The 144,179-nt window shown below is 45.7% G+C and overlaps 2 protein-coding genes across 16 annotated transcripts in view; one reads left to right on the plus strand and one right to left on the minus strand.

The window, feature by feature from the left end:
* Positions 1–7,556: 7,556 nt before the first annotated feature.
* Positions 7,557–96,526, minus strand: tubgcp3 (tubulin gamma complex component 3). Of its 4 annotated transcripts, none has more exons than XM_067986662.1 (22): positions 96,042–96,526; positions 85,138–85,245; positions 82,470–82,537; positions 73,785–73,862; positions 67,447–67,661; positions 63,004–63,173; positions 61,627–61,745; positions 55,204–55,329; positions 54,565–54,633; positions 50,982–51,114; positions 49,194–49,360; positions 46,977–47,087; positions 44,292–44,400; positions 40,663–40,852; positions 37,659–37,794; positions 32,038–32,106; positions 29,670–29,805; positions 27,012–27,100; positions 20,622–20,753; positions 17,754–17,894; positions 15,181–15,297; positions 7,557–8,236 (listed from the first exon to the last, which is right to left on the minus strand). In XM_067986662.1, exons 1-22 carry the CDS (start codon positions 96,109–96,111, stop codon positions 8,075–8,077), a joined length of 2,715 nt encoding a protein of 904 aa, XP_067842763.1. In that variant the 5' UTR covers positions 96,112–96,526; the 3' UTR covers positions 7,557–8,074. The 4 variants fall into 4 exon arrangements, with proteins under 4 accessions (XP_067842763.1, XP_067842765.1, XP_067842761.1 ...); XM_067986664.1 differs by having other exon boundaries at positions 7,557–8,165; positions 96,036–96,526; XM_067986660.1 differs by having other exon boundaries at positions 96,036–96,526.
* Positions 96,527–107,754: 11,228 nt separating this feature from the next.
* Positions 107,755–144,179, plus strand: part of atp11a (ATPase phospholipid transporting 11A) — a 292,743-nt gene continuing 256,318 nt past the window's right edge. For all 12 annotated transcript variants that reach the window (XM_067986665.1, XM_067986669.1, XM_067986666.1 and 9 more), the window contains exon 1: positions 107,755–107,887. In XM_067986665.1, coding sequence (XP_067842766.1) covers positions 107,849–107,887 — 39 coding nt within the window. In that variant the 5' untranslated portion in view covers positions 107,755–107,848. The remainder of the gene's footprint in view (positions 107,888–144,179) is intronic.

Here is a 144,179-nt window from a genome sequence, read left to right on the forward strand (position 1 = left end):
CACCACTGTCCACTCACAATAATACACAAGGTGTGTCTCATCCCTCAACCCAATCATTCCCCAATAACCTTGATAACAGACAATGTATATTACACGAATCCAGACCTTCTGTCAATTCACCATCCTCTCGGGTTGGTCACACTACAACAACTGCAGCCAGTTGTTCCACCCACTCACTACCCATTTTTCTCAGTAATAATCTATCTAAATGTCCCCCAAAATCACCATCAATCTATTTTAATAATGGTCAACAAGTTGTATCCAATTCACCCATGCAATCACAGCCCACTTATGGAACAGATCATAGACGAGACTCCTCTCATTCTTCCTCCCAATCACCATTCACCCTTGCTAATGACAATACACCAGGTATTTCCAATTCTTCCATGCAATCACTACCCATCCACATCGGCCCCAATGCACCAAGTGTATCAAGTTCTTCTACTCCATCACTGTCCTCTCTTACTGACAATAATTTGCCGTATGTACCTTGCACATTCAACCAAATATTTGCTGCTCATGTTGATGGTGACATTCAAGGTGTATCTGCATCTTCCACTCAGTTCACTCATGAAGATAATGAACAAGCAGCTTGTTCTTCCATCAAATCACTGCTCAATCCTGTTAATACCAATACACAAGGTCTATCTTGTCCATTCTACCATGATGATGATAACAGACGAGGCTCATTACGTAAATCCAGACGTTCCATTCATCCACCATCTCGCCATGTTTATTATGGTACAAAGACAGTATACGGTTCTTCCCATGTTGAAGACAGTAAGCAAAGTGTATCCGGTTCTTCCACCCTTTCACCATTTCACCATGTTTTTCATGGCACAGGACTTGTATCTAGTTCTTCTGTTCCTTCACTATGGTCCAAAGCTGAAGGGAGTGAGCAAAGTGCATCTAGTTCTTCCATCCATTCACCATGTTCCGAAACAGAAGAGAGTGAGCAATCTGTATCCAATTCTTCCAACCACTCACCATCCACCCGTGTCAGAGATAATATATTGGGTGTATCCAGATCTTGCCCCAAGTCACCATTCACTTATGTTGGTGACGGTCAGCAATTTGCATATAGTCCAACCATCCAATCACCATCTGCTCATGTGGTAGATAATGTACAAGCTGCCCCTTGCACCAGGCCACCATCCACTCCTGTTAGTAATAAGGTACGAGATGTAACTCATTCATCCACTGGTCTTACTGATAAACAAGTTTTCAGACCTTCCATCCATTCACTAACCCATGTTATCCATGATAATACATTAGATGCAGCTAGATCTCACTCCAAATCATGGTCTCCCAATGATAATAATGATCAAATTGTGTACAGTTCATCTGCCCAATCACTATCAATTCATGTTAATAATAATGCACATGGTGCATCATATTATTATCCCCAATCCCTATCCACCCATATGGGTGATAACGTGCAAAGTGTTTCTCCTTCTCCCCCTCAATTACTGCGCACCCATACTGATAACACAAGAGATGATAGCTCATCCACCCGAACCACTCCTGATAGTAATAAACCACAAACTGTTTCTGGGTCATCCACCCGTTCCAAGTCCAGTTCTGTTGGTAGTAATCTACAAGGTGGCTCTCATTCATACACCCAGTCTCAGTCCGGTCCCGTTAGTAATAATCCACAAGGTGCTTCTCATTCACCCACCCAGTCTGGTCCCGTTAGTAATAATCCACAAGGTGTTTCTAATTCACCCACCCAGTCCAGTCCCGTTAGTAATAATCCACAAGGTGTTTCTCATTCACCCACCCAGTCCCAGTCCAGTCCCATTAGTAATAATCCACAAGGTGTTTCTCATTCACCCACCCAGTCCCAGTCCAGTCCCATTAGTAATAATCCACAAGGTGTTTCTCATCCATCCACCCATGTTGGTGAGAAGAGATCAGGTATATTACATGTATTCAGACCTTCCAGGCATTCACAATCACCCCATGCTTTTTATAGTGTAATACCTGTATCCAGTTTTTCTACCCACTCACCCATCAGCCTGGTCAGTGATAATGTATCCAGGTCTTCCCCCAAATCATCCAATTACGTTGGTGATGGTCAACAAATTGCATCTAGCTTATTCACTCAATTACCCTCTACTCACGTGGCAGATAATGTACCAGATGCATCTCATCCTTCCATCCGATCAATGTACACACATACTAATGTACAAGGTCTTTCACATTCTTCCAAGTCTGCCCATATAGATAAAGTTCAAGGTGTGCACCATTCTTACAGTCAACCACATGGCACCAGTGCTTATATAAAACAAGATGAATCGCATTCTTTCAACCAGTCACAGTCCACTCATGCTACTAAAAATATACCTGGAGTTTCTCGCTCTTCTGTACCGTCATCTAGATACAAGTATTCCAAGGAATTGGCATCTAATTTATCATCACCCGCACCTAGTTCTTCTATATTTCCTTCGTCCACTAGTAATGATGATTCTTCATCGTGTCCTTGGAGTTCCTCTACCCATTCATTGCGTACCATTAGCCATGATTATCTGTCAGGTACATCCAGCTCTTTGATCCAGACATCATTTCCCAGGAGCGACGATGCTGTTTCATTTGCATCTGGGTACTCAGTTGCTTCATTGTATGATGATGGAGATGATGACATTTTAACTGTTTCCTAGTTACTCTGTTTGATCTGCGATATCTCACAGAGCACATCATCTTAGACATCAGTAATAGAAGTCAGCTGAGGATCTCCACCAGTCACGACAGTCACTTCTGTTGGTTTCTGCAATCAGGGATCTAAAATGGATTTCCAGTGCTTTTATTCTTATCCAAATGTACCTGTCTGGAAATGTTCAAAAAAATTCTACTGCATAGTCTGTTAAAAGTTTTAGAAATAAATGTAGCTTTATAATTTAACTGTTAGTTCCTTTCTTGTTAGCTAGTAGTTAGTGAAACTCTTTTACTTGTCCATTTTGAGAGCAGAGTTGGCATTTTTGCAAATACAATTGTCTCGAGGCAGTAATCGACTTGCACATCAGTAAATCATTTTTCTGAAACCTTAAAAGGCAACGATTTAAATTTGTTATTTAAAGCAAAATGCAATCTTGGCCTCATCGCTCCATCTCCACACTTATAATAAAGCGGAAGTTTTGACCTTCCAGCTATAAAGTGCTTTGTGACAGGAATCCCGGTGCTCATGTTAACCGTTTTCATGTAACTATAAAACAGAACCCATTGGAGGGCATGTGAGGAAGACAGCGGTGCCTGGAATTTCCTGGTAAATCCTGCCCCATTCTGGGTGGTGAGGCTTCCACCCAAACCCACTGCCAATATAGAAATAGAAAACAGGAGCAAGAAAATAGGCCATTCGGGCCTCTCCGCCATTCAAAATGATCAGGGCTGATTGTCTAACTCAGTACCCTGTTCCCACTTTTTCCCCATATCCCTTTAGCATTAAGAAATATATCTATCTCCTTCTTCCATACATCTGACTTGGCCTCCACTGCCTTCTGTGGTAGAGAATTACACAAGTTCACCACCCTCTGAAGAAATTTCTCCTCATCTCGGTTCTAAATGGCATACCCCGTATCCTGAGACTGTGACCCCTGGTTCTGAACTCCCCAGCCGTCGGGAACATCCTCCCTGCATCTAGTCTGTCTAGTGCTGTTAAAATTTTATATGTTTTGATGAGATCACCTCTCATTCTTCTAAATTCTAGTGAATATAGGCCTAGTCGACCCAATCACTCCTCATAGGTCAGTCCTGCCATCTCAGGAATCAGTCTGGTAAACCTTCGTTGCACTCCCTCCATGGCAAGGATATCCTTCCTCAGATAAGGAGACCAAAACTGCACACAATACTCCAGATGCAGTCTCACCAAGGCCCTGTATAACTGCAGTAAGATATCCCTGCTCTTGTACTCAAATCCTCTTGCAATGAAGGCCAACATACCATTCACCTTCCTAACTGCTTGCTGCACCTGAATGCTCGCTTTCAGCGACTGGTGTACAAGGACACCCAGGTCTCGTTGCACCTCCTCTTTTCCCAATCTATCACCATTCAGATAATAATCTGCCTTTCTGTTTTTACAACCAAAGTGGATAACCTCACATTTATCCACGTTATACTGCATCTGCCATGTTCTTGCCCACTCACCCAACTTGTCTAAACCACATTGGAGCCTCTTTGCATCCTCGATCACAGCTCACATTCCACCCCAGCTTTGTGTCGTCTGCAAACTTGGAAATGTTACATTCCATTCCCTCATCCAAATCATTGATATATAATTGTGAATAGCTGGGGCCCAAGCACTGATCCCTGCGGTACCCCACTAGTCACTGCCTGCCACCCGGAAAAAGACCTGTTTATTCCTACTCTCCGTTTCCTGTCTGTCAACCAATTCTCAATCCATGCCAGTATATTCCCCCCAATCCCATGTGTTTTCATTTTGCACACTAACCTCTTGTGTGGGACCTTATCAAAAGCCTTCTGAAAATCCAAATACACCACATCCACTGGTTCTCCCCTATCTAGTCTACTAGTTACGTCCTCAAAAAACTCCAGTAGATTTGTTAAGCATGATTTCCCTTTCATAAACCCATGCTGACTTTGTCCAATCCTGTTAATGCCCTCCAAGTGTTCTGTTATCACACCTTTTATAATAGACTCCAGCATTTTCCCCACTACTGATGTTAAGTTAACTGGTCTGTAATTCCCTTTTTTTCTCTCCCTCCTTTTTTAAATGGTGGGGTTACATTTGCCACCCTCCAATCTGTAGGGACTGTTCCAGAGTCTATAGTATTTTGGAAGACGATCACCAATGCATCCACTATTTCCAGGGCCACTTCCTTTAGTACTCTGGGATGTAGATTATCAGGCCCTGGGGATTTGTCAGCCTTTAGCCCCATTAATTTCCCTAGGACTCTTCTTTTTTTTACTAATACTGGTTTCCTTCAGTTCCTCCCTCTCACTGGACTCTTGGTTCCCTAACATTTCTGTCAGGTTATTTGTGTCCTCCTTTGTGAAGACAGAGTCTGTGTTTAACTGTTCTGCCATTTCTTTGTTCCCATTATAATTTGCCCCATTTCTGACTGTAAGGGACCTACATTTGTCTTCACTAATCTTTTTCTCTTGACATATTTATAGAAGCTTTTACAGTCAGTTTTTATGTTCCCTGCTAGTTTACTCTCATACTCTATTTTTCCCCTCTTAATCAATCTCTTTGTCCTCCTTTGCTGAATTTGAAACTGCTCCCAATCCTCAGGCTTGCTGCTTTTTCTGGCAATTTTATATGCCTCCTCTTTGGATCTAATACTATCCCTAATTTATTTTGTAAGCCACAGTTGTGCCACCTTTCCTGTTTTATTTTTGCGCCAGACAGGAATGAATAATTGTTGTAATTCCTGCACACGTTCTTTAAATATTAGCCATTGCCTATCCACCGTCATCCCTTTTAGTAAAGTTCTCAGATCTATCATAGCCAACTCGCACCTCATACTTTCGTAATTTCCTTTATTTAGATTCAGGACCCTAGTTTCGGATTCAACTACTTCACTCTCCATCTTAAATGAGGAATTCTATCATGTTATGGTCGCTCTTCCCTAAGGGACCCCGCACAACAAGATTGTTAATTAATCCTTTCTCATTGCACAATACCTAGTCTAGGATCGCTTGTTCTCTAGTTGGTTCTTCAACATATTGGTCTAGAAAACCATCACGTACACACTCCAGGAATTCCTCCCCCACAGTATTATTGCTAATTTGGTTTGACCAATCTATATGTATATTAAAGTCACCCATGATTATAGTTGTACCCTTCTTGCATGCATCTCTAATTTCCTGATAAATGCGCTCCCCTGCATCTCCACTACTGTTTGGGGGCCTATAGACAACCCCCACCAATGTTTTCTGCCCCTTGGTGTTTCTTAGCTCCAACCATACAGATTCCACATCGTGATTTTCCGAGCCAGTATCCTTCCTCACTATTACATTGATTGCCTCCTTTACTAACAACGCTACCCCACCTCCTTTCCTTTTTGCCTGTCCTTCCTAAATATTGAATACCCCTGGATGTTCAGTTCCCATCCTTGGTCACCCTGCAGCCATGTCTCCGTAATCACAACTATATCATAAGCTATCTATCTGCGCTGTTAATTCATCTACCTTATTGCGAATGCTCCGCGCATTTAGACACAATGCCTTTAGACTTGTCTTTTTAAGATTGCTAGTCATCTTGGTTTTATTTTGCACTATGGCCCTATTTGTTTTTCGCTCTTGTTTTCTTTGCCTTCCACTATTGTTTCTTCCCTTTCTGTCTATCCTTGTTTTCCCCTCCTGTCTCCCTGCTCAGGTTCCCATCCCCCTGCCATTCTAGTTTAAACCTTCCCCAACAGCACTAGCAAACACCCCCGCGAGGACATCAGTCCCAGTCCTGCTCGGGAGAAACCCGTCCCGCTTGTTCAGGTCCCACCTTCCCCAGAACCAGTCCCAATGTCCCAGGAATCTAAATCCCTCCCTCCTACACCATCCCTGCAGCCACGCATTCATCTGGTCTATTCTCCTGTTCCTATGCTCACTAGCACGTGGCACTGGTAGTAATCCTGAGATCACTACCTTTGAGGTCCTGCTTTTTAATTTATCCCAGATATAATGTCCCAGGGATGAGTTGGCGCAGTGGGGGCCATTGCTGACACCTATCACTGTAGGATATTAAAGCCCAGAAGCAACGGCCAACCTCTGAGCCTGTTGAGAACTAAGGTATTCAAGGTGTTTCTCATCCATCCACTCATGTTGGTGATAACAGATCAGTTATTAAGGGTATTCAGACCTTCCAAGCATTCCCAATCACCCATGTTTTTAGTGTAATGCCTGTCCATTTACCATTCAGCCTGCTCAGTGATAATGCAGGAGGTATACCCAGGTCTTCCTCAAAATCACACCCCACTTGATTTGATAGGGGTGATGTCAGGAAACAGTTCTTCACACAAAGGGGAGTGGAAATCTGGAACTCTCTCCCCCCCAAAAAGCTTTTGAGGCTGGGGGTCAATTGAAAATGTCAAAACTGAGATTGATAGATTTTTGTTAAGTTAGGTAAGGGTAGTAAGGGATATGGAACCAAGGCAGGTAAATGGAGTTAAGATACAGATCAGCCATGATCTAACTGAATGGCGGAACAGGCTCAATGGGCTGAATGGCCTACTTCTGTTCCTATGTTCCATTTGGACCCTCAACAATAGAAAATATCTCAGGTGCCAAATCTCTGTAAACCCCGACTGACCTTTCCAACCACACTTTAAAAAGAAACACTGACCTGTAGTCTGGAGATCCCTGCACCCACAATTTACTTAATGGAAAGGAGACCTTGTGGCCTTAAAGGGACACAGTTCCACGCAGCAGCAGAGCAAAACGGTCTAAAGCTGGAGGATTTACCAGTGCTAAAAAAATTGTATGAACTGCAATACAAATGTAACTTTAAAAAAAAAAAAATTTAGTTATTTCTTTCACCCTGTAAGGGAATTGTAGTACATCAGGAGATTTATTTTGCACAGATAATAAAAAATATCTACACAATGTGAAAACTGAGTGTTTTAATCATTGAATACGTTGAGTTTTTAAAATGAACTCCATACTTGCCAATCTAGGACGTGTTACATGAAAACGAGGAAGTGCTTCTCTTTAAAAAAAAAGACTTTTTTGTTACTGTTTAAAGCATTTTGCCATCTGTAAAATAAAATGCGGGTTTAGTTCTATGAACGATTCACGTTCTCTACACACTGCAAAGTACTGTCAGCAAAGCTGCATTTGATGTTAAAAAAATACCAATCGCAACAAACTTCAGTTTAATTCACGAACAAAACATTAATGGACTATAAATAACTTACACTGATGTGGAGTACAATTCTCTCTCAAGTGATTTACCATTTTATCAACAACAGATGATTAATTAATCCCCCTCCTCCCAATGGTGCAAAACATCACTGGCAACCAGTACAAACAAAAGTTCAACAGGATCGCAGGAAGAGAAGAAACCCAAGGTAAATATAACTGTAGCCCTATTAATAATGGACAGAAATGTCTCCGGACAGCAGTGTTACATTGCTGAGTTCCGTTTGCCCCTGGTGCTGCCCAGTGAGGCTCGAAGCCTTGGGTCTCTCGCTTTGTAATGTTCATTGAAGTCTAGCCTGAAGTTAAGGAAACGGAGACATTCATGAGAACTTTTTGTCAGCAGTACCAGGAATTGCTGAACAATGTCCTAAGGAAACGAAAGGAAGATAAATTACATTAAATTTGTCAGCATTGAGACATTCTGAACATAAGGCAACTATATACATAAGCAAATTTAGTTCACAAGAAAGCTTTTGTTCAAAGCTGCACTTCCTCACTAAATTAGTTAAAGAAACAAAAAAGGACATGAAAGATGTTAGAACACAAGAAATAGGAGCAGGAGTAGGCCATTCAGCCCCCTCGAGCCTGCTCTGCCATTCAATAAGATCATGGCTGATCTTCAAATTAAATAAGGTCTACAGGAGAGATAGGGAAAATGGAAGAGGGGGAGGAATAGCCTTAGTGATTAGAGATGAAATTACTTCAATGATAAAGGAGGATATAACGAGAGGTAAGCAGCCAACAGAGACCTTATGGGTTGAATTGAGAAATAGGAAAGGATGGAAGACTATTGTGGGACTTGTGTATAGGACCCCTGGCAGCAGCTCTGAAGTGCTAGATTGTATAAATGCAGAGACTAGACAAGCATGTAACAAAGGCATAGTGGTCTTAATGGGGGACTTCAACCTTCACATAGATTGGGAAAAGCAGACTAGCAACTGTCAGAAAGGTAGTGAATTTCTTGTGTGTGTCCGGGATAGTTTTCTACAGCAGTATGTCCTAGAGGCAACAAGGGGGCAAGCCATATTAGATTTAGTAATGAGTAATGAACCAGATTCAGTTAACAGCTTAACTGTGCGTGAACATCTATCCAATAGCGATCATAACATGATCAAGTTCAAGGTAGTGTTTGAAAGGGAAAAAAGTGAATCAGCTGCTAAGATTCTAGACTTGGGTAAGGCCGACTTCAATGGGATGAGACAGAGACTGTCCACAGTAAACTGGGCAAATCTGTTAATGGGTAAAACAACTGATGATCAGTGGGAAATGTTTAAAGAAACATTTAACGTGATACAGAATCGGTTTATACCCCTGAGGGGCAAGAATTCTACTTGCCAAAAAAAACAGCCATGGACAACTAAAGAGGTAAGGGACAGTATAAGACATAAGGAAAGGGCATACAAAAAGGCAAAAAATGGTACAGATCCTGGCGAATGGGAAAGATACAAAGATCAACAAAGGGTCACAAAACAGATAGTAAGAGCTACAAAAAGAGAGTATGAAAAGAAACTTGCAAGGGATATCAAAACCAATACGAAGAACTTGTATAGTTATATTAGGAAAAAGAGGGTGGTCAGGAGCAGTGTTGGCTCCTTAAAAGCTGAAAGTGGGGATATTGTCATTGACAAAGGGGAAATGGCGGACATGTTGAATAATTACTTTGCGTCAGTATTTACAGTAGAAAGAGAGGATAGCATGTTGGAAATCCCAAGAAAACTAACACTGATTAGGGGAAAGGGACTCAATAAAATTAACATATGTAAAACAACAGCAATGAAGAAAATAATAGCACTAAAGAGTGATAAATCCCCTGGACCAGATGGTTTCCATCCCAGGGTTTTAAAGGAAGTAGGTGAGCACATTGCAGATGCCCTAACTATAATCTTTCAAAGTTCTCTAGATTCAGGAACAGTCCTTCTAGATTGGAAAATTGCACATGTCACTCCACTTTTTAAGAATGGAGAGAGAGGGAAACCAGGGAATTATAGACCAGTTAGCCTAACATCTGTTGTGGGGAAAATGCTGGAGTCTATAATTAAGGATAGAGTGACTGAACACCTCAAAAATTTTCGGTTAATCAGAGAGAGCCAGCATGGATTTGTGAAAGGTAGGTCGTGCCTGACAAACCTGATTGAATTTTATGAAGAGGTGACTAAAGTAGTGGACAGGGAATGTCAATGGATGTTTATATATGGACTTCCAGAAGGCATTTGATAAAGTCCCATTTAAGAATCTGTTAGCTAAGATAAAAGCCCATGGAACTGAGGGGAAAGTACGGACTTGGTTCGGAAGTTGGCTGAGCGAAAGGCGACAGAGAGTAGGGATAATGGGTAGGTACTCACATTGGCAGGATGTGACTAGTGGAGTCCCACAGGGATGTGTCTTGGGGCCTCAATTATTCACAATATTTATTATTAGATGAAGGCATAGAAAGTCTCATATCCAAGTCTGCCGATGACACAAAGATTGGTGGCATTGTAAGCAGTGTAGATGAAAACATAAAATTACAAAGCGATATTGATGGATTAGGTGAATGGGCAAAACTGTGGCAAATGTGAGGTCATCCACTTTGGACCAAAAAAGGATAGAACAGGGTACTTTCTAAATGGTAAAAAGTTAAAAACAGCAGATGTCCAAAGGGACTTAGGGGTTCAGGTACATAGATCATTGAAGTGTCATGAAGAGATGCAGAAAATAATCAATGAGACTAATAGAATGTTGGCCTTTATATGTAGAGGACTGGAGTACAAGGGGGCAGAAGTTATGCTGCAGCTATACAAAACCCTGGTTAGACCACACCTGGAGTACTGTGAGCAGTTCTGGGCACCGCACCTTCGGAAGGACATATTGGCCTTGGAGGGAGTGCAGCGTAGGTTTACTAGAATGATACCCAGACTCCAAGGGTTAAGTTACGAGGAGAGATTACATAAATTGGGGTTGTATTCTCGAGTTTAGAAGGTTAAGGGGTGATCTGATCGAAGTTTATAAGATATTAAGGGGAACGGATAGGGTGGATGGAGAGAAACTATTTCTGCTGGTTGGGGATTCTGGGACTAGGGGGCACGGTCTAAAAATTAGAGTCAGACTTTCAGGAGTGAGATTAGAAAACACTTTTACACACAAAGGGTGGTAGAAGTTTGGAACTCTCTTCCACAAATGGCAATTGATGCTCGCTCAATTGTTAATTTTAAATCTGAGATAGATAGCTTTTTGCCAACCAAAGGTATTAGGGGATATGGGCCAAAGGCAGGTACAGGGAGTTAGATCACAGATCAACCATGATCTTATCAAATGGTGGAGCGGGCTCGAGGGGCTGAATGGCCTACTCTTGTTCCTATGTTCCTATGATGTGAGGAGAAACTTTTTTATGCAGTGAGTAGTTATGGTCTGGAACGCGCTGCCTGAAAGGGTGGTGGATGCAGATTCAAGCGCCGCTTTCAAAAAGGGATTGGATAAATATTTGGAGAGAAAAAATTTGCAGGGCTATGGGGAAAGAGCAGGGAAATGGGACTAACTGGATTGCTCTTACAAAGAGTTGCATGCCCTCCTTCTGAGCTGTAACGATTCTATGATTCTATTATCAGTTTTTAAGGTACCCACGTTGCTCTTGACCCCCCACTTTTTCCTAATATAATTGTAAATTTTTTTTGTGTTGATTTTGATATCCTTTGCAAGTTTCTTTTCATACCTCCTTTTTGTATCTCTTACTATCTGTTTTGTCCCCCTTTGCTGTTCTTTATATCTCTCCCAGTCACCAGGATCTGTGCTATTTTTGAATGCTGTTTCTTTTAGTTTTATGTTGTCCCTTACCTTTTGTTGTCCATGGCTTTTTTTTTGGGTAAGTAGAGCTCTTGCCCCTTAGGGGTATGAAGTGGTTCTGTATCACGTTAAATTTTTTTTTTGAACACCTTCCACTGATCATCTGTCATTTTACCCATTAACAGATTTGCCCAGTTTACTGTTGGAGGGCATTACCGGGATTGGACAAAGTCAGCATGGGTTTATGAAAGGGAAACCATGCTTAACAAATCTACTGGAGTTTTTTTGAGGATGTAACTAGTAGACTAGATAGGGGAGAACCAGTGGATGTGGTGTATTTGGATTTTCAGAAGGCTTTTGATAAGGTCCCACACAAGAGGTTAGTGTGCAAAATTAAAGCACATGGGATTGGGGGGAATATACTGGCATGGATTGAGAATTGGTTGACAGACAGGAAACGGAGAGTAGGAATAAACAGGTCTTTTTCCGGGTGGCAGGCAGTGACTAGTGGGGTACCGCAGGGATCAGTGCTTGGGCCCCAGCTATTCACAATATATATCAATGATTTGGATGAAGGAATGGAATGTAACATTTCCAAGTTTGCAGACAACACAAAGCTGGGGTGGAATGTGAGCTGTGAGGAGGATGCAAAGAGGCTCCAATGTGATTTAGACAAGTTGGGTGAGTGGGCAAGAACATGGCAGATGCAGTATAACGTGGATAAATGTGAGGTTATCCACTTTGGTTGTAAAAACAGAAAGGCAGGTTATCTGAATGGTGCTAGATTGGGAAAAGGGGAGGTGCAACAAGACCTGGGTGTCCTTGTACACCAGTCGCTGAAAGCGAGCATTCAGGTGCAGCAAGCAGTTAGGAAGGTGAATGGTATGTTGGCCTTCATTGCAAGAGGATTTGAGAACAGGAGCAGGGATGTCTTACTGCAGTTATACAGGGCCTTGGTGAGACCACATCTGGAGTACTGAGTGCAGTTTTGGTCTCCTTATCTAAGGAAGGATGTCCTTGCCATGGAGGGAGTGCAACGAAGGTTTACCAGACTGATTCCTGGGATGGCAGGACTGATGTATGAGGAGAGATTGGGTCGACTAGGCCTATATTCACTAGAGTTTAGAAGAATGAGAGGTGATCTCATCGAAACATATAAAATTTTAACAGGACTAAACAGACTAGATGCAGGGAGGATGTTCCCGATGGCTGGGGAGTCCAGAACCAGGGGTCACAGTCTCAGGATACGGGGTATGCCCTTTAGAACCGAGATGAGGAGAAATTTCTTCACTCAGAGGGTGGTGAACCTGTGGAATTCTCTACCACAGAAGGCAGTGGAGGCCAAGTCATTAGATGTATTCAAGAAGGAGATAGATATATTTCAAGGGATATGGGGAAAAAGCAGGAACAGAGTACTGAGTTAGACTATCAGCCATGATCATTTTGAATGGCGGAGCAGGCCCGAAGGGCCGAATGGCCTACTCTTACTCCTATTTTCTATGTTTTTATGTCAGTTTCTGTCTCATCCCGTTGAAGATGGCCTTACCTAAATTTAGAATCCTAGTAGCTGATACGAGTTTCTCCCTTTCAAACGCAATGTTGAACTCGATCATATTATGATCGCTATTAGACAAATGTTTACGCACCGTTAGGCTGTTAACTAAATCTGGATTATTATTCATTATTAAATCTAATATGGCCTGCCCCCTTGCTGGTTCTAGGACATAGTGTTGCAGAAAGCTGTCCTGAACACACAAGAAATTTGATACCTTTCTGACATGAGCTCGTCTGTTGATCCCAATCTATATGAAAGTTAAAATCCCCCATTAAGGCCACTCTGCCTTTGCTATGTGCTTGTCTCATCTCTGCATTTATACATTCTGCCACTTCACAGCTGCTACCAGGGGGCCTATACACTACTCCCACTACAGTCTTAAATCCTTTTCTATTTCTTAATTCTACGCATGAAGTCTCCACTGCCTGCTTACCTCTCATTATATCCTCTCTTATCATTGAAGTAATTTCATCCTTAATCACCAAGGCTACTCCTCCCCCTTTACCAGTTTCCCTATCCTTCCTATAGACCTTATAACCAGTAAGTGTTACAATTAATGAATCAGAATCGCAACTAATAAATTAGACTCTCAAAATAATAAATTTGAATAGGAACCAATCAGGTACAAGAAATTATAAATTGTGGTCGGACAAATTTAAGTATGATGAAAATTTGCATAAATATTTGCACCAGAGCAACAGGAAATGTGATGCAGGTTTTTAGTAGGGGTTAAAGGTAATTACTCAGACTGGCAAGAGGTGGGAAGTGGTTTTCCATAAGGATCAGTGCTAGGACCACTGTTGCTCACTATTTACATAAACGATTTGGACTCAAAAGTACAATTTCAAAATTTGCGGATGACACCAAATTTGGGGGGGGGGTTGTAGTTAATACAGATGAGAACTGTAACAAAATACAGGAAGACATTAATAAACTTGCAGAATGGGCGTGTAATTGGCAAATGAATTTCAACATAGGTAACTGAGGGGTATTATATTTTGGTAGGAAGAATAAGGAGGCCACATACTGCTTGGATAATAAGAGTCTAAATGGGGTAGAGGAGCAGAGGGGTCTGGGGGAACAGATACACAAATCACTAAAAGTAGTGATGCTGGTTAATAAGGCCATAAATAAAGCAAACCAAGCACTGGGTATATTTCTAGAGGGATAGAATTGAAAAGCAGAGAAGTTATGTTGAACTTGTATAGAACCTTGGTTAGACCACACTTGAATACTGTGAACAGTTCTGGTCTCCATATTATAAAAAGGATATAGAGGCATTGGAGAAGGTGCAAAAAAGATTCACAGGTATAACCTTTCAATTCTGGTATCATCCTTATCAGGAAAGATTGAACAGGCTGAGGCTCTTTACTCTAGAAAAGAGAAAGCTGAGGGCTGACCTGATAGAGGTTGTTAAGATTATGAAGGGTTTGATAGGGTAGACATAAGAGATGTTTCCACTTGTGGGGGAGACCAGAACTAGGGGCTATCAATATAAAATAGTCACTAATAAATCCAATAGGGAATTCAGGAGAAACTTCTTTACCCAGAGAGTGGTTAGAATGTGGAACTTGCTACCACATGGAGTAGTTGAGGCGAATAGCATAGATGCAGTTAAGCGGAAGCTCAATAAACACGAGAGGAATAGAAGGATATGCTGATAGGGGGAGATGAAGTAGGGAGGGAGGAAGCTGGTGTGGAGCATTAAATCCGGAATAAGAGCAGTTGGGCCGAATGGCCTGTTTCTGTGCTGTACATTCTATGTAATAAAATATATTAGAAAGTGTAAGAGTTTAAATTCACAAATATTTTTACAAAGCTTCCTTTAAGGACAGCAGGAAGCCAATCCCACTTCACTTTACATATCTCAGATTACACGGTGTATTATAGTAAAGTTAGCGATCACCTGCTATTATTGTGACTGCAGCACTAAATCTCGACTCCATCATTCACTGTACTCAACATACATTCTGTGAACAGTTATTTGAATCAAGTACCTGATAGAAGTGAGAGCACACACGGATCTGGGAACACATTTTTGGTATTAACTGTTGGAATTGGTGAACTCTTTTATTTTCTGCCTCTTCTTCAGCTGATGTTGTTCCCCACTTACCCTAAATGGAGAAAAAAAGTAATGATTTGCATGGACTCCAATAATCGGACTTATGCGCAACAGGATTTTACCACATGACAGAACGGCATTGGAACCAAAGGTTTTCCAGCATCATTCTGTCGTGAGCATGAATATAGTGCGTTGGGAGAGAGCCAAACCACAAGCTTCCTTCCTTGTAGCATATACAGAGCTCCTGGGAATCATTGTAATAACTGTTCCTCTGCAATTGGCATGTCAACTTTCCCTCCACTCCCCAGCCCGTCCCTCCACTCCCCGGCCCTCCCTTCCCCTCCACTCCATTGCCCGTCCCTCCCCTCCTCAGACCATTCCTCCGCGGAGTGATGGACATAGCTGGAAAAGGACAGTGCTCCCCCTTATTGCTATGGTGGCACACTTCTTCCCCAAAGCAAATAGCTAGGGCTGATACGTTGGCACTGATACCAGACCTCACTCCCAGCACAGAGTGTCTCGAGTGAGGCAGGCTTTCTCGCACCTCAATTCCCAAAGCTGTCACAATCCCATGTAGAGGAATGCTTCAAAAGCTCAAGAATTAGCTCTTGCTGTTGGATGACCCTTGCCAAAAAGTGCTGCCGTACATACAGACTTAGAAATGGATCATAGTAACTATAGTCGTTGAAGTCCTGGATCCAAAATTGCCTCAGTGGCAGGAAGCAAAGGGTAATGGTTGACAGATGCTTTTGCGACTGGAAGGCTGTTTCCAGCGGGGTTCCACAAGGCTCAGTACGAGGTCCCTTGCTTTTTGTGATATATATTAATGACTTGGACTTGAATGTGGGGCTTGATCAAGAAGTTTGCAGATGATACAAAAATTGGCTGTGTGGTTGATAGTGAGGAGGAAAGCTGTAGACTGCAGGAAGGTATCAATGCACTGGTCAGGTGGGAGAAAAGTGGCAAATTGAATTCAATCTGGAGAAGTGTGAGGTAATGCATTTGTGGAGGGCAAACAAGGCAAGGGAATACACAATAAATGGGAGGATACTGAGAGGTGTAGAGGAAGAGAGGGACCTTGGAGTGCATGTCCACAGATCCCTGAAGGTGGCAGGACAGATAGATAAGGTGGTTAAAAAGGCATACGGGATACTTTCCTTTATTAGCCGAGGCATAGAATATAAGAGTAGGGAGGTTATGCTAGAACTGTATAAAATATTGGTTAGACCACAGCTTGAGTACTGTGTACCGTTCTGATCACCACATTACAGGAAGCATGTAATTGCACTAGAGAGGGTACAGAAGGGATTTACGAGGATGTTGCCAGGACTGGAGAATTTTAGCTATGAGAAAAGATTGGATAGGCTGGGGTTGTTTTCTTTGGAACAAAGGAGGCTGAGGAGAGACTTAACTGAGGTGTATAAAATAATGACAGGAACAGATGGAGTGGATAGGAAGGACCTATTTCCCTTAGCAGAGGGGTCAGTGACCAGGAGGCATAGATTTAAAATAATTGGTAGAAGGATTAGAGGGGAGCTGAGGAGAATTTTTTTCACCTAGAGAGTGGTGGGGGTCTGGAACTCATTGCCTGAAAGGGTGATAAAGGCAGAAACCCTCATCTCATTTAAAAAGTACTTGGATGTGCACTTCAAGTGCCGTAACCTACAGGGCTACAGACCAAGTGCTGGAAAGTGGGATCAAGCTGCAAAGCTCTTTTTTGGCCGGCACGGACACAATGGGCCGAATGGCCTCCTTCTGTGCCGTAACTTTCTATGATTCTAAGTGCAAGAAAGTCCCTTGCAGCAGATTCCTCGATTGACACCTTATTCTGGTGTAAGAAAATGGCGTGACTGGATTATCCATAGGTGGGCTATTGCTGTTTGGCCTCGGCGTTGGATCTGACCAGCATTAACATCTGTATCAGATGTGGAGGTTGAATAAAGAATTCAGATTGAGAGTGAACAGGCCAGTGTTACACATGGTGTCAGCTGCGGCTCAGTGGAGAGCACTCTTGCCTGGGTCAGAAGTTCGTGGGTTCAAGTCCCACTCAAGAGACTTGGGCACAGAATCCAGACTGACACTCGGGGGCAGCACCGTCAGATGAGATATTAAACAGAGGCTCCTCTGCCCTCCTAGGTGGATGGAAAAGATCCTATGGCACTATTGGAAGAGCAGGGGAGTTCTCCCCGGTGCCCTGGCCAATATTTATCTCTGAATCAACATCTTCAAAAACAAATGATTTGGCCATTATACTACCGCTGATTGTGGGACCTCGCTGTGCGCAAATTGGCTGTCATATCTGCCTAGGTTACAACAGTGACCACACTTCAAAATGCTTCACTGGCTGTAAAGTGCTTTGGGGCGTCCAGAGATGAAAGGTGTTATATAAATGAAAATCGATTTGGATCTTTATTTATAGATCGCCTGTTCTACCTGTACACGCAGCTGCTTATAGATCCCCTATTCTATCTATGGGACACAAAGCCCTCACCAATGTATGCATCATACCTCTGCCTGTCGTTCTTTCTTTCTCTCCGCGTACTGAAGCCTGTGATGCAGCTCCTCCAGGGACGACCTGTACATGGAATCCTGAGCATTCTGAAACTCCAGGATTCGATCGAAAAGTGCTCGAAGCTGGGTTAACAGTTCCTTGAATGGACACAAATTAAGTTTCAGAAATTGTATCATTTATCTGTCAACAGACACAACATTTTTCATCCTTCCCCCAGCACCCCCCCAACAACATTCAGAATGGAGGAATCTCCCAATTAGGCCCCGTTACAGCACTAACTTCCAGACAGTGACAGGACATAGCTTTCACCTCCTTCCCTCTGCCCACAGGGTGACCACATCGTGGAACGTGACTGAGCGACTCCAGCTGTCCCTGCAGTTCACAGACCTTGAGCTTGAGCGTCAGCAATCAGAGCGACGTCCTGTACATGGTCCTCCCAGACATGGGGAGCGTCCAGGACCTCGTACATAATACAGTGACCCACGTCACAAGCAGATTCCCCTGCCGCCCCCCCCCACAACTAAACAGTTTCCCTGTAAAAGTTTAATAAAACTTGTGCTATTAAATTAATGATTATTTAGCTGAATATAAATATTATCCCACGTAGAAGCCGATAATAAAAAAATTGTTGTTGGAGTTAACTTCTCACTCAGGACAAACTGCATTCAAATATAACTTCGAGCAACAGGCCTGAAGGCCCAAAAGCCCATTTGATTTTTGTTGATCTAACCCTAGCTACTCACCTATCAGCAAATCCCTCAATCCCTCTCTGCATCAATGCATGAATTGTCTCCTGTGTCTTTTTGCACTGTCTGCTTCAGTGTTTCATGGCAAGTAAAATGAAGGAAAACCCAAAAATGTTTTATAGATACATAAAGAGCAAGAGGATAACTAAGGAAAGAGTAGGGCCTATCGGAGACCAAAAAGGTAACCTATGTGTGGAGGCGGAAGATGTGGGTGTGGTTCTTAATGAATACTTTGCATCTGTCTTCACAATGGGATAAACAGTGAGAGAGGAAGTATTAGGGGTTTAGCATCTTTGAAAGTAGATAAATCACCAGGCCCGGATGAAATGTACCCCAGGCTGCTAAGAGAAGCAAGGGAGGAAATAGCGGAGGCTCTGACCATCATTTTCCAATCCTCCCTAGCTACAGGCGTGGTGCCGGAGGATTGGAGGACTGCTAACATTGTACCATTGTTTAAAAAGGGAGAAAGAGAGAGACCAAGTAATTATAGGCCAGTCAGTCTAACCTCGGTGGTGGGCAAATTATTGAAATCAATTCTGAGGGCCAGCATAAATCATCATATAAAAAGGCACAGGTTTAATCAAGGATAGTCAGCATGGATTTGTTAAAGGAAGGTCGTGTCTGACTAACTTGATTGAATTTTTTGAGCAGATAACAAGGAGGGTCGATGAGGGTAACGCATTTGATGTAATGTACTTGGATTTTAGCAAGGCTTTTGACAAGATCCCATATGGCAGACTGGTCAAAAAACTAAAAACCTATGGGATCCAAGGGAAAGTGGCTAGTTGGATTCAAAATTGGCTCAGTGGCAGGAAGCAAAGGGTAATGGTCGACAGGCGTTTTTGGAACCGAAAGGCTGTATCCAGTGGGATTCCGCAAGGCTCAATACTAGGTCCCTTGCTTTTTGTGGTATATAGTAATGATTTGGACCGGGGAGTGGGGGGGGGGGGTGGATTTGATCAAGATGTTTGCAGGTAATACAAAAATTGAGCAAAGCTGTAGACTGCAGGAAGATATCAATGGACTGGTCAGGTGGGCAATTCAATCCGGAGAAGTGTGAGGTAATGCTTTTGGGGAGGGCAAACAAGGCAAGGGAGTACACAATAAATGGGAGGATACTGAGAGTGGCAAAGGAACAAAGGGACCTTGAAGTGCATGTCCACAGATCCCTGAAGGTAGCAGGATAGGTAGATAAGGTGGTTAAAAAGGCATATGGGATACTTTCCTTTATTAGCCAAGGCACAGAATATAAGAGCAGGGAGGTTATGCTAGAACTGTATAAAACATTGGTTAGGCCACAGCTTGAGTACTGTGTACAGTTCTGGTCACATTACAGAAAGATGTGATTGCACGAGAGATGATACAGATGGGATTTACGAGGATGTTGCCAGGGCTGGAGAATTTTAGCTATGAGAAAACATTGGATAGGCTGGGGTTGTTTTCTTTGGAGCAAAGGAGGCTGAAGGGAGATTTAATTGAGGTATATAAAATAATGATGGGACTAGACAGAGTGTCTACAGAGGACCGATTTCCCTTAGCAGAGGCGTCAGTGACCAGGAGGCATAGATTTCAAGTAACTGGTAGAAGGATTAGAGGGAAGCTGAGGAGAAATTTTTTCACCCAGTGTGTGGTGGGAGTCTGGAACTCTGCCTGAAAGGGTGGTAGAGGCAGAAACCCTCAACTCATTTAAAAAATACTTGGATGTGCACTTGAATTGCCGTAACCTAGTGGGAAAGTGGGATTAAGTTGGCTAGCTCTTTTTCGGTTGGCACGAACACAATGGGCCGAATGGCCGCCTTCTGTGCCGTAACTTTCTATGATTTGACTTATTTTTGTATTGGGTTGTAACTTACTCAACTGAACGATCATGACCATCCTTCTGACTCAAAACTTCTGAATTTTTAACTTGTGTCCCTTGGTATTTGAATCCTTCACCATAATGAACAATTTGTCTGATTTAAATTTACCAATTTCTTTCATAATCTTAAAAACTGAAATTAAATTGACCTTGATGCCTCCTCAGTTCCATAGAAAACAAGCCCAACTTCCTGAACCCTCGCGCAGCACAGACTCCCGATATCCAATTTCATCAACAAGGACCAATACTGTACCACTTACTTCAGAGTTACTGTCCAACAGACATTGAGAGATTATTGTGTCTAGAAAAGCTTCATGAGCAGCAATGATGTGATCAAGATCCTGCGCCTGTTGCATTTTATTCCACAGCTCATCCCAGGAACATTCCAACACCTATAAGATACAAAGTGCTCACCTCAGACTCATGCTGCAATTACATCCCAGTTATTTCACTCAGATGCACTGAGTGCGACGGAGCACCGAGTGAGACAACTGAGAGTTTGGTGAGTGTGGGAGTTCGGTGAAGTGGGGGAAGGAGGTGCTGTTTTGCCTTGCTTTTCCTAACTTTTTCCGCAGAGCGCCGGTGGACCTGAGCAACTGAAGACAGAGTGGGGAATAAAAACAGCAGCAGACCTGCAACAAGAGAAAATTACTGTGCGACGTCACAGGTGAGGCAGGAGAGTCCGAGAGGTGAGCACAGTATAAAAGGAAAGACCGAGAGCGGGAGGAGTCTGAGAGGTGAACGCAGTGTAAATCTAAGGCAAGTCATGGCAGCAGAGCTCGCACCCGTGATATGCTCCTCCTGCACTATGTGGGAAGTCATGGACACTACCAGTGTCCCTGGCGACCATGTGTGCAGGAAGTGTGTCCAGCTGCAGCTACTGGCTAACCGCATTTCGGAGCTGGAGCTGCGGGTGGATTCACTGTGGAGCATCCGCGATGCTGAGACTATCGTGGATAGCACGTTCAGTGAGGTGGTCAAACCGCAGGTAAAGATTACGCAGGCAGAAAGGAAATGGGTGACCACCAGGCAGAGTAAAAGGACTAGGCAGGTAGAGCAGGAGTCCCCTGGGGCCATCTCCCTCTCAAACAGATATACCACTTTGGATACTGTTGGGGGAGATGGCTTATCAGGGGAAAGCAGCAAGAGCCAAGTTTGTGGCACCACGGGCGGCTCTGCTGCACAGGAGGAGAGGAATAAGAGTGGCAGGGCTATCGTGATAGGGGATTCAATTGTAAGGGGAACAGATAGGCGTTTCTGCGGCCGCAAACGTGACTCCAGGATGGTATGTTGCCTCCCTGGTGCTGGGTCAAGGATGTCACGGAACGGCTGCAGGGCATTCTGGAGGGGGAGGGTGAACAGCCAGTAGTCATGGTCCGTATTGGTACCAACGACATAGGTAAAAAAAAGGGATGAGGTCCTGCAAGGTGAATTCAAGGAGTTAGGAGATAAATTAAAAAGCAGGACCTCAAAGGTAGTGATCTCAGGATTACTACCAGTACCATGTGCTAGTGAGTATAGAAACAGGAGAATAGACAGGATGACTGCGTGGCTGCAGGGATGGTGTAGGAGGGAGGGATTTAGATTCCTGGGACATTGGGACCGGTTCTGGGGAAGGTGGGACCTGTACAAGCGGGACAGGTTACACCTGAGCAGGACTGGGACCAAATCATCACGGGGGTGTCTGCTAGTGCTGTTGGGGAAGGTTTAAAGTAGAGTGGCAGGGGGATGGGAACCTGAGCGGGGAGTCAGAAGGGAGTAAAGTTGAGAGCAGCAAGAGAGGGGAAGCGCCAGGGTAAATTTACAATACAAATAGTACAAACAGTTGTTCAAGAACAAGTGAAAGGGGAAAGCATAGAGCAGCAGAGAGAAAGTGTACTTTAGGCACTACAGATAAAGTTAAATCTAGAAGGTGTAATGCGATTAACCCAGCATCAAAGCTGAAGGTCAGGATAGGGTGTGTGGCCCAACTAAGAGTTCGATATACAAATGCACGGAGTATAAAGGAATAAATTAAATGAACTACAGGTTCAAATTCAAATTGGAGGGTATGAAATGATAGCTATTACTGAGACATGGCTGCAGGATGGTCAGGATTGGGAACTAAATGTACCGGGTTATAAGGTCTACAGGAGAGATAGGGAAAATGGAAGAGGGGGAGGAATAGCCTTAGTGATTAGAGATGAAATCACTTCAATGATAAAGGAAGATATAACGAGAGGTAAGCAGCCAACAGAGACCTTATGGGTTGAATTGAGAAATCGGAAAGGATCAAATACTATAGTGGGACTTGTGTATAGGACCCCTGGCAGCAGCTAGATTGTATAAATGCAGAGATTAGACAAGCGTGTAAGAAAGGCATAGTGGTCTTAATGGGGGACTTTAACCTTCACATAGATTGGGAAAAGCAGACCAGCAACTGTCAGAAAGGTAGTGAATTTCTTGAGTGTGTCCGGGAATAGTTTTCTACAGCAGTATGTCCTGGAGGCAACAAGGGAGCAAGCCATACTAGATTTAGTAATGAGTAATGAACCAGATTTAGTTAACAGCTTAACTGTGCGTGAACATCTATCCAATAGCGATCATAACATGATTGAGTTCAATGTAGTGGAGATGCCGGTGATGGACTGGGGTTGACAAATGTAAGGAATCTTACAACACCAGGTTATAGTCCAACTATAGTCCATAGAAGATGAACTTGTTATTTCAGCAGGGTAAAGGTGTTGTAAGATTCCTTACAGAGTTCAATGTAGTGTTTGAAAGGGAAAAAAGTGAATCAGCTGCTAAGATTCTAGACTTGGGTAAGGCCGATTTCAATGGGATGAGACAGAGACTGTCCACAGTAAACTGGGCAAATCTGTTAATGGGTAAAACAACTGATGATCAGTGGGAAATGTTTAAAGAAACATTTATCGTGATGCAGAACCGGTTTATACCCCTGAGGGGCAAGAACTCTACTTGCCAAAAAAAACAGCCATGGACAACTAAAGAGGTAAGGGACAGTATAAGACATAAGGAAAGGGCATACAAAAAGGCAAAAAATGGCATAGATCCTGGCAAATGGGAAAGATACAAAGATCAACAAAGGGTCACAAAACAGATAGTAAGAGCTACAAAAAGAGAGTATGAAAAGAAACTTGCAAGGGATATCAAAACCAATACGAAGAACTTGTATAGTTATATTAGGAAAAAGAGGGTGGTCAGGAGCAGTGTTGGCTCCTTAAAAGCTGAAAGTGGGGATATTGTCATTGACAAAGGGGAAATGGCGGACATGTTGAATAATTACTTTGCGTCAGTATTTACAGTAGAGAGGATAGCATGCCGGAAATCCCAAGAAAACTAACACTGATTAGGGGACAGGGACTCAATAAAATTAACATAAGTAAAACAACAGTAATGAAGAAAATAATAGCACTAAAGAGTGACAAATCCCCAGGACCAGATGGTTTCCATCCCAGGGTTTTAAAGGAAGTAGGTGAGCACATTGCAGATGCCCTAACTATAATCTTTCAAAGTTCTCTAGATTCAGGAACCATCCTTCTAGATTGGAAAATTGCACATGTCACTCCATTTTTTAAGAATGGAGAGAGAGGGAAACCAGGGAATTATAGACCAGTTAGCCTAACATCTGTTGTGGGGAAAATGCTGGAGTCTATAATTAAGGATAGGGTGACTGAACACCTCAAGAATTTTCAGTTAATCAGAGAGAGCCAGCATGGATTTGTGAAAGGTAGGTCGTGCCCGACAAACTTGATTGAATTTTTTGAAGAGGTGACTAAAGTAGTGGACAGGGGAATGTCAATGGATTTTATTTATATGGACTTCCAGAACGCATTTGATAAGGTCCCACATAAGAGACTGTTAGCTAAGATAGAATTCCATGGAATTGAGGGAAAAGTACGGACTTGGTTAGGAAATTGGCTGAGCGAAAGGCAACAGAGAGTAGGGATAATGGGTAGGTACTCACATTGGCAGGATGTGACTAGTGGAGTCCCGCAGGGATGTGTCTTGGGGCCTCAATTATTCACAATATTTATTAACGACGTAGATGAAGGCATAGAAAGTCTCATATCTAAGTTTGCCGATGACACAAAGATTGGTGGCATTGTAAGCAGTGTGGATGCAAACATAAAATTAGAAAGGGATATTGATAGATTAGGTGAATGGGCAAAACTGTGGCAAATGTGAGGTCATCCACTTTGGATCAAAAAAGGATAGAACAGGGTACTTTCTAAATGGTAAAAAGTTAAGAACAGTGGATGTCCAAAGGGACTTAGGGGTTCAGGTACATAGATCATTGAACTGTCATGAACAGGTGCAGAAAATAATCAATAAGGCGAATGGAATGCTGGCCTTTATATCTAATGCTGCAGCAATACAAAACCCTGGTTAGACCGCACCTGGAGTACATGAGCAGTTCTGGGCACCGCACCTTCGGAAGGACATATTGGCCTTGGAGGGAGTGCAGCGTAGGTTTACTAGAATGATACCTGGACTTCAAGGGTTAAGTTACGAGGAGAGATTACACAAATTGGGGTTGTATTCTCTAGAGTTTAGAAGGTTAAGGGGTGATCTGATCGAAGTTTATAAGATATTAAGGGGAACAGATAGGGTGGATAGAGAGAAACTATTTCCACTGGTTGGGGATTCTAGGAGTAGGGGGCACAGTCTAAAAATTAGAGCCAGACCTTTCAGGAGCGAGATTAGAAAGCATTTCTACACACAAAGGGTGGTAGAAGTTTGGAACTCTCTTCCGCAAACGGCAATTGATACTAGCTCAATTGCTAAATTTAAATCTGAGATAGATAGCTTTTTGGCAACCAAAGGTATTAAGGGATATGGGCCAAAGGCAGGTATATGGAGTTAGATCACAGATCAGCCATGATCTTATCAAATGGCGGAGCAGGCACGAGGGGTTGAATGGCCTACTCCTGTTCCTATGTATGAATTCTAGATTTAAGATTTACTGCTATTTTATCTCTGCAAGACCACCCCTTACTTTCCTCATAACTCAGTCCTCAAACATTAAGGATCAGTCCCATCAGTTCTTCTCTGAATTGCCTCCAGCCCTTGTGTCAGAGACCAAAGCTGGGCACTAAATTCAAAGTACAGTCCCCCCAGAGCATGGTTCTGTTTTAGCTGAACATCCTCTGGCCTTTACCCTGCTGAAATAACAAGTTCATCTTCTATGTGCTGTGTAGATTGCTGCTGCACAGTGAACAAATACAATGTAACTTGAGAGTTTAATTCCTATGGCAGAACACAACATTGGAGCACGCCACGTAACAGAGAACACAGTCCAATCCCCTCATTCCGCTGAGTTCTCAACTGAACTGCATGATTGTGGGGAGAGAGCGGAGACACACAATGGCCAAAGCTGCACTCCGTGCTTTTTAAATATTTGGCTCAAAAGGCAACATTCCCAAAGGCCTAAAAGCAAGTTGTCCCGCATCAGCCAAAGGAAGCTCAAGGCCAAAGGAGAATAGGACGAAAATAGAGGGATTCCTAGAGTGACTGCACTTCACCTGAAGTTAAGCTGAAATGAACTAGCTACCTTACAGAAGATTTTTTTCACAGAGGGTTATTGGACCAGGGAACGTTTTACCACAAGGGGCAACTGTGTGATCGAGAGTGCGATCATTTAAAGGGGAATTGGATCAGTACTTGAAAAGAAATAATATAAAAGGATATGGGGAAAGGGCAGGGAAATGGGATTAGAACAAACAACTCCAGTTGAAGAGCTAGCCCCGACAAAGACATGATGGGCCGAATGGCCTCCTTCTGCGCTGTAATTTCTGTGATTCCCACTAATATCCCAAATACGATACCCCTGCAGGGATTGATGGGTGGGTGGGATGATGGTATGCAGAGGACACATTTCAAGAATGAAATCCCTCGTAGGCAGGTAATCTATCTTAAATTTGCATCCTCCATATCATAGGAGCATGTACAGAAGTTGTACAAAATGAGGTCAGCCCTGCACAGCAGCAAACATTAGCACTGATTCACCAAATGCATCAAGTCTTTGATAAGTCTCAGTAAATGCGGTCAGCTTGCCTGAGGAGGGCCCCAATTCTCGAGACGGGGTTGGGGGGGGGGGGGGGCATTCAAACCCTGCTATATATTGTTTTGCTGATCCTAAGAGATGGCTGCACCAGAGTAGTTTCTGTGATATTTCTCCAGGCAGTCCCAGGGCCTGTGTACTGAGAGGAGTGAGTGTTACCAGGCTGGTGGTCACCTCCTTGGAGGAAGGGAATGTAGTGTTTCAGTGGCTACCACTGCCCAGGGACAGTCAGCACTGAAGGAGGACATGAATGGGCCCTCACTACCAGTTGGTGGCCTCTGACACAAACAAGTCAACAACATCTTGCTGGCGATACAATTATAACGTGTGCAGGAAATGCAATGAATAATAGATCGTTATGCTCTGAGGTTACTCATTAATAAAAGATTACTTTGTTGAGCGGTCAAAAACCTACCTCTCAAAATAAAATTTTGGCTCTATCGACACTTCACTTGTTTGTTTTGCAATGTGGCATAAACATAATTAGTTATTGAGGAAAACGTTAAGAATATGGGCAATATATTTTAAACAGAAACATGACTCAGTAACAAAATTACATCTGTTGTGTGATTCTTATTTGAAATACCTCAAAGGTGATGTAATACTGCATCTGATGCACAAAGTGCACCATTTCCGATGCCAGGATGTGACACTGATGGAGGACGCCTGATAACTCTAAGGGAGCAAACAGAAAGGAATAAACTTCAAAACACTATGAGAACATTTAGATCACAGGACACAAGGCTTAAAGGAAACAGCAATTGGACACCACTTCATTGTGAATTAATTTTGTTTTCCTGGAAGGATCAATTTTTCATGAGGCAATAAAGCATCCTGCTAGGTTGTTAACATTAATTTCATGTATTAATTCTTAACTAGCCTGTAGTGACAGAAGCCTTTCAAAAAGGCATGTGGTTAAATACAAAGTAGACAAGTGCCGCTACCTAATCAGCTAGAGTTACACGAGCTAGAATCTTACATCCACCACTCCGAACAGGTAGGTTGTAAATTACACCCGTCACACTCACTGTCTGTGGATGCTGAACTTCTTATCTATTTAGCAGTTTTATTATTTAAGAGGAGATATTGATAATACTTTCACTGCAGCCAACGGCACATGAACCTTTGAACCCTAACCCCCACTCCCTTTAAAACGTTCATTTACTTTGTATGAGCTTTAAAAATCCTCAGCGCCAGGCTGAGGCCGAGCATCAGTCACTCCGAGTGGGAAATGTCCCATCTGAACTTCTGCCACATGATTGCAGTGGGGAGAGTTGCATTTCTCTGGGGGAGGCTGCACCTACTTGCAGCTGGTAGTCAGAGTTCCGCTAACCCGCTCACTTCTGGGGCATCTCGTTCTCCAGTGGGCAGGCCCAGCAAACACTGAGCTTGATCCTCTGGGATTAAAAGGCCCTTCTTGTTCCTGGTGGTCTCCCAGGCTGCTGCACAGAATGGCTGGATGCTGAGGCATGATTAGAGTATGTGAAGCAGGGTCCATCCCGGCCACAGCCCCTCCAGTAGCGATATGGTATCGAGGGATGAGATTAGTGCGGGGTGGGGCGCATCCAATGAATGATCTCCAGTCGGCCTACATGCATTTTGCTATGGGTGGCAGTGCTGTGGATCTGTCTCCAGATTCTCTCTGTTCCTTCTCCCTTAACAGTTCACACAGGCCTCATTCCCAGAATTCCTGCCCTGTCTCTGGCCACGGAAGTGAGCATGGTGCAGAAGGGGAATAATAGGGGGAGCTCCCAGACCCAATTAATCCTCAGAAACCAAAGCCAAACAAACTGTCCCTACACTGCGCCAAGCGCCAGCAGTCAGGTCAAGAATCCTGGATGTATGAATGCAACCAAAACGTATCACAGCTCATAAACACGTAACGCTTTCTCTTTTATTGAGAACTGAATATAAAACGGGGTTGAGTGTGCAGTCTAATCGTGGCTTTGCCCCAGTTCTCCTGTACTGATAGGGCCCAGTTCACTCGGCCCACCCTGCATCTGCTCGCACGGAAGGCCAAATGTGCAGCTCGAGCAACGTGAAAACAAATTCCGTTTTCCATTCCTCTCGACAAAAACAGGGTATCAAACATGGTCCCGGGCTCCATGAATCAACAAGTGTTGCTTTCAGAGTTGTTTGTTGATTGAGATTTTTGTCCCTTGCTGCCCTCTGGCGAATTCTTCAGACATTACAACACAATGACTAAGAATTTAAAAATTAAAGTTCTGAGCAAAAAAGGGGTGGGCTTTTTCTATGTAGGTCCATACAATTGAAGCACATTCCCACGTACAGGAAAGGACAGATTGAAGACTTGGCCCATTGGCAACACGGGCTACAATATTCAACCGTGGCTCAATTCATCAGTTCAACCCAAAAGTCCCGCAACGAGCAGGAGAACAATATAAAAAGGCAGGTTCAAGGGCCAGAGTCGTAACTCGATAAACATGCGGGCCAGTAAAGGGTGGGCAGGAGAGAAAACCTTACCGTACTCACCTGGCAGACACAAGTCTAACAGCAGCAATGATCTGCCAGTGAGCATCAGACTGCAGGGCAAGGACACAGAACAGCAAATGGATCAAGAGGGTCAACAGGCATCCACACACTCAAGGATGCTCCAGTCACGAGTTGAATCACTTCTCGCAACTGCATTCAAGCTGTCATTGGGCTCAATTACAAAACTCATCTCAATATGACGACTGCAGTCACTGAAAGCCATGCTCCTGTGAAACGCCTTGGGACGTTTTACTAAGTTATATAAATGCAAGTTGTTGTTGGAAAAAGCCCAGTTAAGAGAGTTTGGGGGCAAGAGCACGTCTGGCAAAGCCCATGAACCACACACCAGGAGATCACAGGGTCGAGTCCTGCTAGATAATCTCAGTCAGAGCAGCAGCTGGGCACAACAGTTAATTCAGAGAAAGAGGAGGAAATTTTTTAAAAATTCACCCAGGATTCCACTCCCTGATCACCGTCCAGTGATTACTTCTAGAAAGAGCACATACAGGTGTCAAGTGAGGGGAAGGTTGCACCTGGTTGTCATGCCATCACAATTGAATAGCTCACTGACATGCAAGGTCCTAGATCAGCCATGATTTGACTGAATGGCAGACCAGGCTTGAGGAGCTGTATGGCCTACTCCTGCTCCTATTTCTTATGTTCTTACATTCCTAGTGAACTGCTAAAGAATCAAACTACAGCAGGAATTGGTGCCTTCAGGATTGATGGGAGGGAGGAGCGGCAGAGTTACCTGGTATGCTTTTTAGTAGTTTGGCGTTACACATCTGTCCCTTCCAGATGTCTGTGAGAACGTACTCCATGCGCTTTGCTCTCCAGAGAAAGTTGAACACTCTTAAATAGTGACTCATACATTCTCGAGTAAACACCTGAAACAAGTCAAAAATCATGTAAAATAAAAAAAAAATTGCAATAACCCAGTAGGTGAGGGGGGGGGGTGTGAACTCAGAGGTCTGGAGGATGAAGAAGCATTTTAGTACGGTTGAAAGGAGCAAGAGAAAGGAAAAGGGGATATAAAGAACAGACCAATCACAGAAGGAGAGAGAACCAACAGATCGACCAATCACAAACAGCAAGCCAACCAATTTGGTGGGGGGGGGGGGAAGCTGACACCATCTCCAAGAGAGAGTCCAACCACCTCCCCTTGACATTCAATGGCATTACCATCGCCATCCTGGGGGTCACCATTGACCGGAAACTTAACTGGACCAGCCATATAAATACTGTGGCTACGAGAGCAGGTCAGAGGCTGGGTATTCTGCGGCGAGTGACTCACCTCCTGACTCCCCAAAGCCTTTCCACCATCTACAAGGCACAAGTCAGGAGTGTGATGGAATACTCTCCACTTGCCTGGATGAGTGCAGCTCCATCAACACTCAAGAAGCTCGACACCATCCAGGACAAAGCAGCCCACTTGATTGGCACCCCATCCACCACCCTAAACATTCACTCTCTTCACCACCGGCGCACCGTGGCTGCAGTGTGTACCATCCACAGGATGCACTGCAGCAACTCGTCAAGGCTTCTTCGACAGCACCTCCCAAACCCGCAACCTCTACCACCTAGAAGGACAAGGGCAGTAGGCACATGGAACACAATCACCAGCACATTCCCCAAGTCACACACCATCCCGACTTGGAAATATATCGCCGTTCATCGTCGCTGGGTCAAAATCCTGGAACTCCCTACCTAACAGCACTGTGGGAGAACCTTCACCACACAGACTGCAGTGGTTCAAGAAGGCAGCTCACCACCACCTTCTCAAGGGGAATTAGTGAGGGCCAATAAATACTGGCCTATCCAGCGACACCCACATCCCATGAGTGAAATAAAATACCGAGGGAGAGGGGGAGGTGACACTGAGGGGGTGGGTGGGTGGATGCGACACCGAGGTTGGGGGGTGGGAGAGAGAGAAGGTGGCACACGGGGGTTTGCAAAGGATACAAAAATTGGCCGTGTGGTTGATAGTGAGGAGGAAAGCTGTAGACTGCAGGAGGATATCAATGGACTGGTCAGGTGGGCAGAAAAGTGGCAAATGGAATTCAATCCGGAGAAGTGTGAGGTATTGCTTTTGGGGAGGGCAAACAAAGCAAGGGAGTACACAATAAATGGGAGGATACTGAGAGGTGTAGAGGAAGTGAGGGACCTTGGAGTGCAAATCCACAGATCCCTGAAGGTAGGAGAGCTGAATAAGGTGGTTAAGAAGGCATACGGGATACTTTATTAGCCGAGGCATAGAATATAAGAGCAGGGAGGTTATGCTGGAACTGTATAAAACACTGGTTAGGCCACAGCTTGAGTACTGTGTACAGTTCTGGTCACATTACCGGAAAGATCTGATTGCACTAGAGAGGGTACAGAGGAGATTTACGAGGATTTTGCCAGGACTGGAGAATTTTAGCTGTGAGAAAAGATTGGATAGGCTGGGCTGTTTTCTTTGAAGCAGAGGAGACTGAGGGGAGATTTAATTGAGGTAGATAAAATTATAACGGGACCTATTTCCCTTAGCAGAGAGGTCAGTAGCCAGGCGGCATAGATTTAAAGTAATTGGTGGAAGGATTAGAGGGGAGCTGAGGAGAAATTTTTTCACCCAGAGGCGGTGGGGGTCTGGAACTTTCTGCCTGAAAGGGTGGTAGAGGCAGAAACCCTCATCTCATTTAAAAAGTACTTGGATGTACACTTGAAGTGCCGTAACCTACAGGGCTACAGACCAAATGCTTTAAAGTGGGATTAAGCTGGACGCTCTTTTTCGGCCAGGCCGAATGGCCTCATTCTGTGCCATAACTTTCTATGATTCTATATAATACAGGATAGCCACAATAATTTGCTGCTGTTAATTTACAAGTGTTGTTTTTAAGCTGATACTAACAGAGAACAGTGAATCATGTTAAAACACCAGCGCAGAGTTTGTATTCATGTTTTAAAACGGCAAACCTTTTAGCTCCTATACATTATTAACTGAATTCAACTTCAGGATAAAGGCCAACGAAACAAGCAGCTTCTCAAAAAGCACGCAGAAAGAAGCTTTAAAATAAACTGCTGGATTTTCCAGGCATATTTCAAGGATTTCTACATTTATCCTAAACTGCAAGTGGACTTACTGTTGCAATTGGGCCGTCAACATGATAGTCCAAACTAAAGACATCCCAGCCTGTGTCGCCAGCCGATATCTAGAAAGGAGGGAAAAAGGGCAGTAAGTTTGATGAAAGTGACACTGACACCAGTAACAGGCACCGTGGAAAGTGACACCGACACCAGTAACAGGCACCGTGTGGAAAGTGACACTGACACCAGTAACAGGCACCGTGGAAAGTGACACCGACACCAGTAACAGGCACCGTGTGGAAAGTGACACTGACACCAGTAACAGGCACCGTGTGGAAAGTGACACTGACACCAGTAACAGGCACCGTGTGGAAAGTGACACTGACACCAGTAACAGGCACCGTGTGGAAAGTGACACTGACACCAGTAACAGGCACCGTGGAAAGTGACACTGACACCAGTAACAGGCACCGTGGAAAGTGACACCGACACCAGTAACAGGCACCGTGGAAAGTGACACCGACACCAGTAACAGGCACCGTGTGGAAAGTGACACTGACACCAGTAACAGGCACCGTGGAAAGTGACACCGACACCAGTAACAGGCACCGTGGAAAGTGACACTGACACCAGTAACAGGCACCGTGTGGAAAGTGACACTGACACCAGTAACAGGCACCGTGGAAAGTGACACCGACACCAGTAACAGGCACCGTGTGGAAAGTGACACTGACACCAGTAACAGGCACCGTGGAAAGTGACACCGACACCAGTAACAGGCACCGTGTGGAAAGTGACACTGACACCAGTAACAGGCACCGTGGAAAGTGACACCGACACCAGTAACAGGCACCGTGTGGAAAGTGACACCGACACCAGTAACAGGCACCGTGTGGAAAGTGACACTGACACCAGTAACAGGCACCGTGTGGAAAGTGACACTGACACCAGTAACAGGCACCGTGTGGAAAGTGACACTGACACCAGTAACAGGCACCGTGGAAAGTGACACCGACACCAGTAACAGGCACCGTGTGGAAAGTGACACCGACACCAGTAACAGGCACCGTGTGGAAAGTGACACCGACACCAGTAACAGGCACCGTGTGGAAAGTGACACCGACACCAGTAACAGGCACAGTGTGGAAAGTGACACTGACACCAGTAACAGGCACCGTGTAGAAAGTGACACCGACACCAGTAACAGGCACCGTGTGGAAAGTGACACTGACACCAGTAACAGGCACCGTGTAGAAAGTGACACCGACACCAGTAACAGGCACCGTGTGGAAAGTGACATTGATACCAGTAACAGGCACCGTGTGGAAAGTGACATTGACACCAGTAACAGGCACCGTGGAAAGTGACACCGACACCAGTAACAGGCACCGTGTGGAAAGTGACACTGACACCAGTAACAGGCACCGTGTGGAAAGTGACATTGACACCAGTAACAGGCACCGTGGAAAGTGACACCGACACCAGTAACAGGCACCGTGTGGAAAGTGACATTGATACCAGTAACAGGCACCGTGCACACAGGGGTGTAATTTACAGGCCCCCTAACAGTAGCTATACTGTTGGACAGAGTATTAATCAAGAAATAACAGGAGCTTGTAACAAAGGTAAAGCAATAATTGTGGGGGAATTTAATCTTTATATAGACTGGACAAATCAAATTGGCAGAAGTAGTTTGGAGAACGAGTTCATGGAATGCATTCAAGACAGTTTCCTAGAACAATACGTCATGGAACCAACCAGGGAACAGGCTATTTTAGATCCTGTCTTGTGTGATTACACAGGGTTAATTAGTAATGTCATAGGAAAGGATCCTCTTGGGAAGAGTGATCATAATGTCATACAATTTCACATTGAGTGCAAGAGTGGCGTAATTAAGTCCAAAATTAGAGTCTTAAACTTATGTATGAAGGGCGAGTTGGCTAAGGTTGATTGGGAAATTAGATTAAAAGATATGATGGTAGATAAGTAATGGCAAACATTTAAAGAAATATTTCATAATTCTCAACGAATATACATTTCATTGAGGAATAAAATCTCCACAGGAAAAGTGATCCACCCATGGCTAACTGAAGAAGTTAAGAATTGTATTAGATTAAAAGAAGAGGCCTATAATGTTGCCACGAGAGTAGTAAGCCTGAGGATTAGGAGAGTTTTAGAAACCAGCAAAGAATGACCAAAAAATTGGTGAAGAGGGAGAAAATAGAAAGAGTAAACTGGCAAAAAATATGAAAACAGATTGTAAGAGCTTCTACAGTTTGTAAAAAGGAAGAGAATAGCAAAAGTAAATGTGGGTCCCTTAGAGGCTGAGACAGGAGAAATTATAATGGGGAATAAGGAAATGGTAGAGACTTTAAAAAAAATATTTTATATCTGTCTTCACAGTAGAAGACACAGAAAACTTACCAGAAACAGTGGCGAACCAAGGAGCAAATGAGAGTGAGGAACTTAAAGTAATTAATATCAGTAGACAAAAAGTCCAGGAGAAATTAATGGGACTAAAAGTCAACAAATCCCATGGACCTGATGGCCTACATCCTAGGGTTCTAAAAGAGGTGGCTGTAGAGATAGTGGATGCATTGATTGAGATCTTCCAAAATTCCCTAGTTTCTACAACGGTCCCAGTGGATTGGAAGTTGGCAAATGTAACACCGCTATTCAAGAAAAGAGGGAGAGAAAACAGGGAACTACACACCAGTTAGTCCGACATCCGTCGTCGGGAAATTGCTAGAATCTATTATTAAGGACATGGTAATGGGGCATTTAGAAAATCCTAACATGATTAGGCAAAGTCAACATAGTTTTATGAAAGGGAAATTGTGTTTGACAAATCTATTAAGAGTTTTTTGAGGATGTAACTAGCAGGGTGAATAAAGGAGAACCAGTGGATGTAGTATATTTGGATTTCCAAAAGACATTTGATAAAGTGCCACTCAAAAGGTTGTTAGGCAAGATAAGGGCTCATGGGGTTGGAGGTAATAATAGCACGGAAAGAGGATTGGTTAAAGGACAGAAAACAGAGTAGGGATAAACGGGTCATTCTCAGGTTGGCAGGCTGTAACTAGTGGGGTGCCACAAGGATCAGTGCTTGGGCCTCAGCTGTTTACAATCTATATTAATGACTTAGATGAAGGGACCGAGTGTAATGTATCCAAGTTTGCTGACGATACAAAGCTAGATGGGAAAGTAAGCTGTGAGGAGGACACAAAGAGTCTGCAAAGGGATATAGACAGGTTAAGTGAGTGGGCAAGAAGGTGGCAGATGGAATATAATGTGGGGAAATGTGAGGTTATTCACTTCGGTAGGAAGAATAGAAAAACAGAATATTTTTTAAATGGTGAGAAACTATTAAATATTGGTGTTGAGGGATTTGAGTGTCTGTACACGAAACACAGAAAGTTAGCATGCAGGTACAGCAAGCAATTAGGAAGGTAAATGGTACGTTGGCCTTTATTGCAAGGGGGTTGGAGTATAAGAGTAAGCAAGTCTTGCTGCAATTGTACAGGCTTTGATGAGACCACACCTGGAGTAGTGCGTAGAGTCTTGGTCTCCTTACCGAAGGAAGGATATACTTGCCTTAGAGGCGGAGCGACAAAGGTTCACTAGATTAATTCCTGGGATGAGAGGGTTGTCCTATGAGAGATTGAGTAGAAGGGGCCTATCTGGAGTTCACAAGCTTTCGGAGCCTACCTCCTTCGTCAGGTGAGTGGGTGAAGGGTTCTAAAATCGCATAGCATATATTAGGCTGGGAGACGATCACAGATTGCTGTGATCGTCTCCCAGCCTAATGTATGCTATGCGATTTTAGAACCCTTCACTCACTCACCTGACGAAGGAGGTAAGCTCCGAAAGCTTGTGATTTTCAAATAAAACCGTTGGACTATAACCTGGTGTTGTAAGATTCCTTACATTTGTCCACCCCAGTCCATCACCGGCATCTCCACATCATCTCTGGAGTTTAGAATAACGAGGGGTGATCACATTGAAACACGTAAGATTCTGAGAGGGCTTGACAGGGTAGATGTTGGGAGGCTGTTTTCCCTGGCTGGAGAGTCAAGAACTAGGGGGGCATAGTCTCAGGATAAGGGGTCGGCCATTTAGGACTGAGATGAGGAGGAATTTCTTCACTCAGTTGTTAATCTTTGGAATTCTCTATCCCAAAGTACTGTGGATGTTCAGTCGTTAAGTATATTCAAGGCTGAAATCGATAGATTTTTGGACTCTAGGGGAATCAAGTGATATGGGGATCGGGTGGGAAGGTGACGTTGAGGTCGAAGATTAGTCAGGCTTAAGGAGCCATATGGCCTACTCCTGCTCCTATTTCTTATGTTCTTATGTGTGGAAAGTGACACTGACACCAGTGACAGGCACCGTGTGCAAAGTGACACTGACACCAGTGACAGGCACCGTGTACAGAGTGTGGTAAGTGACACGGATACCAGTGACAGACACCGTGTACAGAGTGTGGAAAGTGACACTGACACTAGTGACAGGCACTGTGTACAGAGTGTGGAAAGTGACACCGATACCAGTGACAGGCACCGTGTGCACAGTGCGGAAAGTGACACAGATACCAGTGACAGGCACCGTGTACAGAGTGTGGAAAGTGACACTGACACTAGTGACAGGCACTGTGTACAGAGTGTGGAAAGTGACACCGATACCAGTGACAGGCACCGTGTGCACAGTGCGGAAAGTGACACAGATACCAGTGACAGACACCGTGTACAGAGTGTGGAAAGTGACACTGACACTAGTGACAGGCACTGTGTACAGAGTGTGGAAAGTGACAGCGATACCAGTGACAGGCACCGTGTGCACAGTGCGGAAAGTGACACAGATACCAGTGACAGGCACCGTGTACAGAGTGTGGAAAGTGACACTGACACTAGTGACAGGCACTGTGTACAGAGTGTGGAAAGTGACACCGATACCAGTGACAGGCACCGTGTGCACAGTGCGGAAAGTGACACAGATACCAGTGACAGACACCGTGTACAGAGTGTGGAAAGTGACACTGACACTAGTGACAGGCACTGTGTACAGAGTGTGGAAAGTGACAGCGATACCAGTGACAGGCACCGTGTACAGAGTGTGGAAAGTGACAGCGATACCAGTGACAGGCACCGTGTACAGAGTGTGGAAAGTGACAGCGATACCAGTGACAGGCACTGTGTACAGAGTGTGGAAAGTGACACCGATACCAGTGACAGGCACCGTGTACAGAGTGTGGAAAGTGACACCGATACCAGTGACAGGCACTGCGTGCACAGCGGCTGTTGTATTTACAGCTAATTAGGATCTTCATTGCTGCAGCTCCCATTGTGACTTATCAAAAGTACCCAATGAATTGAACCCAAAAAAGCATCAATGAAGATGCTTCCAGTCCATATAAACTAAAATACCCGCAATACTGAAAATCAGCACACGACACTTGTTGGCCAGAGTCTATATGACCTTTCTTCAAAAGGTATACAAGATCATCCAAAATATGATTCATGCCCACAAGCAACAGAGGCTTTGCAAACTCATTTCATGCAAGACCGTTACAGTAACGTCTTCCTCCCATCAGTCTGGAACACTGGTGCCACGGTGAAAGGGGAGCTTACATTACCTGTCCTATACACGGCTCCTTTACGTACACCATGTTATTAATTACCTCCAGGAGTCTAACGTCCAGACGTTTGAGGATCTCCGGACTATCAAACTGTGCATTAGTAGCTCTGACAGCTGTCTCAAGGATTCCAGTCAAATTATGCTGATACAATGTCGAGGCTGATCTCGCCAGCTCCGGCCTATAACAGAACAGTTGTAGAATATCAACAAACATTAAAAATCTCACCATATCATTTTAATTCATAAAACCTCCAATTATTCCTGTGGCTCCTCTGATTAACTTCACAGAAAGGATGAGAAAACTTAGTGACTGCGAACATGCCACATGCATGACTCAGATTAGGTCACGTCTTGCCATATACACGTGACTCAGATTAGTTCTGTTACCTGACAGTCAGTCCTGGATGAGTCTCCATTTTCTCCAGCTAAATATTGGGAAGACTGAAGCCATCATCTTCAGTCCCCACCACAGGCTCAGGTCCATTGCCACTGACACTCTCAACTTCCCCAATCCCAGTCTAAGGCTGAATCAAACTGATCACGATCTTGGAGGTCTGTGTGGCCTCGAGCTGAGTTTCCAACCCCATTTCGCCTCCATCACAAAGACTGCCTACTTCCATCAATTTCTGTCCTACCTCAGCCCATCTGTCGCTGAAACCATCTTTCGCGCACCCAGCCTTCTTTACCTCCAGACTTGACTCCCATGCTCGTGCCATCATCCTCGCTCCACAAATTTCAGCTCACCCAAAACCCTTCTGCCCATATCTCATCACATACCAAGTCTCATTTGCCCATCACCCCTGTCCACACTGACCTACATTGGCTCCCGATCCACCAAGTCTCAAATTTAAAATTCTCATCCTTGTGCTTACATCCAACCATGACCTATCTCTGTAACCTCCTCCAGCGCTACAATCCCTCCCATAAACTCTGTTCTCTCATTCCGGCCCCAAGCATCTCTCTGCCCCATTAATGGCCGTGCCTTCAGCTGCAGAGGTCCCTCACTCTAGAATTCCGTCCATAAACCCCTCTGCCTACCCACCTCCCTCACCCAGCTTTTGGCCAGCCCTCCTAATATCTCCTCCTTTGGTTTACTGTATTTTTTTCACCATGCCTCTGGGAAGTGCCTTTGGATATTTTTCTACATTAAAGGCACTATGAATGCCAGCTGTTGTTGAGAGCGTAATTTTTAAAAGTAGTTTGTGTCCTTCACCATGGAGGGTGAAGGCAAGGTGTGGAATATGTCTGCAGTTTTGGCCCTCGGTGTCAGCACTGAGCACTCTCTATACAGGTACAGCAAGGATAAATCAGCAAGACTAGATCAGCAAAGCAAAGCAAGATCAAACATAATGGCCCTTTTACTCTGGTCCAACAACGTACATTAGTCCCAATCGCAGAACACCACTTACTTTTCCGAAGTGACTGTTTCATTCTTCCAACTCTGACCTTTTATGCAACCCTCCTCACTTGTGCCACCATTGGCAGTTGTGCCTTCAGCCATCTAGAACTCACGCTATTGAATTCCCTGCTTAAACTCCTCCACCTCTCAACGGACCCCTCCTCCTCGAAGACCCGCCTCAAAACCCAGCTCTGACCAAACTTTTGCTCACCACTCCTAATATCTCCTTATTTGGCTCAGCATCCATTTATTTCTGATTACACTTCTGTAAAGCACCTTGGGAGTTGTTCTACTTTAATGGGGCAATGTACTGCAAGTTGTTATTAATCTAGGATAGATATATCAGCCAGGCCCCAGCATGAAGGGACAATGAGTTAACTTATTTTTCTACCCAGCACCAGTGTAAGTACTGTTTGCGTTCATTTTGAAACCCAGCTCATATATGCCTAAAGTAATCCAATGCACATTTAGGGGAAATCCGGAACCATCATAATCAGAGCATTCTGTATTTAAAATAATCCAAACTTACTCTACAAGAGAGATTTCCCATTTCCCCTCTCTGTCGCTCTGACACACTTGCTCATCTCTGTCCATTAAATTCTGACAGGATTGATCTCTCCCTCCTCTTTAGCTGGGCTCTTCATCACTCCCTTCTACCAATCAAGTGCAAGTGTGCCATGGAAATCTGCGTGAGTTACAAAGTGCGATGAAATTTAGTGATGAGAAAAGGTTAAATAAGTTAGTCTTACTTTCTGTCGACAAGAGGAGACTTTGGGGTAACCTAATTGAAGTTTACAAGATTATGAAGGGAACTAACAAAACTGATTAATCAAATGTCTCACTATGCTGGAGGATTTAAATACTGGGGACACAAGTTAAAAATGAAGGAAAAAGTAGTAAGGAAGTGAGGTGGAATTTGTTCATCTAGAGAGTAACATGAGTTTGGAACAGTTACCGTAAAATCCTTTGAAGTCAACAGTATAAATGGGTTCAACAGATGACTGGGTGTGTGACTGAAGAGAGAAAGGATTGAGGGAGATGGTGAAATGGTGGGTAGGTGCAATTGATGAAAAAGGGATAGGCTTGTTTCATAAATGTGCTCATGTTCCTAAAAAAATGTTGTATTATTTCATTTAATTCCCTTAAAAAAGTTGGATTCAAGGTTAAAGAGGCAAAGTGCAGACAAGTATCAAATTCTACAGAACATCAACAGCTCCAGTCACACTGTGAATTCATCATTTGAACTCACCCCACCAGGACCGAACAGTGTGACCAATATTACACTAATAACCCAGGTATTTTGCTCAATGTCAGGAGACATTTGAGTTTTTTTCCTTGGAGAAATTTCACCTTGTTGTTCAGCCCCCACCCCAATGTCTTGCTTAAAAAACATTGGGAATCAGTCCACAACCATGCAAACTATGGCTTGTTGGAGAGGGCAAGTATCATGGGTGGAACAGCTTTTTCCCCCATCTCCGACTTTAAGCCGTTGGAAAGCCGATATAATTACCACATTTAGTGAATCGAAAGAGATGCAGAGGACCTGCAGTTACTGCCCTCTGTCCTGTCTGAATTTCAGTTACAATTCTCTCAAGTCCAAAAGTATATAAATACATTTTGGTAACTCGACAAAGAACCTGGTACTCACTTCAGCAGGTCCATGAGGTGACGAACAAAGTCTCCTTGACCTAAAAGCAAGTAGCGCCGCACAGCCTTAATGTGCTCCAGCAAATGGTAATTCTGGTTGAGAACATCCAGCAGGTATTTGCTAGTCTCGTGATAAGCTGCATCAATTTTTTCTTGAAAAGCACCTTCCAAGTCAGTGAACAGCTCAGCAGCTAGAATGAAATTAAAACAAAAATAAAATCAAACACAGCAGCGTAGGTGTGCCTGAAAATTTGTGTCATAATGTACTGCAATCAAATGGTTCTTCAGCCAGTTGTACACTATAATTCACAATTATTCCAGCCAGAAGAAGCCTTCAAGCCAAAATAAATCTTGGGTTGAAACGCTATATAAGGGACCGTTAGTATCGTTGTATGGTACAGCACAGCATGAGGCCATTCGGACCATCGCGTTTGTGCCAGCTCTTTGAAAGAGCTATCCAATTAATCCCATTCCCCCGCTCTTTCCCCATAGCCCTGTAAATGTTTTCCCTTCAAGTATTTATCCAATTCCCTTTTGAAATTGGGTACTTAATATTCCTGGCTACAAGGTATTCAGGAAAGATGGGGAAGGAAGGAAGGAAAGAAAGGATGGGGGTGGCAGTATTGATCAAAGAAACTATTATACCACTGGAAAGGGATGATGTGGTTGAGGGGTCAAAGACAGAATCTATTTAGTTAGAATTAAGGAACAAGAGAGGAACTAGATCTAGTTCTGGGGAATGAAGTACAGCAGGTGGAGCATGTTTCAGTGGGGAAGCATTTGGGGAACAGTGATCATATCATTAGGTTTAGAAGAGTTATGGAAAAGCACAAGGAACAATCAAATGTGAAAATGCTTAACTGGAGGGCGGCAAATTTCAGTGAGTTAAAAAGGGAAATTGCCGATCATCTTAAATCTGTCCCCTCTGGTTACCGACCCTTCTGCCACTGGAAATAATTTCTCCTTATTTACTCTATCAAAACGGTTCATGAAGTCCTTCATCCCTGGTACCATTCCAGTATATCACTTCAGTACCCTCTCTAAAGCCTTCACATCCTTCAAAGTACGATGCCCAGAATTGAACACAATACTCCAACTGAAGCGTAACCAGTGTTTTACAAAGGTTTAGCATAGCTTCCTTGGTTTTGTAATCTATGCCTCTATTAATAAAGCCCAGGATCCCATTTTTTTTTTTAAAAACAGCCTTCTCAATCTTCAAAGATTTGTGTACACACATTCCCAAGTCTCTTTGTTCCTGCACGCCCTTTAAAATGGTACCATTTATTTTATATTGCCTCTCATTCTTCCTACCAAAATGTATCACTTTACACTTCTCTGCATTAAATTTCATCTGCCATGTGTTTGCCCACTTCACCAGTCTGTCTACGTCCTCCACATTGCTTACTACATTTCCGAGTTTCGTGTCATCTGCAAACTTTGAAATGATACCCTGTATATCCAAGTCCAGTTCATTAATATATATCAAAAAGAGCAGTGGTCCTAATACTGACCCCTGGGGAACACCACTGTATACTTCCCCGCAGTCTGAAAAACAACCCGTCACCACTACTCTCTGCTTTCCATCCCTTAGCAAATTCTGTATCCACGCTGCCACTGTCTCTTTAATCCCACTGGGCTTCAATTTTGCTAACAAGTCTATTATGTGATACTTTATCAAATGCCTTTTGAAAGTCCATTTACACAACATCTACCGCACTATCCTCATCAACCATCTCTGTTACTTCATCAAAGAACTCAATCAAGTTAGTGAAACACGATTTTCCTTTACCAAATCTGTGCTGACTTTCATTTATTAGCCCATACCTTTTCAAATGCCAATTAATTTTATCCCAGATAACTGTCTCTAAAAGTTTCCCCACCACCGACGTTAGGTTGACTGACCTTTAATTGCCGGGTTTATCACTCTTCCCCCCCCTTTTTGAATAGGGATGTAACATTTGCAATACTCCAGTCCTCTGGCACCGCCCCCATATCTAAGGGGGATTGGGAGATTGTGGTCAGGGCCTCCGCAATTTCCACCCGTACTTTCCTCAGCAACCTAGGATGCATCCCATCTGGACTGGGTGACTTTTCTACTTTGAGTACTGCCAATCTTTTAAGTACCTCCTCTTTATCTGTTTCTATCCCATCCAATATAGATACTGCCTCCTCCTTTACTGCTACAATGGCAGCATCCTCTTCTCTAGTGAAGACCGATGCGAAGTATTCATTTAGTACCTCAGCTATGCCCTCTGCCTCGATGATCTTTTTTGTCCCCAATCGGTCCCACCCTTCCTTTGACTACCCTTCTAATATTTTTATATTTATTAAAGACTTTTAGGTTCCCTTTTGTTAGCCACTAATCTATTCTCATACTCTCCTTCGCACCTCATTTCCTTTTTTAGATCTCCTCTGTAATTTCTGTATTCAGCTTGGTTCTCAACTATTATGAACTTTACATTTGTCATAAGCCTCCTCTTTCGGTTTCATTTTGATCTCTATATCTTTTTTTAAAATTCGTTCACGGGACGTGGGCGTCACTGGCGAGGCCAGCATTTATTGCCCATCCCTAATTGCCCTTGAGAAGGTGGTGGTGAGCCGCCTTCTTGAACCGCTGCAGTCCGTGTGGTGACGGTTCTCCCACAGTGCTGTTAGGAAGGGAGTTCCAGGATTTTGACCCAGCGACAATGAAGGAACGGCGATATATTTCCAAGTCGGGATGGTGTGTGACTTGGAGGGGAACGTGCAGGTGGTGTTGTCCCCATGTGCCTGCTGCTCTTGTCCTTCTAGGTGGTAGAGGTCGAGGGTTTGGGAGGTGCTGTCGAAGAAGCCTTGGCGAGTTGCTGCAGTGCATCCTGTGGATAGTGCACACTGCAGCCACGGTGCGCCGGTGGTGAAGGGAGTGAATGTTCAGGGTGGTGGATGGGGTGCCAATCAAGCGGGCTGCTTTGTCCTGGATGGTGTCAAGCTTCTTGAGTGTTGTTGGAGCTGCACTCATCCAGGCAAGTGGGGAGTATTCCATCACACTCCTGACTTGTGCCTTGTAGATGGTGGAAAGGCTTTGGGGAGTCAGGAGGTGAGTCACTCAACCAGGGAGCTCTAGCTTTGGATGCCCTTCCTTTCCCCCTCGTAGGGATGTGTCTACTTTGTACCTGAGCCATCTCCTCCTTGAAGGCCTCCCATTATTCAATTACTGTTTTGCCTACTGTTGACACAGTAAATGGACGATCCACTTTACACGCTAACCAACTGACTTAGTTTTGAACCCATGTAAAAGGGATATATTTGCGTCATTTATTGATGGTTCAATGATGAGAATATTTGTATTAGTTTGCACATCACTTAACATGTCAATGTTCTAGCTCAGAAACAGGCTATTGAATCTCAATGTTCCAGCACAAAAACAGGCCATTCAGCCCATCGAGTCTACACTGGTATTTTTCTCCACATAAGCCACTTGTCCAATATCATTCTCCTGCTCCCTCCCATTAATTGTATAAGGAGGGTAAACAAATGAGGAAAAATGTGAATTTCTATGTTATCACTTTCAAATGCACTGTAATGCAGCATAAGATGCGGCAAAGTAGTTTTAAAACAATCCAGATTCAGGTGAAGTACAACAGTCCGCACCATCTTTCGGTGAAACGGCTGACTTTGCCACGGCCATCGTCTTCACAGTCGGAGTTCGGTCGTGACACACTTGATGCAAGAAATTGATAGATTTCCCAACCAAAAGCACCTGAGGCAGAAAGAAAAAAATAGCAAATATTTTAATATATAAAAAGAACAAATGTTAACATTGGATAACCATGTGGTGAAGGATAGAATACTGGAACCTGGTCTTTGATTGCTTCCAAGTCTTTATTCACAGAGATTCCCCTTACACACACACACCACACCCTGGATAAGCTCTCCTATAAAAAGGATACAAGAGTCCCCAATTGATACCCACCACCTAAATACAATTAACACTAATTGATATAAATCATACAATTAACAAAGACACCAATTGCTTTTAAAAACATTCCAGAATTATTAATAGAAATGCGATGTCAGTTAGCACATTAAATAGTTTCCCATAAGTTATGCTGCAGCTATACAAAACCCTGGTTAGACCACACCTGGAGTACTGTGAGCAGTTCTGGGCACCGCACCTTCGGAAGGACATATTGGCCTTGGAGGGAGTGCAGCGTAGGTTTACTAGAATGATACCCGGACTTCAAGGGTTAAGTTACGAGGAGAGATTACACAAAATGAGGTTGTATTCTCTGGAGTTTCGAAGGTTAAGGGGTGATCTGATCGAAGTTTATAAGATATGAAGGGGAACAGATAGGGTGGATAGAGAGAAACTATTTCCGCTGGTTGGGGATTCTAGGAGTAGGGGGCACAGTCTAAAAATTAGAGCCAGACCTTTCAGGAGCGAGATTAGAAAGCATTTCTACACACAAAGGGTGGTAGAAGTTTGGAACTCTCTTCCGCAAACGGCAATTGATACTAGCTCAATTGCTAAATTTAAATCTGAGATAGATAGCTTTTTGGCAACCAAAGGTATTAAGGGATATGGGCCAAAGGCAGGTATATGGAGTTAGATCACAGATCAGCCATGATCTTATCAAATGGCGGAGCAGGCACGAGGGGCTGAATGGCCTACTCCTGATCCTATGTTCCTAGAAATAGCAATTACAGTTATTCATTTACAAAAAAACATTTTACTAACCGGATAATCCTCGAAATCCTCTGCAATGCCCTGTAGTCAATATTTCAGCAAAAGACACTCACTACTGACATTGAATGCATAGATCTCCTTAAGCCACCAATAAGTAATGCATCATTATGCTTACATATTGATTGAAACCCTTGTTTGTACACAAGATTAGAAACAAAATTTTACATCTAATTCAATTAAACGTCTGCCTGCAGGGCCCTTTAATGAAATTGGCTCCCAAGAGTCTTCAAGCCGCCTCTTTAGTTTTGTTGGGTTCAGATTCTATCAGATGCCGTGCACACAGGGAACAATGTGTCTGAGAACAGATGACATTAAGCAGGCCATGGAAGCAAAGCATTTACTACACTCAATCGCATCTTACTTTATAAAAGAACTTGCAATCACTGGTCATCAACCAATCTGTGTACACCAGAGCCCCTCCAACAGTACATAAGATAAATGACCAATTCGTCTATTTTTGGTGGCATTGGTTGAGGGAGAAATGTTGACCAGGACACTGAACCCACCAGAACAGGTTTAACCTGCTCACCCTAAAGATGGCACATCCAACAATGCAACACTCCCTCAGTACTGTCAGCCTGGATGCACCTGGAGCGGGGCACAAACTGATTCACAACTCAAAATGCTAGCACTCGAGTCAAACTGACACTTCAGCATCACTTCAGTGAAGGTCATTTGAGGAATCACATTCAGGGCTGGCACGTGGCTGAAGTTGACACTGTACAATAAACAACTCTGGGAGGTCGTGTGGGTCAGACTACTACATAGAGGTTCAATGTCGTGCAGTGGTTTACAATGTGGTCAGGGCACTTTAATTTAATTATTTAGAGAAGGATTCAAAAGGGACGGGGAGGGGAGGGAAGACAAGGACTTGCATTTATAAAGCACCCTTGATCCTCTGGACGTTGCAAAATGTTGCACAGCCAACAGATTACTTTTGAAGTGCAGTCACTGCTGTTTTGCATGCAATTTGCACATGGGAACAACAACAGGCACTTGGGAGCACGTTCCCCTCCAAGTCACACACCATCCTGACTTGGAAATATATCGCCGTTCCTTCATCGTCACTGGGTCAAAATCCTGGAACTCCCTTCCTAACAGCACTGTGGGAGAACCTTCACCACATGGACTGCAGCGGTTCAAGAAGGCGGCTCACCACCACCTTCTCAAGGGCAATTAGGGATGGGCAATAAATGCCGGCCTCGCCAGCGATGCCCACATCCCATGAACGAATAAAAAAAAAAAATTTGTGCACAGCAAGTTCCCACAAACATCAATTGAGATGAACGACCAGTATTTTAGCGATGTTGGCTGAAGGACAAATATTCGCCAGGACACAGGAAAACGCCCTGGTCTTCTTCAAATAATACCACAGAATCTTTTGTGTCCACCTGAAAAGACACACAGTCTGGGACGGAGCTGGACAATTTTGCCAGCTGAGAGGACAACTCTCGCTCTATCCAGGGCCTTATCAGGATTTCCCGTTTGTGTAATTGTCCTGCCAGGATACAGAAATGGCAGAAACGTGAACATGCTCAAGTAGCAATAAAATCTCTGGCCTCAAATTTTAGAACAGTCCAGGTAATCACCTTTCTGGCTTTATCCATTGTGATGAAGGACGGAATCATCGACTTTCTCAGGGTATATTTGTCATGCCATAGTCTGTCGGTCTTCACTGTTGGATCGGAAGCTACAAAAAACTTCAGGGAAGAAGTGAGAAAATGCACGACATACTTCTAAATACAAGTATACAAGTGCAATATTCCTTTAACCTCTGATGCTTAAGCACTTTCACAAGCTGTCCGTGTTTACTAAGGCTCTAATTGCTCAACTGTACTCGATACTTGCTCTGTTTAAACTTTTGGTTATATCTTTTTAATTTGTGGGAAATTACACAGGTCAGCAACTTACAAAGATTCAAAATAAAGCCCCAGGGAAAGGGAAAGAGAAAGAAAATAAATGTAGTTCAGATACAGTCATTCCAAAGGCATCATCTCATTTTATTCTAACTTTATGGATAGGATAAGGGTGGATCTCGGTATCGTCTCATCAACAGGAAGGGCTGATAAAAGCCACTTAACTAGCTTACAATTGTCAAGCAAGACCTCAGATTGGCGGCCGCGGAGGGGATACAGACTTCCGACTGCACGGTTTTAGAATTGTGTTCTTTTATTTGTTAATTATTGTTGCACGCTGTGATTTGCAAAATTATTAAACATTACAGTTCACTGTAAACGTTACTGTTCCAATTCAAATAGTATTGACTTAAAAAAAATCATTTGAGATCATTCGATTTTAATTTAATGGATTCCAAATAGCACAGAAACAGAACACAACCAAATCAACAATAATGTAATGGTCATGGTGGCCAAAGGCCAAATATGAGACAACCAGGAAAACAAATAATTTCCAAGGTCAGGAAGAGCACAGTTACAGCTCTCCTTAGACGCTGTGATGGGGAGATGGGGCAGGAGGAACCCACGGGTTAGATGGGCCACTGGCCACCTTCATCTGTGCTTACCTCGGTTTCACTTGCGATTTTATGTACCGCTGATATTGCCCGGCCTCTTTCCTTCATTCACATAGGACTACGATATAATTAACAGGTCTGAGCTTTAGGCCTATGACACAGCACAGGTTTCTGTTGCAGCAGCCTGTATGTAACGTTTGCATGTACATGGAACAATATGCATGGGTTCCGGGGCATTGATTGAGAAGCCCTGATTTATGGCAGCAGATTGAGAAGCCGTGATTTATGTAAGCAGGACTAGCTGTAGATGCAGTTTGCTATTGCAACACAACAACTGCTGAACATAAATATGCAACAATACACAGTTATTAGCAATGCCAGAATTCTGCTTCAGTTGCAGAATGACTTTTGTTTAAAGGATTTAAAGAATGTGAAATTATCTTTCAACTAAAAAATCATAGCTTAAAATAAAATTTTAAAAAATATTTTATGTCCATCTTGTGTGCATTTAAACAAATTACTCGAATATTGGGGCAGTGACTTGTTGAAATGTATAAAGTAACAATGGGAGTAAATAGTAATTTTGGAAATGTATACAGTAACAATGCTATGATTTTTGTTCTAATTTCAATAAGTGTTAAACTAAACCAAAGACAGGATAATGTAGTGTAAGTGGCAGTTCCTAATTACTATGAGAATATTCTTTAGTCAGCGAACCTTCTAAAACATCCTCTTGTTCGTTTAATCAATACAGTAATAGAATTTACCGAAATCTTGATAATAGAATTGTGTGTGTCTGCTATGATTCTCATCTGTGTTGTTGACAGTTGAGTCGTCGATTGATTTTCCTCCTGCTCATTATTTAATATTTAAGTTGCTCTGTGTTAATCTCAGTTATTTGCTTTCCTCCTGGTGTCCAATCTTACACTCCCTCCACCACCACCCCCCCCACTCCCCCCAAAAAAGGTAACTGTATAAAATTTGTGTGTCGATATCTCCAACCCTTCAATTCCCATCACCTGCAAGAGTTTTGTTCCTCTACTTCCAGGACATTACAATGACCTGATCTTTCCCATGACCAACAGCAAGAACATCCTGTTGTACAGAGCAGAGAATGATTGAGTGTTGAGATGGGAAGAGAGGAGGAAGGAGGAGACACATCCAACTGAGCTGGAACAGGTAGATGAAAGAGGAGAAACAATGTGTGGGGAAGATTTCTGGCTCATATGGGGCAGGGGGCAATTGCTGTTGGGATGACTTGTGCAGGTTATAAACCACATCCTCCCACTCACCTTCGGTGACACCATGGGAGACCCACGAATAAATTAGAAATTACCTCATGGTACGTGTCCTCCAGCTCTCCATCATAAATCCACCGGTAGAGGAAGTTAAGGATGGGGTGCGATACAAGGCTAAGAATGTGCTGCACAAGTGATCTCATGTATGGGTCTCCTGTTTTAGTATAAGCATGGACAGCCGAAGCTAATTCTCCACCTTTCCTCCCTGAACAGATCAGAACGCAAAGATTAACTTAAGAAACCGAAATTACTGCACTCTTTCAGAACTTTAAAAAAAACAGCAAATATTTATTTTGAATTCCTTCAAGTGTAAAGGGTTCTCTAAACACAGAAAAAAAAACTTTTACACATAAATAAATCTGGTCTCATTTATCCCACATTCTGAAAGGATGGTTATATCAGAATTCTGGAAAGTACAAATTCGGAAAAGATTGCAGCCCACCTGAATGGCCACAAAAACTAATCCCTGACAATCGCATAGTCCTTTAAAGATCGCTTCAATTCTCCCGGACATTTTCCACCCTCTCTGACCACCCCCCCTCCCCAGACTGTCCATTCCACACATTAACCCCACCCATCAGTGTCAAGTAGTTCAATCTAAACCGTCTGTCCCCCCATCCCCTCTTCTCAGCCCGAGCCCAGGTCACTGGTTCTAGAGTTTGTACCAATCTGGATCATATCATCAGGTTCAATTTATCACTTCCCTTAAACTACCCCAAATACTTCAATAATCTCTCCCCCCGAGCCTTCACTTCTCTACAGTAAACAATGCTGGGATCTTCACCCACTCCTCAATGCTCAGATTCTTTAAGCTCGGTATCAGTTTGTTGCCTTTTTCTGCACTGCCTCCTGTCCCTGGATATCTTTGCTGTAGTACGGTGCCCAGAATTGTACCCAGTACTCCAGGAGTGACCGTACCAGTGCCTAGAATTGTACCCATACTCCAGGCATGGCCGTACCAGTGCCTGTACAGACTCATTATCCCCTCCTGGGATTTGTGCTCTTTCCCTCTAACTATACATCCCAGGATGGTGTTAGCTTTTCTTACCACTGCCACACACTGTGCTGTTGATGTCAGTGAGCTCTCCCCCACACCCCAGATCCCTCTCCTGTGCTGTGTCGTGTAACCTACAACCATTTAGTTTAGGCTCTCCTCCATTTATTCCCCATCTCCGGTCTCAATACTTTGTCCGCATTAAACAAAATTTGTCCCTCCTCAGCCCACCTCCCCAACCTATCCAGATCCCTTGGTTTTTGGTTTGCCTTCTCTCTTATTTGAAACCCCCCGCACCCCCCACCCCTGCAAAATGTGGTGTCATTTGCAAATTGTTTGACAGATTTGTTTCTGTCCCAAGCCCCAATCTATTTCTGTAAACAACAATGGCCCACCACTGACTGCTGCCATTTCCATTCAGCTCCATTCACAGCCACCCTTTGGGTTCTGTGATTTAGCCAATTTTAAATCCACCACAGGAGCTCGCCTCCGATTCCATGCCTTCCTATCCTGTGGACTAATCAATGGTGTGTCATTGTATCAAAAGCCTTGCTGAAATCTATTGTTCTGCAATCACAGTTAATGAAAAAGTTCACGTGAAGCAGAGAAATCTACTTTTTCACTAACATTAGCAAATGAAGGAAAATATACTGACTCTCAACATCCAATTCGGTTACTTATAAAATATGTCTGAATGTGTTAAAATCGGGCCCAGTGAGGGGTAAATCCCTTCTGTTGCTGCTTTTGGTCTCCAGTTGACTTTTTTTTTAAAAAGCAAAAAAAGCTGAGCATCTTACTTTAATTTACAATGTACAAAAGCATCTTGACTGACCTTGGCAATGATCAACAAGTGCTGCAAGTGTTTTGAGTCTAATCTTGGGGTCATAGGTCCAAATCAGCAGGCGACGTAATGTTAGGCTACTTTCCAGTCCCACGTTTACACCCTGGTCGTCTTCTACTTGTATCTGTGGATTTTGATTTGAAAGAAAATGACAAATGAATTTCAATGACAAGTATACAAATTATAAATGTCAAGGCCTTAGAGAGGGTGCAGAAAAGATTTACTAGAATGGTACCAGGGATGAGGGACTTTGGTTATGTGGACAGAATGAAGAAGCTGGGGTTGTTCTCCTTAGAATAGAGAAGGTTAAGGGGAGATTTGATAGAGGCATTCAAAATCATTAAGGGTTTTGATAGAGTAGACAGGGAGAAACTGTTTCCACTGGCAGGAGAGTCGGTAACCAGGGGACACAGATGGAAGATAATTGGCAAAAAAAATCTAAGGGGAGGTGAGAAGAAATGTTTTTGCACAGCGAGTTGTTACGATCTGGAACGCGCTGCCTAAAAGGGTGGTGGAATCAGATTCAATAGTAACTTTCAAAAGGAAATTGGACAAATACTTGAAAGGAAAAAATGTACAGGGCTCTGGGGAAAGAGCAGGGGAATGGGACTAATTGGATCGCTCTTTCACATTCCTGTACCCAGAACACATTAGTGTATTTATTCCCCACTCTAACCTTTAAGCCTTGCAGCAAAGGACATGGGGTATTGATAGACCACATTACAAACTTCAAGGCCTTAATCTTGATACCAAATGAGGAACACTTCTATCTATAGCTTCAATCAGAATTGTTAATATACTATTTTGGTTTGGTTAACATGGAAACAAAGTTAATGGGATCATAATGTGGTCCTTTCAACATCAAGTTATCAGCCACAGACAGACCGTTACCTTCTTATAAGCAATTATCATGGCCAAGAACCTTGAGAATGCATCTGCGGCTTACTGCATCTTCAATCCATTATCATTCTATTTATAAATATTTGATGCTTCACTTTTACAACAGCTGTCCTGTTATGAGCTGTCCCCTTTTTCCAATCGTACAAAATGAAATCCTTATCTTCTAAATGCTGACCTCCAGACCTGCAGGTAGCAAAAGACCTTTTGCAGAGAGAAGTTTAACAGCGATGAATAGGTAGACCAAGTACAAAGGGATCTGGATAGGTTGGGAAGGTGCCTGATGACAGTCAAATGGCACTTATTGTGGAAAAATACAAAGTAATGACACCAGGGAAAGGAAATAAATTGTGAGATATAAACTAAATGGCTCTTGGTTCCAGGACACAACACAGGAGAATGATCTGGGATATTGGCGGAGAGCTCACTGACACCAACAGGGCAGTGTGTGGCAGCAGTAAGGAAAGCTAACACCATCCTGGGATGTATCGTTTGAGGGATAGAGCACAAATCCCAGGAGGTCATAATGAGTCTGTACAGGCACTGGTACGGCCACACCTGGAGTATAGGGACAATTGTGGGCACTGGTGCAGCCACAACTGGAGTACTGGGTACAATTGTGGGCACAGGTATGGCTACACCCAGAGTACTGGGTACAATTGTGGGCACAGGTATGGCTACACCCAGAGTACTGGGTACAATTGAAAGCACAGGTATGGCTACACCTGGAGTACTGGGTACAATTGTGGGCACAGGTATGGCTACACCTGGAGTACTGGGTACAATTGTGGGCACAGGTATGGCTACACCTGGAGTACTGGGTACAATTGTGGGCACAGGTATGGCTACACCTGGAGTACTGGGTACAATTGTGGGCACAGGTATGGCTACACCTGGAGTACTGGGTACAATTGTGGGCACAGGTATGGCTACACCTGGAGTACTGGGTACAATTGTGGGCACAGGTATGGCTACACCCAGAGTACTGGGTACAATTGTGGGCACAGGTATGGCTACACCTGGAGTACTGGGTACAATTGTGGGCACAGGTATGGCTACACCCAGAGTACTGGGTACAATTGAAAGCACAGGTATGGCTACACCCGGAGTACTGGGTACAATTCTGGGCACAGGTACAGCTACAACTGGAGTGCTGGGTACAATTCTGGGATCTGTACTACAGCAAGGATATCCAGGCACAGGAGGCAGTGCAGAAAAGGGAAACAAAGTGATATTGAGCTTAAGGAATCTGAGCTGTGAGGAATGGGAGACAATCCCAGGATTGTTTACTCTGAAGGGAATGCTCGGTGGAAATACTGTTCAAGATCCATAAGGGATTAAATACATTGATACTTTTACCCAACAAAAATCTCTGTGTCTTCCTGATTTCACCCCTGAACAGCCTGGCTCTAATTTTAAGATTATGCCCCCTTGTACTGGATTCTCCCATCAGAGGAAATAGTTTCTCTCTATCGTCCCTATCAAATCCCTTTGTCATTTTAGACAACTCGATTAGATCACTCCTCAATCTTCTAAACCCAAGCAAATGCAAGCCAAGTTTATGCAATTGGTCTTCAGAATTTAACGCTTTAAGCGCTGGTATCATTCTAGTGAATCTGCGCTGCACCCTCCCTAAGGCCAATATATCCTTCCTGAGATGCGGTGCCCAAAACTGAACCCAGTATCTCCAGATCGGGTATGACCAGAGCTCTGTACAATTGAAATATCACTTCCTCCCTTTTGTATTCCAGCCCTACATCAGAACGCTGGTTAAAAATGAGGAAGTTCGGAGTAAGAGGGGAAATCACTTACAACAAACAGAGTGTGGAATAAGTTACCATGAAAGGCCACTGAAAAGCCTTGTTTGGGTCTAAGGACCGTGTCCTATTCTGACAGAATCTTCTGCTCTGAACAGAATTTCCTTCTCTTTGATAAAGAAGCGGAAGCAACATTGAACTTGGAATTTACCATTGCTCCCCAGGGTCTACACCCCAAACATGAGCCCATCCTTCCTGCTAACAGGGGCTCACAGATCTGCTGTGCTCTGCTGCATTTTGTGCTTTTATTATAGGAGCTGCCAGCCCCCCACCACTAAAGGGCAGGTGTGAGTACCCTATCTGTTCTTGCACAGGATCCCATGGAAACTAGGGCCAAGTAACAATCGGTGGGAGTTCACTGGCTCGAAGGTAGCCAGTCTGGTCGCACAGATCTGTAAAGCCTATTTAGAGAAAGACTGCAGTAAGCCGCCCTTACTGCAGTCTTTCTCTAAATAGGCTTTACATTTTTTTACAAAATCATTAGCGGTAAGGTTAACAATTCTGTATCACTAACGAGGGGATCGTGGCAAGACAGAATTAAAACACATGCTCCACTTTCACAAAAATCATTCTTTCAAATCACAGTACATTTTTTTAAAATGGTGGTAATTTAACAAGGGAATTAACGGACAGAATACATTGGAACACAGAAGATTGAAATTTCAATGACAGAAGGGGATATTTAGATTTACCCAACAAGTCCTACTGTATACAGTATCCACCAGAGTTAAGGAGTTTTTGGAGCCAGCAGAAACACAATAGAATTTAGTCTGACACCACCCCCCCACCCTCACAACTTCAAAGGAGCAGCTTTGAGGTATTGGTAACAGGGCAAATGTGAGAGGAGTAGAGTCTTTTACCTGAGAATGTAAAACAGACAGCAACCTGTAATATTCCTTCAACTCCTGATGCAAGGAAGCACAAAAACTCTGCAGGAATAAAAGAATTAAAAAGAGGCTTAAAGAGATAAACAATTATTTAACTTTTCCTTAGATACACAGTATGCTTTAGTTTACTATTTAATAGAGAACATTTATATACATCAAGATGAACTACATATAGGTCTCAAAATGTCCAGAATTAGACAGCTTTGAAAAGAACGTTGGTTGCTTCAGAATTAGCTGCTCTCCACAGCAATAGTTTATCCCATCAAGCCGTCTTACTTCAACCAAATTGACATTTTTAAAAACACCGTATCTGTAAAACAAGCAGGCGGCCAAAGCTAAACAAGTGAAACATTGTAAACAGATCTTAAAGAATTTACTTAAAAGGGTGAATAATCTACCAGGTAGGGCAGTGCACTTCCAACAACAGATGTTGGGCTGGGGGTTGAGAGGGACAGAACGGGATACCAGGCGGGGAGGATCTGGAAGCTAGGCTAGGACAGCTGAATACTCCAGGGATAAATAGCCTTTTCTTAATCCTTGACCTTTTTCTGTACTTTCTTACATAATTTGTCTGTTCAGGGATATAGGCGCTGTAAGATGAATCCAACATACCTGCCCCACAAGGCCAAAGGCACGGTCCACACATCTCTGGTCCGTGTACTTTCTTATTTTGTTGTGAAGCCATCCGAGTTCTGCTAATCTACTTGCAGTATCCCTCAGAGATTTCGATATTCCCAACTGTAAGAAACAAAACGTTTATGTTGATAGAACACAAAATCTAATTTCTGGCAAGAACAACATCTGGTATCTTCCTGAAACCCCCCCTCCTGAACTGCCACCAGGTTATTGCCCGGTTTACATTGCCAGGTAAAAAGCCTCTGTCACTCCTCTGATATTTGCTTATTACCCAGTCACCAGTACCTCAAAGCAACTGTTATAAGGGTAAACAATTTTACAACACCAAGTTATAGTCCAGCAATTTTATTTTAAATTCACAAGCTTTCGGAGGCTTCCTCCTTCCTCAGGTGAACGTTGTTGGAAATGAAATCCTCGAAATGAAATCGCATTTATAAATCACAGAACAATGCTTGGTGATTACAGACAGTTTTTTCAACTGCCCGTTGCCAAGGCAATCAGTGTGCAGACAGACAGGTGTTACCTGCAAGGTCTCCGAATATACAAATCACCAAAAAAAAAACAAACAGAGATAGAGAGGTAGAAACATAGAAAAGACAGCAACTGACCCGTTATATTAAAAACAGGTAACATTTGTTCGCTGGTGGGGTAACGTGTAGCGTGACATGAACCCAAGATCCCGGTTGAGGCCGTCCTCATGGGTGCGGAACTTGGCTATCAATTTCTGCTCGACGATTTTGCGTTGTCGTGTGTCTCGAAGGCCGCCTTGGAGTAAGCTTACCCGAAGGTCGGTGGCTGAATGTCCTTGACTGCTGAAGTGTTCCCCGACTGGGAGGGAAACCTCCTGTTTGGTGATTGTTGCGCGGTGTCCGTTCATCCGTTGTCGCAGCGTCTGCATGGTCTCGCCAATGTACCATGCTCTGGGGCATCCTTTCCTGCAACGTATGAGGTAGACAACGTTGGCCGAGTCACAGGAGTATGAACCATGCACCTGGTGGGTGGTGTCCTCTCGTGTGATGGTGGTATCTGTGTCGATGATCTGGCATGTCTTGCAGAGGTTACCGTGGCAGGGTTGTGTGGTGTCGTGGACGCTGTTCTCTTGAAAGCTAGGTAATTTGCTGCAAACGATGGTCTGTTTGAGGTTGGGTGGCTGTTTAAAGGCGAGTAGTGGAGGTGTGGGGATGGCCATAGCGAGGTGTTCGTCGTCATTGATGACATGTTGAAGGCTGCGGAGAACATGGCGTAGTTTCTCTGCTCCGGGGAAGTACTGGACGACAAAGGGTACTCTGTTGAAGGTCTGGATCGAAGGTCTTGATCAGTTTGTTGAGCTGGTGGGTGTGTTCTTTGGTCGGATCTGCGGGTAACCGTCTGTAGTGTTCCTGGTTGTTCAGTTGTCGGTATGATTCTTTGCAATAGTCCGTTCTGTTCTGTATGACTATGGCTCCTCCTTTGTCCGCTGGTTTGATGACGATGTTGCGGTTGGTCTTGAGAGCGTTGATGGCGTTGCGTTGAGCTCGGGTGACAATCAAGACCTTCGATCCAGACCTTCAAAGCATCCTACGCACTCTCATCCCACGTACTCTCCACGTGGGAGACTTCTACTTCCTCCCAAAGATACACAAAGCCAACACACCCGGACGTCCTATCTTATCAGGCAACGGAACCCTGTGTGAGAACCTCTCTGGATACATCGAGGGCATCCTGAAACCCATCGTACAGGGAACCCCCAGCTTCTGTCGCGACACTACAGACTTCCTACAAAAACTCAGTACCCACGGACCAGTTGAACCAGGAACACTTCTCACCACGATGGACGTCTCGGCACTCTACACCAGTATCCCCCACGATGACGGCATCGCTGCGACAGCATCAATACTCAACACCAACAACAGCCAATCTCCAGACGCCATCCTACAACTCATCCGCTTCATCCTGGATCACAATGTCTTCACCTTCGATAACCAGTTCTTTACCCAAACACACGGAACAGCTATGGGGACCAAATTCGCACCCCAATACGCCAACATTTTCATGCACAAGTTCGAGCAGGACTTCTTCACTGCACAGGACCTCCAACCAACACTATACACCAGATACATCGACGACATTTTCTTTCTATGGACCCACGGCGAGGAATCACTGAAGAGACTACACGATAACATCAACAAGTTCCATCCCACCATCAAGCTCACCATGGACTACTCCTCAGAATCAGTTTCTTTCTTGGACACCCGAATCTCCATCAAAGACGGGCACCTCAGCACCTCACTCTACCGCAAGCCCACGGACAACCTCACGATGCTCTACTTTTCCAGCTTCCACCCTAACCACGTCAAAGAGGCCATCCCCTATGGACAGGCCCTGCGAATACACAGGGTCTGCTCAGACGAGGAGGAACGTGATGGACACCTACAGACGCTGAAAGACGCCCTAGTAAGAACGGGATATGACGCTCGACTCATCGATCGACAGTTCCGACGGGCCACAGCGAAAAATCGCATAGACCTCCTCAGGAGACTAACACGGGACGCAACCAACAGAGTACCCTTTGTCGTCCAGTACTTCCCCGGAGCGGAGAAACTACGCCATGTTCTCCGCAGCCTTCAACATGTCATCAATGACGACGAACACCTCGCTATGGCCATCCCCACACCTCCACTACTCGCCTTCAAACAGCCACCCAACCTCAAACAGACCATCGTTCGCAGCAAATTACCCAGCTTTCAAGAGAACAGCGTCCACGACACCACACAACCCTGCCACGGTAACCTCTGCAAGACATGCCAGATCATCGACACAGATACCACCATCACACGAGAGGACACCACCCACCAGGTGCACGGTTCATACTCCTGTGACTCGGCCAACGTTGTCTACCTCATACGTTGCAGGAAAGGATGCCCCAGAGCATGGTACATTGGCGAGACCTTGCAGATGCTGCGACAACGGATGAACGGACACCGCGCAACAATCACCAAACAGGAGGGTTCCCTCCCAGTCGGGGAACACTTCAGCAGTCAAGGACATTCAGCCACCGACCTTCGGGTAAGCGTACTCCAAGGCGGCCTTCGAGACACACGACAACGCAAAATCGTCGAGCAGAAATTGATAGCCAAGTTCCGCATCCATGAGGACGGCCTCAACCGGGATCTTGGGTTCATGTCACGCTACACGTTACCCCACCAGCGAACAAATGTTATCTGTTTTTAATATAACGGGTCAGTTGCTGTCTTTTCTATGTTTCTACCTCTCTATCTCTTTGGTTTTTTTGGGGGTTTTTTTGGTGATTTGTATATTCGGAGACCTTGCAGGTAACACCTGTCTGTCTGCACACTGATTGCCTTGGCAACGGGCAGTTGAAAAAACTGTCTGTAATCACCAAGCATTGTTCTGTGATTTATAAATGCGATTTCATTTCGAGGATTTCATTTCCAACAACGTTCACCTGAGGAAGGAGGAAGCCTCCGAAAGCTTGTGAATTTAAAATAAAATTGCTGGACTATAACTTGGTGTTGTAAAATTGTTTACAATTGTCAACCCCAGTCCATCACCGGCATCTCCACATCATGGTTATAAGGGTAGGAGGGGTCAGATTAAATTCAATTTTGAAACTTGTTTAACACACCCTGGGTGCTGGCACCCTACTAAACAGTCTATTGTCAGAGCATAAAGCCAAAATATATTCAAGCAGAAGTCTTAAAAGGAATTGTAAGATAATAATAACCCTTCCATCTATTACATATTAAAAATGGGAAATGGTGAGTTCTGATTGCAACATTCCAATGGTTTTATTTCTGCAGGTAATGCTGTGAGCATCGTGTTATGTGATAGTCAATCAACTGACATTGGGCTGTTTATCTGAACTCAGAGCATTTCCTTACAATTAACATCAGGTTGCACTGCACCGATACATTTACTGGAGCATGGCTTGGTAAGGTAAGCAATCTGTACCAACTCCAAAGCCGCATATCCTTCTTTACAGAAGAGAAATCTTAAGAAGCTCATATTACCAGCAAAAAACTTCACACCATGACTGAAGGCCACCGAACAACTCCACTGAATTAATCTCTGCCACTCAAGCAGAAGCTCATCTGAGAGTTGCTGGGACTTGCACAAATTCAACCATCGCGAACAGGAACGCAGAAAACTTTGGTGTTGATCCTGGAAGGGGCGGAATGAAGCTACCAGGACAATGATGGGCGAGCAGCTTATCACTGGCCATTACTCGGCAGCTGCCACATTAGTGAGCAGGGCGATCCACCACAGCCACAGTCCGAATTGCCGGCTGCTGGATGTGTTTTCAGAGTCACGAACACCAAGGTGACAGCATGGTTTGGAAAACTGGAAACCCCACCCCTAAACAGCTAAGTTGAGTAGAACCCACCCCTCAGCCATCCCACCACTGAACATCATTTTGGCAATTCTGGCATCCCAATTCCAACTCCCATACCGATTTGGAAAGTAATTGGACCATTGCGCCCCTCCCCTCCCCCACCCATTGCTGAGCAGCCATCTGCGCTACTTGATACCTGGGTGCTGGCACCAACCAAACACAGAAAAATGTACAAGTACCTGAACCCAAAATCAACATCGACAACTGCGAGCCTTGTAAAAACATCAACTGTTGGATTTAGGGAGTAACCGGCATATTCACTGAACTCTGGTTCCAGTTAAGTGGACCAAAATCTTCCTGTATATTCCAATGTTCTGATGTCTAAACTTACCAAACACTTTATAACACAAGATACTACCAAAACAAATATATTTAAATGTACAAAGACTGAGTAAAACAGCACCTCAAACTATTTCCTATTGTTCCTACCGGGACTTGATGGTTTGACTTATAGGGAGAGGTTGGATAGACTGGGACTTTTTTCCCTGGGGAGTAGGAGGTTTAGGGGTGATCTTATAGACGTCTATAAAATAATGAGGGGCATAGATAAGGTCGATAGTCAAAATCTTTTCCCAAAGGTAGGGGAGTCTATAACGAGGGGGCATAGATTTAAGGTGAGAGGTGAGAGATACAAAAAGGTCCAGAGGGGCAATTTTTTCACTCAAAGGGTGGTGAGTGTCTGGAACGAGCTGCCAGAGGCAGTAGTAGAGGCGGGTACAATTTTGTCTTTAAAAACGCATTTGGATAGTTACATGGGTAAGATGGGTATAGAGGGATATGGGCCAAGTGCAGGCAATTGGGACTAGCTTAGTGGTATAAACTGGGCGACATGGACATGTTGGGCCGAAGGGCCTGTTTCCATGTTGTAAACTTCTATGACTCTACTGGCAGTGGAAGTATTGTTGATTGGATAAGAAGTACTAAGGTCTGCTTCCAGAACGACACCCTACACACGAGAGATGCGGAAGTTCACATCTCTGTCTTGGCATCAAACTCAAAGCCAGTGCTGCATTTTGACAACAGCATTTATTCATTGATAGAGATTAAATGAATGATGTATTTTTTGGAACCAATGCAAAACATATACTGAAAGTCAGATGATTGCCCTTCTTGAACTACCCTCCATTAGAAGTATTGTAAGTACACAATCAGTCCAGTCTTTCGAACCTTCCAGAATCAATGATTGGACAAGCAGAATGGCGTCAGCCAAGGCCGAGACCAAACTATATCAGGAGGAGTCACTGCTACTACTCTCACCTCTCCCAGGAGCAAGTGTGAACCAATCCAGTAAGGAACACATTAGGAAGAAATAACATTGTTGTAACACCCTTCACATCCTCAGCACTTTAAAGTGATAACTATTGTTTTGTAGGGCAAACATAAGTTAATTGGCAAGGTGCCACCAACAGCAATGAGATAAATAACCAGTTAATGTGCGTTTTTTTTGATGGTGGTGTTTGGGGAATAAATGTTGGCCAGGGTACTGGGTGAAATCCCCTGCTCTTCTTCAAATAGTGTCATGGGTTATTTTACATCAACCCAAGAGGGAAAAGAGCGAGGGTGTGTGTGTGTGTGTGTGTGTGTGTGTGTGTGTGTGTGTGTGTTTAAAAGAAAAAACCTTGATCTTAGCCAACACATCCCAATGCAAACAGAGAAAAGCAAAGCACCAATACGTTTAGAATGCAAGACCAATAAATCACGCCTCTAGATTACTTTGGCGCAAAGATTTACCTGCTGGACAGCTGCGTTAATTCTTCAGTATGTGGTAGAGAAAGCAGCTTAATTGCACTCGAAACTTCCAGGATATTGATATTCACTCACATACACAGAGAAAAAATGCCATCTCTCCCAGCCCAAACAAACACTACAATAAATGCTTTCCCTATACTTGACATTCTGCTCATTAGTCCGTTAATGAAAGGAAAATAAACGCAACTGTGCAAATATATAAATGGTAAGTACCATACAACAGTTTATTTTTATTCCAAACAATTATTTAAAATTACCTTGGAATCAATTTTATAGCAGTTTTCAGAATTACACATTTTGATACATTTGCCATCAATTCCTTGGAAGACGTATAGAATATCCCTGACCAGGGCGGCTTCTGTTACCTCTGGAGATGCTGAAAAATAATACCATAGATCAGTGACTTTAAGCCCATTAAAAGGAAAATGCTATCTCTACAGTTAAGGCGCGGGAGGCGGTCCCTGGACGGGGCCGCGGCGCGGGAGGCGGTCCCTGGACGGGGCCGCGGCGCGGGAGGCGGTCCCTGGACGGGGCCGCGGCGCGGGAGGCGGTCCCTGGACGGGGCCGCGGCGCGGGAGGCGGTCCCTGGACGGGGCCGCGGCGCGGGAGGCGGTCCCTGGACGGGGCCGCGGCGCGGGAGGCGGTCCCTGGACGGGGCCGCGGCGAGTCGATGATGGTATCAATGAGAAGGTTCTGCAAGGTGCCTAATGCTTCTTCAGCATTCTCCGTGCATCATGGACGTAACCCGAGTGACGAATACAGAAAAGGACGTGCTCGTCCGAGGAACCGCACCACCAGCTGCCAAAAACATGGCGAACAGCAGTAAAATCTCAACAATAAACATCTGTGCATTACTCTATTATCTGAAAGAGATTTCCAGGATGTTGCCAATCAACAGCCAAGACTCTGGGTTCTTTCCACTGCGGAAAGCACTCTTTTACCTACTTAGCCCTCCAGTTGCTTGGCCACTGGTTTGCCTGAGGTCTTTGAGCCATTAGGAAACACGTGTCTGCCCAGATACAGGTACCATTGTGGCTCAGGACTCTGCAAGCAGCCACAGTGAGCCTGGCACTCTGCACCTGGCGTGAGGTGGAGCATAAAGCAAGGGAACTATTTCTTGACTGAGATGAAATTGAGAAAAAACTGCAAGAGGAAACTAATTCAAGGCAAGTAAGGGCTGATCAAGACTCAACTTCCTAATAGCTTGCATAAGATGCCAATTGATCAAATTAACCAAAGGCAAACTTGCCAACGATAGACCAATATGATCACAATATGGACACAAATAGAATTAGGTCCTCAGACCGTTGTCAAGATACTCAAGAGTAAGGGGAACACCATGTGATACAGGGGAAATAACTTGGAAGAGAAAACCCTCTTCAATTTGTGGGAGGGAAGGGAAAAGAAATAAAAGAAAGAAATTGCCAAAGCACTTTACAGCCAACAAAGTACTTTTGAGGTGTAGTCAGTTGTAATGTAGGAAACAAAGCAGCCATTTTGCACTCAGCAAGATCCCACAAACAGCAATGTGATAATGACCAGATGATTTGGACAACTATTCTGAAATCATCCTCCCATGTTGACATGGTGACTCCTAACCACAGCAGCAAATGAAGAACCTATCGAATACTCACAACCGAGCTCCCCTTCACGTCTCAGTCTTGACATATTGCGAGAGATGGAGCTCGGCAGGCCCTTTGAGGTAGATAACGATGGAGGTTGAGCACCAGTCAAAGCCCAAGCAAACCGCGATCCTAACTGTTGCCTCATTATATCTCCCGTTCCTGTAGTTTGGTACGTTTGTCTGAACAAGATAAAAACAACCTCATTAGGAGTTACACTTTACAGAAATTTGGCCCTGTTTAAAAACCATTACTTATTTGCCTGCAATTACTTTGCAACTCAGAGTATCACTGGAACTCAGGCTGCAGAACAACTGCTCTGGGCTTCTGCCATACACACACCCAAATTTTGAAAGCTTTGTGTAGACCTACTTTCAGAGAGAGGGGGGAGTCCAATCAGTAAAGTGCAATTAATGCTAAGGACGACCCGGGGAGGAGGAGCAGGAGGGAGAGGGGGAACGACCCCTTTGTCTTCATCCACCTATCCAATGTAATCTTGAGTGTTGACAGTTTCTGCATCAGCCCTGGAAGTGAATTCCACAGCCTCACAACTGTGTAAAGACATCTCTCCTGTTCTTTGTTCTAAATGCCTTACATTAAATATTGAATCTTAAACCTGATCATATTATGATCACTACTCCCGAGGTGCTCATCCATATTTAGCTCATTGACTTGCTCTATTTCATTACTCAGAACCAGATCCAACAACACTTCTCCTCATACTGCTTGGAGAAGGAGTCCTGTATACATTGCAGGAATTTCATTCTCTTTTCTCCATTTACTCCTTATCTATCCCAATCAATAAGTGGAGATTTAAAATCTCCCAGAACAATCATTTTGTTATTCCTACTCGTCTCTTGGCAATAAGAATTGGTGCAGTAAAAAAAACTTTTGAATCAGAAATATCTGTAATATACTAAAAGTCTCGCCTACAGTGTCTGTACTTCCTTTAAGATTCACACTTCCTTCCTATAACATTTTCTCTATCACATTATCATTTTTATTGTTATTACAATATATTCGCCAACACACCATGAGCAAGGCCATGGGAGATCTGTAAGCAAAGCATTAAAAATCACAGCAACATCGTATTTTGGACAGGCTACCCCCTATGCTGGAGAAAAACGAAACAGAATCTGGTTCCACTTGTTTGCTCCCCAACATGCTATGCTAAGCTATATAGAGAGAGCAATGTCTTTTGAACTGCACAAACTTGAAACCTTTAACGCTACTAGGTTTCAACTTGCTGTTGGTTCCACTCTCTTATGGTTGCACTGACTGCAAGCAATGCAGTACGTTCCAGTGCTAACCTGAAAAACAAGTTCACAAATTCTCTCTTCTCCCCCCTGAGAATGTAAGAAAACTCCTCAAAGTCAATTATTCAGCTGTATGACCATATGAAACAATTTCTGCAAAATGCAATGCCAGCCTCGATACACAGCATCCAACTTGAGGATTAACTCACTAGAGCTGTATCATTTTCTAGGGTCCCTGAAGTTCTGCAGTCAGGCTCCCAATAATTTCCAAACTTTTTACGCAATTTTCAAATCACTGACTCCCGAATTGACAAAGTTCCACTGACTTCTGGGTGGGTGGGTGGGGGGGGGAAAGAGAAAAAGGAAGAGACATTTTGTGAAACATGTACAACCCTACATGACAGAAGCCAAAATGTACACAATAGCCACTGAAATCTCCGATCCCAAAGACACCAGATTTGTTTTTAAAAAGTGGATTGGATTTACTTGGGACAGTAAAATGCAGTAATGTGGAATAGAGGAGACTAAGTCTGAGAGGGCAAGTGATGATTGTTAATAAGGTCATCTGCATAATAAAGCCAACATCTACATGTTGGGCGAATCATTTACAGAGAGCTTGACCAGCTTTTTAATTGTGGAATCATCAAATTTTACAGCACAGACTAATTTACCCATCAAATATGTGCTGGCTCTGAGTTATCCCCATCCTGCCTTTCCACTGGCCTTTCCCTTTATCCTTCTACATTTTTCTTTTTCAAATATTTATCCACTTCCCTTGTTTTCCCCAGTATTTCTGGTCAAGTAGTCCATGTCCTAACAACCCTCTGCTTAAGAAATTTTTCCAACCTCTCCTTTTGTTCTTAAATTTATGCCCTAGTTAGTCACAAGCCAACTCCGATTTACTTATCACAGCCCCATATAATTTGGGGTCAGAGGCTGGGATTCTGCGGCGAGCAGCTCACCCAGACTCCTCCAAAGCCATTCCACCATCTACAAGGCACAAGTCAGGAGTGTCATGGAATACTCTCCACTTGCCTGGATGAGTGCAGCTCCAACAACACTCAAGAAGATCAACACCATCCAGGTCAAAGCAGCCCACTTGATCGGCACCCCATCCACCACCCTAAACATTCACTCCCTTCACCACCGGCGCAGCGTGGCTGCAGTGTGTGCCATCGACAGGATGCACTGCAGCAACTCGCCAAGGCTTCTTCGACAGCACCTCCCAAACCCGCGACCGCTACCATCTAGAAGGACAAGGGCAGCAGGCGCACGGGAACGTTCCCCTCCAAGTCACACACCATTCCGACTTGGCAATATATATCACCGTTCCTTCATCGTCGCTGGGTCAAAATCCTGGAACTCCCTACTCAACAGCACTGAGGGAGAACCTTCATCACACGGACTGCAGCGGTTCAAGAAGGTGGCTCACCACCACCTTCTTAAGGGCAATTAGGGATGGGCAATAAATGCTGGCCTTGCCAGCGACGCCCACATCCCATGAACGAATAAAAAATATATAATTTTGAACACCGCTATTAGATATCCTCAACTTTTTTTCTAAAAAAAAGTCCCAGTTTCTCCTCATAACTAAATCCTCTCATGCCTGGTATCACCTCAATGAATCTCCTCTGGACCCTCTCCATGGCCTTGATATCCTTCCTAAGCTAAAGCACCCAAACCAGGACACGATATTGTAACTGCAGCGTAACCAATGATTTGTATAGAGATAGCATTACCTCTTTGCTCTTGTATTCCATACCACTACTTATAAAACCTAGGATTCAACATGCTTTTTAAAAAAAAACTATCAATGTGTCCTGCCAGTTGTAGCAACTTCTGCATCTGAATCCCTAACTCTCTCTACTACTCTCTTTAATAATTACACTATTCACCATATATTTCCTCTCATTATTCCTCCCAAAATATAATCACCTCACATTTCTCCACATTAAATGTCTACCTCTCTAATCTGTTAACCTGACAACATTTTTCTTAAGTCCGTTACAATCCCCTTCAGTTAACCACACTCATTATTTGAATTTCAACTGCAAATGTTGATATTATGCCCCATAACAGTGTCCAGATCACAAATACCTATATATTAAAATGCTTGAGACTTCCTGTTTGTTATGTTTATTACCTGTCACATCTTTGTGACACAGTAAGGGCCTGATGCCCTGCTCACCAATGCCCCCAGCACCTCCACTCGGCTGCCCAGCCCGAATACCTCCCAGTTTGACGAGAGGTGAAAGAGGAGAGCAAAAGAGAGCGTGTAAAGAGAAGAATGAACGAAAGGGATCACAAAGAATCCTGATCAGAAGCCCAACCTACATTTGCAACAGTATGTAGTCAACATTGCTTCCTGATGGGAGATCTGAAGCGGGCACATAACAGAACCTTAAGAAAAATAAAAGCACGCCTCATAGTTTGGACAAGATTCCATCCCTTCACATCTTGTTGAAAGCATCAGGAACAATTAAAACTGTGTGCAGGGAATGTATAGAGTTGTTGGGAGGCACTATCAGAACCAAGGACTCCCCTCCCTCTGCCCACCACCAGTTTACTTTCACAGTGCCCCCAAGACACAAACGCATTTGGAGGATTCCTTTAGAATGGCATTCAGGACTGAGCTCACTTCCAATGAGTGAAAGTTTGCGAGGTTTGCAGATATTTATACCGTTTGTAAAAATACTGCCCCTCATAGTTTCCCTTACTTAATGCAACTTGTTCCCTTCTCATAGCCACCAGTAACATTTGGGTACAGGATGAGCTACTCAAGGCCTTGTGATCTATCTCCACCTTTGTAAGATCACTTTCCAGTGTGTCAACTATTTAAGAGTGTTCTTTTGGTGACAGACACAATCATATGATATACAGCTTCTCCAGACTGACGTCATCACCTCCCACAGTCAGCCTGGAAAGAAATACGTTAAACAGAAAATTCCCCACTTTATTACACAGGTTCAAACTTTCCATTCCGCGTCAACAATCAACACCCTTCTCCCAGCAAGGGGACAGTGGAGGAAATTGCAAAACGGCAGCTGGTCTGATAGTTCTTTGAGTTAGGATGATGCAAACTCACGTCAAACTGACTACATATCATTCTCCTTCATTACATTAGTAATTATTCCACAATTGTCTTGAAGAATTTTGCATTCATATTTTATTTTAAGTTACAAAACAGAAGATTACTTACCCAGGTAATAAAGACTGAGGGGTTGGCGTTGGTCCATTTAAGCCATACACACTAAGGCTACCAACTCCACTACTTCCCATGCTGCCAGCACTCTGAGACGAGGGAGCCCTATCATTGTACGTCAGTGGCAGACTCTGGGGCCTTGAGTAGTAGTAAGGAGTAGAATGAGCATCTCTCGGCAACGCTTGAGCAAATAATGCTGCATAATTGGCTGCCTGGAAAAGCAGAATAAGTGAGCTTTAGACAAGGAGGCAATAGTATAAAAAAAGTGTACAACTGTGTGCTGTTCAACAAAAACCGTGACAAGAAAAAAAGTCTATGAAAAAAAGCAAAATGCAAATTTAAAATTCAACGGACTAGAGTTCCCATACAGTCCACTCTTTAAAACTTACTGCAACGAACATATGCATAATCTTTAAGGTTATAAAGCAAGTTATTGTATATTCACCTGTAGTGCTTTAAAATTGCCAGCTACAGGCAGCTTAGAAACAGGCATTGTGCTTGCAAGTCCCAGATATGAACCGAAGTTCGACAGCACTGGCATCATGAACTGGGAGCTGCTGTGTACAGCCCACCAATGTCATTCAGGTCATCACACCAGGGTATGTGTGACACCAAATGTCTGCTCCCAGGCTGCTTCTAACCAACAGTTTTAAATCATAAAACCAAACAAGGAGTTAGTGGAGATACTGTACACAAGTGCACACATAATCTTGAATCGTATAAAATGAAACAGAGCTCGGATATACTGGGGTGTCTCCAAACTTGGAGGCCCAAAGCTCAGCAAAAAGGTCAACATTAAAAGCATTCAACGTATGGGGATTTCTGCTCCTAGACCAGTCCCATGTTCCTGAACTCTCCAGCACTCACCTTTCACTTTCTCAGGTGACCTGCATCTATCGCAGGTACAAAACCATCCTGGTATTCTGAATCTGACTTGACATCAATGTTGCGATAACCTCTGACTCTGACGCTCAGTACCATTTCTGAACCATTGCTTGAATTTACAGGACGAGCAACAGAGGAAACGTCTGTGCTCCGTGCTCCTCTCCAACTTCAATACATGGAGCCATCTTCAAGTAATTTTGATCAAACCACAGAATTCTACTTCACTTAAGCCGCTTCCCGTTCCTTGTCATGCTGGAACTTTTGATCCAAGCACAAAGTGTTCTGCAATTCTTCAGTTATAAGGGTTATTATTGCATATACACAAACTGCAAAGCTGCACCTGAAATGGATGTTTTAAATCATAACCCAAGGGCGTAAGTTAACACTTTGTTTTTCTTTAAATTCCTCCTCTTGGGAAATAAGGAAGGGCAGGTGACAGAAGTGTTAGTGAGGGATCACTTTGGGACCAGTGATCATAATTCCATTAGTTTTAAGATAGCTATGGAGAATGATAGGTCTGGCCCAAAAGTTAAAATTCTAAATTGGGGAAAGGCCAATTTTGATGGTATTAGACAGGAACTTTCAGAAGTTGATTCATAGAATCATAGAAGTTACAACATGGAAACAGGCCCTTCGGCCCAACATGTCCATGTCGCCCAGTTTATACCACTAAGCTAGTCCCAATTGCCTGCACTTGGCCCATATCCCTCGATACCCATCTTACCCATGTAACTGTCCAAATGCTTTTTAAAAGACAAAATTGTACCCGCCTCTACTACTGCCTCTGGCAGCTCGTTCCAGACACTCACCACCCTTTGAGTGAAAAAATTGCCCCTCTGGACCCTTTTGTATCTCTCCCCTCTCACCTTAAATCTATGCCCCCTCGTTATAGACTCCCCTACCTTTGGGAAAAGATTTTGACTATCGACCTTATCTATGCCCCTCATTATTTTATAGACTTCTATAAGATCACCCCTTAACATCCTACTCTCCAGGGAAAAAAGTCCCAGTCTGTCTAACCTCTCCCTGTAAGTCAAACCATCAAGTCCCGGTAGCATCCTAGTAAATCTTTTCTGCACTCTTTCTAGTTTAATAATATCCTTTCTATAATAGGGTGACCAGAACTGTACACAGTACTCCAAGTGTGGCCTCACCAATGCCCTGTACAACTTCAACAAGACATCCCAACTCCTGCATTCAATGTTCTGACCAATGAAACCAAGCATGCTGAATGCCTTCTTCACCACCCTATCCACCTGTGACTCCACTTTCAAGGAGCTATGAATCTGTACTCCCAGATCTCTTTGTTCTATAACTCTCCCCAACGCCCTACCATTAATTGGGAGAGTCTGTTGGCAGGCAAAGGGACGTCTGGTAAGTGGGAGGCTTTCAAAAGTGTGTTAACCAGGGTTCAGGGTAAGCACATTCCTTATAAAGTGAAGGGCAAGGCTGGTAGAAGTAGGGAACCTTGGATGACTCGGGAGATTGAGGCCCTAGTCAAAAAGAAGAAGGAGGCATATGACATGCATAGACAGCTGGGATCAAGTGGATCCCTTGAAGAGTATAGAGATTGCCAGAGTAGAGTTAAGAGAGAAATCAGGAGGGCAAAAAGGGGACATGAGATTGCTTTGGCAGATAAGGCAAAGGAGAATCCAAAGAGCTTCTACAAATACATAAAGGGCAAAAGAGTAACTAGGGAGAGAGTAGGGCCTCTTAAGGATCAACAAGGTCATCTATGTGCGGAACCACAAGAGATGGGTGAGATCCTAAATGAATATTTCACATCGGTATTTACGGTTGAGAAAGGCATGGATGTTAGGGAACTTGGGAAAATAAATAGTGATGTCTTGAGGAGTGTACATATTACAGAGAGGGAGGTGCTGGAAGTCTTAACCCGCATCAAGGTAGATAAATCTCCGGGACCTGATGAAATGTATCCCAGGACGTTATGGAGGAAATTGCGGGTCCCCTAGCAGAGATATTTCAATCATCCACCGCTACAGGTGAGGTGCCTGAAGATTGGAGGGTAGCAAATGTTGTGCCTTTGTTTAAGAAGGACGGCAGGGAAAAGCCTGGGAACTACAGACCGGTGAGCCTGACATCTGTAGTGGGTAAGTTGTTAGAGGGTATTCTGAGAGACAGGATCTACAGGCATTTGGAGAGGCAGGGACTGATTAGGAACAGTCAGCATGGTTTTGTGAGAGGAAAATCATGTCTCACGAATTTGATTGAGTTTTTTGAAGGGGTAACCAAGAAGATAGATGAGGGCTGTGCAGTAGACGTGGTCTACATGGACTTCAGCAAAGCCTTTAACAAGGTACCGCATGGTAGGTTGTTACATAAGGTTAAATCTCACGGGATCCAAGGTGAAGTAGCCAATTGGATACAAAATTGGATTGACGACAGAAGACAGAGGGTGGTTGTAGAGGGTTGTTTTTCAAACTGGAGGCCTGTGACCAGCGGTGTGCCTCAGGGATCGGTGCTAGGTCCAGTTATTTGTTATTTATATTAATGATTTGGATGAGAATTTAGGAGGCATGGTTAGTAAGTTTGCAGGTGACACCAAGATTGGTGGCATTGTGGACAGTGAAGAAGGTTATCTAGGATTGCAACGGGATCTTGATAAATTGGGTCAGTGGGCCAATGAATGGCAGATGGAGTTTAATTTAGATAAATGTGAGGTGATGCATTTTGGTAGATCGAATCGGGACAGGACCTACTCCGTTAATGGTAGGGCGTTGGGGAGAGTTATAGAACAAAGAGATCTAGGAGTACAGGTTCATAGCTCCTTGAAAGTGGAGTCACAGATGGACAGGGTGGTGAAGAAGGCATTCAGCATGCTTGGTTTCATTGGTCAGAACATTGAATACAGGAGTTGGGATGTCTTGTTGAAGTTGTACAAGACATTAGTAAGGCCACACTTGGAATACTGTTCTGGTCACCCTATTATAGAAAGGATATTATTAAACTAGAAAGAGTGCAGAAAAGATTTACTAGGATGCTACCGGGACTTGATGATTTGACTTATAGGGAGAGGTTGGATAGACTGAGACTTTTTTCCCTGGCGAGTAGGAGGTTAAGGGGTGATCTTATAGAAATCTATAAAATAATGAGGGGCATAGATAAGGTCGATAGTCAAAATCTTTTCCCAAAGGTAGGGGAGTCTATAACGAGGAGGCATAGATTTAAGGTGAGAGGGGAGAGATACAAAAGGGTCCAGAGGGGCAATTTTTTCACTCAAAGGGTGATGAGTGTCTGGAACGAGCTGCCAGAGGCAGTAGTAGAGGCGAGTACAATTTTGTCTTTTAAAAAGCATTTGGACAGTTACATGGGTAAGATGGGTATAGAGGGGATATGGGCCAAGTGCAGGCAATTGGGACTAGCGTAGTGGTATAAACTGGGCGACATGGACATGTTGGGCCGAAGGGCCTGTTTCCATGTTGTAAACTTCTATGATTCTATGATTCAGTTGAACAAGGACGTAAAAAAAAGCCCAAATTAAAAGTTTTTTCCAAATGGTTGTTGTACCTTGTGCATATGTAGTGCAGTACCAAACTTCCCAAATAATGGTTACATTTTATACATCAAGACCGAATGTGACGTACTGAGTGCCAGAGTGAGGCTGTTCACTTTTCCTGCTCTTAATGGAATTTTAAGCGTGCTCAAACATTTTAAATGTTTCATCGACTGGATTCCTGAGGAACTCTTAAAATTAGATTTATTCCACACTCACTTTCAGTTCTGCTTCACTAAAATGAACAAAATCACAAGCCTGAGTGCAGAAGTATTCCTGAACACTAATTGCATGCCAACGGATATTTGATTACATTTTCCAAGCAGCCCAGTAAGCATCCTCATTGTGTATGTAGCAACCACTAATTGCAGAACTTAACAAGATTGAAACATTTAGCTTATAATCTTATGCTTTAAGATCAAGTGCGTTCCAAGTATGGCAGGCTAAAAATCCTTTTATTCAATTAATCTCTCCAAGTTACATGTACAAATTTTCCAATATCCAAAGATTTAAAGTGATAAAACCTAGGATTATCCCTTTTGTTTTTACAGCCTTATCAACTTGTCCTCCCAATGAACCTGTCTTTCTGCTCTTCTCCTTTTAAGTTTTACCATTTAGTGATCTTTTCTATCCTTATTCTTCCTCCCAAAATACATCACCCATTTCTCCACATTAAATTTCAATCATCTATCTGACATTTCCTGAAAGAACTCCAGTAAATTTGTTGGACAGAACCTCCCTGACTCCCTCTTCTTATCCCACACCTATCTAGGGGTTTCTTTATCTCCTGTTCCAGGATCCCTTCTAACACAACCCACAGCAGTTGGTCAGCTCACTGGTCTGTAGTTTAAGATTGGAGTTGTGTTAGCTACTATCCAATCGTCAGGCACGGATCTTGTTTCTAATGATTCCCTAAAGGCAGTGACATGGGTGTAGTTGCTTTCACTCTCCACTTCTTCAAGTCCCCGAGTAAGGCCTGGAGCCTCATCTTCCTTCAACTTCCCCAACCTATCCCAAATTTATATTTATTTCAGTATTCTCCCTGTTTTACTCCCACCCCAGAATTCGACGTCCTGCCAAGACAGAGGAAATGATCCAATACGACATCAGGAAATACAACGCTGGCAGCAGACAACCCAGCCTTGTAGGCATTGAAGTAAACCAGTGCTGCTGGCTTTAGATCCTGGACTAAAGACGACGTGGAGGTTAACAGACCCGTTCTGATGTCATGGAGTCACTTTTTTCCTATTTGTGCTAAAATCTCCTGGTTTCCCCAGAACCAATTGAACGAGACAACTGAGGCACAAACCTCAATGGTTGCTTAACTGCACAAATGGTGCTTTTGCCTTTTAGGGGTATGTACTTGTTTTGTATCGTACCAAATACATCTTTGAATACTTCCACTATTTGTCTGTAGGTTTACCCAGGAAGCTAAAGATTTCTCCTCAAGTTATTAAAACCCCTGGTTATTTTTTAAACCTTAGGTTTAACCCAAATATTACACAGCATAGAAACAGGCCATTCGGCCCAACTGGTCCATGCTGGTGTTTATGCTCCACACGAGCCTCCTCCCTCCTTACTTCATCTCACCCTATCAGCATATCCTTCTATTCCTTTCTCCCTCAACTACTTATCGAGCTTCCCCTTAACTGAATCAATGATATTCACCTCAACTACTCCATGTGGTAGCAAGTTCCACATTCTAACCACTCTTTAAGTAAAGAAGTTAAACTTCTTTATGGATTAACCATCTGATATCACAATCAATGAATTCAGACACTTTTTCTAACACTAGAGTAATAAATTCTATTACCAGATACCAAGATATAAATCCAGCCATTTCTTCACAGATATAAATGGTATTTGAACTGGTTGCTAATAGTTTCCTGACGGGTTATTGCTTATGCAAATAATCAGAGGACACTTTCATTGTTACCTTGCTCGGGGGTTTACGTGGATCCTCACTAAGGCTTAGCAGGAGGTAGAGTACAGCCCATCGGTTTTTTATTATACCCTGTATGTGGAAGAGAACACATCCTTTAAATCAAATAATAGTTTCACCACAATCGTTGAAATAATGCGGCACGAACCAGAACAGGCCTGTAAAAGAGAGACAACACATCCCAATACTTAAAGATAAGCAGCTGTTTGCAGAAGCGCAGATACTGTAGTTCCAGTCCAATCTGTGATAATTCTCCAAACACTGAAAACGCAGCAGTCACAATCAGTCACCTAAATAAGACCAAAACGTCATCCGCTCTTCACAGAAACTGGGGTGGGGAGGCTGAACATCGGCGGGTGGGGTGGGGGTGCTGAACACTGGCAGCTGGGGTGGGGGTAGGGAGGAAAAAGAGATGAGCACCAGACACAACAGCTAATCATGGCACAATTTTCCATGCAAGAAACTTAAGATCATACAATCTAAGAGGCTCAAAAAATGAATAAAATAACTTGTGATGAATGAAAAGGCCAAAAAAACAAAAAGCACTGAAAATATTCAATAGCTCCCAGAATGTGAAGAGAGGTCAACTTACGAAACAGTAACAGATTTCGACAGTAAATTGCACTATTTTCAGCATTTTCTGTTTTTGTTACAGATTTCGTGAATTTACATTCATGAATTTTACAGTATTTGCATTATGAGGAAGAAAGCAGGGCAGTAGGATTAGTTTTGAATTGCTTCAAAGAGCAACCCAGGCACAATGGGCTGAAGAGTCTATTTTTGTGCTGTAAACTTCTATGGTTCCAAAAGTGATTCACTACGTTCGTGGTTAAATTTTTGTTTATTTGTTCATGGGATGTGGGCGTCGCTGGCAAGGCCAGCATTTATTGTCCATCCCTAATTCCCCTCGAGAAGGTGGTGGTGAGCCGCCTTCTGGAACCGCTGCAGTCCGTGTGGTGAAGGTTCTCCCACAGTGCTGTTAGGAAGGGAGTTCCAGGATTTTGACCCAGTGACGATGAAGGATTGGCGGTATATTTCCAAGTCGGGATGGTGTGTGACGTGGAGGGGAACGTGCAGGTGGTGTTGTTCCCATGTGCCTGCTATCCTTGGCCTTCTAGGTGGTAGAGGTCGTGGGTTTGGGAGGTGCTATATAAGAAGCCTTGGCGAGTTGCTGCAGTGCATTCTCTAGATGGTACACACTGCAGCCACGGTGCGCCGGTGGTGAAGGAAGTGAATGTTTAGGGTGGTGGATGGGATGCCAATCAAGTGGGCAGCTTTGTCCTGGATGGTGTTGAGCTTCTTGAGTGTTGTTGGAGCTGCACTCATCCAGGCAAGTGGACAGTATTCCATCACACTCCTGACTTGTGCCTTGTAGATGGTGGAAAGGCTTTGGGGAGTCAGGAGGTGAGTCACTCACCACAGAATACCCAGCCTCTGACCTGCTCTTGTCGCCACAGTATTTATATGGCTGGTCCAGTTACGTTTCTGGTCAATGGTGACCCCCAGGATGTTGATTGGGGGTGGATTCGGCAATGGTAATGCCATTGAATGTCAAGGGGAGGTGGTTAGACTCTCTCATTGGAGATGGTCATTGTCTGGCACGAATGTTACTTGCCACTTATGAGCCCAAGCCTGGATGTTGTCCAGGTCTTGCTGCATGTGGGCACAGACCGCTTCATTATCTGAGGGGTTGCGAATGGAACTGAACACTGTGCAATCATCAGCGAACATCCCCATTTCTGACCTTGTGATGGAGGGAAGGTCATTGATGAAGCAGCTGAAGATGGTTGGGCCAAGGACACTGCCCTGAGCAACTCCTGCAGCAATGTCCTGGGGCTGAGATGATTGGCCTCCAACAACCACTACCATCTTCCTTTGTGCTAGGTATGACTCCAGCCACTGGAGAGTTTTCCCCGATTCCCATCGACAGCAATTTTGCTAGGGCTCCTTGGTGCCACACTCGGTCAAGTGCTGCCTTGATGTCAAGGGCACTCATTCTCACCTCACCTCTGGAATTCAGCTCTTTTGTCCATGTTTGGGCCAAGGCTGTAATGAGGTCTGGAGCCGAGTGGTCCTGGCGGAACCCAAACTGAGCATCGGTGAGCAGGTTATTGGTGAGTAAGTGCCGCTTGATAGCACTGTCAATGACACCTTCCATCACTATGCTGATGATTGAGTGTAGACTGATGGGGGCGGTAATTGGCCATATTGGATTTGTCCTGCCTTTTGTGGACAGGACGTAACCTGGGCAATTTTCCACATTGTTAAGTCGATGCCAGTGTTGTAGCTGTACTGGGACAGTTTGGCTAGATGTGCAGCTAGTTCTGGAGCACTACAGCCGGGATGTTGTCAGGGCCCATAGCCTTTGCTGTATCCAGTGCACTCAGCCGTTTCTTGATATCACGTGGAGTGAATCGAACTGGCTGAAGACTGACTTCTGTGATGGTGGGGCTATCGGGAGGAGGTCGAGATGGATCATCCACTCAGCACTTCTGGCTGAAGATGGTTGCAAACGCTTCAGCTTTGTCTTTTGCACTCACGTGCTAGACTCTAGTATAGACCAAGTTTATACTACCCCATACCTGAGAGAATGAAAGTACAGGTTTTGGTTCATGAGAAACTTGGTCAGCCCGTGGAAACTAAGCTAGCTGTGAATACGAGAAGTTTTGGGGAAAAGCCTGAACTGCAGAGCCTATCGACGCCCACTTGCCCCAATTGCTAGGGTAGCAACCGTTACCACCATCAATTAAAGTAGTAGCTGTAGCAATGTCTCCAGGTAGTATCAAAGGCCGAAGCTCAGACAATCCTTACTGAATAAGACAGAGGAAGTCTGCAGAGACACCACTGGCTGCAGGTGAACTGACCTTAAACGGGTGACCTTTGATGGCACCAGGCAGAGTGTACATAGTCACTACAATCCATCACACCACATAAAGGGCAACAGCAGTTCTTTGAGCAATGTGAATTGGTCCAAAAGTAGAAAGACTTTCTGCCAGAATTGTGCCCCTAAAAACACTAGGTTGTGTGTGGATTGTAGTTGGGACTTCTCAAAGTTGGCTATGAAGCCCAGTTGATGAATAGCATCCCCATATTTGTTGCCTAGCTGCACATGACGATTCCAGACAAAAGGCTTTAACGAGCCAGGGTCCAGCTACTGATACCCATAGAGGTGAAACATCCTGAAAAACACAGCAGAAAACATGGATGCTGACCAACAGGCCAATGGCAGCACCTTTTCCCTTAGATGTTGAATCTGAGGATCTTTCAAGGACACTCCCTGCTGATAATCTGGAAGTGTTGGGCTGGGGAGATATACTGAGTGAGTGCCCCTGAAATGGTACTAGCATTCCTTTAGTTTCTAAGTTACATAAACTAATGGATTCAGAAACATAACACAGGTTAGTCAAATTCACAGATGATACTAAGTTGAGGTAGTCAAGTCCGATGAAGCAGCCAGAAACGGACAGTATCTGAACTCCATCAGATTAAAAGTCCTCGCACCATTACTGATCGAATGCACTGATCTGGTCATTGGTATGACTGCTTCTCAGAAAGGCTCCCACGATCTCAAATAAAAATCCAAAAACTTCAAGACAGATGGATTCCAAAGATCCATTAAGAAGTAGAGAAAGATACAGACTCCATCAGTAACCATCAGGATTGTAAAGAAACAACATTAAATTAAACATTGTAATACTCAACAGTGGGAGCACACCACTCTCCAAAGCTTAAGCAAGACCAAGTAAAATAAAAGGGGGAGTGAGAGAACTAAACAGGCATCATTAATCCAAAGAGCTTTGAAAAGAGAATGGGCAGCAGCAAATTTAATGAGAGCGCGCCAAAGAGAATTGAAAGTCAAAGGGGACCAGGTGATGAAAACTAAATTGAAAAGTGTGTGAAGCAAAAGATAAAAAGGGGTACCGAGATATGGAAAAGTTAAATGAGCCTAACTGCAGTAAAAATTAAAAAGAAGCACCCAAGGGAAAATTTAATTGTAGAGGAGCATCCATGGGAAGTTTAAAAAAGTAAAACTTAAAAGAGGATGACAAAGATGTAAAATCAAATAGGTAGTATCTGAGAGAATTAAATTTACTGAGAGAAGTAAAATTAAAAGGGGCAAATGGGAGAAATCAAAGGAATAAGGGACACCGAGAGACATCAAATCAAAAGAGGCAACAAGTGAAATAAGATTAAAAAGGGAACGCCAAGTGAAGTATAATAAGAATGGAGGCTATGCGGTATTCGTGCTGTGGGACATTTCTGAATAAGAAATGGACAAAGATGTGAGAATTATCTAGTGACCTTTCAGCTTAAGGAATGACTCATGGCTTTAGAGAGAGCAGTACAGCAACTTACAAGTGCAGACAAAAGTGAGGGGATTATAGGAGACAAGTGGATAGTACTAAACTCAGTAAGTCAGTCATCACAGGTCAGTGAAAAGACCGGGCTAGTATTAGATTTCGAGAGCGCATCAGCAAAGAGCAGAGCTGGAGACTGGTACAACCAGGATCAGATTACCATAAAATATAGACGAGTGCGGAGAGAAACCACGGAAGTAAAGCTAACTGACGGATTAAGGTGGGCAAAAGTAGCAAAGGTCGGGAAGCCTGTGAAGCCACCCAAGAGTTTACAATCAGGAACAGGCAATGTCCAACATGTCTCGGATGAAATGGTAGCTAGAAAACCAAAGATAGCTTAGATAAAAACTGACGGCGCAAGTCAGGGAGAGACACTAATCATAGGAAGCTCTGCTCAGGAAAAGAAACACCATGTATGTCATACAGAAAATATTGAAGAACAGTTAGAAGGGATACTGAAAGGGACAGGTAGGGGCGCAGAGGTATAGTCCATGAAGGGGTAAACAACAGAGAAGTAATATAGGGGCCTTAAAAGCCACATATATAGAAGGATTACCTCAAAATGCATAGGTGAGGGATGCAAAGTAACATTCCCTGGTACACTTGCAGCATTTGGGAAAGGAGGATCGGGGGGAGGGGTGTGAGGATGTAACTGAGTGGCTGGCAGCCTGGTGTGAGAATACTAACTTCATAAATAACCAGCAACACTTCCAGAACTAAAAAGGACTGGTATGGGACAGGTGGGTTGCACCTAAACCAAGTGGCAACAAAGAGACTTGTGAAGAATATTGAGATAGCAATTGAGAATCTTGAAACCAGAAAGTTTGGTGGTGTAGGGGGGAAACCAGATCCCAGGGTAAACATGTGGGTATGGACACAGAAACTCTGACACATACAGGAACCGGAGACCATGAAAGGGCAGACACTGCCTACCGACACTGCCTACCATGGAAGTAGGCAAATCTACATCAAAATGCATATAGACGGATGCTGGAAGCATTGGGAATTAAATGTTGGATCTGGAGGGAACTATAATGTAGTGAGGATATTACGGCTGGATGTAGACAACGGTAATGATAACATACAGGAGTATAGAGCGTTCACAAGAGATAGATTGGCCAGAGCGGGAAATGGCACATCCATATGTTCGGGAAACCTGGCAGATAAAAACTGATCCTGTGGTAGGTACAAATATTCACAACAGATTCACCGTGAAAAAAATTCAAGCTAACACTAGGGATGTGCTACTGAACACCCAAGCAAGCAACAAGGGGGACCACTTGCTCTATGAAGAGATAGGAGAGAGATACGAGAACAGAAATGTTATTTTTATGGCTGACTTCAATCAATCAAGTATAAACTGGGAACGGCCAAGTGGATTAGAGTCAGAGTGAAATGTAATACATGGCTGCTTCACGACCCAGTGTATCAGGGAAGCTGCAAACAGCAGTGCTCATCTTGACCTGCTATTTGAAAATGACACACATAACAGAGGAAATGGAAGTCTAGGGGGACAGTGACCACATGTTAAACATGGTCTGGGATTCAGATATATCAACAAGCCAGGTATGTACATAAAAATTAAAATCAAAGAAATAATAGGACATCTAAAGCAAAAGGATTTCTGGAGGTTGTTCAATACACTTCAGTAGAGGACAAGCAGAACACCTTTAAAGGCATAATGTGGGATAAATAGATACCTAGATTGAAGAAGCTCAAACTAAACAAACATAATCTGAAATGGATTAACAGACAAATCAGAAGTGAAGTGAGTAAAAAAAACTTTCAAATCGCGCGGGGAGAAAAGGGAAGGGACTCGCTGCGATGAATGGAAGAACACGCAGAAACATATTAAAAAGGGTGCTGAGGTGCAAAAAAGCATAGCCACAGACATAAAACATAACAGCAGAGGGCAGTCAGGGAAGAAGTGAAGCCATAAAAAATGCAAATTGGCTTGAAACAGAGGATAAGCACAAAATAGTAAATAGTCGAATTGCTTCCTCGAAGTACTCAAGTAAAATTAATGACTTAATTATAAATGGGATGGAAGTCCAAGACGGGGAAAATGGGCTCAAAATCAGATGGTATTTATCCCTATTTATCCTAGAGTGCTGAGACAGACTATGGAGGAGACGTGAGAGGTACTAACGATTGTTATGCAGGAACCATTAGACGCTGGGGAGGTACCAGTAGATTGGAAGCAGGCTAATGTGGTGCACCCATATTTAAAAAGGATGACAAAACGGCTACAGGCCACTACAGACCCATTAGCGTTACTTCCATTCCATGTAAAATAATGGTAGGAATGGTAGGATGCATATTTGCAAATTCAGTTCCTCAAATAGCAAGTTCTAGAACTCAAAATAGATCAAGCATTATCTCATTGAAATGTATAAAATTGACAGGGCTAGACAGACTGGATGCAGGGAGGCTGTTTCCCCTGGCTGGGAGTGGATCTAGGACGAGGGGTCACAGTCTCAGGATATGGGGTAGGGCATTTAGAACTGAGATGAGGAGAAATTTCTTCATTCAGAGGGTGGTGAACCTGTGCCATTCTCCACCACAGAAGGCTGTGGAGGCCAAGTCACTGAATATATTTAAGGAGATAGATTGATTTCTAGACACAAAAGGCATCATGGAAATATAGAAAATAGGAGCAGGAGTAGGCCGTTCGGCCTTTCGAGCCTGCTCCGCGATTCAATGTGATCATGGCTGATCCTTTATCTCTACCATATTCCCGCTCTCTCTTACATACCCCTTGATGCCTTTTGTGTCTAGAAATCTATCTAGCTCCTTCTTAAATATATTCAGTGACTTGGCCTCCACAGCCTTCTGTGGTAGAGAATGGCACAGGTTCACCACCCTCTGAATGAAGAAATTTCTCCTCATCTCAGTCCTAAATGTCCTACCCCGTATCCTGAGACTGTGACCCCTTGTTCTGGACCCCCCAGCCAGGAAAAACATCCTCCCTGCATCCAGTCTGTCTAGCCCTGTCAGAATTTTATGTGTTTCAATGAGATCCCCTCTCATTCTTCTAAACTCGAGTGAATACAGGCCGAGTCGACCCAATCTCTCCTCATACGACAGTCCTGCCATCCCAGGAATCAGTCTGGTGAACCTTCGCTGCACTCCCTCTGTGGCAAGTATATCCTTTCTTAGGTAAGGAGACCAAAACTGCACACAATACTCCAGGAGTGGTCTCACCTAGGCCCTGTATAACTGCAGTACGACATCCTTGCTCCTCTCCTCAAATCCACTTGCAATGAAGGCCAACATACCATTTGCCTTCCGAACTGCTTGCTGCACCTGCATGTTTGCTTTCAGTGACTGGTGTGCAAGGACACCCAGGTCCCTTTGAACATCAACATTTCCCAACCTATCACCATTTAAATAATACTCTGCCTTTCTGTTTTTCCTTCCGAAGTGGATAACTTCACATTTATCCACATTATACTGCATCTGCCATGTATTTGCCCACTCACTCAACTTGTCTAAATCGCCTTGAAGCCTCTTTGCATCCTCCTCAACTCACAACCCCACCTAGTTTTGTCTCATCAGTAAATATTACATTTGCTTCCCTTATCCAAATCATTGATATATCTTGTGAATAGCAGGGGCCCAAGCACTGATCCCTGCTGTACCCCACTAGTCACTGCCTGCCACACCAAAAAAGACCCATTTATTCCTACTCTCTGTTTCCTGTCTTTTAACCAATTTTCAATCCATGAAAGTATATTACCCCCAATCCCATGTGCTTTAATTTTGCACACTCACCTCTTATGTGGGACTTTATCAAAGGCCTTCTGAAAATCCAAATAAACCACATCCACTGGTTCTCCCTTATCTATTCTACCAGTTACATCCTCAAAAAACTCCAGTACGTTTGTCAAACACAATTTCTCTTTCATAAATCCATGTTGACTTTGTCTAATCCCGTTGATATTTTCTAAGTGTCCTGTTATCTAGCAGACTCTAGCAGTTTCTCTACTATTAATGTTAGGTTAACCGGTCTGTAGTTCTCTGTTTTCTCTCCTTCCTTTTTTAAATAGTGGGGTTACATTTGCCACCCTCCAATCTGCAGGATCAAGGGGTATAGGGAGAGCAGGAATATGGTATTGAGATAGAGGATCAGCCATGATCATATTGAATGGCGGAGCAGGATCGAAGGGCCGAAGGCCTACTCCTGCTCCTGCTCCTATTTTCTATGTTTCCATGTTAAGCAGAGGCACCTGAGACTAGGCACTTGCGTACAGGGAAGTCGTGCAGCGATGTATCTCACTCGTTTTCTTCCATGCAACAGCTGAACTTGGTTAATTCTTACCTGTGACTGCAGTTTACGGTGAAGTTCTGAAAACAAAGCAGCATCTGCCTCCCTTCTCTGCCGTACCACTGTAAGAGAGAGCACTAGCACAGTGAAAACATCATTTTCAAAATCTGTAAACCACTAGTTTATGAAGCCATGCTCCCAACTTCAATTCTGCACATCACAAGTGCCGAGAAACTCAAAATTTAAAAGGTTAACAGTATTTTACTAATTTAAAAATGATGTTCCATTAAGTTTAAGTGAAAGGTCAGGAGCATTGTGGTATGCTTTAATTATATTCCATTCTTTATTCCCATCACATTCCATTCTTTATTCCCATCACAATCCATTCAAACCACTGAACTTGCGGTTGAAGATTTTACTTAAGTTGCTGTCCTCTATATGCTACCCGTTTCCTAACCACGTACAAGTCCATCCCTGGGCCACACACTTCCTGCAGTTGAGATTCTGGGAAGGGCTGGCAGCTTCTCCAACAGAAGATTTGCAAGGCTGCTCCAGTAAACATGCCCCCATCAAATGTTTCTTTCCTACAACATGAAGGTATATGGTTTCCGCCTGGAATCTCCTCACACTAGAACAATGAAACCTTTTTGTTTATTCGTTCGTGGGATGTGGGCGTCGCTGACGAGGCTGGCATTTATTGCCTATCCCTAATTCCCCTTGAGAAGGTGGTGGTGAGCCGCCTTCTTGAACCGCTACAGTCCGTGTGGTGACGGTTCTCCCAGTGCTGTTAGGAAGGGAGTTCCAGGATTTTGACCCAGCGACGATGAAGGAACGGTGATATATTTTCAAGTTGGGATGATGTGTGACTTGGACTTGGTGGGGAACGTGCAGGCGGTATTGTTCCCATGTTCCTGCTGCCCTTGTCCTTCAAGGTGGTAGAGGTCACGGGTTTGGGAGGTGCTGTCGAAGAAGCCTTGGTGAGTTGCTGCAGTGCATCCTGTGGATGGTACACACTGCAGCCACAGTGCATTGGCAATGAAAGGAGTGAATGTTTAGGGTGGTGGATGGGGTGCCAATCAAGCGGGCTGCTTCATCTTGGATGGTGTCGAGTTTCTTGAGTGTTGTTGGAGCTGCACTCATCCAAGCAAGTGGAGAGCATTCCATCACACTCCTGACTTGTGCCTTGTAGATGGTGGAAAGGCTTTGGGGAGTCAGGAGGTGAGACACTCACCACAGAATACCCAGCCTCTGACGTGCTCTCGTAGCCACAGTATTTATATGGCTGGTCCAGTTAAGTTTCTGGTCAATGGTGACCCCCAGGATGTTGATGTTGGGGGATTCGGTGATGGTAATGCCGTTGAATGTCATGGGGAGATGGTTAGACTCTCTCTTGTTGGAGATGGTCATTGCCTGGCACTTATCTGGCGCAAGTGTTACTTGCCACTTATGAGCCCAAGCCTGGACGTTGTCCAGGTCTTGCTGCATGCAGGCTCCGACTGCTTCATTATTTGAGGGGTTGTGAATGGAACTGAACACTGTGCAATCATCAGTGAACATCCCCATTTCTGACCTCATGATGGAGGGAAGGTCATTGATGAAGCAGCTGAAGATGGTTGGGCCTCGGACACTGCCCTGAGGAACTCCTGCAGCAATGTCCTGGGGCTGAGATGATTGGCCTCCAACAACCACGACCATCTTCCTTTATGCTAGGTATGACTCCAGCCACTGGAGAGCTTTCCCCGATTCCCATTGACTTCAATTTTACCTGGGCTCCTTGGTACCACACTCGGTCAAATGCTGCCTTGATGTCAAGGGCAGTCATTCTCACCTTACCTCCGGAATTCAGCTCTTATGTCCATGTTTGGACCAAGGCTGTAATGAGGTCTGGAGCAGAGTGGTCCTGGCGGAACCCAAACTGAGCATCGGTGAGCAGGTTATTGGTGAGTAAGTGCCGCTTGATAGCACTGTCAACGACACCTTCCATCACTTTGCTGACAATTGAGAGCAGACTGATGGGGCGGTAATTGGCCGGATTGGATTTGTACTGCTTTTTGTGGACAGGACATACCTGGGCAATTTTCCACATTGTTAGGTAGATGCCAGTGTTGTAGCTGTACTGGAACAGCTCGGCTAGAGGCGCAACTAGTTCTGGAGCACAAGTCTTCAGCACTACAGCCGGGATGTTTTCGGGGCCCATAGCCTTTGCTGTACCCAGTGCACTCAGCCGTTTCTTGATATCACCTGGAGTGAATCGAATTGGCTGAAGACTGGCTTCTGTGATGGTGGGGATATCGGGAGGAGGCCGAGATGGATCAACCTGTGTTCTTTTGCTCCAGTTTGCTTTCATTGAAGTGAGCTGAAACGTCAGTGAAGAATGAAACACTCTCGGCTTCATAAGGGACGATCGGACATTCCATACAACATAAGGTAGGAATAAGAAAAGGCCTTTCACCCTCGTGAGCCCACCCTTCCATTTAGATCCATATCCAGTCTACTCTGGGGTTTTCTTCTTCTTCCTACCTTAATGTTGATCCCTGAGTGGGATAAAACTAGTTCTGTTTCCTGGATCTACTTTATTTGCTTCCGAACAAAATGGTTTATTCAAGGAACCAGTAAGTTTACTTGGAGATAGCCTCTCCCTTTCAAGTTCTCCTCCCTTAACCACCATAGCAAGCAGTAGTGTTTTCATACATTACGGAGATGGTTAAAGAAGGCCACTTACTTTCTTTCTTAATCTTTTCAGCCACAAGAAATTCATCCCTTTCCACAGTGGGAGCAAAATTACTTCCAATAACTCTCACAGCATATTGGAATTGTTGAGCCACATCAGCTGTAAAACACAATTGCACACGATAAAGACAATTCAGGCCCACAGGTCCGATGAGAAATGAAATCAAACTACAAAGTTGGCCATAAAAACCATGATACAGAAAAATAAAGTTCTTACTAACAGTCCCCTGCATTCAGAATGATAAAAGACAAAAATTTTGTCATTTTCAGATACGACAGATCCATTGGAAATATACCATTCAGTGCATGTCCTTTCCTTATTCATCCCAAAACCTGTCACCTCACATTTCTCCACATTAAATTTAATCTCACATCCATCTGCCCAATCTACTACCCTATGTCCTCTTGAAATTGCTTACATCCTCTGCACAGTAAACCATACTCCCTCTTTATGTCTGTCTTCAAATTTTGATTTTGTCTCCCTCTTTTCAGTTTAGATCATTTGTTTACATTCAGAGCAATGGTCCTAATACTGACCCTTGGAGATCACCATTATTTCCATCGCTCTAATCCAAAAAATATTCATTAACTATCATGCGCTGCTTTATGTCCTCCATGCAGCATACTATCCACACTGCCACATTCCCTTTAATATCAAGTACCTTTATTTTACTGAAAAGCCTCCTACACAGCACTGTAGCAAACATCTTTTAAAAATCCACATACACCATACCCACTGCATTTCCTTTATTGATACACTTGATTTCTTCCACAAAGAACTCTTAAATTTGGCAGACTTGCTGTTTACACATCCATCCTGGCTGTCTTAATTAACTTGTGTCTTTCCATGTGAGTATTCATTATCCCCTCCACAAACATGTCATCCCTTCATCCTGTAAGGTTACCTTTTACATCTCTATTCAGCCTTACACTTTCTTCAACTACTTTAGTTTTTATTTGTTTCTAAAATCCTTTGCTATTTTCCTGTTACCTGACAGTTTTTCTTAGGAACATAGGAACAGGAGTAGGCCATTCAGCCCCTCGAGCCTGATCCGCCATTTGATAAGATCCGTGATCTAACTACATATACCTGCCTTCGGCTCATATCCCTTAATGCCTTTGGTCAGCCAAAAGCTATCTATCTCAGATTCAAAATTAGCAATTGAGCTAGTATCAATTGCCGTTTGCGGAAGAGAGTTCCAAACTTCGACAACCCTTTGTGTGTAGAAATGTTTTCTAATCTCAATCCTGAAAGGTCTGGCTCTAAGACTGTGCCCCCTAGTCCCAGAATCCCCAACCAGCAGAAATACATTCTCTCTATCCACCCTATCTGTTCCCCTTAATATCTTATAAACTTCTATCAGATCACCCCGTAACCTTCGAAATTCCAGAGAATACAACCCCAGTTTGTGTAATCTCTCCTCGTAACTTAACCCTTGAAGTCCGGGTATCATTCTAGTAAACCCACGCTGCACTCCCTCCAAGGCCAATATGTCCTTCCGTAGTTGCGGTGCCCAGAACTGCTCACAGTACTCCAGGTGTGGTCTAACCAGGGTTTTGTATAGCTGCAGCATAACTTCTGCCCCCATATACTCTAGTCTTCTATATATTACTTACATACATACATACCATACATACATACATATATGCCAGCATTCCATTAGCCTTATTGATTATTTTCTGCACCTGTTCATGACACCTCAATGATCTATGTACCTGAACCCCCCAAGTCCCTTTGGACATCCACTGTTTTTAACATTTTACCATTTAGAAAGTACCCTGTTCTATCCTTTTTTGGCCCAAAGTGGATGACTGCCCATTTGCCACAGTTTTGCCCATTCACCTAATCTATCAATATCCCTTTGTAATTTTATGTTTTCATCCACACTGCTTACAATGCCACCAATCTTTGTGTCATCGGCAAACTTAGATATGTGACTTTCTATGCCTTCATCTAAGTCATTAATAAATATTGTGAATAATTGAGGCCCCAAGGCAGATCCCTGTGGGACTCCACTAGTCACATCCTGCCAATGTGAGTATCTACCCATTATCCCTACTCTCTGTCGCCTTTCGCTGAGCCAACTTCCGAACCAAGTCCGTACTTTTCCCTCTATTCCATGGGCTTCGATCTTAGCTAACAGTCTTTTATGTGGGACCTTATCAAATGCCTTCTGGAAGTCCATATAAATAACATCCATTGACATTCCCCTGTCCACTACTTTAGTCACCTCTTCAAAATATTCAATCAGGTTTGTCAGGCACGACCTACCTTTCACAAATCCATGCTGGCTCTCTCTGATTAACTGAAAATTTTCAAGGTGTTCAGTCACCCTATCCTTAATTATAGACTCCAGCATTTTCCCCACAACTGATGTTAAGCTAACTGGCCTATAATTTCCTGGTTTCCCTCTCTCTCTCCTTTCTTAAAAAGCGGAGTGACGTGCAATTTTCCAATCTAGAAGGACGGTTCCTGAATCTAAAGAACTTTGAAAGATTATAGTTAGGGCATCTGCAATGTGCTCACCTACTTCCTTTAAAACCCTGGGATGGAAACCATCTGGTCCTGGGGATTTGTCACTCTTTAGTGCTATTATTTTCTTCATTAATGTTGTTTTACCTATGTTAATTTTATTGAGTCCCTGTCCCCTATTCAATATTAGTTTTCTTAGGATTTCCGGCATGCTATCCTCTTTTTCTGCTGTAAATACTGACGCAAAGTAATTGTTCAACATGTCCGCCATTTCCCCATTGTCAATGACAATAGCCCCACTTTCAGTTTTTAAGGGGCCAACACTGCTCCTGACCACCCTTTTTCCTAATATAACTATAAAAGTTCTTCGTATTGGTTTTGGTATCCCTTGCAAGTTTCTTTTCATACTCTCTTTATGTAGCTCTTACTATCTGTTTTGTGACCCTTTGTTGATCTTTGTATCTTTCCCATTCGCCAGGACCTGTGCCATTTTTTGCCTTTTTGTATGCCCTTTCCTTATATCTTATACTGTCCCTTACCTCTTTAGTTGACCATGGCTGTTTTTTTTGGCAAGTAGAGTTCTTGCCCCTCAGGGGTATAAACCAATTCTGTATCACGTTAAATGTTTCTTTAAACATTTCCCACTGATCATCAGTCATTTTGCCCATTAACAGATTTGCCCAGTTTACTGTGGACAGTCTCTGTCTCATCCCATTGAAGTCGGCCTTACCCAAGTCTAGAATCTTAGCAGCTGATTCACTTTTTTCCCTTTCAAACACTACCTTGAACTCGATCATGTTATGATCGCTATTGGATAGATGTTTACGCACAGTTAAGCCATTAACTAAATCTGGTTCATTACTCATTACTAAATCTAGTATGGCTTGCCCCCTTGTTGCCTCTAGGACATACTGCTGTAGAAAACTATCCCGGACACACTCAAGAAATTGACTACCTTTCTGACAGTTGCTAGTCTGCTTTTCCCAATCTACGTGAAGGTTGAAGTCCCCCATTAAGACCACTATGCCTTTGTTACATGCTTGTCTAGTCTCTGCATTTATACAATCTAGCACTTCAGAGCTGCTGCCAGGGTTCCTATACACAACTCCCACTACATTCTTAGATCCTTTCCTATTTCTCAATTCAACCCATAAGGTCTCTGTTGGCTGCTTACCTCTCGTTATATCCTCCTTTATCATTGAAGTGATTTCATCTCTAATCACTAAGGCTACTCCTCCTCCTCTTCCATTTTTCCTATCTCTCCTGCAGACCTTATAACCCGGTATATTTAGTTCCCAATGCTGACCATCCTGCAGCCATGTCTCAGTAATAGCTATCATGTCATACCTTCCAATTTGAATTTGTGCCTGTAGTTAATTTAATTTATTCCTTATAGTCTGTGCGTTTGTATATAGAACTCTTAGTTGGGCCACACACCCTAGCCTGTCCTTCAGCTTTGATGCTGGGTTAATCGCTTTACACCTTCTAGTTTTCACTTTATCTGTAGTGCCTAAAGTACACTTTCTTTCTGCTGCTCTATGCTTTTCCCTTTCACTAGTTCTTGAACAACTATTTGTACTGTAAATTTCCCCTGGGTCCTCCCCCTCTTGCTGCTTTCAACTTTACTCTCTTCTGACTCCCCGCTCTTCATACACTCTCAGCCTTCCGAATATTTTTTTCCTTCCCCTCTATATTTTCTGTATTTCATTTGACTTTCTTTCATATTATCAGCCAGATTTATCTTTTATCCCTCCGTTTTAAATCTCAGTTTAATTTTTCTACTCTCCAAGGAACTCCAGATTTTGATGACCTTCTTCACTCTTGTGGGAATATATCGAGTCGGTATCTCTCTCCTCTGAGTTCACTACCCTCCTATCCTCTCAATCTCTTCCTCCATATAAACTCCCCTACCTGTATTCACGGCCATCCGCTTGACCTTGCCATCTCACGTGGCCTCTCTACTCCCACATCAATTAGATACGGCCATCTCTGATCACTACTTTATATCCCTCTCCACCTACATCTCCCTTCCCCCTCCCAACCCCACTTCCTTCTGTGTCCACCGATGAAAAAAACTCTTCCCCCAAGTCACTTGCAATTGCACTTTCAAATTCCCAATTGTCTAGCCTTTGGCCCTCCATTCACCACGACAATTCTGCAGCTATCGATCTGCTCAATCACACCCTCACCTTCACCTTTGATGTCCTTGTCCCCCATTAAAACCATCATTCTCTCTCACTCTGGTTGTTCCCCCTGGTGAGCCCCTCATCTCTGCTCCCTTAAGTCCAAAGGATGCAAACTTGAACGTTTATGGAAGACAACTGGTTTAGCCATTCATCGCCAGATCTGGCTGGATCACATAAAACACCATCGAGTCCTACTCTCCTCTGCCAAAACTGCTCACTATTCCAGGATCACCCTGGCAAAGGTAACCCCCCACTTCTCTTCACTACATACCATCTTCTTAAACCCCTCTCCCTTGCCCCTACACCCTCACCTCCAATGAAATGTACGAGGAGCTCACGGACTTCTTTCTCACTAAGATTGAGACCATCCGTTTAGCTGCCTCTGCCGCTTCCCTCCCTTCCCCTAGCCCACCGAGCCAAACTTCTCCTACGGTTCCCCCCTGCCCTAGGTCTGAACTCGCATCTTTCTCTAGTTTCTCTCCTATCTCCCCTCATGCCCTCTCTGAGCTCATCTTGACCATGAGACCCACCTCCTGCTCCTTCGACCCTATTCCCACTAAACTGTTGACCACCCAACTTCCCTTCCCAGCCTCATGTTAACTGATATTGTAAACGTTCCCTCTCCTCAGGTACTGTTCTCCATCCCTTCAAATCAGCCATCATCACCCCCCTCCTCAAGAAACCCACCCTTGACCCCTCTGTCCTTGCAAACTACTGCCCCATCGCCAACCTCCCTTTCCTCTCCTCTCCAAAGTCCTTGAACGTGTTGTCACCTCCCAAATCCGTGTACACCCTTCCCGCAACTCCATGTTTGAATCCCTCAGATCAGATTTCCCCTGCCACAGTACTTAAACGGCCCTTATCAAAGTCACAAATGACATCCTATGTGACTGTGACAATCGTAAACTATCCCTCCTCATCCTTCTCGACCTGCCTGCAGCCTTTGACACGGTTGACCACACCATCCTCCTCCAACGCATCTCCTCTGTCGTCTAGCAGATGATGTGGAGATGCCGGTGATGGACTGGGGTGGACAAATTTAAGGATTCTTACAACACCAGGTTATAGTCCAACAGTTTTATTTGAAAATCACAAGCTTTCGGAGCTTACCTCCTTCGTCAGGTGAGTGAGTGGGACTATGCTCGTCAGGTTCCGTTCTTATCTATCCAGTCGTAGCCGGAGAATCACCTGTATTGGCTTATCTTCCCGCTCCCGCACCATTACCTCTGGAGTCACCCAAGGATCCATCCTTGGCCCCTACTATTTCTCATCTACATGCTGCTCCTCGGCGACATCATCCGAAAACATGTCAGGTTCCACATGTACGCTGACAACACCCGGCTCTACCACACAACCACCTCCCTCGACCCCTCCACTGTCTTTCACGTATAAAGACTTTCTGCTTGTCCGAGCAAAAGTTTCCTCCAACTAAATATTGGGAAGACCGAAGCCATTGTCTTCAGTCCCCGCCGTAAACTCCGTTCCCTAGCCACCGACTCCATCCCTCTCCCTGGCCACTGTCTGAGGCTGAACCAGACCATTCACAACCTTGGTGTCATATTTGACCCTGAGATGAGGTTCTGACCACATATCCGCTCCATCACCAAGAGCGCCTACTTCCACCTCCGTAACATCACCCGTCTCCACCCCTACCTCAGCTCATCTGCTACTGAAACCCTCATCCATGCCTTTGTTGCCTCTAGACTAGACTATTCCAATGCTCTCCTGGCCGGCCTCCCATCTTCCACCCTCCATAAACTTGAGCACATCCAAAACTTTGCTGCCCGTATCCTAACTCGCACCAAGTCCCGTTTACCCATCACCCCTGTGCTCGCTGACCTACAATCTCTCCCAGTCCGAGAACGTCTCGATTTTAAAATTCTCATCCTTGTTTCCAAATCCCTCCATGGCCTCGCCCCTCCCTATCATTCCTGTGAAGCACCATGGGACATTTTACTACGTTAAAAGGTGCTATATAAACACAAGTAGCTGTTGTTCTCCTAATCATCACTGAAAGGTTCCAAGTGTTCATTTGCCAATTTTTCTTTCCATGAGTGAGTTCCTTTTTGTCTGGTAGAAAGTGACTTTTTCCAGTCAAGTACCTTTATCTTTGACTGTTCCCTCCTCTTTTTAATTTTCATAATCAGAAGTAATTATAGAAAGAAAGGACTTGCATTTATATAGCACCTTTCATCACCTCAGGACGTCCCAAAATGCTTTACAGAAAATTAAGGACTTTTGAAGTGTAGTCACTGTTGTAATGTAGGAAACACAGCAGCCATTTTTTGCACAGCAAAGTCCCACAAATAGCAATGAGATAATAACCAGTTAATCTGTTTTAGTGATGTTGGCTGAGGGATAAATATTGGTCAGAACTTATGTCCACCTGAGGGGGCAGGCCTTGGTTTGACGTCTCATCTGAAAGACGGTACCTCTGACAGCACAGCACTCCCTCAGTGTTAAGTTAAAGTTGCTGTTCCCTAAATGTTTTTCTATTCTAAATTGCCCCACTCCATTACTAGAACTAGATCCTATTGAATGAAAAAGACACTGATCCAGAAAGCAGCCCTGGACACACTACCTTCTTTCCACTTACATCACTCTTACCCAGACTGGTCCCAATGTCCCAGGAATCTGAATCCTTCCCTCTTATACCATCTCTCCAGCCACACATTTAACTCCCTCACCTTACTACTCCTATGTAACCTGGCACTGGGCATTATCCTGAGAGTCCTACCCTCGAGGAGAGGTCCTATTCAGACTGATCACCTAATTGCTGAAACTCCCTATGCAGGACTCCAATTCTATTCCTTGTGTCATTGGTATCAACAGGAGCCATGAGGTCTGGATGTTCCTCTTCCCTCCCCAGCTTCCTCTGCAACGACTCTATGAGACCCCCCCATATCCTGGCAGCTGGGAGGCAACCCAACATTCAAGACCCTCAGTTGCCCGTCTATTCTCCTGCTTGTACAATCCCTGATTGCTGATGCGTTTCTACATCTCACTCCCACCCTGCGGCAGTCCCTTCCTCCCAGTACCGGGGGTTTGCTCCCAGTTACCCTCCTACAACTTGTCATTGTCACAGGGATTCGGTACTGAATTGCAGTTTGTCAATTTAACACTCCCAGGAGTCTCTGCACTGCCTCCATCCACTCTCCCCACTCCCGGGGGTCTCTGCACTGCCTCCTGTCCATTCTCCCCACTCCTGGGGGTCCCTGCACTGCCTCCTGTCCATTCTCCCCACACCTGGGGGTCCCTGCATTGCCTCCTGTCCATTCTCCCCACTCCCGGGGGCCCCTGCACTGCCTCCTGTCCACTCTCCCCACTCCCGGGGGTCCCTGCACTGCCTCCATCCACTCTCCCCACTCCCGGGGGTCTCTGCACTGCCTCCTGTCCATTCTCCCCACTCCTGGGGGTCCCTGCACTGCCTCCTGTCCATTCTCCCCACTCCTGGGGGTCCCTGCATTGCCTCCTGTCCATTCTCCCCACTCCCGGGGGCCCCTGCACTGCCTCCTGTCCACTCTCCCCACTCCCGGGGGTCCCTGCACTGCCTCCTGTCCACTCTCCCCACTCCCGGGGGTCCCTGCACTGCCTCCTGTCCATTCTCCCCACTCCCGGGGGTCCCTGCACTGCCTCCTGTCCATTCTCCCCACTCCCGGGGGTCCCTGCACTGCCTCTGTCCACTCTCCCCACTCCCAGGGGTCCCTGCACTACCTCCGTCCACTCTCCCCACTCCCGGGGGTCCCTGCACTGCCTCCTGTCCACTCTCCCCACTCCCGGGGGTCCCTGCACTGCCTCCTGTCCACTCTCCCCACTCCTGGGGGTCCCTGCACTGCCTCCTGTCCACTCTCCCCACTCCCAGGGGTCCCTGCACTGCCTCCGTCCACTCTCCCCACTCCCGGGGGTCCCTGCACTGCCTCCTGTCCACTCTCCCCACTCCCGGGGGTCCCTGCACTGCCTCCTGTCCACTCTCCCCACTCCCGGGGGTCCCTGCACTGCCTCCTGTCCACTCTCCCCACTCCCGGGGGTCCCTGCACCGCCTCCTGTCCACCCTCCCCACTCCCAGGGGTCCCTGCACTGCCTCCTGTCCACTCTCCCCACTCCTGGGGGTCCCTGCACTGCCTCCTGTCCACTCTCCCCACTCCCGGGGGTCCCTGCACTGCCTCCTGTCCACTCTCCCCACTCCCGGTGGTCCCTGCACTGCCTCCTGTCCATTCTCCCCACTCCCAGGGGTCCCTGCACTGCCTCCGTCCACTCTCCCCACTCCCGGGGGTCCCTGCACTGCCTCCTGTCCACTCTCCCCACTCCTGGGGGTCCCTGCACTGCCTCCTGTCCACTCTCCCCACTCCCGGGGGTCCCTGCACTGTCTCCTGTCCACTCTCCCCACTCCTGGGGGTCCCTGCACTGCCTCCTGTCCATTCTCCCCACTCCTGGGGGTCCCTGCACTGCCTCCGTCCACTCTCCCCACTCCCGGGGGTCCCTGCACTGCCTCCGTCCACTCTCCCCACTCCCGGGGGTCCCTGCACTGCCTCCTGTCAATTCTCCCCACTCCCGGGGGTCCCTGCACTGCCTCCTGTCCATTCTCCCCACTCCTGGGGGTCCCTGCATTGCCTCCTGTCCATTCTCCCCACTCCCGGGGGTCCCTGCCCTGCCTCCTGTCCACTCTCCCCACTCCCGGGGGTTCCTGCACTGCCTCCTGTCCATTCTCCCCACTCCCAGGGGTCCCTGCACTGCCTCCGTCCACTCTCCCCACTCCCGGGGGTCCCTGCACTGCCTCCTGTCCACTCTCCCCACTCCCAGGGGTCCCTGCACTGCCTCCTGTCCACTCTCCCCACTCCCAGGGGTCCCTGCACTGCCTCCTGTCCACTCTCCCCACTCCCGGGGGTCCCTGCACTGTCTCCTGTCCACTCTCCCCACTCCTGGGTGTCCCTGCACTGCCTCCTGTCCATTCTCCCCACTCCCGGGGGTCCCTGCACTGCCTCGTGTCCACTCTCCCCACTCCCGGGGGTCCCTGCACTGCCTCCTGTCCACTCTCCCCACTCCCGGGGGTCCCTGCACTGCCTCCGTCCACTCTCCCCACTCCTGGGGGTCCCTGCACTGCCTCGTGTCCACTCTCCCCACTCCCGGGGGTCCCTGCACTGCCTCGTGTCCACTCTCCCCACTCCCGGGGGTCCCTGCACTGCCTCGTGTCCACTCTCCCCACTCCCGGGGGTCCCTGCACTGCCTCCGTCCACTCTCCCCACTCCCGGGGGTCCCTGCACTGCCTCCGTCCACTCTCCCCACTCCCAGGGGTCCCTGCACTGCCTCCTGTCCACTCTCCCCACTCCCGGGGGTCCCTGCACTGCCTCGTGTCCACTCTCCCCACTCCCAGGGGTCCCTGCACTGCCTCCGTCCACTCTCCCCACTCCCGGGGGTCCCTGCACTGCCTCCTGTCCACTCTCCCCACTCCCGGGGGTCCCTGCACTGCCTCCGTCCACTCTCCCCACTCCCGGGGGTCCCTGCACTGCCTCCGTCCACTCTCCCCACTCCCGGGGGTCCCTGCACTGCCTCCGTCCACTCTCCCCACTCCCGGGGGTCCCTGCACTGCCTCCGTCCACTCTCCCCACTCCCGGGGGTCCCTGCACTGCCTCCGTCCACTCTCCCCACTCCCGGGGGTCCCTGCACTGCCTCCTGTCCACTCTCCCCACTCCCGGGGGTCCCTGCACTGCCTCCGTCCACTCTCCCCACTCCCGGGGGTCCCTGCACTGCCTCCGTCCACTCTCCCCACTCCCGGGGGTCCCTGCACTGCCTCGTGTCCACTCTCCCCACTCCCGGGGGTCCCTGCACTGCCTCCTGTCCATTCTCCCCACTCCTGGGGGTCCCTGCACTGCCTCGTGTCCATTCTCCCCACTCCCGGGGGTCCCTGCACTGCCTCCTGTCCACTCTCCCCACTCCCGGGGGTCCCTGCACTGCCTCCTGTCCATTCTCCCCACTCCCGGGGGTCCCTGCACTGCCTCCTGTCCATTCTCCCCACTCCCGGGGGTCCCTGCACTGCCTCGTGTCCATTCTCCCCACTCCCGGGGGTCCCTGCACTGCCTCCTGTCCATTCTCCCCACTCCCGGGGGTCCCTGCACTGCCTCCGTCCACTCTCCGATGGACAGTCACTCGTTTCCCTCGTCTGCTCGCGTAGCCGGACCCGCAGGTGATGGTGCCGCAAGTCACCGGCTTCATCCGCCCCCCGGCCCCACTCACCCTCACCCCGGCCCAGGATCCGGCAGCACAGGCTCTGCAGCAGCAGGTTCGGAGACTTGTGATCCACGTTCGCCATCGCTCACACCGCCGGTCGCTTCCTCAGGCCCCGTCCCCGGTCTCGGGTCGCTTCCTCAGGCCCCGTCCCCGGTCTCGGGTCGCTCTCAGGCCCCGTCCCCGGTCTCGGGTCGCTCTCAGGCCCCGTCCCCGGTCTCGGGTCGCTCTCAGGCCCCGTCCCCGGTCTCGGGTCGCTCTCAGGCCCCGTCCCCGGTCTCGGGTCGCTCTCAGGCCCCGTCCCCGGTCTCGGGTCGCTCTCAGGCCCCGTCCCCGGTCTCGGGTCGCTCTCAGGCCCCGTCCCCGGTCTCGGGTCGCTCTCAGGCCCCGTCCCCGGTCTCGGGTCGCTCTCAGGCCCCGTCCCCGGTCTCGGGTCGCTCTCTCTCCCTCAGACTCGCGAGCTCAGACGGCGCCATGTTTTTGAGAACCGGCGGGACTAGGGCGGAAGTGCGGGTTTCCAGTTCCGGGCCAGAGGCACAAACCGCGGGGAGAGGGGCGGGGCCAAGCGAGAGGGGCGGGGCCGAGGGGAGGGACCGGGGAGAGGGGTGGGGCCCAGGGGCGATGAGAGGGGAGGGGCCCATGGAGTTGAGAGTGGGCGGGGGAAAGGGTGGGCCGTGGGGAGGGGCCAGAGAGAGGGGCATGGCTGAGGGGAGGGGCCGGGGAGAGAGGCGGGGCCCAGGAGAGGGGGCCAGGGAGTTGAGAGGGGGCGGGGTAAGGACGGGCCGAGGGGAGGGCCCGAGGGGCGGGACCTATGGAAGTGAGAGGGGGCGGGGGTAAGGGTAGGCAGAGGGGAGGGGCCCAGGGAGAGGGGCGGGGCCGAGGGGAGGGGCCGGGAGAGGGGCAGGGCCGAGGGGAGGGGCCCATGGAGGTGAGAGGGGGCGGGGGTAAGGGCAGGCAGAGGGGAGGGGCCCAGGGAGAGGGGCGGGGCCGAGGGGAGGGGCCGGGAGAGGGGCAGGGCCGAGGGGAGGGGCCCATGGAGGTGAGAGGGGGCGGGGGTAAGGGCAGGCAGAGGGGAGGGGCCCAGGGAGAGGGGCGGCACCAAGGGGAGGGGCCAGGAGAGGGGCGTGGCTGAGGGGCGGAACCCAGGGAGGTGAGGGGGTGCGGGGATAAGGGCGGGCTGAGGGGAGTGGCGGGGCCAAGGGGAGGGGCCAGGGAGAGGGGCAGGGCCGAGGGGCGGGTCCCTGGGAGGTGAGAGGGGGCGGGGCAAGGGCGGGCCCAGGGGAGAGGCCAGGGAGCGGGGCGGGGCCAAGGGGAGGTGCCGGGGAGCGGGGCGGGTTGAGGGGAGGGGCCCATGGAGGTGAGAGGGGGTGGGGGTAAGGGCGGGTTATGGGGAGGGGCCAGGGAGATAGGGGGGCTTGGGAGGGGAGGGGAAGGGGCCAGGATGGAGGAGGAGCCTGAGGAAAGTGGGCGGGGCTGGGATCAGAAGATGCGACTGAGCAACAAGAGGCCTTTCAAGTCATCAGAATATCTGCAGAGAGCAAAAACTTACAACTTTCCTTCAACTTCTCCATTTCCCGCAGGTTCGTCAGCGTTTCTGCCCAGGCGTTTCCGTGCTTCCTCTTCGTGCCAACTGAGGGCCTTGGTGCTGGCCATTCCTCCACCTGTGGCAGTTCTCTGCCTCTGGTTGTGAGTAGCGAGTAGCTAATGCATCATTTCCCTCCCTTGCAAACAACACAATGATTTCCACATCTGTTTTCATCCAGGTGTCTGCAGATGTTCCTTTGTGAACATGCTGTCAGATGTAGGCTTCACAGCATCTCTTCCTTTCCCAGTTAAACATTGCAGGAAATTTGATATAGGACAGTGGAATGGCAGGAGAGGAGGTGTTCCCACGAGAGAGTTATTGAGTCTCTTGTGCCAACTAAGGATCTCATTCATTTCTTGGACACTATGTGGTCCTGGATGGTGTGGAGGTGAGCCTTACTTCCAGTTAGACTATCGCCAATTGGGGAAAATCTTAAAATCCATAGTTTGAGGTAAAGTTAATGAGCATTTTGAAAATCACGGGTTAATCAAGGAAATCAGCACGGATTTGTTAAAGGCAAGTAGGGTTTGACAAATTTTAACAGTTTTTTGAAGAAGTGACTGATTAGATTGACAAAAGGAATGCAATAGATATAGTGTGTATAAATCTTCAGGAGATATTCAATAAGGTGTCTCACAGGAAGCTTCTTACAAAGATTTGAGTACAAGAAGAAATGTAGGAGCTTGGATTGTAAGCTGGTTGACACAGGGAATAAAGAGTTGGGGTAAATGGATGTTGCTCGGATTGGAGAAAGGTTGGATGTGGTCAGCACCCCAGGGGTCAGTGCTGGCTCCACTTTTGTTCTTGATATATTTGGATTTGGGCTTAGGAAGAACAATCTCAAAATCTGCTGACAACACAAAAGTAGACCATTTGGCAAACAGTGAGGAACAACAACCAACTTGCATTACATCTATGTAATTCTATGTAACTTGCATTTATATAGCAAATATAAGTCATGGGAACTTTTACATCCACCTGAGCCCGCAGATGGGACCTCTGATTAAAGTCTCATTAAAAAGACAGATTAGTAAATAGTTTTGGTAAAAAGGCTTATGACTGAAATGGTCGGACCATCAGGTCAGTGTTGAATTGTCTTCTGTACCAATCTGGTTCAGTCCCTCTGTAGAAATGCTTTCAGAGGATCGTCTGTTCCAGGTTTTGGTTCACCAGGCATCTTTTTCTCTATTTCATCTTAACTGTTACCAAATTCATTGGTCACAATTCTAGAGACCTCTTCTTGGACCAAACTGTACTATTTTCACTTCTGAGCTTTTCTTCCTGTTCAAATTTTGTTTTGTTGCTAAAATGGTCAGCTTTCAGTCTTAGGAACATAGGAACAGGAGTAGGCCATTTAGCCCCTAAAACCTGTTCCGCCATTCAATAAGATCATGGCTGATCTGTGACTTAACTCCATATTCCTTAGCCCTTCACACCTTTGGTTAACAAAAATCTATCAATCTCAGATTTAAAATTAACAATTGAGTTAGCATCACCTGCCGTTTGCAGAAGAGAGTTCCAAACTTCTACCACCCTTTGCGTGTAGAAGTGTTTCCGAACTTCACTCCTGAAAGTCATGGCTCTAATTTTTAGGCTATATCCCCTAGTCCTAGACTATCTTGAAAATATCTTGAAAAGTTTAATCAAATCAACCCTTAATCTTCTAAATTCCAGGGAATACAACCCTAGTTTGTGTAATCTCGCCTCGTAATTTAACCCTTGGAGTCCAGGTATCATTCTAGTAAATCTACGCTGTAATCTCTCCAAAGCCAATATATCCTTCCTAAGGTGCGGTGCCCAGAACTGAACACAGTACTCCAGGTGTGGCCTAACCAGGGCTTTGTATAGCTGTAGCATAACTTCTACCCCCTTGTCCTCTAGTCCTCTAGATACAAAGGCCAGCATTCCATTAGCCTTTTTGATTATTTTCTATACCTGTCCATGACATTTTAATGATCTACGTACATGGACCCCTAAATCTCTTTGGACCTCCACTGTTTCGAGCTTTCCACCATTTAGAAAGTACTCTGATCTATCCTTTTTAGGTCCTTGTCTCTCTCTTGGCTCTAAATTAAGGTCATCAACCCTCCAGAATTGGCCTGGAGTCTCCAGGAATTGAAGATTAATGTCCAGGACACTGCTGCAAGGAACTAGGGAGAAAAATCATAGGGATATTAAATAAAATTGTACATTTCTTTCATTTTCTTTGAACGCTTCTGTTTATTAATTATAAAAATATTGGAGATGGGCAAAATGGCTGTTTGACTGACAGTCAAGAATCATCCAATTGGGTAATGAAGAGTCTTTTCTCTTTTCAATTGATTTAGGAAGGCAGTGTGCCATGAAGATAGATGTGTTGGGCGACCAATGGCGGTAGAATGAGGACGGGGCTGTTGGTGTCAGGAGGTCATGTGATGAAACCTCTAGGAATACATTCAACCAGAGTTGGCAACCCTACTCTAAGTCTTTGTTGTCTTCTTTAGTCTATCTCTCGCTGACCGAGTGTCCTCAGCATTTGTCGTTCTGAAACTCGGGTAAAGTGATCCAAAGGAAGTGGTTTATCTCAAATTCTGTTTCAAATACATTTAGGCCTTTGATACAAATATTGTAATGTGAGTGTCCTGGTGCCTGGCCGTCTAATCTCAAGCTGCTCCGTGAACACGGAGACCACTCATAGGATGTTTTTACAAGAAGGCTTTCCTTATAAGGGATTACTTATTGAAAACCAAGGGAAGGACAGAGTTTCTCAAGTGCTTCCTTGGGAATTGAACCAATTTATGTATTTTCAGAGACGTGTCTCCAAGGTTCGATGCTTCTGCATTTACATTGATCGTAAACACAGTGCAGGACAGCCATTTGGGCTCGTTGATTGCCCCAGCAACTTGGGGTTTCAGTCTTTAAACCATGAAAACTCCTTGTCTGTTTAAGAATTCCGAAATGCCAAAGGAATTTGACTTTTAACCCTATTCTATGATGTTAGACTTTCTCCCAATTTTCCAACAATGCCCTCCCTCAGTTCACAATCTGTGAAACTTAAGAGGCTGTTTTTATTCGTGCCAAAATCTCACTCTGCAATAAATAAATAAAGTGAAAAGTCCATGCCGCTATTTATTTATGAAATCTGCCCCACCCTAAGGAAACAAATAAACGTCAGGCTCCCCTTTAGTAACTAGGAGTATCAAGTCTCCTGGTAGCTGTATTTGGCCGCTTAACATGGGTCCAGTTTAGGGATGGGGCCTATTGAGATATTCTAGGCAGCAACCATAATGGCATAATGACTGTGACTGCACTGAATAAACTGGTGCCAAAATTTGTGGGGCTTATCTCCATCGGTACAAGTGTGGCAGAATGGAACCATCAATTGCCTTAGCTTGAAGCTGGAGATCCCATCTCAAGTCCCGGGAATGGGGTCATTTACACAGCCAGGATGGACGCATTGAACCTGCAAGGATGCTTCAGTAGCACCTGCCCCAAATCAAATGCCCCAAGGCAGGGGGCCCACAGTCCCTTCCACAGTCCCTGCCGTGACCCCACCTACAATCCCTTCCACAGTCCCCCCTGTAGCCCCTCCCACAGTCCCCCTGTAGCCCCTCCCACAGTCCCTCCCACGGCCCCTCCCACAGTCCCTCCCGCGGCCCCTCCCACAGTCCCCCCTGTCGCCCCTCCCACAGTCCCTGCCGCGGCCCCTCCCACAGTTCCTCCCATGGCCCCTCCCACAGTCCCTCCTGCGGCCCCTCCCACAGTCCCTCCCGCGGCCCCCCCACAGTCCCCCCTGTAGCCCCTCCCACAGTCCCTCCTGCGGCCCCTCCCACAGTCCCTCCCGCGGCCCTTCCCACAGTCCCCCCTGTAGCCCCTCCCACAGTCCCTCCCACAGTCCCTCCCATGACCACTCCCAAATTCCCTCCCACAGTCCTTCTTGCGGCCCCTCCCACTGTCCCTCCCACAGCCCCAACGGACCCTCCCGCGGCCCCTCCCACTATCCCTCCCACTGTCCCTTCCACAGTCCCTCCTGCGGCCCCTCCCGCGGCCCCTCCCACAGTCCCTCCCACAGTCCCTCCTGCGGCCCCTCCCGCGGCCCCTCCCACTGTCCCTTCCACAGTCCCTCCTGCGGCCCCTCCCGCGGCCCCTCCCACAGTCCCTCCCACAGCTCCAATGGACCCTCCCGTGGCCCCTTCTTGACCGAAGAAAAAAAAATCAGAAAATAGTCTTTACTCCCGGCAGGACCTCTGTACCTGCAGTGTAAGACAATTGATCCCCTCCGGGACTGATTCCTTTCCTTAGTAAACGTTTGTGACCTTCAGCTCCCAGCTCCCAGCTCCCAGCTGGTGAGTTACTGCGGCCAACCGAGGAAGTAATCAACGGAATGCTCAAGAAAGCCTGATAATCCGCCAAACACACTCCCCCGACAGAATTTAAAGGGCCGCAGCAAACGGAAAAGAACCCCAGTGGAAGCAGGTTCCCACCCAATGCATCAGAAGGCTCTAGCATCAATTATGAAGGCCAGAATCAGAGTAGTGGAGCCTTCAGGAGTGGTTATAGGGCTAGAGGAGTTTACGGAGGTTGGATGGGGCAAGGCCATGGAGGGATTAATAGACATGGACAAGGATTTTAAATGTAACACTTTTTTTTTCATTAATGGAATGTGTGCATCGCTGGCAAGGATGGCATTTATTGCCCATCCCTAATTGCCCTTGAGAAGGTGGTGGTGAGCCGCCTTCTTGAACCGCTGCAATCCGTGTGGTGAAGATTCTCCCACAGTGCTGTTAGGTAGGGAGTTCCAGGATTTTGACCCAGCGACAATGAAGGAACGGCGATATATTTCCAAGTAGGGATGGTGTGTGACTTGGAGGGAACGTGCAGGTGGTGTTGTTCCCATGTGCCTGCTGCTCTTGTCCTTCCAGGTGGTAGAGGTCGTGGGTTTGGGAGGTGCTGTGGAAGAAGCCTTGGCGAGTTGCTGCAGTGCATCCTGTGGATGGTACACACTGCAGCCACTGTGCGCCGGTGGTGAAGGGAGTGAATGTTTAGGGTGGTGGATGGGGTGCCAATCAAGTGAGCTGCTTTGTCCTGGATGGTGTCGAGCTTCTTGAGTGTTGTTGGAGCTGCACTCATCCAGGCAAGTGGAGAGTATTCCATCACACTCCTGACTTGTGCCTTGCAGATGGTGGAAAGGCTTTGGGGAGTCAGGAGGTGAGTCACTCGCCGCAGAATACCCAGCCTCTGACCTGCTCTTGTAGCGACAGTACTTATATGGCTGGTCCAGTTAAGTTTCTGGTCAATGGTGACCGCCAGGATGTTGATGGTGGGGGATTCGGTGATAGCTATGCCGTTGAATGTCAAGGGGAGGTGGTTCCTTGACATCCCTGTCCTGTCTCACCGGCAGGACAGCCCCACCAGAGGTGGCGGTACAATGGTATACAGTCAGGAGGAAATGGCCCTGGGAGTCCTCAACATTGACTCCGGACCCCATGAAAACTCATGGCATCAGGTCAAACATGAGCAAGGAAATCTTCTGTTGATTACCACCGACCGCCCTCCATCAGCTGATGAATCAGTTCTCCTCCATGTTGAATACCACTTCAAGGAAGCACTGAGGGTAGCAAGGGCACATAATGTACTCTGGGTGGGGGACTTCAATGTCCATCACCAAGAGTGGCTCGATAGCACCACTATTGACCGAGCTGGCCAAGTCCTGAAGGACATAGCTGCCAGACTGGGCCGGCAGCAGATGGTGAGCGAACCAACACGAGGGAAAAACTTACTTGACCTCATCCTCACCAATCTACCTGTCGCAGATGCATCTGTCCATGACAGTAATGGTAGGAGTGACCACCGCACAGTCCTTGTGGAGACAAAGTCCCGTCTTCCCACTGAGGACACCATCCAACGTATTCTGTGGCACTACCACCGTGCTAAATGGGATAGATTCAGAACAGATCTAGCAGCTCAAAACTGGGCAATCATGAGGCGCTGTGGGCTATCAGCAGCAGCAGAATTGTATTCCAGCACAATCTGTTACCTCATGGCCCAACATATTCCTCACTCTACCATTACCAACAAGCCAGGAGATCAACCCTAGTTCAATGAGGATTGTAGAACAGCATGCCAGTCTTCTGCCTATTCAATTCACTCCACGTGATATCAAGAAACGGCTGAGTGCACTGGATACAGCAAAGGCTATGGGCCCTGACAATATCCCGGCTGTAGCGCTGAAGACTCGTGCTCCAGAACTAGCCGCACTTCTAGCCAAGCTGTTCCAGTACAGCTGCAACACTGGCATCTACCCGACAAAGTGGAAAATTGCCCAGGTATGTCCTGTCCACAAAAAGGACAAATCCAATCCGGCCAATTACCAACCCATCAGTCTACTCTCAATCATCAGCAAAGTGATGGAAGGTGTCGTCGACAGTGCTATCAAGCGGAACTTACTCACCAATAACCTGCTCACCGATGCTCAGTTTGGGTTCCGCCAGGACCACTCAGATCCAGGCCCCATTTCAGCCTTGGTCCAAAGAGGGACAAAAGAGGTAAATTCCAGAGGTGAGGTGAGAGTGACTGCCCTTGACATCAAGTCAGCATTTGACTAAGTGTGGCACCAAGGAGTCCGTGTAAAATTGAAGTCAATGGGAATCAGGGGGAAACTCTCCAGTGGCTGGAGTCATACCTAGCACAAAAAAGATAGTAGTGGTTGTTGGAGGCCAATCATCTCAGCACCAGGACATCGCTGCAACCCTAACCCTAATACGGTGTCCTAGGCCCAACCATCTTCAGCTGCTTCATCAATGACCTTCCCTCCATCATAAGGTCAGAAATGGGGATGTTCGCTGATGATTGCACAGTATTTAGTTCCATTCGCAACCCCTCACATAATGAAGCAGTCCGTGCCCACATGCAGCAAGACCTGGACAACATCCAGGCTTGGGCTGATAAGTGGCAAGTGACATTCATGCTAGACAACTGCAGCGATGTCCCAGAGCTGAGATGATTGGCCTCGAATGACCTCTACCATCTTCCTTTGTACTTGGTATGACTCCAGCCACTGGAGAGCTTTCCCCCTGATTCGCATTGACAGCAATTTTACTAGGGCTCCTTGGTGCTACACTCGGTCAAATGCTGCCTTGATGTCAAGGGCAGTCACTCTCACCTCACCTCTGGAATTCAGCTCTTTTGTCCCTCTTTGGACCATGGCTGAAATGGGGTCTGGAGCCGAGTGGTCCTGGCGGAACCCAAACTGAGCATCGGTGAGCACGTTATTGGTGAGTAAGTGCTGCTTAATAGCAATATTGATGACACCTTCCATCACTTTGCTGATGATTGAGAGTAGACTGATGGGTTGCTAATTGGCCGGATTAGATTTGTCCTTTTGTGGACAGATCATACCTGGGCAATTTTCCACTTTGTCAAGTAGATACCAGTGTGGTAGCTGTACTGGAACATTGGAGGATGGGGAGCCAAAGAAGCTCATTGAGTTCGGGGTGATTGATTATTGAGACTTAATGTAGGGCAGGACAGGAGCAGCAGCTTTTTATACAACTTGGAGTTAATGAAGGGAAGGGGATGGGAGGCCAGTGAGAGGTTGGAACAGTCATGTCTGGAAGTGACAAAGGCATAGATAAGGGTTTCAGTGGCAGTGAGACTGAGATAATTATGGAGATGTGCATAGATTTAAGTAACTGATTTTTGCAATGGAGATGATGTGGGATTTATAAAGCAGCTCAGGATCAAACGTTATGCAAAGATTATGGACGGTTTGGTCTAGCTTGAGAGAACAGCCTGGGAGAGGCAATGGAATCAGCATAAAAAGAGTGGAGCCGGTGGCCTGGACCAAAGTCAGTGGTTCTGGTCTTCCTCTTGTTGAGCTGGAGGAAGTTGGGTGTCATGAACAAATGTGTGGAAGCTCTGTGCCAGCAGATGATGTCACCATGCAGCAGTATTTATTTCCAGAAGACAAAAGCCAAGGATAGAATCTTAGGTGATTCCAGAGGTGACAATGCAGAGAAGGGAAAAGAAGGCACTTGCTGCATTGGATAGGTAGGAATGGAATCGTGCACCAGCTGTCTCAGTGGGTTGGACAATGGAGGAGAGGTATTGGAGAAGGATGGTGCAATCAACCATGTCATATGCTGCAGATAGTTCCCGGAGGAATAAATCATGGTCACAATTCCAGAGGATGCCATTCAAGATTTTGGTTGGGCTGTTTTAGTGCTTAGAGAAGGGTGAAAGCCTACTTGGACGGGTGTGTTAAACGGGACAGTGGGATAGGGTGTGATTGGGAGAGAGATTGAGGGGTTATAGTGTGTGTTAAATGGGATAGGGTATGATCAGAGGAGGTATCGAGGGCTTATAGTGTGTGTTATATGGGTCAGTGGGACAGAGTGTGATTAGGAGAGAGATCTAGGGGTTATAGAACATAACAACATAAGATTTAGGAGCAGGAGTAGGCCATATGGCCCCTCGAGCCTGCTCCGCCATCAATCTGATCTTCAATCTCAACTCCACTTTCCCGCCAGATCCTCATATCCCTTGATTCCACTGGAGTCCAAAAATCTATCGATCTCAGCATCCACAGCCCCTTGAGGTAGAGAATTCCAAAGATTCATAACCCTCTGAGTGAAGAAGTTCCTCCTCATCTCAGTCTTAAATGGCTGACCCCTTATCTGGCAACTGCGCCCCCTAGTTCTAGACTCTCCAGCCAGGAGAAACAACCTCTCAGCATGTACCCTGTCAAACCCCCTCAGAATCTTACATGTTTCAATGAGATCACCTCTCATTCTTCTATGTGTTATAATGTGTTTTAAATGAGACAGTGGGACAAGACGTGATCAGGAGAGGGATTGAGTGGATATGGTGTGTGTTAAATGGAGATTCAATATTGATATATTAAAATTGGTACGATCATGGTGCCTGTCTATAATGCTCTGGTATCGCACAGTCTGCATTATGCGGTGGTAACATGCAAGGTGTCACACTTTTTTATTGGCTGAAATTTTAAAAAGCCACAATAACAACCCAGTAGCCATCCCAGGAAATGTTTTAATTTACAGCAATGAGACTTGCTGTAGAGGGTCAGTGTGAATGTGGTGTCCATAAGGGACAGATCTCTCTCTACCTTAACGGAACAATACATAGGAACAGGAGTAGGCCATTCACACAACACATTGTGCGTGACATAAATAGCCTTGTCCTTATGAGACAGCAGATCCTCTGACTCACTGTAAACAACAGCAGGGCAGAGCTGCTAATATTAAATACGGTTTAGCCAGGGATCTCCTCCCCCCCCCCTCCTCCCTCTTCTAGTTTATTTAAAGTTTTCCCAGGGACTTTCGCCCGCCTGTTCTCCCGGGCAGCAGCCGGTGGTTCGGGAGTGGAGCGGGGACCGCTCTCTGCCCGGTGGGTGGAGCGGGAGTGGAGCGGGGACCGCTCTCTGCCCGGTGGGTGGAGCGGGAGTGGAGCGGGGACCGCTCTCTGCCCGGTGGGAGGGAGGGAGTGGAGCGGGAGTGGAGCGGGGACCGCTCTCTGCCCGGTGGGTGGAGCGGGGACCGCTCTCTGCCCGGTGGGTGGAGCGGGGGGACCGCTCTCTGCCCGGTGGGTGGGAGGGAGTGAGCGGGGCGGAGCGGGGACCGCTCTCTGCCCGGTGGGTGGGAGGGAGTGAGCGGGGCGGAGCGGGGACCGCTCTCTGCCCGGTGGGAGGGAGGGAGTGGAGCGGGGCGGAGCGGGGACCGCTCTCTGCCCGGTGGGAGGGAGGGAGTGAGCGGGGCGGAGCGGGGACCGCTCTCTGCCCGGTGGGTGGGAGGGAGTGAGCGGGGCGGAGCGGGGACCGCTCTCTGCCCGGTGGGAGGGAGGGAGTGGAGCGGGGACCGCTCTCTGCCCGGTGGGTGGGTGGGAGGGAGTGGAGCGGGACGGGGCGGAGCGGGGACCGCTCTCTGCCCGGTGGGTGGGAGGGAGTGAGCGGGGCGGAGCGGGGACCGCTCTCTGCCCGGTGGGTGGAGCGGGGACCGCTCTCTGCCCGGTGGGAGGGAGGGAGTGAGCGGGAGTGGAGCGGGGACCGCTCTCTGCCCGGTGGGTGGGAGGGAGTGGAGCGGGACGGGGCGGGGACCGCTCTCTGCCCGGTGGGTGGGAGGGAGGGAGTGAGCGGGACGGGGCGGAGCGGAGCCGGGCGGAACATGCGCCGTGTGGCAGCGGATTAGAGCCCAGCCCTGTGCACCCGGAGCCGGTCAGCAGTGAGGACGGAACGGCGGCGATGGACTGGAGCGGGCTCCGGGCCGCGATCCGCCGCTGGGTGAGTGACCTTTGGGCAGGCGGAGACCCGCAGCGGCCACCGGCTCCCGGACAGCCCCGGCCGGAGGGAGACCGAGTTCCTGAAACCTCCGCAGGGCAGGAGGGCAAGTCGTACCGATACCGAGTGTCACCCATCGAGTAGCGATACCGAGTGTCACCCATCGAGTAGCGATACCGAGTGTCACCCATCGAGTACCGATACCGAGTGTCACCCATCGAGTACCGATACCGATACCGAGTGTCACCCATCGAGTACCGATACCGAGTGTCACCCATCGAGTACCGATACCGATACCGAGTGTCACCCATCGAGTACCGATACCGAGTGTCACCCATCGAGTACCGATACCGAGTGTCACCCATCGAGTACCGATACCGATACCGAGTGTCACCCATCGAGTACCGATACCGAGTGTCACCCATCGAGTACCGATACCGAGTGTCACCCATCGAGTACCGATATCGATACCGAGTGTCACCCATCGAGTACCGATACCGAGTGTCACCCATCGAGTACCGATACCGAGTGTCACCCATCGAGTACCGATACCGAGTGTCACCCATCGAGTACCGATACCGAGTGTCACCCATCGAGTACCGATATCGATACCGAGTGTCACCCATCGAGTACCGATACCGAGTGTCACCCATCGAGTACCGATACCGAGTGTCACCCATCGAGTACCGATATCGAGTGTCACCCATCGAGTACCGATACCGAGTGTCACCCATCGAGTACCGATACCGAGTGTCACCCATCGAGTACCGATACCGAGTGTCACCCATCGAGTACCGATACCGATACCGAGTGTCACCCATCGAGTACCGATACCGATACCGAGTGTCACCCATCGAGTACCGATACCGATACCGAGTGTCACCCATCGAGTACCGATACCGATACCGAGTGTCACCCATCGAGTACCGATATCGATACCGAGTGTCACCCATCGAGTACCGATACCGAGTGTCACCCATCGAGTACCGATACCGAGTGTCACCCATCGAGTACCGATATCGAGTCTGACAGCACAGTATCGATACCCAGCGCCTGGATTCATTTCTCTCACGATCTACCTGTCCGAATCTACCTCTAACTTTCCCGTTTTGGCTCCAGTTGGTTGAGTAATTCCCGGTGCCGGAGCTTCAGGGAACGGCGGACGAGGTCTGACCGACTGCGGGAGCGGGAGCGGCGGACGGGTTTAAAGGCAGCAGGTGCTCGGAGTGTGAGCGCAGGAAGTTTCCTGTTCGGCCTTTTCTTATCCCCAAACTACCCGACCTGTTGTACATTCCCAGCGTTGGTTTCTATTTCAACTTCTTCACGTGTTAAAACTTGTTGTGAGAAGTGAGGTGATTTCCTGCCCGCGGATCTTTGCAATATTCCTAACCCGTGTCGTTACATTCTTAGAGCATATTAGATTGTACTAAGTAGGGGAATTTGGGTTGGTGCCAATCACTGGCTTATTGTAAGGCAAAAGTTAAATAAAAGGCAAGTGTTGCGTAGTTTTTATGGTATCGGTTTTGATAAGGGATTTGGAAGAAAATATTCTTGAGAAATCTAGTAATTATTGGCGAACCTTTTAAGTTTGTGAATTGGTCGGATTCCATTATTTGTAAATTGAGCCCTGGATGAAAAGCAGTGAAGAATCTGACCCCGTGTTGGTGATTGTTATTCAATTTTGAGTGAATAATCTTATTCAGCCTTCCCCACACTGTCCCCACTCTCGGAGCTTCCTTTTCTGCCCGATTAAATGCGACGTTAATTGTACATTCAACAACCAGTAACCGGCTTCTCTGGAGTGAGGTTTTACCTGCCCGATCAGTTTTCCCACAGAATGTGTGAATCCGGTTGGTCAGCAGCGTGAGAAATTGCAGGGATTTAACTCGATGTAATTCGAGTCCTACTGTTAACTTCCCCCATTTTATTTGGTAGTCATGATGTGGAGATGCCGGTGATGGACTGGGGTTGACAATTGTAAACAATTTTACAACACCAAGTTATAGTCCAGCAATTTTATTTTAAATTCACAAGCTTTCGGAGACTTCCTCCTTCCTCAGGTAAACGTTTACCTGAGGAAGGAGGAAGTCTCCGAAAGCTTGTGAATTTAAAATAAAATTGCTGGACTATAACTTGGTGTTGTAAAATTGTTTACATTTTATTTGGGGGAAGGATGTCTGTCGAGGTCTGATAAAGTGAGAATTTAGAGGGAACTGATGTCTGTTGGAAGTTATTGATGAGGTTAGCGCTGAAACTCAGTAGTAAAGTAACTGATATAATATTTCACTCATTCTGTTTGTAGTTGGCTTTGAATATAGAAAATCTAAAGTAATCTCTTTCCAAAATGTACAATGTCTGCTATTAGTGCACAATTCCAATACTCCCCGCAAAACATCATTTAGTACTCGACCAGCATGCCAACATAGGAATTAAGAGCAGGAGTAGGCCATTCGAGCCTGCTCTGCCATTTGATAAGATCATGGCTGATCTGATTGTGACCTCAACCCTACTTTCCCGTCTACTTACTATAACCTTTGACTTCCTTGTTAATCAGGAATCTATCTAACTCAGCCTTAAAAATATTCATGATGTGGAGATGCCGGTGATGGACTGGGGTTGACAATTGTAAACAATTTTACAACACCAAGTTATAGTCCAGCAATTTTATTTTAAATTCACAAGCTTTCGGAGGCTTCCTCCTTCGTCAGGTGAACGATCACCTGACGAAGGAGGAAGCCTCCGAAAGCTTGTGAATTTAAAATAAAATTGCTGGACTATAACTTGGTGTTGTAAAATTGTTTACAATTAAAAATATTCAATGACCCTGCCTCCACCACTCTCTAGGGAAGGGAGTTCCACAGACTTACGACCCTCTGAGAGAAAAAAAATCTCATCTCTGTCTTAAATGGGAGATCTCTTACTTTAAACTGTGGCCCCTAGTTCTAGTCCCTCCCACAAAGGGAAACATCCTCTCAGCATCTACCCCTGCAAGTCCCCAGATGCCACATTTTATATTTTTTTGAAAAAAGTGACAGCTGAAAAGTTGTATCGCAGCTGGCATGGTACTCATATTCTGTGCTAAAATCTTCTGATATGTTCTGTGTAACGGAAGCACATACTGGCTTTTTGATCGCAGATAGTATTTTATATGATCATTATGTCGGGGAGTAATAGTCCTTTCTAAGGAAGGATGAACTTGCTTTTGGTCTGCTCCTGCTCCTATTTCTTATGTTATGTTGTTATGTTCTTATGTTCTTTTGTACAACGCCTTTCACATCCTCAGGATGTCCCAAAGTGATTCACAACCAATTAATTACTTTTGAAGTGTAGCCACTATCTTTTTTGTAGGCAAATGTAGCATTCACTTTGCACAGTGCAAAATCCCACAAACAGCAGTGAGATGTTGATTGAGGGATAAATGTTGACCAAGGAAAACACCCCCTGCTCATTTTCAAATAGTGCCGTGGGATATTTTACATCCATCTGAGAGGGCAGACAGGGCTTTGGTTTAACGTCTCATCTGAAAGATGACACCTCCGACATTGCAGCACTCTCTCAGTACCAAGTATCAGTATAGATCATGTGGTCAGCCCCTGAAGTGGGGCTTGAACCCATGACCTTCTGATTCGGTTGTAAACAATTTTACAACACCAAGTTATAGTCCAGCAATTTTATAAAATTGCTGGACTATAACTTGGTGTTGTAAAATTGTTTACAATTGTCAACCCCAGTCCATCACCGGCATCTCCACATCACCACTTCTGATTCGGGTGAGAGTGCTACCCACTGAGCCAAACTGACACCAATATTATTCTATAATTTCTGAATGCTCTAAGAGACCAGATAAATCCTCTTCCTGTGAGTACCAGATAAAGATGCACTTTACTTGTGTGTGACAATGTGGAGCCAGACTGATGTGCAGCTGGAGAATAAAAACACTATTATTTTACACTGTTGGATCTACTGCTACTGACTGGCTGACGGATTGTGCTGCCAATATGGTGCTGATGTAATAATTTACAAGTTGCTAGTGCAGGATCAGACAAGAGATTAAATGAGGGGCCTAAAGGATCTTGCTGCTAGTTAGTGTGTAAGACTTGTCAGATCTTATTGATCTGATTAACTGCTGACTATTTTTATCTATTAAGTAAGTAAACCAACTCTGTTTTGAACTGACTTGGTCTTTTTGCTCAAAATCTCACTCATTGCGAAAATTTACTCTTGACATATCCATGAATACGAAGTTAATACTCTTAAGACAAGCAGCTTTAATCAGACAGCATTAGTCTGTTTATCCGTTTGTTCTTGCTAATTTTGACATTGATTTCGTGGTGAAAACCTTTTTGAAGATTGCAGCGATGCAGAGAACAGGCTACAGAAAACAAAATGCAAGCATGTTAAGTTACCTTTTGTTTGTTCATGTCTCTGCTGCAGCTGCTTGGAGCTGGTTATCGCAGGACAGCAACTTGAACACGACTTTGCCTCCAATCTTTCTGTTCAGCAGCACCTTGCAGCAACAAGAATGAGATTGGAGAACAAGCTTGCTCCATTTCTGTTGTGGTGCAAGTCTGTGACAAACAGGAAGTTCTGTATTGTGCTTCTTTGATTAGATTGAGGGTCCTGTAACATGCAGATAATTACACTGACGGTCCTGCAACATATTTCAGATGGTTACACTGAGGGTTTCTGTAACATATTTGCAGATAATTACACTGAAGGTCCTGTAACATACTTGCAGATGGTTGCACTGAGGGTTTCTGTAACATACTTACAGATAATTACACTGAAGGTCCTGTAACATACTTGCGGACAATTACACTGAGGGTCCTGTACAATTTGACAGTTTTTGTGCTTGGGCACAGTTTCCAGTCAGCATGTTCACATCTGTTGTAGTCAGGAGGCTCACGTCACGGGGGCAGCATTTGGAGGGTTCTCAATGGCCTCCAGGTTGCAATAGTAGCTGGAGCCTGGTGGAGATGGGGTGGGGGAATGTCCCCATTCTAAGGTCAGGTTGGGGGGGTGGGGAGATGAGCCTGCAGAAAGGGACACATAACACTTCCTATTTTCCTAGCTCGGGACGCATTTTTTGCATAGTGCGTCCCTGCTTAGCAGGTATCCTTTGTCCTGACGTTTGCGGTGGGATATGTCAAATGCACTTTCGTGCTACGAGTGAAGCTCTGCGAACCTGCGGGTGGTAGATCCTTACCCTGTTTGGCAGTAGGCCTAGGTTAGGTTAAACAGGACAGTAAGACTGGTTATGGCTTTGGCCTCCAGGACCTCGGGTAAGAAGGGCTGGAGGCAGGAACAGAAACAAATGTCTGCTTGTGGTGGTAGTTGTCCCAGTACTTGTCTAAAAGATCGTGAAATGTATGGAGTCTGTGTGGGGTGAGATGTGATTGGAAAATGTTGACTTGTCTTTTCCTCGATCAGCTGTGGGCAGAGGGCAAAGGTCAAGCCCCCCTCCATCGATTCCCTTAGACTGTGGCCCATGCCATGGTCTCCAGATTTACACAGACTTTCTGTATTGCTAGGTGATGTAGAGGACACTATTGTTCAATAGGTTAGGCACTAGCCACATGTGGCTAATTGAGAATCCGGATGTGGATAATTGCATTGCAGATTAGTAAATATAAACTGAGTAATCGACACCTTCGTTGGTCATGTGATCTTAATACTCGCATCTGCATGGCGTATGTATGTGAACTTTAACCTTTTTGCGTTGGTAAAATGGTAATATGAAAAGCAGAGTGTCCGAGTGTTTTTTGATCATTGCGGCTGCTGTTCTTCCTTGGCTTACTCAATGGTGGTAGATAATTAAGTAAATATTCACGTGAAGTACATTTACCTGTATTGTATGAGTGTATACAAGGCATTTTCTACTTGAATCAGTGCATGTGGCTAAAAGTGGTGTCGCTGCAGCCCCATCTGTGGCTCATCAGCAATTTCTGTTGAACAGCACTGCATCATTGAGTAGAGACAGGAGAACAAAAGGATCGGCCACCTATTAGAAAGGCACAAAACGCATGATGTGAGCAAGCAGTGAAGTGGTGCTACAGTCTACTTCCTCTCCCGTGTTTGCTGAAATGGATGTACTGTAACTTGAGGTGAGTGCAAAGAACACTTCCCGTGCCAGTACAGGCACCTCCTCCAATGACAGCAGTGCATCATATCTGGCAGTAGATGGTGTCCAGGCTCAATGCTGTCATCAGGAATTGGCAACAGATCATAGAATCATAGAAATGACAACACAGAAGGAGTCCAAAATAAAAACAGAAAATGCTGGAGAAGCTCAGCAAGTGAGGCAGCATCTGTGGAGAAAGAAACAGAGTTAATGTTTCAGATCGAAGACCTTTCGTCAGAACTGGAAGATGTTAAAAGAGTTAAAGTTTTTGAGGAAGTACAGAGCCAGGGAAAGTGGGGGGGTGGTGGAAGAGAGGGAAGGGGAGGAAAGACTAAAAGGGGAAGGTCTGTGATAGAGTAGAGGGCACAAGTGATTAAATGACAAAAGGGATGATGGTGCAAGACAAGAAGGGTAGTAATGGGACAGGTTAATAAACAAAAGACCGTTCTAGAGTAGCTGTGAATGGCAGCAGCAGAACCATTACCAGCACTAGCTAACTGAAAAAATGGGAACAGTGGTTATGATCTGAAGTTATTGAAATCAATGTTGAGTCCGGAAGGTTGTAAAGTGTCTAAATGAAGGATGAGGTGCTGTTCCTCGAGCTTCCCTTGAGCTTCATTGGAACAGTGTAAGAGACCGAGGACAGAGAGGTCAGAGTAGGAGTGGGAAGGGGAATTAAAATGGCAAGTGACCAGCAACCCTCTCTGTCCTCTATCCTATCACAGACCTTCCCTTTTGTTCTTTCCTCCTCACCCCTCCTTCCCCCCCTTTCCCTGGCTCTGTACTTCCTCAAAAACTTTAACTCTTTTAACATCTTCCAGTTCTGACGAAAGGTCTTCGACCTGAAACATTAACTCTGTTTCTTTCTCCACAGACGCTGCCTCACTTGCTGAGCTTCTCCAGCATTTTCTGTTTTTATTTCAGATTTCCAGCATCTGCAGTATTTTGCTTTTAACAGAAGGAATCCAGCCGGCTCACCACACCTGTGCTGGTTGCTAGCTCTTCAGCTGAAGCTATCTGCTCTTAATCTCATTTCCTCATCCTTTCCCTATGCATCCCTTTTAATAGACAAATTGGTGGTAATTTTAACCTAACTCACCGTGGTGGGAAACCCACAGGATCGGGTGCAACACGGTTTTACACCTTGCCCAGTATTGCTCGCCAGTGACTTCAATGGAGAGTACAATTGGGCGGGGAGTAAAACGAGCATTGCACCCGATCCTGTCGGTTTCCCGACAAACTAGTGAAGTTAAAATTGCCCCTATTGAGTCTAATAGCTTTGATATCTGTTGCAAGTTTATTTTCATATTCTCTTTTTGCACTTCTTTTACTTTCTTTGCAGCCCTTTGTTGCTCTTTACAGCTTTCTCAGTCAGCCATGGCTCAGAAGGTAGCACTTCCGTCTCTGAGACAGAAGGTTGTGGGTTCAAACCCCACTCCAAAGGCTTGAGCACAAAATCCCGGCTGACACTCCCAGTGCTGTACTGAGGAAGCACCGCACTGTCAGAGTTGCCGTCTTTCGGATGAGATGTTAAACCGAGGCCCCGTCTGCCCTCTCAGGTGGATGTAAAAGGTCCCACAGCATTATTTGAGGAAGAGCAGGGGAATTCTGCCCGGTGTCAATATTTATCTGTCAACCAACACCACTCGGGCAGGCCTTGGAGAAGATCATGGTGGGGGAGGTGGGGTCCACCATCGGTGGGGGGGGGGGCGGCTGGTCACAGGGGCTCTGTTAGCCAGGTGAATTTGTTGGGCCTGGATGAAGCACTCCTGTTCCTCTGGGCCCACGAACAGTGCAATAAAGGAACTGACCTCATGGGTCCGGTCCCTCTCGTCTGCTTTCACTTGACGTGAATCAGAAGCAATGGGAAACTCAAACAGTTAAATTCGTTTTGCATTTCTAATGCACCAAAAAATGAAGTGCCTCAACTATCGCAATGAGGTACATTCCCCGGCTTTAAGTGGGGGCGGGACTTCCGGGTTTCTGTTGCTTGCATCCAAACGCGCTTCGGTTAAACCCGGAAGCGGGCGAGTTGGAGCCAGGATGTGGTCCCGCTGAAGAATTCAACAATTTTTACTACCCACCCACCCCCAGCCCACCTGTTCTTGGGGGTTAAAATTAACCCCAAAGTATCTGTTCATTTAGCTCATGACTGTGGGATCTTGCTGTGTGCAAAATTGAATGCCGTGTTTCCCTACACTGCAAGTGTCTACACTTCAAAAATACTTAATTGGCTGCGAAACACTTTGGGACACCCTGAGGTAATGAAATGCACTTTACAAATACAAGTTTGTTCTTTATCCCACTCACTTGCACACTCACTCTTGTGCGTGCTATCTTTTTCGACATAAGAACTAGGAGCAGGAGTAGGCCATACGGCCCCTCGATCCTGCTCCGCCATTCAATCAGATCATGGCTGATCTTCGATGTCAACTTTACTTACCTGCCCGATCCCCATATCCCTTGATTCCCCATGACTCCAAAAACCTATCCGTCTCAGCCTTGAATATATTCAATGACTGAGCATCCACAGCCCTTTAGGGTAAAGAATTCCACAGATTCACAACCCTCTGAATGAAGAAATTCTTCCTCATATCAGTCTTGAATGGCCGACCCCTTATCCTGCAACTATGCCCCCTTGTTCTAGACTCTCTAGCCAGGGGAACCAATCTCTTAGCATCTACCCTGTCAAGCCCCCTCAGAATCTTCTATGTTTCAATGAGATCACCTCTCATTCTTCTAAACTCCAGAGAGTAAAGGCCCATTCTACTCAACCTCTTTTCATAGCACATCCATCTCATCCCAGGAATCAGCCTAGTGAACCTTCGTTGCACTGCCTCTAAGGCAAGTATATGCTTCCTTAGATAAGGAGAACAAAACTGTACGCAGTACTCCAGGTGAGGTCTCACTAAAGCCCTGTACAACTGTAGCAAGACTTCCTTACTCTTGTACTCCAACCCCCTTGCAATAAAGGCCAACATGCCATTTGCTTTCCTAATTGCTTGCTGTACCTGCATACTAACTTTTTGTGTTCCTTGTATGAGGACACCCAAGTCTCTCTGAACACCAACATTGAATAGTTTCTCACCATTTAAAAAAATATTCTGTTTTTCTGTTCTTCCTACCAAAGTGAATAACCTCACATTTCCCCACATTATACTCCATCTGCCACCTTCTTGCCAATTCACTTAATCTGCCTATATCCCTTGATCTGTCTGTCTATATTAGTTCGGTATGTTTGGAAGACTTTATTTGCTACTGAAATGAATTTTTCAAGGCCAGGCCAACACTACAGATAATGAATAAGCTGACGATTAAGAAAATAAACCTTCTCTCAGCAAACCAGAAGTGCCAGATGTTATACAAAAGCACATGAGCTAGATTATGGCTTCATGCTTTTATTCTTTAAATTGCAGATACAGCTTTTAATAATCTGTTTTATGTGTTCCTGCTCTAATACCTTTGTTGTAATACCTGTTCTCAGCTTAGCAGAGAGAGAGGTTGAAAACAGCGGTTTACTGACAGGTACGGAGTAAGCAGATGACTCCATTGGGCTGGGGGCAGCTTTAGATGCAAGGACCCAAAATTTGAAAGATTATAGTAACTGTCCTTTTACCAAACATTCCTGTAATAGCTAGAAAGCTCTTAATTGTATAAAGGTGTCTCATTTCAGGACACCTTGTTCAGAACTCCTCCTTAATCACTAGATAATGGTACAGCCCTTCCAGAATTCCTCGCCTTTAAAGTTAATCCTTTCTCTGCTGTTTGTTTTTGTGTTCTCTCTCAGATACACAGGTCCACATAAGAGATTGAACCACTCAGCATGTTACAAAATAACCAAACCATGGCACAATTTGAATTCCAAAGTTTCTTATCACATGGGCACAGCAAGACTGGGAATCATTCAGGCCAACAGGAGACCATTGCAGACATAAGAACATAAGAAATAGGAGCAGGAGTAGGCCAATCGGCTCCTCGAGCCTGCTCTGCCATTTAATAAGATCATGGCTGATCTGATCCTAACCTCAAATCTAAATTCATGTCTGACGGCCTTACTCTATTGTCCCCTAACCCTGCTGATCTAGGACCATGTGGCTGCATAGTTTTGTTCGGTGAAGTGGTGTAGGAGGTGGGCACACAGTGGCAATTGAGTTGCTGATCAGGTTTAGTGGGAATAAGCAGAGCTGAAGGATCCCAAATCCAGGCCTGCACATTGTTTAAAAACCACAGTAGAAAAGCACACATGAGTGAGGACAGTGACTGGAGGAGTGGGAGTGTACTGTCTCTGAAATAGTCAAGTCTGCTGTAATAAATACAAACAGCACCTTGTGAATCGATAAGGTCCAAAGATTCCTGGTTTGTATTAATGCAAAAAATCCAGTTACATCTTAGGCTTTTGGGCTTCCCATTGGACAAGCAAAGGTGGGGGGTGTTAATAAAGCAAATTCTGGGGATCATATTCTGAGTGTCATTGAAATAAAAATGAATAAATTGGTGTTCAGAGGGATTTGGATGCTCCTGTACACAAAATACAGAAAGTTAGCATGCAGGTACAGCAAGTAATTAGGAAGGTAAATGGTATGTTGGCCTTTATTGCAAGGGGGTTGGAGCACAAGAGTAAGGAAGTCTTGCTACAATTGTACAGGGCTTTGGTGAGACCTCACCTAGAGTACTGTGTACAGTTTTGTTCTCCTTATCTAAGGAAGGATATACTTGCCTTAGAGGTGGCACAATGAAGGTTCACTAGACTGATTCCTGGGATGAGATGGTTGTCCTGTGAGGAGAGATTGAGTAGAATGGGCCGATACTCTCTGGAGTTTAGAAGAATGAGAGGTGATCTCATTGAAACGTATAAGATTCTGAGGGGGCTTCACAGGGTCAATGCTGAGAGGCTCTTTCCCCTGGTTGGAGAGTCTAGAACTAGGGGCCATAGTCGCAGGATAAGGGGTTGGCCATTCAAGACTGAGATGAGGAGGAATTTCTTTACTCAGAGGGTTGTGAATCTTTGGAATTCTCTACCCCAGAAGGCTGTGGATGCTCAGTTGTTGAATGTATTCAAGGCTGAGATCAATAGATTATTGGACTCTAGGGGAATCAAGGGAAATGGAGATTAGGCAGGAAAGTGGAGTTGAGGTTGAAGATCAGCCATGATCTGATTGAATGACGGAGCAGGCTCAATAGTTGTATGGCCGACTCCTGCTCCTATTTTTTATGTTCTTATATAAATCCTGGTATGTAATGCGAGACTTCTCCTCCCTTTCCAGCTTCAATATATGATGATGTTCGTTAGATTTGTGAGAGATCATTGGACTATAATCTGGAGCCATAAAATATGGAGGAGTGGGCTTTATGTGATTTACAGACTGCAGCCAATCAGGAGGAACCTGGACCTTTTCAGGAAAGGGGGGAAAAGTCTGACCAAATCAAATTCCAGCCAAATATTTCTAATTGAGCATCAGGCATTTGCAACATACAGGCAACAAAAGCATTTTATTCACAATTTATCCCATTTTTTGGGGGTTTCTTATGTTCTGAATCTTACTCTTACCAGTAAATTTTCACCTGGGTGGAACAGATTGTGACTCAAACCAGCGAAACAGAATTTTTGGAATGCATTGATTTAGTGCTTCCTACGATTTGCCAGTTTGGGATTGGTACTTTTGGGGAGGAACGATTTTATTCGTACTACTGATGGAATCAAAAGCATTTTGATTCATTCATGTTAAATCACCGATAAAATATCCAGTGACTCCCAACAGATGACCCGTCATTTCCACCAGCCGCCAATTTTTGTCCTACAGCCGTGTGAGGCTATGGTGGTGGTGGGGGGGGGGGGTGCAGAGAGGGGAGGGGAGAAAACAATCAACAGTAGAATTGTCCCATTAAGTCATCCCTCTCGTCTGTGTTATACCAGTTACCAACCAGTATCTCTTGTTGCAACTTCCATTTGCTGAATATCCCTGTCTCTTCTGTAGAGAACTTGGGATATTTTCCATTATTTACACAACACCCAACCTGCCTCCATGCCAAAAACTCCAAATGCTACATAACGACACCTTACTGCAGCAGCTCATCTCCGGTATCATGTTTTCCAGATCCCTCCAATCCTTACAGTTCCTGTTTCCAAAGATTTCTGTAAAATTATGGTCTGTGGCTCCACTATCTCCTCTCCAAATTCCTTTGATGGAAACCAGATGGACTTGGGACCTTCCTATTTTTAGTTCCTTTCATGGTTTTGATTTATTACACTAGATATTGTCCTCAGATTCTGTTGCACCCCCATGGCTGAACCAGACTGTACATAATCCCCTGCTGAGCTTCAAAGTCCATATTCTGGCTTCTTGCCTTCACCATCTGATCATTGGCCACCTCCGCCCCTACCTAATCCCCACAATCATCGAAACACTTATCCATGCTATTGTCGTCTCTGCCAACCCTCAGTCCTCACTGACCTATAGTGACTTCTCATCCCCCAATACATTGAATTTAAAATCCTCATCTACAAATCCCGCTACAGCTTTGCCCCACACTATCTCTGCAATCTTCTCCAGCCTTGTGTCTAATCCTGAACTCTTCAGTCTTCTAACTGTGATCACCTATACATCTCCCTCCTCTTCGATTTACACTCCACTTCCGGGGGAAGCTGTCCCAGCCCGACTCTCTGGAACTTCTTCCTTAAACCTCTCTTTGTCTTGAAAAGCCTTCTCAAAATCCATCTCTTAGACCAGACTTTCGCTGATCATCTTTCATAAGTCTTTCACAAAGCTCATTGTCCACTCCCTTTCCTCCTCTGTCAAGCGACTGGGGTGTTTTTGTATCTTCTAAAATAAATGTAATTTGCAATGTACAGTTGCTAGTTTTGGCTTGCAGTATTGGAACAAACGAACGCGCCAGATAAGTGCCAGGCAATGACCATCTCCAACAAAGAGAGTCTAACCACCTCCCCATGACATTCAATGCCATTATCATCGCTGAATCCCCCACCATCAACATCCTGTGGGTCACCATTGACCAGAAACTTAACTGGACCAGCCACATAAATACTGTGGCTACAAGAGCAGGTCAGAGGCTGGGTATTCTGCGGCGAGTGACTCACCTCCTGACTCCCCAAAGCCTTTCCACCATCTACAAGGCACAAGTCAGGAGTGTGATGGAATACTCTCCACTTGCCTGGATGAGTGCAGCTCCAACAACACTCAAGAAGCTTGACACCATCCAGGACAAAGCAGCCCGCTTGATTGGCGCCCCATCCACCACCCTAAACATTCACTCCCTTCACCATCGGCGCACCGTAGCTGCAGTGTGTACCATCCACAGGATGCACTGCAGCAACTCGCCAAGGCTTCTTCCACAGCACCTCCCAAACCCGCGACCTCTACCACCTAGAAGGACAAGGGCAGCAGGTACATGGGAACAACACCACCTGCACGTTCCCCTCCAAGTCACACACCATCCCATCGTCACTGGGTCAAAGTCCTGGAACTCCCTACTTAACAGCACTGTGGGAGAACCTTCACCACACGGACTGTAGCAGTTCAAGAAGGCGGCTCACCACCACCTTCTCAAGGGCAATAAATGCTGGTCTTGCCAGCGATGCCCACATCCCATGAACAAATTAAAAAAACAGAAGGAGGCCATTCAGCCCCTTGAGCCTGTTCCGCCATTCAATTAGACCATGGCTGATCTGCACCTTGACTCCATTCATTTGCCTTTGATCCATATCCATTAATACCCTTATCTAATAATAATCGATTGATCTCAGTCTTGAAAGTTTCAATTGACTCAGCATCCACAGCCTTGGGACATTGGGACTGGTTCTGGGGAAGGTGGGACCTGTACAAGCGGGACGCGTTACACCCGAGCAGGACCGGGACTGATGTCCTCGCAGGGTGTTTGCTAGTGCTGTTGGGGAAGATTTAAACTAGAATGGCAGGGGGATGGGAACCTGAGCAGGGAGACAGAGGAGGGGGAAACAAGGGTGGAAACAAAAGAAAGACAGGGAAGAAGCAATAGTGGAAGGCAGAGAAAACAAGGGCAAAAAACAAATAGGGCCATAGTGCAAAATAAAACTAAGATGACTAGCAATCTTAAAAAGACAAGTCCAAAGGCATTGTGTCTAAATGCGCGGAGCATTCGCAATAAGGTAGATGAATTAACAGCACAAATAGATAGAAACGGTTGTGATATAGTTGCGATTACGGAGACATGGCTGCAGGGTGACCAAGGATGGGAACTGAACATCCGGGGTATTCGATATTTAGGAAGGACAGGCAAAAAAGGAAAGGAGGTGGGGTAGCGTTGTTAGTAAAGGAGGAAATCAATGCAATAGTGAGGAAGGATACTGGCTCGGAAAATCACGATGTGGAATTTGTATGGGTGGAGCTAAGAAACACCAAGGGGCAGAAAACGTTGGTGGGGGTTGCCTATAGACCCCCAAACAATAGTGGAGATGTAGGGGAGGGCATTTATCAGGAAATTAGAGATGCATGCAAGAAGGGACAACTATAATCATGGGTGACTTTAATCTACGTATAGATTGGTCAAACCAAATTAGCAATTATACAGTGGGGGAGGAATTCCTGGAGTGTGTACGTGATGGTTTTCTAGACCAATACGTTGAGGAACCAACTAGAGAACAGGCGATCCTAGACTGGGTATTGTGCAATGAGAAAGGATTAATTAACAATCTTGTTAATTAATCCTATCATGTTATGATAGGATTAATGATAGGGAAGAGCGACCATAACATGATAGAATTCCTCATTAAGATGTAGAGTGAAGTAGTTGAATCCGAAACAAGGGTCCTGAATCTAAATAAAGGAAATTATGAAAGTGTGAGGTGAGATTTGGCTATGATAGATTGGGGAACTTTACTAAAAGGGATGACGGTGGATAGGCAATGGCTAATATTTGAAGAACGTGTGCAGGAATTACAACAATTATTCATTCCTGTCTGGCGCAAAAATGAAACAGGAAAAGTGGCCCAACTGTGGCTTACAAAAGAAATTAGGGATAATATTAGATCCAAAGAGGAGACATATGAAATTGCCAGAAAAAGCAGCAAGCCTGAGGATTGGGAGCAGTTCAGAATTCAGCAAAGGAGGACAAAGAGATTGATTATGAGAGTAAACTAGCAGGGAACATAAAAACTGACTGTAAAAGCTTCTATAAATATGTCAAGAGAAAAAGATTAGTGAAGACAAATGTAGGTCCCTTATAGTCAGAAATGGGGGAAATTATAATGGGGAACAAAGAAATGGCAGAACAATTAAACACATACTTTGGTTCTGACTTCACAAAGGAGGACACAAATAACCTTCCAGAAATGTTAGGGAACCAAAGGTCTAGTGAGAGGGAGGAACTGAAGGAAACCAGTATTAGTAAAAAAAATAGTGCTAGGGAAATTAATGGGGCTAAAGGCTGACAAATCCCCAGGGCCTGATAATCTACATCCCAGAGTACTAAAGGAAGTGGCCCTGGAAATAGTGGATGCATTGGTGATCATCTTCCAAAATACTATAGACTCTGGAACAGTTCCTACAGATTGAAGGGTGGCAAATGTAACCCCACTATTTAAAAAAGGAGGGAGAGAAAAAACAGGGAATTACAGACCAGTTAGCCTAACAAAAATAGTGGGGAAAATGCTAGAGTCTATTATAAAAGATGTGATAACAGAACACTTGGAGGGCATTAACAGGATTGGACAAAATCAGCATGGGTTTATGAAAGGGAAATCATGCTTAACAAATCTACTGGAGTTTTTTGAGGATGTAACTAGTAGAATAGATAGGGGAGAACCAGTGGATGTGGTGTATTTGGATTTTCAGAAGGCTTTTGATAAGGTCCCACACAAGAGGTTAGTGTGCAAAATGAAAGCACATGGGATTGGGGGGAATATACTGGCATGGATTGAGAATTGGTTGACAGACAGGAAACAGAGTGGGAATAAACGGGTCTTTTTCCGGGTGGCGGGCAGTGACTAGTGGGGTACCGCAGGGATCAGTGCTTGGGCCCCAGCTATTCACAATATATATCAATGATTTGGATGAGGGAACTAAATGTAAAGTTTCCAAGTTTGCAGACGACACAAAGCTGGGATGGAATGTGAGCTGTGAGGAGGATGCAAAGAGGCTCCAATGTGATTTAGACAAGTTGGGTGAGTGGGCAAGAACATGGCAGATGCAGTATAACATGGATAAATGTGAGGTTATCCACTTTGGTTGTAAAAACAGAAAGGCAGATTATTATCTGAATGGTGCTAGATTGGGAAAAGGGGAGGTGCAACAAGACCTGGGTGTCCTTGTACACCAGTCGCTGAAAGCGAGCATTCAGGTGCAGCAAGCAGTTAGGAAGGTGAATGGTATGTTGGCCTTCATTGCAAGAGGATTTGAGTACAGGAGCAGGGATGTTTTATTTCAGTTATACAGGGCCTTGGTGAGACCACATCTGGAGTAATGTGTGCAGTTTTGGTCTCCTTATCTGAGGAAGGATGTCCTTGCCATGGAGGGAGTGAAACGAAGGTTTTTCCAGACTGATTCCTGGGATGGCAGGACTGACGTATGAGGAGAGATTGGGTCGACTAGGCCTATATTCACTAGAGTTTAGAAGAATGAGAGGTGACCTCATTGAAACATATAAAATTCTAACAGAACTAGACAGACTAGATGCAGGGAGGATGTTCCCGATGGCTGGGGAGTTCAGAACCAGGGGTCACAGTCTCAGGATACGGGGTATGCCATTTAGAACCGAGATGAGGAAATATTTCTTCACTCAGAGGGTGGTGAACCTGTGGAATTCTCTACCACAGAAGGCAGTGGAGGCCAAGTCATTAGATGTATTCAAGAAGGAGATAGATCTATTTCTTAATGCTAAAGGGATCAAGGGATATGGGGAAAAAGCGGGAACAGGGTACTGAGTTAGACGATCAGCCATGATCTTTTTGAATGGCGGAGCAGGCCCGAAGGGCCGAATGGCCTACTCTTGCTCCTATTTTCTATGTTTCTATGTTTTGGGGGAGAGAGTTCCAGATTTGTAAATCAACCCTCTTGAGATAAAGGCCGACATTCCATTAGCCTTTTGATTACTTATTGTACCTGTGCACTTGCTTTTAGTCATTTGTTTACCGAGACACCCGAATCCCTTTGCTCCTCCACAGTTCGTAGTCTCTTGCTTTTCAGGAAATATTCCAATTTGCCTTTCTTGGATCCAAAGTGAATGACCTTACACTTCCCCAAACTGACCTCCATCTGCCACAGTTTTGCCCACTCACTTTATCTCTGCAGGTCGTGAATTGTAAGCGTTTGTTAATTTTCATTTGATTTAGCATTCTGTCTGGGTAGTCCTTGGGATTTGCTTGCAGTTTTTAACCAAAGCTTGCTTCTTGGTTTGTGGGCCAAGAAATTGCTGACTGATTCATCACTTTCTCTGGTTAGAAGTGGAACATTATTTTTGCCCTCAAAGATGCTTATGGAGCCCCGAGTTACGATGGACTAGATTTTGGAAATAATCATGGATGAATGCATAATGTTAAAGTACACTGTAGCAAGGCAGAGTGGCAGCACTTCACTAAAGGGCAGAGTGGCAGCACTTCACTAAAGGGCAGAGTGGCAGCACTTCACTAAAGGGCAGAGTGGCAGCACTTCACTAAAGGGCAGAGTGGCAGCACTTCACTAAAGGGCAGAGTGGCAGCACTTCACTAAAGGGCAGAGTGGCAGCACTTCACTAAAGGGCAGAGCGAGTGAGGTGCGGGTGGGGGCGCAAGTGAGGTGGGGGAGGGAATGAGGTCCGGGGGTGAGGGTAGTTTTGGGGAGAGTGAGGCGGGGGAGTGTGTGGTGGGGGGGCGCGTGAGGCGGTTGTGGGAACACCTGCTCTGACTGAGTGCAATGTGATAGGTCAGTGTTATTTACTGCGCTCACTCATTCATGAGGCTGGGATTCGGAAGGCAGGTGTGTATAAATTCAACAGCTGTGGCACATTTGAGACATAGTGACAGAGTATATGTGACATTGAATTGTAGAAATTTATGGCACAGAAGGAGGCCATTCGGCCCATCGTGTCAGTGCTGGCCGAAAAAGAGCTACCCGGCCTAATCCCACTTTCTAGCACTTGGTCCGTAGCCCTGTAGGTTACGGCACTTCAGGTGCACATCCAAGTACCTTTTTCATGTGAATAGGGTTTCTGCCTCTACCACCCTTTCAGGCAGTGAGTTCCAGACCCCCACCACCCTTTGGGTGAAAAATTTTTCCTCAGCTCCCCTTTAATCCTTCTACCAATTACTTTAAATCTATGCCCTCGGTTATTGACCTCTCTGCTAAGGGAAATAGGTCCTTCCTATCCACTCTATCTCGGCCCCTCATAATTTTAAGCACCTCAATTAAATCTCCCCTCAGCCTCCTTTGTTCCAAAGAAAACAACCCCAGCCTATCCAATCTTTCCTCATAGCTAAAATTCTCCAGTCCTGGCAACATCCTCGTAAATCTCCTCTGCACCCTCTCTAGTGTAATCACATCTTTCCTGTAATGTGGTGACCAGAACTGTACACAGTACTCAAGCTGTGGCCTAACTAGTGTTTTATACAGTTCTAGCATAACCTCCCTGCTCTTATATTCTATGTCTTGGCTAATAAAGGAAAGTATCCCGTAAGCCTTCTTAACCACCTTATCTACCTGTCCTGCTACCTCCAGGGATCTGTGGATATGCACTCCAAGGTCCCTCTGTTCCTTTCAGTATCCTCCCGTTCATTGTGTACTCCCTTGCCTTGTTTGAGGGAGAGAAGAGTAAGTCTAAGTCTAGTGTTTTAAACTTAAATAAGGGCAATTATGAGGACATGAAGACAGAGCTGGCTAAAGTGAACTGGGAAATTAGGTTAAGGGATATGTCGGTAGAGATGCAGTGGCAGACATTTAATGACATATTTCATAACACTCAGCAAAGATACATTCCAGTGAGAAAGAAAGACTCTCGGGGAAGGACGTACCGTCCGTGGCCAACTAAGGAAGTTAAAAATAGTATCAAATTGAAAGAGAAAGCATACAATTCCGCGAAGATTAGCGGCAGGTCAGAAGATTGGACAGAATATAAAAAACAGCAAAGAATGATTAAAAGAATAATGAGAGAGAAATTAGAGTACGAGAGAAAACTAGCTAGAAATATAAAAACAGATAGTAAGAGTTTCTACAGGTATTTAAAAAGGAGAAGAGTAAGTAAAGTGAGCGTTGGTCCTCTAGAGAGTGAGTCTGGGGAGTTAATAATGGAGAATAAGGAAATGGCGGATGAATTGAACAGATATTTTGCATCCATCTTCACTGTAGAGGATACAAATAACATGCCAGAAATAATTGTGAATCAAGAGGTGAAAGGGAGGGAGGAACTTAAAACATTTACAATCACCAGGAAAAGGGTTCTGAAAAAAATATTAGAACTAAAAGCTGACAAGTCCCCAGGCCCTGACGCACTTCGTCCTAGAAGAAGTGGCTGCAGAGATAGTAGATGCATTGGTACTAATTTTCCAAAATTCCCTAGATTCTGGAAATGTCCCATCAGATTGGAAAATAGCGAATGTAACTCCTCTATTCAAGGAAGGAGGGAGACAGAAAGCAGAAAACCGCAGGCCAGTTAGCTTAACATCTGTCATAGGGAAAATGCTAGAATCTTTTATTAAGGAGGTGATAGCAGGGCACTTAGAAAATCTCAATGTAATCAGGCAGAGTCAACATGGCTTTGTGAAAGGGAAATCATGTTTGACTAATTTATTAGAGTTCTTTGAGGAAGTAACAAGTAACATGGATAAAGGAGATCCTGTGGATGTGGTGCACTTGGATTTCCAGAAGGCTTTTGACAAGGGGCCACATCAGAGACTACTATGCAAAATAAGAGCTCATAGTGTAGGGGGTAACATATTAGCATGGATAAAGGATTGGTTTGCTAATAGGAATCAGAGAGTAGGCATAAATGGGTCATTTTCAGGTTGGCATGATGTAACGAGTGGAGTGCCACAGGGATCAGTGCTTGGGCCTCAACTATTTACAATCTATATCAATGACTTGGATGAAGGGACCGAATGAATGATTGCTAAATTTGCTGATGACACAAAGGTAGGTAGGAAAGTAAATTGTGAAGAGGACATAAGGAGTCTGCAAAGGGATATAGATAGGTTAAGTGAGTGGGCAAAAATTTGGCAGATGGAGTATAATGTGGGAAAATGTGAACTTGTCCACTTTGGCAGGAGGAATAGAAAAGCAGTATATTATTTAAATGGAGAGAGATTGCAGAACTCTGAGGTACAGAGGGATCTGGATGTCCTAGTACATGATTCACAAAAAGTTAGTATGCAGGTACAGCAAGTGATTAGGAAGGCAAATGGAATGTTGTCATTTTTTGCAAGGGGATGGAATATAAAAGTAGAGATGTTTTGCTACAGTTGTACAGGGCATTGGTGAGGCCACATCTAGTATACTGTGTAAGGAATCTTACAACACCAGGTTATAGTCCAACAAATAAAACTGATTCCTTACATTTGTCCACCCCAGTCCATCATCGGCATCTCCACATCATAGTGTACTGTGTGCAGTTTTGGTCTCCTTATTTAAGAAAGGACATAATTGCTTCAGAGGCGGTTCACAGAAGGTTCATTCGACTGATTCCTGGGATGAAGGGGTTATCTTATGAGGAAAGGTTGGACAAGTTGGGCCTGTATACATTAGAGTTTAGAAGAATGAGAAGACTCTTATTGAAACATATAAGATCCTGAGGGGACCAGAAGGGGTAGATGCTGAGAGGATGCTTCCCATTGTGGGAGAGACTAGAACTAGGGGCCACAGTTTAAAATTAAGGGTCTCCCATTTAAGACGGAGATGAGGAGAAATTATTTCTCTGAGGGTCGTGAGTCTGTTGAACTCCCTTCCCCAGAGAGCGGTGGAGGCAGGGTCATTGAATATTTTTAAGGCTGAGTTAGATCGATTCCTGATTAACAAGGGAGTCAAAGTTATAGTAGGTAGATGGGAAAGTAGGGTTGAGATGATAATCAAATCAGCCATGATCTTATCAAATGGCAGAGCAGGCTTGAGGGGCCGAATGGCCTACTCCTGCTGTTAATTCGAATGTTCGTACGTTCATATGTATAGCTGTGAGGAGGGATGATATGTTAGAAGGATCATCAAATCCTTTACACTTCTCAACATCCTCCCATTTATTGTGTATTCCCTTACCTTGTTTGCCCTCTCCAAATGCATTACCTCACACTTCTCCAGATTGACTTCCACTTGTCACTTTCTGCCCAACTGACCAGTCCATTGATATCTTCCTGCAGTCTACAGCTTTCCTCCTCACTATCAACCACACGGCCAATTTTTGTATCATCTGCAAACTTCAACTTTGTATCATCTGCATGCGTGGCAGTGACAGTAATCATGTCACTTATGATACTTATGAAATGGTTAAATGCTAATTATGAATATTTCTACACATTTTAGCTTTGAACTATAAATGAATAAACATACATTAACGCTTATTCATGGAGCCCCGACTGTCCTTCCAGTTTGCAATAAAACAAAACTCGGAGCAACTCATTCTTAGTTGAATGATCAATGGTATTTATTGAACTGAGGTAAGTGGAAAGGAAAGGAGTGCCCTTGATTGCCTCCGTGCCCTTTCCACTTACTTATGTGCAATAGATGCCATTGATCATTAGCTTCAGGCAAAGCTCTTTTTTTCCAACATTCATCCATCGAGCCTGTTGCCTTTGCCAATTTCTGGCGATTGTAGTAAATGGGTTGGTTTAGGATGAGCTTTTGATGCCAAGCTGCAGTTTGCTTTTTTAATGTTGTTCCTGCCATTGGTTTAAGTGAGTTTCTACCTGACTCAGCAGCTGCATCATATTCTGAGCTAAATAATGGATGGAGCCTTTTTTCTTTAATCTGTTCCAATTCGGTGTGAAGAAACCGTGTGAAGTACAGCAAGCAAATTGAATGGCACAAAGCTGAAACCTCTGAGGGCGTCAATGACACTTGATGTGGTCTCTGACCCTGTTGGAACTGTAAAGAACTGGACACCTAAATCTGCAAAACACAAAATATCTTTTGCAGTACAAAATGTGATTTTCTTATTTGCCCTACACAGATGTAAAGTACTAAATCATGTCTGAAATGCAAATGACCTGAGGAGGTCCTGTTTAGTTTTCAATGTTCCATCGAGTATTTTTCCTGTAAGAGATCCCTCGTCCTTATAAGCCTGAGTATGACTTGTGCCCTTGACATCAAGGCAGCATTTGACCGAGTGTGGCACCAAAGAGCCCTAGTAAAATTGAAGTCAATGGGAATCAGGGGGAAATCTCTCCAGTGGCTGGAGTCATACCTAGCACATAGGAAGATGGTAGTGGTTGTTGGAGGCCAATCATCTCAGCCCCAGGACATCGCTGCAGGAGTTCCTCAGGGCAGTGTCCTTGGCCCAACCATCTTCAGCTGCTTCATCAATGACCTTCCCTCCATTATAAGGTCAGAAATGGGGATGTTCGCTGATGATTGCACAGTGTTCAGTTCCATTCGTAACCCCTCAAATAATGAAGCAGTCCGAGCCCGCATGCAGCAAGACCTGGACAACATCCAGGCTTGGGCTGATAAGTGGCAAGTAACATTCACGCCAGACAAGTGCCAGGCAATGACCATCTCCAACAAGAGAGAGTCTAATCACCTCCCCTTGACATTCAACGGCATTACCATCGCCGAATCCCCCACCATCAACATCCTGGGGGCCACCATTGACCAGAAACTTAACTGGACCAGCCATATAAATACTGTGGCTACAAGAGCAGGTCAGAGGCTGGGTGTTCTGCAGCAAGTGACTCACCTCCTGACTCCCCAAAGCCTTTCCACCATCTACAAGGCACAAGTCAGGAGTGTGATGGAATGCTCTCCACTTGCTTGGATGAGTGCAGCTCCAACAACACTCAAGCAGCTTGACACCATCCAGGACAAAGCAGCTCATTTGATTGGCACCCCATCCACCACCCTAAACATTCACTCCCTCCACCACCAGCGCACTGTGGCTGCAGTGTGTACCATCCACAGGATGCACTGCAGCAACTCGCCAAGGCTTCTTTGATAGCACCTCCCAAGCCCGCGACCTCTACCACCTAGAAGGACAAGAGCATCAGGCACGTGGGAACAACACCACCTGCACGTTACCCTCCAAGTCACACACCATTCCGACTTGGAAGTATATCGCCGTTCCTTCATCATCGCTGGGTCAAAATCCTGGAACTCCCTTCCTAACAGCACTGTGGGAGAACCTTCACCACATGGACTGCAGCGGTTCAAGAAGGCGGCTCACCACCACCTTCTCAAGGGCAATTAGGGATGGGCAATAAATGCTGGCCTTGCCAACGACACCCACATCCCATGATCGAATTAAAAAAAACACACAATCTTTGGTCATGTGGTGTTCAGAAACCCTGGTCAATATTACGTTCTGAATTGACATGAGATCTATTGTGTTGAGACTTCATGTAGCAGAAGAATAAACACCGACAGGTGGCTGGGGCTATAAAATACAAATCCGGTTTATTAAATGTAAAGTGTATGTCGTCAGAGTAGGAAACTATACAACAAGTTTCACTTGAATACAGAATGTTTAATCTGTATCCCTCAGATACAAAAATAATATAAATGATGGGACATTTCACCGACTCTTAGTAGCACTAAGATCAGTCCAGTATCCAGCAACAACTTGCATTTCTATAGTGCCTTTAAAGTGGTAAAACGTCCCAAGGTGCTTTACAGGAGCGTTAACAGACAAATTTGACACCGAGACACATAAGGAGATCTTAGGACAGGTGACCAAAAGCTTGGTCAAAGAGGTCGGTTTTAAGGAGCGACTTAAAGGTTGAGAGAGAGGTGGAGAGGTTTAGGGAGAAAATTCCAGAGTTTGTGGCCTAGACTGCTAGCTCTCTGTCTCTCTGTCCATCTCATCTCCTCTCTCTACGTCCCTCTCTCTTCATCTCTCTTACTCTCTTTCTAGTGCAGTTAGAGTCAGGAGCAGAGTGGGGAAGTTGAGCCTCCCCTCTCCTCTCCCTGCTTGTGTTGCTGCAATCAGTACAGAAGATGGACTTCATTTAAAAATACAAGAATTAAGATTGTCATCATGGTTACTATGGCCCCAATATTAGTAACCCGCCCAATAAAAAATGTCCGTTTCCCATGTGATTGCGAGTCAATTGGAGCCACTTAACATGGCTTCCGGGTTTACCATCCGAAAGCTGCGCAGCGGGCGGACTGCGCACCCGCATCACAGGCTGTCAGCTGGAGGAGCTCTATTTAAAGGGGCAGTCCTCCAATGGCTGCTCCTGGAGCAAACACCCACACACCACAATGGAGCAGCACAGGAGAAAGACTGCTCCAAGATTTAACGATGCCTCACTCCAGGTGCTACTGGATGGGGTGAGGAGGAGGAGGGATGCCTTCTACCCAGCAGACGGGAGGAAGTGGCTTGCCTCTGCCACCAAGAAGGTCTGGCTCGAGGTGGCAGAGAAGGTCACCTGAGTCCAGTGCAGGAAGTGCTCCAATGACCTAACTAGGTCAGCCAAAGTGAGTACACTTATTGATTCTCCTACATTCCGTCTTCCACATCACTGCCCCCACCCCCCAACTCATTCTGCACTGCCAACATTACTCTATCATATCACTCCCCACATCCACTTAAGGCTCATCCTCAACTTACCTGCACTTCTTCAGCATTTCCTCACCTCCCCATTAGTCACCCCACCACTACCACTCAACCCAATCCTCATCCAATGTCATGGCTCTGTCTCATACTCACCCTCTGATGCATCTCTTTCACGGGCAGCCGCACCCAAGCCAATGCATTCATCGGTTGGCCACGTCACCAGTAACTGACTCATGCTTCTGCACTTTCTCCCCTTTATAGGACAAGAGAGCCCAGAATGCACAGGAGAGGGCGAGGACCAGAGGGGGGGCTGCAACAAATCATTGTCCTCACAGACGCTGAGCAGGAGGCGCTGGAGCTGAGCCGCACCAGCGCGTGGCCATCTGTCGGGGACGCTGAGACTGGCACCTGACAAGCGTCTGGTGACAGAACTTTAACATTCAGCACACACAATACGAATTGATGTTAACATGCCTTGCCACCTTCAGCACCTCAGTATGCTCATCGCAACATCTCACATCTGTGATCATGCTTAATTTGCCTTCTGTTCTCTTAGAGGACCTTCAGCGACCACTGTGACGGCAGAGGGCGATTCCTCAGAGGACCTGCCGGCCTCTGAGGGGGCACCGTCACATCTGAGCGAGCCATCCACCAGCGCAGATACTCACACCTCGGTGGGTCCTAGTCCCCAGTTAGTTGGGTTCGCACATGGTGAGTTACCACACACGTGTGAGGACAAGCAGACACTGGTGGCAGGATCAGCTGTGGAGAGTCCACGTCGGTGGGAGCACTCTTCTCCAGGCTTTGCTCAGCTGGACACAGATGCTGAACCCCAGGGGTCATCCTTTAAAAGGAGAATGATCGAGGGGCAGCAGCACATTTGCGAGGTGCTGGAACAGGTGCCATGCGCACTCTACACAATCGCGCAGAGGATGGAGGAGTCCAACTCCTGCATGAATGGAATGGTGGCACAGGTACGGGAGGAAATCTCTGAGATAGTGTCACAGGGACGTGAACAACTCCCTGAGATACTGTCACAGGGACGTGAGGGCATCTCTGAGATTGTGTCACAGGGACGTGAGGGCATCTCTGAGATAGTGTCGCGGGTAAGTGTGGGAATGTCTGCGATGGAGGGAAGGCTAGCCTCCATGGAGCTTCAAGCACGGTCCAGTCAGGCCCTGACAACAGCCGTTCGGACTCACAGCGAACAACATTCTGCCGCCTTAAACAGGCAGGCAGATACACCAGCACTGGCCTTACAAGGCTTCACACATGTCTTCCAAACTGCTCTCCAGCAGATTGGTAGGAGTGGTGTAGGCCTGGCCCAGGGGAGGGATGATGGTGATGGTGAAAAGGGACATGGAAGTGGGGACACCACTCAAAGCACCCCCATGTCTCACCCGTTGCCCCCTCTCAACCATTACCCGCAATGCTGCCTCCACTCCAGGTGGCTGAGTCTGCCCCTGCACAGGAGCAGGTGGAGCAGTCTTTGGAGGGGTCCTCACGGGCACCGAAACCCAGCGGGTTTAGGCCCAAAGCATCTAATCGGTCAGAGCATGAACAAGAGCAACCTGCCTCTACCTCTGCTGCAGCCACAGGGGATGCACCATGTAGAAGTAGTCGGAAGCAAAAGGCGAAGGTTTTGTAAGCATGAAGGGGATGCACAAGGGTGTTTGATGGTTGGTCATGTTTTTTATTTATATTTGCTTTTTGTTAAACTTACATTAAATATTATTATTGTCACCACTACTGCTACATCTTGGCCATTCTTGACTGGCTTCTGTAATCGGGCCCTTTCATGAGGTTCACCATGAACGCTGACACTTGATGCCACCCATTGGGTCACTCTACAGTGGGTGTATGTGTAGTTGCAGGACTGTTTTGTGCGGGGTGGTGGGTGGTGCTGGTGTGGGCTCTGCTCTATCCAGGTGGTGTGAGGACTGGACTCTTCACACTGTCTGATGTTAGGAGAACTGTCCATATATCAGTGATTCCCCGGCCTCACGAGCAGCCAGGTGAGCCGCTGCTCTGACCATTGGTTGCTCCTGCTCTTCTGCCTCCTCCTCCTCCTCCGCCTCCTACTCCTCCTCCTTCTCCTCCTCTTCAATGTGGGTGGCAGATGTAGATGGAGCCTCCTCAAGCGGCACCCCTCTCTGTTGTGCCATGTTGTGCAGGGCATAATACACGACTATAATGCGTCCCACTGTCTGCTGCGTATTGAAGCGTTCCCCCAGAACGATCAAGGCACCTGAAGCGCATCTTGAGCAGCCCTATAACATGCTCAATTGTAGACCTGGTGGCGATGTGGCTGTCGTTATATCGACGCTGTTGCTCAGTGATGGGGTTCCACAGAGGTGTCATGAGCCATGTGTGCAGGGGGTATCCCTTGTCCCCGAGGAGCCAGCCCTTGCGGGTGTTGGGTGCGTGGAAGAAGGGCGGGATGTTGGGCTCCCGGAGGATGAAGGAATCATGGCAGCTGCCAGGGTATCTGGCGCACACGTGAAGGAATTTTTTGCGGTGGTCACAAACGAGCTGAGTGTTGATGAAGTAATGGCCCTTCCTGTTGATGAAGAGACCTGGCTCGTGTGGAGGTGCTCATATTGCTGCATGTGTGCAATCGATTGCACCCTGCACCCGTGGGAAGCCAGACACAGCGTGGAATCCCACTGCCCTCTCTGTCTGGCTAAGGTCGTCCATGGGGAAGTTGACGTAGTGCGAGGCTCTGTGAAACAAGCCGTTGGTGACCTGCCTTATGCACTGGTGTGCAGACAACTGAGAGACCCCGGCGATGTCCCCGGTGGCACCCTGGAATGATCCGGAGGCAAAGAAGTTGAGGGCAGTGGTGACTTTGACAGCGACAGGTAAGGAGATGCTGCTCGGGCCCAGCTTGGAGCAGCTCGGCATGAAGGAGGCTGCAGATATCTGTGACTACCTGGCGACTGACTCAGCCTCCGTATGCACTGTTCCTCAGAGAGGTCCAGGAAGCTGAGCCTCGGTCTGTAGACCCTGAGGCGAGGGTAGTGCCTCCTGCGACGTCGTTCTCTCTGTTGTTGTCCTCCGTGCTCTTGTGCAGATGCCTGTGGCGCAGCACTGTGTTGTGGAGCTCCACGTGGCGGAGGTGGACGCCATGCCTGGCGAGGCTGGTGATGTTGCTCGTCCTCAGATGTAGTGGTGAATGCAGCCATGGCGCCCCCCCATCCTGACGGTGTGAGTTTGAGGGGGTCCGCAAAATAGGTAAATATGTTTGAAGAGCAGAGTTTTGGATGGAAAGTAAGAATTTTGAGTGAAAACACAAAGGTCTTGCAGCCAAAACTTTGTCTGAAGTGACAGAGTGCCCTGCTGCAATAAATGAGGTTTTCTCCCCATCTGTCAAATAATCATTTGAATCTCCCACTGGCTGCTGGCTGAAACACACCTGTTGCAACGGGGAGTGTTTCCCACAGCACGGGAAACAGGCTGAGGATGCTTCAAAATCGCACCCCTGCCAAAATGTGGAGACAATTAAATACTTCAACTAGCTCAACAACTGTGCAAAGTATCATCCCGCTGGCTTTAATTGCCGGTGGGACTTCCGCATTTGGGAGGTGCGCGCACACCCAGACGTGTCAGTGGGGAACCCGGAAGTCTGCGGTTGGAGACGGGCTTCGATCCCCATCGGGATTTCCGTGATTTTTGGAGCCCCCCAATGCACCCGCTACTTCACCCGATTTGACAAATGATTGATCAATTTCAAATTGTGCTGCTCTAAATGAGACAGGCCTCTAGGTTGATTTCACAATGAGTGGCGTGTGTATATGTTCCAGCCTGAGTCACTGTGGAACATTCCCTGTCTGGCCCACGATTCTACCGCCTCCTTCGACTCTGCCACTTACACCTACGTTTAAAACCTCACCAAGATAAACTGTTGGAAGCATTTGTATAAAAGCTGTTTACAAACAGCCCAGGGCAGTCAGAGCTGCTGCAATTAGTCTGGGTGAGTAGCTGCAAAACACTGGGTCTGGATTGTGACATTACTTTCCCAGGAGCAGAGTCCCATGTTACAGCTCCACATGCTGCAGTTAAAGCACAACTCTATTTCCATTTTGCAATCACTTGCGACGCAGAAGAATGACAAGTACGAACCTGTTCGCTTCACAGACGCTGTTCACTTCTCTGCACAGAATTAACTTCACACATCGCTAATCACCAGAACAATTCTGGGGCAGGCCACTCCCACAATCCAAAATAAAACAGTGTTGGGCTGTGTGAGGGCTCTGGGTCCCTGGGCTGTGTGAGGACTCTGGGTCCCTGGGCTGTGTGAGGACTCTGGGTCCCTGGGCTGTGTGAGGACTCTGGGTCCCTGGGCTGTGTGAGGACTCTGGGGCTCTGGGTCCCTGGGCTGTGTGAGGGCTCTGGGTCCCTGGGCTGTGTGAGGACTCTGGGTCCCTGGGCTGTGTGAGGACTCTGGGTCCCTGGGCTGTGTGAGGGCTCTGGGTCCCTGGGCTGTGTGAGGGCTCTGGGTCCCTGGGCTGTGTGAGGGCTCTGGGTCCCTGGGCTGTGTGAGGACTCTGGGGCTCTGGGTCCCTGGGCTGTGTGAGGACTCTGGGTCCCTGGGCTGTGTGAGGGCTCTGGGTCCCTGGGCTGTGTGAGGACTCTGGGTCCTTGGGCTGTGTGAGGACTCTGGGTCCTTGGGCTGTGTGAGGACTCTGGGTCCTTGGGCTGTGTGAGGACTCTGGGTCCCTGGGCTGTGTGAGGACTCTGGGTCCCTGGGCTGTGTGAGGACTCTGGGTCCTTGGGCTGTGTGAGGACTCTGGGTCCTTGGGCTGTGTGAGGACTCTGGGTCCCTGGGCTGTGTGAGGGCTCTGGGTCCCTGGGCTGTGTGAGGACTCTGGGTCCCTGGGCTGTGTGAGGGCTCTGGGTCCCTGGGCTGTGTGAGGACTCTGGGTCCCTGGGCTGTGTGAGGACTCTGGGTCCCTGGGCTGTGTGAGGACTCTGGGTCCCTGGGCTGTGTGAGGGCTCTGGGTCCCTGGGCTGTGTGAGGACTCTGGGTCCCTGGGCTGTGTGAGGGCTCTGGGTCCCTGGGCTGTGTGAGGGCTCTGGGTCCCTGGGCTGTGTGAGGGCTCTGGGTCCCTGGGCTGTGTGAGGGCTCTGGGTCCCTGGGCTGTGTGAGGACTCTGGGTCCCTGGGCTGTGTGAGGGCTCTGGGTCCCTGGGCTGTGTGAGGACTCTGGGTCCCTGGGCTGTGTGAGGACTCTGGGTCCCTGGGCTGTGTGAGGACTCTGGGTCCCTGGGCTGTGTGAGGGCTCTGGGTCCCTGGGCTGTGTGAGGGCTCTGGGTCCCTGGGCTGTGTGAGGACTCTGGGTCCCTGGGCTGTGTGAGGACTCTGGGTCCCTGGGCTGTGCGAGGACTCTGGGTCCCTGGGCTGTGTGAGGACTCTGGGTCCCTGGGCTGTGTGAGGACTCTGGGTCCCTGGGCTGTGTGAGGACTCTGGGTCCCTGGGCTGTGTGAGGACTCTGGGTCCCTGGGCTGTGTGAGGACTCTGGGTCCCTGGGCTGTGTGAGGGCTCTGGGTCCCTGGGCTGTGTGAGGGCTCTGGGTCCCTGGGCTGGGTTCTGTCTATTCATTATTTTAGCAACATGTGCTAGAATTCATCAGTGTGCAGCTTCCCTGTATATTTATTGAAATTCCAAAAGGTTACAACTGCAGAGTGGAAAATATCACCATCCTAAAGGTTGCTGATGTCCCTTATTTCATGGCGCTGATATCCCTTATTGCATGGTGCTGATGTCCCTTATTTCATGGCGCTGATGTCCCTTATTGCATGGTGCTGATGTCCCTTATTTCATGGCGCTGATATCCCTTATTGCACGGTGCTGATATCCCTTATTTCATGGCGCTGATATCCCTTATTGCATGGTGCTGATGTCCCTTATTGCATGGTGCTGATGTCCCTTATTTCATGGCGCTGATATCCCTTATTGCACGGTGCTGATATCCCTTATTTCATGGCGCTGATATCCCTTATTTCATGGCGCTGATGTCCCTTATTGCATGGTGCTGATGTCCCTTATTTCATGGCGCTGATATCCCTTATTGCACGGTGCTGATATCCCTTATTTCATGGTGCTGATATCCCTTATTGCACGGTGCTGATATCCCTTATTTCATGGCGCTGATGTCCCTTATTGCATGGTGCTGATGTCCCTTATTTCATGGCGCTGATATCCCTTATTGCACGGTGCTGATATCCCTTATTTCATGGCGCTGATATCCCTTATTGCATGGTGCTGATGTCCCTTATTGCATGGTGCTGATATCCCTTATTTCATGGCGCTGATATCCCTTATTGCACGGTGCTGATATCCCTTATTGCACGGTGCTGATATCCCTTATCATGTCCATGAAACATCCCTAAGCATTTACATCTAATGAATTTCTTTTCAAGTGTAGTCACTGTTCTGTTGACAAAGTAATAATTGTTAATTAATGATTGCTTAGGATATCACTGGCCTGTCTTAATTGGGGCCAAACAGTAACTCTGTGAACTGGAACAATCTGAGAATTTCTCATCTGCAGTAATGATAACTGATTAATGATAACTGAAATCTCTGATCCCGTTAACCTTTTTATAGCTTCCGTGACAAGAAGTGTTTGCCCTGAGGGACAGTGTGTGTGTGAAGTGCTGCAGGTCTTTTCTATAGTGAGACATTTCTGAAAAAATTGCGATTTTGTAGGGGTGCTCTTGTAAGACAGGCACTGATTTTATTCTAGTGTCTGTTTGAGGTGAAGTGATGCTAGGAAGCTGTACTGTTGGCATCGCATCACTGGCCTGAGGAAATGTAGTCTGTGTAGATACCAGTTACATTTTATTAAATGCAGAAAATGCTGAAATGCACAGCATGCCAATCAGCATCAGTAAAGAGAAAAGACAGGTTAATGTTTTGAGTGTAGACTGTTCATCAGAACTGAAAACCCAGTTAAACTTTAATATTGCTATAAATTCAAGGTTAGCTCTTTGCTAACATTAAAAAGGTAACAAGAAATCCTTTAAAAGGTAACAGTGATATTTTGAGATTTTTGTCGATTTGACCTGGAAGAGTTTGGGGTTAATTTATAATTTATTGTATCATAGTAGGTACAGCACAGGAGGAGGCTATTTGGCCCATCGTGCCTGTGCTGGCTCTTTGAAAGAGCTATCCAATTAGTCCCACTCCTCTGCTCTTTCCCTGTAATTTTTTTCCCTTCAAGTACTTACCTTTTGAAATCTACAATTGAATCTGCTTCCACCGCCCTTTCAGGCAGTGCATTACAGATCATAACAACTCACTGCGTAAAAAAAAATGTTTCCTCATGTCGCCTCTGGCTCTTTTGCTGATCACTTTAAATCTGTGTCCTCTGGTTACTGACCCTTAGTTTCTCCTTATTTACTCTATCAAAACCTTTCATGATTTTGAACACCTCTATCAAATCTCACCTTAACGTTCTCTGTTCTAAGGAGAACAACCCCAGCTTCTCCATTCTCTCCACCTAACTGAAGTCCCTCATCCCTGGCACCATTCTAGTAAATCTCTTCTGCACCATCTCTAAGGCCTTGACATCCTTCCTAAAGTGTGATGCCCAGAATTGGACACAATTTTATAAAGATTTAGCATAACTCCCTTGCTTTTGTACTCTATGCCTCTATTTATAAAGCCCAGGATCCCATATGCTTTTTTAACAGTCTTCTCAACTTGTCTTGCTGCCTTCAAAAATTTGTGTACATTATCCCCCAGGTCTCTCTGTTCCTGAACCCCCTTTAAAATTGTACCATTTAGTTTATATTGCCTCTCCTCATTCTTCAAAATGTACCACTTCTCTGCATTAAATTTCATCTGCCATGTGTCTGCCTATTTCTGTCTATGTCCTCCTGAAGTCTGTTACTATCCTCCACATTGTTTACTACCTTTCTGAGTTTCATGTCATCTGCAAATTTTGAATACCCAAGTCCAAGTCATTAATATATATCAAAAAGAGCAGTGGTCCTAATACTGACCCATGGGGAACACCACTGTAAACTTCCCCGCAGTCTGAAAAACAACCGTTCACCCCTACTCTCTGCTTTCTGTCTCTAGCCAATTTTGTATCCACGCTGCCACTGTCCCTTTAATCCCATGGGCTTTAATTTTGTAACAAGTCTATTATGTGATACTTTATCAAATGCCTTTTGAAAGTCCATACACACAACATCAACCACATTACCCTCTCCGTTACTTCATCAAAGAACTCAAACAAGTTAGTCAAACACGATTTTCCTTTAACAAATCTGTGCTGACTTTCATTTATTAGGCCATAATTTTCCAAGTGCCAATTAATTTTGTCCCGGATTATTGTCTTTAAAAGTTTCCCCACCACCAACTTTGGGCTGACTGGCCTGTCTTCGACAGCACCTCCCAAACCCGCGACCTCTACCACCTAGAAGGACAAGAGCAGCAGGCACATGGGAACAACACCACGTGCACGTTCCCCTCCAAGTCACACACCATCCTGACTTGGAAATATATCGCCGTTCCTTCATCGTCGCTGGGTCAAAATCCTGGAACTCCCTTCCTAACAGCACTGTGGGAGAACTGTCACCACACTGACTTCAGCGGTTCAAGAAGGCGGCTCACCACCACCTTCTCAAGGGGAATTAGGGATGGGCAATAAATGCCGGCCTCGCCAGCGACGCCCACATCCCATGAACAAATAAAAAAAATAAATTGCCGGGTTTATCCTTCTCCCCTTTTATTGAACAGGGTGTAACATTTGCAATCCTCCAGTCCTCTGGCACCATCTCCATATCTAAAGAGGATTAGAAGATTATGGCCAGAGCCTCTGCAATTTCTACCCTTACTTCCCTCTTACCTAGGATGCATCCCATCTGGACCGGGTGACTTTTCTACTTTGAGTCCTACCAATCTTTTAAGTACCTCCTCTTTATCTATTTTTATCCTATCTAATATCACGACTACCTCCTCCTTTACTGCTACAATGGCAGCATCCTCTTCTCTTGTGAAGACCGATGCAAAGTATTCATTTAATGCCTCAGCCATGACCTCTGCCTAGACAAGATCATGTCCTTTTTTGTCCCTAATCAGTCCTACCCTTCCTTTGACTATCCTTTTATTATTTATATGTTTTTTGGGTTCCCTTTTATGTTAGCTGCTAATCTATTCTCATACTCTCTCTTTGCCCCTCTTATTTCCTTTTTTAGATCTCCTCTGTACTGTCTGTATTCAGCCTGGTTCTCTACTGTATTATGAACCTTACATTTGTCATAAGCCTCCTTATTCTGTTTAATTTTAATCTCCATATCTTTAGTCATCCAGGGAGCTCTAGCTTTGGATGTCCGTCCTTTTCCCCCTTGTGGGAATGTGTCGACTCTGTACCTGAACCATCTCCTCCTTGAGGCCTCCCATTGTTTAATTACTGTTTTGCCACCAGTTCCTGATTCCAATGCACCTGGGCAAGATCTCTTTTTAACTCACTGAAATTAACCCTCCTCCAGTTAAGTATTTCCACACTTGATTGTTCCTCATCCTTTTCTATAACTATTCTAAGCCTAATGATATTGTAATCATTGTTTCCCAAATGCTCTCCCTTTGAAACATGCTCCACTTGCCCCACTTCATTCCCCAGAACTAGATCCAGCACTGCTTCCTTTCTCATTCGGCTGGAAACAGACTGTTCCAGAAAGTTCTTTTCAGGAATTTCAGGAATTCCTCCCCCTCTTTGCACTTTATACTGTTACTGTCCCAATCGATACTGGGATAATTGAAGTCCTCCATTATCACTAATCGATAGTTCTTGCATCTTTCTGTAATTTGCCTGAAAATTTGCTCCTCTATCTCCTTCCCACTATTTGGTGGCCTATAGTATACACCCAGTAGTGTAATAGCTCCTCTATTGTTCCTTAATTCTAACCGAACAGATTCTGTCTTTGACCCTTCAACTACAACTCACTTACTGGTAAGCCCGAAGATTGGGAAAACTTTAAAAACCAGCAAAGGATGACTAAAAGAATAATAAAGAGGGAGAAAATAAATTATGAGAGTAAACTAGCAAGAAATAAAAAAACTGACAGTAAAAGTTTCTACAAGTATATAAAAGGGAAGAGGGTAGCTAAAGTAAACATTGGTCCCTTAGAGGATGAGACTGGGGAAATAATAATGGAAAACAAGGAAATGGCAGAGGAATTGAACAGATATTTTGTATCTGTCTTCACAGTAGAAGACACTAATAACATACCAATAATAGTAGAAAATCAAGGGGCAAAGGGGAGGGAGGAACTAAAAACAATCACTATCACTAGAGAAAAAGTACTAGGTAAACTAATGGGTCTAAAGGCTGACAAGTCCCCTGGACCTGATGGCTTGCATCCGAGGGTCTTAAAGGAAGTGGCTACAGAGATAGTGGATGCATTGGTTGTAATCTTCCAGAATTCACTAGATTCTGGAAAGGTCCCAGCGGATTGGAAAACCGCAAACGTAACACCCCTATTCAAGAAGGGAGTGAGACAGAAAGCAGGTAACTATAGACCAGTTAGCCTAACATCTGTCATTGGGAAAATGCTAGAATCCATTATTAAGGAAGTAGTAGCAGGACATTTGGAGTCTCATAATACAATCAAGGAGAGTCAGCATGGTTTTATGAAAGGGAAATCATGTCTGACAAATTTATTAGAGTTCTTTGAGGAACTAACAGGCAAGGTGGATAAAGAGGAACCAATGGATGCAGTATATTTGGATTTCCAAAAGGCATTCGATAAGGTGCCACATAAAAGATTACTGCACAAGATAAGAGCTCATGGTATTGGGGGTAATATACTGGCATGGATTGAGGATTGGCTAACTAACAGAAAATAAAGAGTAGGGATAAAAGGGTCATTTTCAAAATGGCAATCTGTAACTAGTGGGGTGCCGCAGGGATCAGTGCTGGGCCCTCAACTATTTACAATATATATCAATGACTTGGATGAAGGAACAGAGTGTCTTGTGGCCAAATTTGCTGATAATACAAAGATTGGTGGAAAAACAAATTGCGATGAGGACACAAAGTGTCTGCAAAGGGATATTGACAGGTTAAGCGAATGGGCAAAAATTTGGCAGATGGAATATAATGTGGGAAAATGTGAAGTCATCCACTTTGGGAGGAAAAATAAAAAAGCAAAATATTATTTGAATGGAGAAATACTACAAAATGCTGCGGTACAGAGGGATCTGGATGTCCTCGTACATGAAACACAAAAAGTCAACATACAGGTGCAGCAGGTAATCCGGAAGGCAAATGGAATATTGGCCTTTATTTCTAGGGGGATGGAGTATAAAAGCAGGGAAGTCATGGTACAACTGTACAGGGTGCTGGTGAGACCACACCTGGAGTACTGCATACAGTTCTGGTGCCCTTATTTAAGGAAGGACATACTTGCATTGGAGGCAGTTCAGAGAAGGTTCACTAGGTTGATTCCGGGTATGGAAGGGTTGTCTTTTGAGGAAAGATTGAACAGGTTGGGTCTATACTCA

The sequence above is a fragment of the Heptranchias perlo genome, chromosome 6, assembly GCF_035084215.1.
Source record: "Heptranchias perlo isolate sHepPer1 chromosome 6, sHepPer1.hap1, whole genome shotgun sequence".
In the NCBI taxonomy this organism is placed as follows: Eukaryota; Metazoa; Chordata; class Chondrichthyes; order Hexanchiformes; family Hexanchidae; genus Heptranchias; species Heptranchias perlo.

What these genes read in the sequence shown, in the direction of transcription:
- tubgcp3 (XM_067986660.1), bottom strand. Translation starts at nt 96,111, where the DNA reads ATGGCGAACGTGGATCACAAGTCTCCGAACCTGCTGCTGCAGAGCCTG. An exon ending in CCTCAGTCTTTATTACCTGG is followed by an intron (nt 63,174 to 67,446) that starts GTAAGTAATCTT and finishes TATCTTGTTCAG; the next exon opens with ACAAACGTACCAAACTACAG. An exon ending in TGGAGGACACGTACCATGAG is followed by an intron (nt 47,088 to 49,193) that starts GTAATTTCTAAT and finishes TCTTCCCTGAAG; the next exon opens with TTTTTTGTAGCTTCCGATCC.